At 46.4% G+C, this 143,507-nt stretch overlaps 3 protein-coding genes and 1 long non-coding RNA gene across 6 annotated transcripts; 3 read left to right on the top strand and 1 right to left on the bottom strand.

Moving 5' to 3' along the window:
* Nucleotides 1-412: 412 nt before the first annotated feature.
* On the top strand, nt 413-56,679 carry Ppp2r5a (protein phosphatase 2 regulatory subunit B'alpha). Of its 2 annotated transcripts, none has more exons than XM_059281148.1 (13): nt 413-478; nt 34,410-34,606; nt 38,282-38,383; nt 45,843-45,935; nt 48,904-49,034; nt 50,018-50,077; nt 50,794-50,902; nt 51,613-51,666; nt 53,420-53,470; nt 53,661-53,780; nt 53,866-53,993; nt 54,509-54,610; nt 55,645-56,679. In XM_059281148.1, exons 2-13 carry the CDS (start codon nt 34,481-34,483, stop codon nt 55,775-55,777), a joined length of 1,209 nt encoding a protein of 402 aa, XP_059137131.1. In that variant the 5' UTR covers nt 413-478; nt 34,410-34,480; the 3' UTR covers nt 55,778-56,679. The 2 variants fall into 2 exon arrangements, with proteins under 2 accessions (XP_059137131.1, XP_059137130.1); XM_059281147.1 differs by lacking the exon at nt 413-478 and adding an exon at nt 7,445-7,701.
* A 2,214-nt stretch (nt 56,680-58,893) lies between these two features.
* On the bottom strand, nt 58,894-85,543 carry Pacc1 (proton activated chloride channel 1). The gene is made up of 8 exons (XM_059281149.1): nt 85,403-85,543; nt 83,087-83,183; nt 67,749-67,958; nt 66,167-66,318; nt 62,733-62,875; nt 61,442-61,586; nt 60,124-60,231; nt 58,894-59,066 (listed from the first exon to the last, which is right to left on the bottom strand). The coding sequence occupies exons 1-8, from the start codon at nt 85,436-85,438 to the stop codon at nt 58,905-58,907; spliced, it is 1,053 nt and encodes a 350-aa protein (XP_059137132.1). The 5' UTR covers nt 85,439-85,543; the 3' UTR covers nt 58,894-58,904.
* Nucleotides 85,544-92,237: 6,694 nt separating this feature from the next.
* On the top strand, nt 92,238-104,781 carry Nenf (neudesin neurotrophic factor). 2 transcript variants are annotated; one of them, XM_059280953.1, is made up of 4 exons: nt 92,238-92,529; nt 99,277-99,337; nt 100,888-100,991; nt 104,482-104,781. In XM_059280953.1, the coding sequence occupies exons 1-4, from the start codon at nt 92,356-92,358 to the stop codon at nt 104,656-104,658; spliced, it is 516 nt and encodes a 171-aa protein (XP_059136936.1). In that variant the 5' UTR covers nt 92,238-92,355; the 3' UTR covers nt 104,659-104,781. The 2 variants fall into 2 exon arrangements, with proteins under 2 accessions (XP_059136936.1, XP_059136937.1); XM_059280954.1 differs by lacking the exon at nt 92,238-92,529 and adding an exon at nt 94,771-94,924.
* A 27,712-nt stretch (nt 104,782-132,493) lies between these two features.
* On the top strand, nt 132,494-137,855 carry LOC131925802 (uncharacterized). Its single transcript, XR_009383354.1, has 2 exons — nt 132,494-132,574; nt 137,649-137,855. It is a non-coding gene; the product is annotated as an uncharacterized LOC131925802 (long non-coding RNA).
* Nucleotides 137,856-143,507: the final 5,652 nt, after the last annotated feature.

The raw sequence follows: 143,507 nt of genomic DNA on the forward strand, positions 1-143,507 counted from the left end.
CTCAGCCTCCTAAACAGTAGGATTTTATGAACGCACCACTGCACTGGATTCATACGTTTTGTGGCTGGTGGTGGTGAGGGTTTCTTTCTTTGCCTCTTGTCATTGTTTTTGAGACAGGGTCTCACTGTGTAGCTCTGGCTGGCCTGGAACTTGCTATGTAGTCCAGCCTGTATTGGAACTCACAGAGATCTGCCTGCTTCTGATTCACGTGGTTCTGAAAAACTGATGGCTTTTGTTATGGAAGTCAAAATATAGGCTCTGAAAATGCCCCAGTGTTTCCAACTCATTAATTCCGAAGCCCCTCACACTATGATTATTACTTCGTCCAACTGCAGACAACATCACAGTACTGAAGATGAAAGCCAGCTGGCTGGTTTGAGCCTAAGCAGCCAGCCCAGGAGAGAGGACAGACGGCTGACATTCAGCAGCTGTGTGTTTTAGAACAGCAACAGCCTCAAACTACCAGATGCCTCTTCAGGTAAATGAGGAAAGGCCACCCTCAGACTTACATAAGAGCTGCATATTAGCACCAAGCGGACATGCAGGTTTTTACATCACTGCTTTTCATAATATGACCAGAGGACAGTCATATGTCAAAACCCACCCCTCCCTTCTTCCTCCTGGTCAAATTCTGATACAAGATGTGGCATAAGGTATTTTACTGTGGCTTTGGAATTTTAATTTTTGGCTGCATGTTATGTAAAATATGCAAATCTTTATAGTGATGAAGAAATGTCAGACTCATTTCTAAAACAGCAAGATTTTCTCTTTTGATGGTTGTCTGAAAAGTTTGTTTTCTTCAAGTCTCATTTATTTCAAACATGGTTTCTGTTAAATTTCCTCTGACTCTTTCTTCCCAAACCAAATGAGGTTATTTTCCCATAATACTGTAAAGAACATCTGTGGCAAGTTTTTGTTCCTTCGTTTTGTTGTGGGGACTGCACTCTTTTGTTTTAGTGGGTTTTATTTACTTTTTGCTTCTGTTTTTGTGTTTTGAGACAAGGTCTCATGTTGCCCAGGCTGCCCTCAAACTTGCTCCATAGCCAAGCCTGGCCTTGGACTCCTGATCCTTCTGTCCTCACTTCCCCGGTGCCAAGACTACAGTACAGAGCGGCACAAAGGCTTTTCTGGTATTTGTTTAAGTTTGTGTCTTCTCACAGGGCTGTTGTAAGGGCCACACTGTATTTATCTCTTCATTTCCAGCAACTGGCATATTACCTGACACAAAGACACCTACAAAACGCTTGTAGGATTTTATTATAGCACGACGAGTTTGCCCAGCTCAGGCTTTTTACTTGAACTCTGCAAGGACAATGGTACATGACATGAACTCTACGATTCTGTCTGATTCCTCATCTACACAGGTCAAAGACTGAGCAAGGGCTAGCTGACACTTACGCTTTCAGCCTGTATTGATGGAGCACAGGCTTCCTAGCTGTGAAGAGAGAGTCAGATGACCACCAAGAAATTTAACACTGCAGGATCTTCAGGCATATTTTTACCTCTGCTCCCATTCAGTCCACTTACAGGTCCCTTGTACTCCTCACCCCAAACAGATCTCCAATCTAACCATTCCGATTGTCACTGGTCTTGTGGAAAGTCCTGGTTGACCAACGCAGTAGCCCACAACAAACTGAGTTGAAATGATGCACTTAAAAAATGTTTACAATTACAATTAAAAAGAGAAAAATGGTACCAGTTGAAAACTGGGACTTCTCACCTTGCCCTGCTAACATCTCCTTCTGAAGTCACAGGAATTCCAATCATCTCAACACATGGTTGCTCTTACAAAGCACCCAGATAAACCACATGGAATTTTAGTCCTTGAAAACCTAGAAAAGTGGCTGGAGGTGATGGCACTTGTCTTTAATTCTATTGCCCTGGGAGACAGAGGTAGGAGGACTACAAGTTCAAAGCCATCTTAGGTTATTTTGCAAGACCCTGACTCACAAAACAAACACCAAGTTTTGTTCGGGAAAACCAAATTTCCATACCTTTGAACAGCTCACAAGGCAAAGATCTTCTTGCACATAGCAAATCTTTGGTAAGACAGTTTTGTTTTGTTTGAGATAGGGTCACACTATGCAGTCCTGGATGGCCAGAGACGAACTAGACAGACCAGACTGGCCTGGAACGTTCAGCAGTCACTCTGCCTTTGCCTCCCAGGTGCTAGGTTTACAGGTGTCTGCTACCTTATAGACGGTCACAGTGACCACATTTCTGTCTAGGACCCAAATGCTATTCAGGACAGAAGGTGGAAAGTAGATTTTTGACAAACACCTGTGTGTAAAGTGCTGTCTGCAGAGGTTCAGGTGTTGTCCTTCAGGCGTCACATTTAAAACCCATGCCAGCCCTTCCAAGGCCGTGCACTTTTTCTTCCTACCAGCATGTGAATGTGGAAGTCCAGACTCTGACAGGGTAAGCGATACGACACGCTCACACCATTAATGCCATTTAAAGTTGGGGCACTTCACTGCCAGGGTTCCCAGGCTCCGGGGGATAGCCTCACATCCATGCACAGAAGGGCAGCAAGAACTGGGCTTAGTGGGCTGTAAAAAATATTAGGCTGGGGGGCTGGAGAGATGGTTCAGTGGTTAAGAGCACATGCTCTTCTTTCAGAGGACCCGGGTTCAATTCCCAGCACCCACAAGGCAGCTCACAGCTGTCTGTAACTCCAAGATCTGACACCCCCACACAGACATACATGAAGGTAAGACACCAATGCACATAAAATAAAAATAAATTAAGTTGTGTCTTGGTTTGTTTTGAGACAGGGTCACATTACACTTTATCCTTCCCAAAATGCTAACATGAACTTGGAACCATCCTCATTTTTTCTTTCTTTCAGGTTTTGACTTGACCTTTTCTTTCAAACTTCGAAAACTTCTTCCCCAGGTGACCACTTCAGACAATACTCAAACAGTTGTGCTCATTCTAACTGAATTGCTAGACAAATTTTCTCATCGGGACCCCCAGCTTACAAATAATGTCACAGAGACTTATTATTAATTATGAATGCTTGGCCTTAGCTTAGGTTTGCTCCTAACTAGTTCTTATAACTTAAATTAACTCATATTTTTTAATCTATGGCATGTGGTTCATTATCTCATCTCCATACTGCCTATCCTGCTTCCTCCTCTTCTGGCTGGCAACTCTGCCTTTCTCCTTCCTAGAGCGCTTCTCTGTCCCCAGAAGTCTCGCCTAACCTCTTCCTGCCTAGCTATTGGCTCATTCAGCTTTTTAGTAAACCAATCAGAAGGCGCCTTGGCAAAAACATATTTTCACAGTATAAACAAATATTCTGCAACACTTTTCTTTGTGTGTATGTATGTATTCTTATATATGTTGTTTTTATTATAAATAGCACTACTGTGCTTTGTAGACATTTACTATCCCTGTGGGTGGTGCTGGGCACCGAACCCAGGGCCTTGTGTATGCTAACAAGTACTCTTACCTCTGAGCTACACCTCCAGACCTCTATACTATTTTTAATAATATTTAGGTGACTAGAGAATTGTGATTTCAGACTTCTGTGTGCATTAACAATAGAGAGCTTATTAAAAATGGATTTCCAGGCTGGAGAGATGGCTCAGTGGTTAAGAGCACTGGCTGCTCTTCCAGAGAACCTGAGTTCAATTCCCAGCAACCATATGGGAACTATGGTAATGAGTTCAATTCCCAGCAACCGTATGGGAACTATCTATAATGAGATCTGATACCCTCTTCTGGCCTGCAGGCAGACATACAGGTAGAACACTGTATACATAATAAATAAATAAATCTTTAAAAAATGGATTTCCAACCTTTTCTCCATATTGATATGGTGCATTAGATTAGAGGTCCAGGAATCTGTTATGCCTAGATCACAAAGACCCCCAAAATCCCACCATGGAGACCGAATCCCATATGTAAAAGCAAAGAGCCTTTATTTCAAGCTCAAGCTTGGTCTCTCTGTCTGTCCAACACAGCTGTGAGATCATAGGTGGGCAGGGTTTTTGTCATAGCAGAGGTTGGGGTTAGGGGATTTCCAGGATTCAGGACCCTGATTGGTTGACATTTGTCTAGGAGTACCTTGGTAAAAAGGAGAAATAGGTGTGTGGTAGGCTCAGGGACATTTGGCTATCTTATCTAGTGGTTGGAAAATTTGGGATGTCAGATTCTTCCCCTTAGATGTTGGCCCATCCAGGGTGGATCTCTGGGTAGTGTCAGCTTATGGCTTTTCCTAGATCCGGGTGTTGCCTGCCAGTAAGCCTGTCATGGCAGCTGTGTGGTCAAGCTGTTTTGGGTCCCCTCACAGGGTCTACATTTCAAATAGTTACCTCAAGGATTCTGACACTAGGAATCCAGTAACCACACTTTCAGAAAATATTGAAAGCTGAAATGATATTGCATTATACTGCTTATCTATTTCAGTAGAGGCTAGGAGCAATAAAGTAACCCAGGTCTGGCTTTGTTGGTGCTTCCAAATCTTCAGAGGAGAAGGGGCATACTACCATCTGGGAGATGAGGTGGCAGGTCCTGTGAGGAATATAGGTAATACCTACAGTTGGAACACTAAGAAGGGAAGCATCCCCTCAGGGCAGATTATTGTGAATACCTTCACAGCAGGTAGGTGTCTAGCTGGGCTTTGAAGAAAAGACAAATGGGGATGAGGTGGATCATTTCAAGAAGGTGGGATAGCACTAAGTGTCAGGAAGCAAGGTCACTTTGTGGGATACTGTGCCTGAACCAGAAAGGAAAAAAGTACATATAGTGGGATTTGCACCTGACAAGTTGGGACTCAGACTGAATTTGGACTCTATTGTGTGGGTACCAGTCCATAACACGAAGAGCCACAGGCAACTAAGGAAATGCTGAGAGCTGGAGAAACAGTCTCCACAGAAGACCACACTAATCCAATGCCAAATGGTCACCCTTGGAAACATATACATACAAGCACATTATATGGACTGAGCAGGCTGTGTTTGTATATTTAGGAGTGTGTGTGTGTGTGTGTGTGTGTGTGTGTATGTGTGTGTGTAACAATTAAAGAAAAAGAGGCTATGAATTTGAAAGAGAGCAAGGACGGTGGTACATGGGAGGGTTTGGAGGGAGGGGAGAAATGATCTAATTATATTATAATCTCTCTCTCTCTTTCTCTCTCTATTATATATATATATGGGTCCTCGAGATATAGGCATAACAGATTCCTAGACCTCTAATCTAATGCACTATATATGTATATATACATATATATGTATATATACTTGAAAGGCCCTCTGGCAGTGATCTTGAAACCCTCGAATTACGATGGGTAGTTCATTTCGCAAATTGTTAAAGATGTTTTGCACCTTAAAGAAGAGTCAACTTAACCTGGTATTTGATTGGATAAGAAAGATCTTTCTAATTGCTGATGCAGTCTGAGCCTCCATGATTGGGAAGACTGTATATAACCTTTTTCTTTGGTTTTTAATATTTAATTTTATATTAGAAATTTCATACAAGTATTTTTTGTGCATCAAATATATCCCCCTCCCATTTATTAACACTTATTTCCTTAGACAACTTCATGTCTACTTTCAAGTTGCAAATACATACACGATTCAATGTACCTATGTAAAATCTAGGAACCACAAACGAGAGGGAACAGGATATTTATCTTTTTGAGACTGCCTTAATCAGCTTAATATAATTATCTCCAGTTGGATTATTTTCTTACAAATGATATAACTTTGTTCTTTATGGTGAAAAAAATTCATTGTGTATATATACACGCACATTTTCTTTATCCATTCCTGGTGGTTGGTTACATAATTTGTTTAAGCAAATGTTTTGTGCATCCCCCTCACGAATTAGGTCAATCTACTTCAACAGTTTTTATTATGTCAAAAGGAAAGGGTGTGGCGCTTGCAATAGAGACTGCAGACACTGTTGGGGGTCACTTACTGCAAAGCATCCCATGAAAAGCACTACACAAACTAACGTGAACAGTCCTTGGCTTTACATTTAAAGTTAAGTCGGGAGCTCCAGGGAGAGATCCCAAGACCCCAAATCAGCGAATCTGCACTTGACTATATAGATTAGAAGACTGAAGGTCTTCAGGTGAAGGGGTTAAATTGGGCTAAGTTCGAAATGGAAAACTTCTTCTCAGAGGGCGTGGACTTGCAGAGTTCTTTGAAGTGGTAGGGGCGAGCTTGCCCAAACCCCACGCGAGAGCAGCGCTGAGCGAACCGCGGCGCAGAAACCTCAGGAGCTACATAAAGCCTCCCCAACCACCAATTACGCGGTTTAGGACCCGGAGGACGAAGGCCCGCCCAGGAGCCCAGCACCGCCTTCCGATTGGACGAGCTCATTCCTCTCCGCTCGGGCTCCTCCGCCTGTCAATCACATTGCTCTGACACGACCTTTGCCCCGCCCCCGTTCCACTGACGCAACACTTGGCGTTCTGAGGCTCCCCGGCCTCGCGTGAGAGGGCGGGAGGACGCTCTTCTCCTTTCTGGACGGCTTGTCTAGTTTTCCTCTCACCCTCCTTCAGGAGCCGAGCGCAGGCGTACACGAGGCCCCACAGTGGCGCGGCATTTCCCTGCTCTCCCTCCCGAGAGCTTTCATTACAGTTGTGACGCACGAGGCACCCCGCTCACTACCTTCACTTGCGATTGGTTGACACCCGCGTCTGTCACATAGCCCCTCCCTCCTTCCCACCCGGCTCTGGACTCATGATCGACATCCAGGAGGCCACGCCCCCTCCCCGTTCTGCCGCTGAGCCCTGCGATTGGCTGCGGGAACTGGCATGCTTTCCCGCCCCGGCCCCCTCCGGAGCCTCGAGAGGCTAGTGGGACCCCGCGGAAGTTGTCAGTCAAACTCCTCCCTCCACCCCCCGCGAGGACCTCCCCCGGGCCGCGCGAGCGCGCACGCACGCGCACGGTGCCCCCCCTCGCCCGTCCCAGCCACCCTCTCAAGTTGTAGCAGTCGCTCGCCCGGCGTGCTCCGTGGGCGGTCGGTGGGCGCGCGGGGGAGAGCGAGGGCGACGCTCCAAGGATCGGGGCGCGGGCGGCCGCCCCAGGCGATGAGGGGCCAGCGCTGACAGCAGGGCGAGCGCTCGGCGGCGGCTCGCGCGGACCCGCGATGGAAGCGCCCCGGGAGGAGGCTCCCGGCCGGGCGGACGGCGCGGGCAACGGCCGCTGAGGAGCCGCCGGGGCTCCGCGCGCTAAGGGGACGTCCGCGAGGCGCGCCCGGGGTCCGCACCCGCGCGCTCGCCCCAGCCGTCCAAACTTCGGGCTCGCCTCCGCCCGCCCTCGGCGCCGGGCGTCAGCAACTTGTGCGGCCCGCGCGCCCCAGCCCTCCCCTCCGCCAGCCCCGGGAGGCGGCCGCGCGGCGCGGGGATGCGGCCGTGAGGCGCTGTCGGGCGGGGAGCAGCTCGCGGAGCGCGGGGGCGGCGCGGCCGGGGCCCGGGGCGCAGGGGCGCAGGCTCGCCGTGCCCGTCCCTCGCCGATTTCCCCGGCTAGCCGCGGCTAGAGGCGCCGGGCGCCGGGGTCGCGGAGATGTCGTCGCCGTCGCCGCCCGCGCCAGTTGCCTGCGCCGCCATCTCGGCCTCGGAAAAAGTGGACGGCTTCACCCGGAAATCGGTGCGCAAGGCTCAGAGGCAGAAGCGCTCGCAGGGCTCGTCGCAGTTCCGCAGCCAGGGCAGCCAGCCGGAGCTGCACCCCCTGCCCCAGCTCAAAGGTAAGGCGCGCGGCGGGCCGCCCCTGGGCCCCTCTCCCGGGGCAAACCCGCACCCCTTCCACCTGTGCGCTCGCCCCACCTGCCCCGCCGTGGCGACCCCAGGGTCCCCAAGGTACCTGCGCTCCCTTTCCTTATCCGGTCCTCCTGCTCCCCACTTTGCCGAGCCTCAGCCTTGGCTTACTTCCACGCTTAGCTAGTTCTTCACTTTCTCTACCTGTCCCTTGGTCGCCAGGTTCAGGGTCCGAACAAAGTGCCGCTGAGTTAGCTGGCCTTTAGACATAGCTATAAAGAAAAAGCCCCAAACCGGGACCAAGTGGCATATCTTACATGCTGTATCGTTCGGCGTAAATGGTGTCCCTTAGAAGACCTCGACTGTCTTTGGAGAGGTTATGAAGGAAAGAGTATTCCTTTGCACTGGAACGGGAACTTGGTTTGCGGGGCTGTGCTTCCAAGGACTTTGCAAGGTTTTATACTGTAATTCAAATTGGTATCCGTGCCTAATACCTTGCAGGAGTGCTTGGCACTGGTTTTGGCTCACTTTCCCCGGTAGGTTTGGAGGCTTTTCACGAAGTTGTTTGCCGGTGTTCTTGCTTATTCTTTGAGAATAACTGGCTTTTGATTTAATAATTTTACGTCTTTGCCTATTATAGCTAGATGTCATTATGGAAGATAATTATGTTTCTAGATATTTGAGAAATTCTTGCAAACCTGATAGAAATCTAGAGAATGATTTACAAGGCCAAGAAATTAAAGGCTCATGCCTAAATAGATAAATGATCAGCAGATTTTTCAGTTCATTTGACAAAGATCCAGCATCTTTTCGAGGCCAGTCTGGTTCTGATTTGCCTTTGGGTCGCTGAATCCTGACACAGTTTGGCAAGGAGTGTAAAGAAAGTCCTGGATCAAATCAACAGTTGACCAACAACGCTTTGGAACCCCATTCAGACCCTACATCTGCCTCTTGGGGTGCTTCTGAATCAAGGACATACCACAGCTACACTCAAACAGACTTTGAAGAGTTTATGTATGTTCAGTGTGTAGCTCCTTTACTGTTAACATGCTAGAATTGTTAAAATTGATAAAGCACTGTCCGGGTGCAGCCGTAGCCGTAAAATAATCCTGTCCTGCCTGTTAGGCTATTGAACCTACTACTCAGAGATTTAAGTTTATACTTAATTATAAGTTATTTTATACTTGGATTGTTTTTCATTATCGTATTATTTTTAGTTTGAAGTCTTGATACTAGCATTTTTCGTTCATATTTTAATCCACTCAAGTGAGTTCTTAATGTTGTATTTATTGTCCTTACCTAATAATTGAACTTTAAACATCTGATTAGTCTCAAGAGATACAGTTTTAATAGGTTTTGCTTTTAAAGCTGACAGAAATTTATAGAATCAGTAATCATATTCTAAGTTACATGGTGTTTGGTTCAAGAAGTTACAGGTACCATAGTTGTTTTTATGTACAGAATTTGGCCAGTATTAGAAAAAAAATTGAAACTCTAGATTAATTTTAGATATTTGCATGTGTACTATTCCTCAAGGTATTCACAATAAACCGATGCTGATTCAATTGAGGAAATAAAACTTTTACTTGGAAATAAAACCCTCAAATAGGAAAAACTGCTTTTACTCTAGTTGTCAAAATGCTTTGAAAAATTGAGTTGTTTTACTTGGTTCTTCGGCAGTGCCCTTCATACCACACTGTTGTATGTTTTTGCTGTCAGTAGTACCCCCCCCCATTTGTGGGTTTAACAGAAATAACACCAGAAAACCCTTTAGTATGAAAGAGAATTCTTCCTGCTCTAAAATACAATCTTACTGTGGAGTGATTCAGATATCCGTGGGCATCCGAGATCTTTCAAGTATTTATATCAACCTGCTTACTCTACACTTTGTCCACACGGATCTGAACTGGAAAGGTGCCAAGTAGTTTTCTTAAAAGCAGACTGTGAGTAAGGATTAACAAAACAATCCAACCTTTTCAGTTTATTTTTGCAAAATCATGTAGGTGAGTGGGTTGCATGATTTTTAATGCTGCAAATGTTCAAAATAAATAGTAAGTTCCTCTGAGAGCTAGGTGGTAGAAAATAAAATTAGGAACATTATATGTGAATCACCTTTCCTGGCCTTGAAATGTATGTTCATTTAGGATGTAATTTTTTTCACCTAAAACTTGCTTGATAATGAACAGTTAGGAAACTTGTTATTTAAAATAGGTAGTCTTTCAGTGTGTTTAGTCTGTTTTATTTTAAATTTCTGGAAGGATTGCCTTGGTACAATAGCTGATTCCGGACATGTATATAACACCTTAGTGTTTCAAATGATTATCTTTAAAGAGACAAAACAACACTAACCATTGTCCATGACAATTGGATCAACCTGAAACTGTGTATCGTTCAACCTTGTTATCTGCCTTTTCACACCTACAATGGCAATACTGTTATGATGTCATTCGACAGACTGGGGCGCAGTGTATTTTCACAAATATCTTTCTTTGGTTGACACTAGTAACTTTATTTAGGAGAAAGCTGAGACTTAAACTGGAGACTTAAACTGGCTAGTTTAAGTCTGACTTTGGGAGTCTGGTCAAATGTCATTTTTACCATAACTCATTTTTTACATAAAGTTAAAGTAGTATGGTTGAGAAAGTCGGGTCAGTTAGTTCAGGGTGAAAAGAAAGTTTTTGATCTGAGTTATTTTCCTTATCTGATAAGTGGGAATAACACATCCTAGGATTAGAAGGATTAAGTGAAATAATTTAAGTACCTAAAAATAAGCAAAGAATGCTATCGCATTTCCCTTTTGTGTTTGAGAATCCAGATTAAAAAATATTCTTAAATGAAGAATTACTAATAGTACTTCAATATAAACTTTCCCAGAATATTATTTTTAATTATGTATATATGCATGTGAGTACAGGTGTCTGCAGAAGCCAGAGGTGGACTTACACGTAGTTGTAAGCAGCTCTGACATAGGTGCTCAGAACTGAACTGGGGTCCTCTGGGAGCAGTACATGCTTTTAACCTAGGAGTCATCTCTCTAGCCTGTAGTAATAAGGTTTTTTTTGTTTTGTTTTGTTTTTTTACCGAAAAGGGATCAAATTAGTTGTTATGACTATACAGATTTGTATTTCTCCTGGAATACAATTAGTAATCAGCAAGGAACGGAAACTGATTTTGAGATTGAATTCCTTTTAAGATGAGGTGGAGAGGAGCTGGAGAGATGGTTCAATTGTTGGGAGCACTGACTCTTCTGGAGGACCCAGGTTCTGATCCCAGCACCCACATGGTGGTTCACAACCATTTATAACTCTAGTTCCAGGGGATCCAACGTCCTCCTTGGGCCTGTGAGGACACCAGGCACATAAGTAGTACACAGACATACACTCATAGAAATTTAAATGAATAAATAAAAAAAAAAAGACAAGGTAGAGAACTTTCCAACAGTCATTCAGTTTCATTGTTGATCTCTGAAGAACCGAGGCCAGAACATAGCTGCTGATTGAAGGAGCTTGGAGAATTAGGGGAAATGTATGTGCTTGTTTTGTCCAGGACATGGTCTTCTGAATTAATTATGACATAATTGGGTTTTTAGTTGAATTGATTTGGGGAGGGGCACACTGCTACTACTCATTTACTTTATTTATTTATTTATTTATTTATTTATTTATTTATTTATTTATTTATTTCAAGACAAGGTTTCTGTGTAGTTTTGGTGCCTGTCCTGGATCTCGCTCTGTAGACCAGGCTGGCCCCGAACTCACAGAGATCCACCTGTCTCTGTCTCCGAGTGCTGGGATTAAAGGTGTGCACCACCACCGCCCGGCTACTCATTTACCTTTAAGGTTCCTGGATACACAAGTTATTGTCCCATCCAAACACAACACCTTTGTAATTAGGGAAACACTAAGGTAAAGTTGAAATTCATCTGAGTAAGCTGAGAAGTGTTTTCTTTTTTCTTTCCTTTTTTTTTTTTTTTTTTTTTGAGACAGGGTTTCTCTGTGTAGCTTTGGAGCCTGACCTGGAACTTGCTCTGTAGACCAGGCTGGCCTCAAATTCACAGAGATCCACCTGCCTTTGAGAAATGTTTTAATGGTTTATAACATTTAGTTATTTTAGGACTATTTTCTGACTATTGTCATATCCCTTCTAGAAGACATAATTGATTTTTCTTTTTACTTTTTAAGGATATACTTAATATAATGTCTAGTGTAGTATTTACATGAGGAAAGCTTTTCTCCTGTAAGGCTAACATCGTCAGAATTCCTATTTAGGATCATATCCCCCTTCCTCCCATTTTTTGGTTGTCTTTCTTAATTTAATTTTGGATTATTTTTGGAAGCATCTAACTGTGTAAAGTGATAATGCAGGAAGATATATCTAGCAAATTGGTGAGGCCATTGGGGTAGAGCACTGTCCTGTAAATAGAAGATTTGAATTGTCTTCCCACTTCAGTGATGACTCACAGTTGCTTTGGGTGAGCTGTTTAACCTCTATAAATGGATAGTTTTCACCTGTGAGAATAACATTCTCCTTGATACAGGTACTGTTGGTCTTTAGATTATTATTGCTCCTTTGAGTTTTATAGACAAAGGCTTAGCTACAAAATAATACATTTGGGAAATAGTAGGTTTTGTGTTTTGTTTTGTTTTCCAATTTAGCTTTTAACATTGTAGCATCTGGGGTAGAGTCCAGTTTAGCTTTGTTTCTATGTATTGAGTACTCTGTGGCACACACACGGAAAGCTTAAACTAAACCCATACCTGGCCCCCATTCCTCAGTCTGCATTAATGGGTCTAAAGGTAGGATCGATGCATGTTTATTTTTTAAAACTCCCAGGGTGATTCTCATATGCAGTTAGGAGTCAGGGCGGAGCATCACTAGTATAGTGTCAGGCATCTGCTGTTTTAATTCATTAATTGAAGCTTTGTCTTCCCTCTGATCCTCATGGCTACTTACTCAGCTCCTTAACTTTTCTGCCCTCACTTCACCTTCTGGTATTTACAATTCACTCTCTTAACTCTGCTGCCCCCTATGGCCAGCTAATCAGCTGCTTTTCTAAAGGGGAGAATGTTGTGGGCGTCTGGAGTTTTCATATGATGAGGTGATTCTTTTAGATCTTGCTTTATTTATCTAAATGAAAGCCCAACTATTGTCATTCAGTGCTAGATAATCAGACCTTTATTTTAGTTTTTTAAGAGCTGAGAATTGAGTAGGCAAGAATTGAGAACATATGATAAAGGTTGGCCTAGCTTTAACCCAATCTTTTAGGATCACAGGTGATGATACACTTTGGTGTATCAAACTGGTGTATCAAGCTCTATCTCCTAGGTATAGAATAGAATGTAATGGTGATGTATACCTTTAATCCCACCACTCTGGAGTCAAACAGCTCTCTGGGAGTTTGAGGCCATCCTGGTCTACATAACAAATTCAAGGCCAATCAAGACTGCACAGTGGACCTGCCCTTTTTTTTTTTTTTTTTTTTTTTTTTTTTTTGGTAATGGGAAAATGAACTGTTGAATTTAACTGTTTGGATCGTGCCTTATATTTATTTTATATCAAGTATTTTCTTTAGAGAGTTTTCATGTTGACGTTTAACTTAATTTTGACCATAGCTTTTTGTGAAAGGTAGCAGTGAGGATCCAGAGCCACTCTTAATCCATTTTTCTAATTTGTCTTTGGCCTTCTGTTGGCCACTTTGAATAATACTAGCATTTGTTGATTTGTTACTGGTGAATGTTCAGTTGGTGTGTAGTAGTTTTCTCCCTAGACTGAAATGGTAAATTTTGTTTTGCAAAAGTGGATGTCATTATCTTTTTTCCCCCCCAAAACTCATAGTACCAAATACAGAATAATAAATGTCATGTAGACACAGTCAGTATTTTGGTAAAATTCCACTTGGTTGTCTTAGTCACCTACCTTCCTGCATTGATAGTGCTTTTTCCAGAATATTCAGTGTTGACTATCAGAGATTCATTCTCTTTTATTTGCCTTTTGTTTTAACATATCTATGCCTAAAACAGTTCAGGCTAAGTAAGTGAATTCTGATTTCATAGTACTTTGCTAGTAAAGAGTAAATATGGGTTCAACTTGTTTTTTGTGTATGTGCTGTTGAAGTGAGCACAGTAAATACTAGATTAAAACAAAGGTATTTGTTCTTTGTGTTTTGAAATAGTGTGAGCTGTATGATACTGATTGTTCTAAGAAAGCAGTTGTATACAGTTGTGTGGAAAAGTACTACAGGTTTGGCTTAGATATGAACTTACATGTTTTTAAATTTGGATAAAGGGAAATAGTTTATATTATTTTTTTCTTTTTATTTCTTGTGTGTGTGTGTGTGTGTGATAGGATCTCACTGTGTAGCCTGGACTGATCTCAGACTCATTACTGTGTAGCCAGACTGGACTTGAACTCATGACCCTCCTTCCTCTCAAGTGATGGGATTACAGGCCTGCACCGCCTTGCCCCTGCACCGCCATGCCCCCGCACCACCATGCCCCTGTACTATCATGCCCAGCTAGTTTATATTAATTTCTGAATTCAAGGTGCAGTCTTAATTTATGAGGATGGCCTTGAAGGAAATAAAAGAAACAGATTTAAAATGTATAATTACTTTTAGTGCATTATTATGTAACAAGAAACCTAATTGCTTAAAGTTTGACATGACAGGCTGAGTTTCTGTAAAACAGAGTCTACTTGTCTGAGCAGGATAATTGACTAATAAGCAGGTTCAGAACTTTTTTTCATGTATGTCTTTTTGAACTCTTCCCTGAAGGAATTTGTTTATATGAGCCTTTTGAGTGAGTAATGAAAAATTTTCGAAATCCTATCATTTTGATTCACATTTCCTTAAAGAAACGTACTGGGTTTTATTTAGTCATGCCTGTTGTACTGTAGTTTGTAGGTTTACATGGTCTGAGAGAACCTAGTCTAACTTAGATACGAACTGGGATCGCAGTCCTGGAATAGCTGAGCTAACTCACCTCCTGCCCCCTGTGAGGTGCTGGGTGGGAGGGCCTCCTCCCTCAGAAGTCGTTCTCTTGAGTCTCCTTTGGGAAGTGATTTCACTTTTGTTCTAAATAAACAGCCTTCTAGTTACTTCATCAGAGAATCTCTAGGGAGGCGAGTGTGGGTTTAGCACCATCCGGATGGGGCTGGAGAGATAGCTGAGTGGTCAAGAGCTCTTGCTGCTCTTGTGAAGGACCCAGGTTTGGTTCCCACATGGCAGCTCACAAATGTCTGTAGTTCCAAGGGCACTAGCTGTGCACATGGTACACATACATACGTGGAGCCACACACTCACCACGTAAAAATAAGTCCTATGTGAATAAAAATAGTGTAGGTCATGACTAGGGGTTAAGTGCTTGAAAGAAGAACTTTTTAATAACTGGGCTTAGAACTTGAAGTTCAGGAATATCAAATGTCAAAACTTGATCCTCCCCCCAAAATGTATACTTTGTCTGATAAAGGATGGTCTAAAATTATAGTTATTATCAGAAGCCAAGCAATATTTGAAGTCATTATTAATTATTTCCTCTCAATTGATAAAAGTGAAAAATATGACAGTTTTTTTAAAACCCTAAAGTTAGCAAAGCTGGAGTGAGTTTCTAAAACATATTTTTTCAGATAGACTTCTAAAGATAAACATCTGTTGAAATTCTGAGTAAAATAAGATAAAACTTTTGCAGAACTATGTGTCTGATAAAAACTACCCTTACCACTGCCATTCTTTGAAAAGAGTTTGCTTGCCTGATATGAACTTTGCTTAAAAAAATTTTTTTTCTCCCTCTGGTTTCCATGGTACTTAAAATTTACATGAGCCATTGTGGAGATTAAAATGTTACCTAGATAAATTAAACAATAAATGCTTTTTCTTTTAAAATTAATCATATATAGTAGCTTATAGTGGGTAAAGAATACATCCTTTAAGAAGTTTCAATGAGTTTGCTAAGTATTGGGATGTCAGGGAGGTGTGAGAGACCCAGCCTAGTTTTATTATGGAAGGAGAGAAAAAAAGAAAACTTCCTGGAGAAAGATCAACTGAGACCCGTGGCTAGGAGGGCTAGGCAAAGATGGATGGAGCCTAAGACCCACTCATCGGACAGCATGTGCAGCCCACAGCTGAGCACACATATTTGAGGATTGCTAGCTTTTGTGTTCTTAGAGAAGACACATAGCAACAGTTAGGTGCAATCATTACACTGCGTTTATGTCTGACTGTTGTGAGGAATGTGGGGATGGGAATAAGGGTGCTGATTGTAATCTGGACATGAGATATGAAAACAGCCTTTCTAAATGGAGATGGGGTGGTGTCTCAGACAGAGAACTTGGAAGTCAAGAATGATACGTTTTTTACTGAATAACTACCATATGATAGCAGTTTGTCAGTAGTAGCCCAGGCTAGCCTCAGACTCAACAGTCCCTGCCTGCCTTAGCCGTCTCAGTGATAACATTACAGGTATGCACCACCTCACTCAACAAAAACAGTTTACTGAGAGACAAATCAGATTTGTGGAAAGAAAAAAACAAAACAAAACACTTTTATTGCTTTTTGTTGGTAGTGCTTTAAAAAAAAAAACTTGTTTTTGTTTTGAGATAGGGTCACACTATAGTGCAGGCTGGCCTAAAACTCATAGTGATCTGCCTTAGCCTTCCAAGTACTAAAATTACCAGCATGAGCCACCATGCTAGGCTACATGTACATTATGATAGTAATTTGGGAGTCTTCAGCTTGTCAGTGGCTTTGAAGCAATGGAAGTTGAAGCAGCTGCTCAGTAGAAATCTGTAGACTAAGAGGCCAGACATACCAACATCTAGAGACGAGAGAGACAGTGTGCATGGGACCAATGCATCAAAGTAAGAGTCTTAGTAAGGGGGCAGGCAGAGCGAGTAAAAACAGAAAAATGGGTGAGTCAAGTAAGAACTAAAGCTTGCCGTGCTTCTGGCAGTCTCCCTTCTGGTGTCATTGGTTATTTTGGGCATTTCAGAGGGTTGATAGACTTCAGTGAAGTACTTGTAGGGTAAAGATTAAGTAGAAATTGTGTAAGTACAGTCAATAAGTAAGGAAAATCCTTCAGACAGTTTGGCAGACATAGATCTCTCTCTCTCTCTCTCTCTCTCTCTCTCTCTCTCTCTCTCTCTCTGTGTGTGTGTGTGTGTGTGTGTGTGTGTGTGTGTGTGTGTGTGTGTATTTGTTCATTTAAATATTGGTTAGAGAGATGGTTCAGTGGTTAAGATCACTGGCTGCTCTTTCACAGGACCTGGGGTTTATATCCTAGCTCCCACAGAGCAGCTAACAACAGTTCTTAACTCCAGTTTCAGATGATCTTCCAGCCTCCACAGGCACCAGGCACACATGTGGTGTACAGACATACATGCAGGCCAAACACCCATATACATTAAAAAAAAAATCTTTAAAAGTGTGTATTGTGGCTGCAGAGGGGAGGGTACATTACAGCAGATCAAGGATTTAAGAGGGGAAGGCCCAGTCAGGAGGTTAGGCATGATATACCATCCAGAATGGTAGCAGCAGAAGTAGAAAGAGGTTTATTTGAAGTACATTATAGATAGGACTTGTTAATTGTTTGAGGTGGGAAGAGATAGAAAGGGGAGGGCGAGTCATCCTGAGGTGTGTTTTGTCTTGGACACTTGACTGAATGCCACCACTGAGGAGTATGCTGGAAAAGGAACTAAGTAGGGAGAGAAGATCCAGTTTATTTTGTAAATTTAAATTTGAGATCCTTTAGGAAATACATTTCTAAATATCAAAAAGACCTTTGGATTTTTTGTTATGCATATTTCTCTGTGTGTGTGTGTGTGTGTGTGTGTGTGTGTGCATGCACACGCTCATGAATGTGTGAAGGTCAGAGGACAGCTTGGAGGAGTTGGTTCACTCCACCATGTGTGTCCTCAGGATGGAATGAAGGTCAGCAGGCTTGGAGGCAAGTGCCTTTACCACTGACCCATCTCAGCTGTCCTGTGTATTTGAATCAAACAGTGTGCATTTGGGTATTTCTGTGACTACTGAACACAGTTATATTTGTTGTTTTACCTTCGGTAGCCTGCTAAGACTCCCATATCTGCTTATGAAAGACTTGTCCGTAGTTGGATTTGCCGGCTGTTGGTCTTTCGCATACACACGTAGTGCAGGATTTCCTTAGTATGTTAGTAGAGGGAGATGATATGCTGGGAGAATTGAATGAATTATTTAATTGCCTGCTTTGTACCTTTAGACTAAGTGCTGTGAAATCTGATGCCTGTATCTTCCTACACAACATTTAGAGCCTGACATATTGTTTATTGAGTGAAATAATGAAGCAAAAGCTATTATTAAGTCAATCTAAAGAAAAACATTTTATATCATGTTATAGTTAACAATTTTAATATATATTTTATAGCTTATATATTTATAAATTATATATTTGATAGATATTTTGTAACATGTTTTATAACTGTCAGTTATTTTTCTATTGCTATAAAGAGACACCATGAACAAGGCAACTAATAGAAGAAAGAGTTTATCAGGAATTTATAGTTTCAGAGAATTAAGAGCTCACTACCATCATGTCTGAGCATTGCAGAAGGCCACCACCTGGAGCTTACGTCTTAACTGCAAGTAGGAGGTGGGGGGAGAGAGGAGAGAGAACACTATCTGGGAATGGCAGGGGCTTTTGAAACTCAAAGGCCACCCCCAGTGACATGTCCTTCAACAAGGCCACTCCTCCCAGTCCTTAGTTCCACCATCTGGGGACCAGATATTCCAACATGTGAGCCTATGGGGGCCGTTCTCATTCAAATCACCACGTTAACTGAGTAATGTGTAGATATACCAACATTTTTACCATTTTGTAGATAAAGAAACCAAACCCTAGGTTAGGTTGTGTTCTATGCCGGTCACTTACAGTTTAATCTTCTCAGTTGGTTGTTAATTCCTTCTCTGTAGTGTTAAATTGAAGATGTATGTTGACTGTATTAAAGTAAAATTTAGCACCATGTTTTCTTCTGTGCAAGAGAAAGACTTGTGGTTGAAAACTTTTCAAGAAAGCTGCTGGTTTCTTAGATGCTGGACAAGTGGCCCATTAATATTTAACACCGTCTTCACTGCTCTTAAATAACCTAAAGTTTGTTCTAAAAATAACTGAGAACATTTGCTTTATGAACAAATCCTGATAAATAACTGTTGATGGTACAGCACATGTGTGACGCAGATAGAGTTGTAATGGGAGTCACCAGTTACTCCAGGATACAGTGACCTGTTCCAGAACTGTTGATAAACTTCACCTGTTTACTCTCTTTTGGAAATGCTGTCTGTAAGATTTTGAAATTTTCTTACACTGTAGCCACATTAGTATAGCACTGTCTTTCCTGTTGATTTCCCCCAGTTTGAAAGCTGGAAGTAAAGTGGGATGAGAAAACAGATTTGCAAGTAAAGTGGGATGAGAAGACTGAGATTTGCATGTAAACCTAATAAGGAAAATTCATCAAACACTTCACCAATTTTAGTCTCCTAAAGTTTCCAGAGGTGATAAAATTGGACAATTATGTATCATCTCTTTAAGTAGTGTTCCAGATGCATTTGTGCCTGTATTAAGTGAACAAGCCATAACTGGAATGTAAAATACAACTAGAGTAGCAGATGTAACAACGAAATGCTTCTAGGTTAGTTTGAAGTCCTGTTTCCTTCCAGGGAAATTCCGGTCATGCTAGGAGAAGGGAAATAGCTCAGCTTTCCTTAGCTGACCCAGCCACAGGACTGCCAGGGATGGGGTCGGCGCTTCATGTAGTTGATATCTGGTGTTGGTGTGGTCATCTGGATGACCCTGCACACACTTGGAAACTTGTTTTTAGTTCTAGAGCAGTAATGACTAATTTAGGATATAATACTTAGTGTGAGTCATAATTGAGTCTCAGTTTTCATTGTTTTCTGAAATAAACTCATTTCAAGAATACACAGTGAGAAATATCCTTCTTAACTACCTCGTGTCTTTGTGTCTTTATTTTTTTTAAGAGCTTGTAGATTGTTAAAAACAAAACTCCCCATTGAGAGCAAACCTCCAGTTTGACCTCTCACCCTCTTCTGTCAGTGGGACCAGTGTCACTGTAGGTTGTTCACCCCATGCTTTAACTTCATAGAATATTACAAACAGCATGAGTTTTCTGAAAGAAAAGTAACAGTTTGGGATTGATTCTGAATAAAGTATTATTTCTAGAAATACTGAGTAGGGTCATTGAAAGCTTGGTTATAAGTTCCACATACGAGGGCTGTTGAGAAGGTTCAGCAGGCAAAAAGAGCTTGATGCCAAGCCTGACGCCCTGCATTGGGAGTTGTCCTCTGAGTCTCACCCTCACCCCACACCCTGAGAGCTCATACTCAGTCTAAAATAAATAAATGTTAAATAAATAAATAAATTACACCAACTAAAAGGAAGTTTCTTTTTTACATTTTTATTTACTTATTTATATATTTGTATGCATATATGGGCACTCACACAGGCATGCCTTGGAACACATATGGAGGTCAAAGGGCAACTTGTGAGAGTTGGTCCTTCTACTGTGTTAGTTCTGGGGATCCAACTCAGGTTGTCAGGCTTAGCAAGTGTCTTTACCTGATGAACTATCTCTCTGGGTCAGAAATAGTTTTGTTTTTTAATCTTTTAATTTTTAATTTTTTGTAGTGTTGGGGATTGAATGGGAAGCAGTAACTACTATGAGTACTATTTCTAAGAGTCTTGTTTTAGGAGTTTATACATAGATCTATTGAAAGAGTTCAGTTAAATCCATCATTTTCCCAGAAACTCGACTAAATATCCTTAGGTGTCTACTCTCAGCCATCACCCCAGAGCCAGTCTGTGATGGTAGAAGGAAGTGGAGTGGGTGTAGAGCTGTGGTGCTGATGTAGATTTGAACCCCTGGAAAAGAAGGTAACACTCTCTGAACACAGTAGCAGGTGTTTCTTAAGAGTTGTATAGGTATCAGCATGACATAGATTTCCTCACAGCCATTGAAGTAAGAGAGCTATGGGCTGCCTTAGTCTTCCTCTTCATTTGTAAAGATCTCCTTAACATTTCTTGGTCCTTAAAAGTCCCTCGTACTCCTGTTTTGTGAGTAGCAGGTTCGTAGTCAAATGAGATTAAGGAGATACAAGTTTTCCATTTATTCTCCCAAGAGACAGTTGTCAGCAGTGAGCTTGTTGGTTTCTACAGCCACAGGGCTATGTCATGTATCCAGTAGCTCACCTGTGTTCCTTGTTCTTGGTGCTTTCTGAGAAGTGATACTTGACATTCAAAAGGTAATATGTAATTAACTTCCCTCCCTCCTTCCTCTTCCTTCCCTCCCTTTCTTGATTGGGTTATGTAGCCCAGGATGGCCTGGAGCTCTCTCAGTTCTCCTGCTCGAGCCTTCACACTTTTGAGATTATAGTCGTGTGCCACCTTACCCAGCTTACAGTTAATTTTTTGGAATAAAAACTAATTAGTATGCTTCTATAACAATAGTTACAGATACACTTATATTTGAATGGTAATTAAAGCTGTTGTAAGGTTTGGACAGTATGCCAGTGGTTTTTACTAATATAAGCTTATATATTAAAATATATAGACTGATAGTGTGCATGTTAAAGTTTCCTGAAGTGTGATGTCTGTACATCTTTCTCACTATTTTCATTTGTAATGAAATCACAGACTCTTAACTAAGTCGTAGTGCTGAGTCATTTGTTAACAAATACAAGCATTTCCCTTGCTCCTTTGCTAGAGACTGATTTCTAGTTTCAGATAAAAGCTAGATCAGGCTCTTAGTTTTAATGTTCTCAGATATTGCCAAAAAAGCTGCATGTCCTATATCCTGTGTCAGTCTCTTAAATTAGAATTCTGGACCACACCCTCAGCATGCCACTGAATGGCGGTGCTGGGTTGCTATGATACTGTGCTTGTTCTATAATTTGTAGCATGAATCCTATATGAGATGTTAGTTTAGATTTCAAATAAATGAGCAGCAGTAACTGGAGATATGGTTTATAAAATTATCTTATTACAAATTATGCCTGCCCTTTCAAATATTTGTTATTAAACACAGCCTAACAAATGAAAAACTTGAAATAGCTTGATTGTAGCTGTATTTCTCACACTGACTGTAAGGAAGATGATGAAGAGGAAAAGGAAGAGAGCTTTAAGATAGGCTATTCAAGTATCATTGTTCCCTTTCCCCTGGCAGCAGCCATTGAGTGGGCCAAGATTGAGTGCATACAAACACATCTAGGAGCTATGGAAGGAGAAGCAGGCTGATGTGATGCACTTTCTTCTGAGGGTTTACTGCTGTCAATACTACCAGCTCTCTGTGCTGCACAGGGCTCCCCACCCCACCAGACCAGATCAAGTTCGTAGGCTGAGATACAGAACCAAACAAGATTATGTCATATACAGGATTCGCCTAGCTCCTTCAGTCTGTTGCTGAGGAGAGGTGGATGCCACTGTGGGGCTTTCAGAGTTCTGAATTCCTACTAGGCTAGTGAAGATTCCACACACAGATTCTTTGAGGTTATTATCCTCATGGGTCCATCCCATAAAGCTATCAGCAGGAGCCCTGATAGCCAGTGGATCACCACACCCATCCACAAGCACAGAGAGGTACATGGCTGACATCTGCAGGCCAAAAGATCTGTGGCCTGGAAAGGGCCACAAGTTCTCCCACACTGCTCTTGACACACAGTCTGGAGAAGGAGCGTTTCTCTCCAGCTCCACCATTCTGATAGCTAATACATGCGATGTCTGTAAACTTCATACCCATAAACAATCTGTGACAGTCAAAAACAGAAAAGACAAAAACCATGTTCTTCAGCTGAGTGTTTGAGACCTTGAGAGGTTAGAATATCAACTAGACTTTCTGCTGAGGTGCACTTGAGATAGTACCAGCAATACCACATTATAAGGCCAATTCTAAATCATATCTCTGTAGTAGTTTATTTTACTTTTTTGAGACAGGGTCTTACTGTTTGCTCTGTCTATCCTGGAACTCACTATGTAGACCAGGCTGGCCTTAAACTCAGAGATTTACCTACTTCTGCTTTTGTGCTGGGATTAAAGTCGTTTGCCACCACACCCAGCTTCATTAATTTTTAACAGTTTGGCAAACTGTTGTACAAACCAATCCTATGTAGCCATTCATACATTTTTATTATATCTTTATTTTATTTGTTGATTTTGGAGTTCTTATTTATGGGTCCTTACAAGTTTTTACTGAATCCAACTTAATATTATAGAGATATTGTAAAGATTAAAGAGGAGATCTAAGGGTGTGTTCTATATATGTTTGTGGTGGGCTGAAATTGATACGACTTGATCAGGGACATTACTACAGTTGATCTTTAAACTGTTATTGTCTCTCAGTAATGTCGGGTATTTGATAGGAAAATATTTGAGAGTCTAGGACTGGACTACATTTTAAAAAGAGCCTTACTAGGAAAAAATTTACAGGGCTGGAGATGTAGCTCAGTTGGTAGAGTGCTTACCTGGCATGTACAGCCTAGGTTCACATAACTAGGGCTGCCTAAACAGATTGGTGCAGTGAGCTTGCGATCCCAGTTCCTGGAGGTTAAAGGTAGGAGGATCAGGAATTGAAGGTCATCCTTAGCTACACAACAGATTTGAGGCCGGTTTTGGCTACATGAGACTACCTCAAAAAAAAAGATTAAGATTGACACCATTTCCACAGTTGAGTAGGTTTTAATATATTCACAGATGTGTGCCACCTTTAGAGTCAGCTTTAGAATATTACCATCGCTCGGTTTTTTATTTGGTAATACCTTTATTTTTACTGTCTTTTTAAAAAATAGCTTTGTTGGGTATAACATTTTTGATCCAGTGTTCTTTCTTTGAGATTTTGAATGTGTGATTCTGTATTCTGGCCTCTAATTCAACTATCAATCTCAGCTCCTGTAAATAACTTTTTATCTTGGCATTTTCAAGATTTTTGTCCTTGTTTAAGTACTTTCACTGCACTGGGTCTGCAGTTTATGGCTCTCCTTGATTTTTTATCCTCCCTTTGGGGTTTTCAGTGTACATTTATTGTTTGTTTGTGCACACTGGCTGTTTATGGATGCCTGTATACCACAGAGTGCATGTGGAGGTCAGAGGACAACTTTTAGAAGTCTGTTCTCTCCTTCCACTGTGTGGATTCTAGCTTGGCGACAAGCACCTTCATGGATGAGCAGTCTCGCTGGTCTGAATTGGTCCTTCTTGGAGTTCAGTGAGCTCCTTGGATGTACTAGGTTAGAACTATTAATACATTTACAAAACATTTGTAACAGTTTCTTCAAATGTTTTCTTCTGCTCTTTTATCTCTCCTTTTGGTACTTCCATTATGAATATTTTAATATAATGATAGTATTCTATAGCTCTGTGCATTTTCTCCCATTTTTAAAAATTAGACTTGTTTTATTTTATATGTGAATGTTTTGCCTGTTTCTATGTATATGTGTATCATGTGTGTGTTTGGTTAAAAGAGCGCATTGGATTCCCTGGAACAGGAGTAATAGATGGTTGTAAATCACCATGTGGGTGCTGGAACTCAAACCCAGGTCCTCTATAAGAACAGAGTACTCAAAACTTTGGAACCATCTCTCTAGCCCTTGTTCCTGTTTGTTAGGATTGGAATTTATCTCTAGATACGTCTTTCAGTTTCTGATGAGTCCCTTTAATGAATTTTTCATTTTGTTAGACTTCTCAAGTCTGTATTTTCCATTTATTTTTTATTGGTATTTTTTCCTCTTTATTCTCTATGTGACATGACATTGTCATGATGCTTTTCTTCTTTAATCATGGTTTTCCTTTGAATAATGGCTACTTGAAAATCACATTCTGTTAAATCGATTGTGTACTCTTACAAGCAATTAAGTTATGCTGTTCCCTTATTACTACTTTTTTTCCTTCTTGTTAACCTGTGGGCTATACTTTTCCAGACAGAGGGAGAGTTTGGAAGTAGGAAGGGTGTGAACATGGCATTTAAAGTATGCATTGGGTACTGGCCTCAGTTGCTGGAGTTGTTATCATTGCTTACTTGTTTGCATAGTGGCTGGGTGAGGTCTCCCCACCTCCCCACTGATACGGTATTTTCGGCCTCTGATTGTGTTCCTCAGAGAGGCATTGCTTTGGTTGTCCTCACAGTTGTCTAGGAGACAGTAGTTTTGGTAGAGTTCTCTTCTGACAATGAACCCACCTCTTCCGTCCCACTCTTTTCCACCTGACTGCTCAGTTTTTAGCAATGCTATAGGTCACAGCTGATCTAAGCTAATTCAGTTCAGGCTTTAAGGGATTTAGGTCAGTGATCTTGTTCTTATGCAAAAAGCTCCTCCAAGCCAGCGGTGGTGGCGCACACCTTTGATCCCAACACCGGGGAGGCAGAGGCAGAGGTAGAGGCAGAGGCAGGCCGATCTCTGTGAGTTCGAGGCCAGCCTGGGCTACAGAGTGAGTTCCAGGAAAGGCGCAAAGCTACACAAAGAAAACTTGTCTCGAAAAGACAAACAAAAGAGAAAGAAAGAAAGAAAGAGAAAGAAAGAAAAAGGCTCCTCCAAGCTACCCCCTTTTACAGATCTCTCTTGAAAATGAATTGGCTTAGGACTATCTTGTGTCCTCAGTGAATCTAGAAACTTCTATCATTCCCTTCTATCATAGCCCTGCTATTTCGAGAGTCCCTGTAAACTGAAGTTTCCTTTGGGAAAGAAGAGCTAACTGTATTAAGGGTAACTTGTAGATGATGGTCTAAGGTCTTTTTAGCTTGCATAAAGGGCCAAGGGTAGGATGACTGGAGACATAAATTCTTAGTGATGCTGCCCAAAAGTACAGTCTCTGTGGTATGAGTGGTGTAAGAAAGGAACCCTCACCTCTCTGCTGGATTTGGTTAGAACTAAGCCTCTACAGCAGGATAGAAGTTTCTATTCCTTACCTGAAGATGGCTGTCAGGGAGCTTGAAGTAGAGGGAGTCTCTTGTTCTTTGAGTAGAGTTCCTGCCTTGCTGAGCGAAGGGAGCCATCTTAGTTCAGATTCTGTGGTTGATATATTGTGCACCCCAATAAACTTATCTGGGGGTCAGAGAACAGAACAGCCATAATATTAAACATAGAGTTTAGGCAGTGGTAGTAGCATATGCCTTTAATCCTAGCATTCCAGAGGCAGAGATCTGTCTGAATCTCTGTGATTTCAAGGCCACACTGGAAACAGCCAGGCATGGTGACTCACGCCTTTAATCCTAGGAAGTTATGGCAGAAAGCAGAAAGGTATTTAAGGCATGAGGACCAGCCTTAAAAGCTGGTTAAGCTTTTAGGCTTTTAGCAGCAGTCAGCTGAGATCCATTTGGATGAGGACACAGAGGCTTCCAGTTTGAGGAAACAGGATAAACTGAGAAGTTGGCGAGGTGAGGTTAGCTGTGGCTTGTTCTGCTTCTCTGATATTTCAGCATTCACCCCAATACCTGGCTTCAGATTTGTTTTCATTAATAAGACCTTTTAAGATTCATGCTACAAGATTCTGCTTACTGAATTGTCATAAATTATTTGTGGCATGGGCCTCAAATCTGAGGCCTTGTTCATATTAGATGAGTGCTTTCCCACTGAGCTAGTTCCCTGAGTTTTCGTAGATATTCTTAGTTAGGTGTTTCCTCACTTGCTGTTTGTCCTTGGGTCTATTCATAGAGTCTTTAAATGGTGTTTTATTACCTTAAAACCTGATTTATTTTGAAAAAAGATCTTGCTCTATATCCCTGACTATCCTGGATCTCTATATGTAGACTAGGCCTTGAACTTTTGGTGATCTTCCTGCCTCTGCCTCTCAAGTGCTGGAATTACAGGCATGTACCATCATATTTGGCTAAATGGTTGTTTTAAACTGAACTTTGTGGGAAGCAGGTAGGTCTGAGGAGTTCTTACCCTTGTCTTGCCGGAAGTTGGCCTCTGACTTGACTATAGTTTTAACTTGTTTCATAGTAATAATTAGTACCTTTATCTAGGATGTCATAGCTTTTAGGTACAAAATTATGCACTTATTTGAAATCTTAAAGGATATGGGAAAATTCTTTGATGTAAACAACTTTCTAAAAATGACAAAAGAAGAAACAAAAATTTCAATAGGTATGTGTTATTTGGTTGAGTCTGAACTAAGGAAAAATATTACTAGAAAGTAAATTACAGAGCAGTGTCTCTATGAACATAAATTGAAAAATCTTTAATAAAATATTGGCAGATTGAATTCTAAAATATATAGGTAGAATAATATATATTGACCATGTAAGGTTCATGCAAGGGATGTAAAGCTGTTTGTTTTTTTTTTTTTAATTTAAAAAATGACCAACAATCATTTCTTGGCCTTTTGCCGAGTCTAGTGTAGAACATGACTACCCTTAGTTTTTGACAAAGATGTAAAGAATAAAGATGGAAGAAAAGATCGCCTCCTTAACAGTGCCAGAAAAACTGGATTTCACATGTAGAAGAATGGGACCTGATACATATAGACCACCATATGGTGTAATCAACTCAGGGTGGATCCAAGGCCTTAAGTTAGTTAAGTCTTGATTTTTGAAACTGCTGGGAGTAAAGCGCTTCACCATACGTCACAGGCAAGGACTTACTTCCTGGAAGGGATTCCAATAGCCCAGGATAATCCTGAGAATTGGCAAAATTGTAATGACATGAAATTAAGCTTCTGCACAGCAAAGGAAACAATTTCAGAGTGAGGAGACAGCTTACTGGACAGGGAGAAGTGAATCTTGACCATCTGTTGTCAGACCAGACAGTTGTCCGAATAGATAAAGAGAGCTGTAAAAATTAACCACAGAAATCAGCCAGTGAGTAAATGGACTAAAAGCCAAATACATAGTTCTCAGTAGAAGAAATTAAATGGCCAGTAGTACTTTAAAAGTTCTCAATATCGTTAGCCATCAGGAAATGCAAATTAAAACTTTTGAGAGCCCATTCTCACTCCTGCCAGATGGCTCTCAAGAAAACAAATGACAGCAAATGCTAGCAAGGCTATGGGGAAAGGGGCCCTATTCACTGCTGGTGGGAAGGTAGACTTGTGCTGCACTATGGAAATCAGTGTGGAAGTTTCGAAGATAACTAAAAATAGAGCTACCCTATGACCCAGCTATTCCACTCTTGGTGTACCCAAAGGACGATTAAATCAGCATATCACAGAGATAGCTTGCACACCCATGTCTCCCTGCTGCTTCACTATTCACAATAGCCCAAACAATGAAACCAGCCTAGATGTCTGTCAAAGAATGTAGTACATGCACACAGTGGAATTTTATTCACTTTGAATGGGGGTGCTCTAGAACAGAATTGATAGAATGAATCTGTATTGAAAGGGAGTTTATTGGAGTGGCTTACAGGCTGTGGCTCAGTCCAACAATGGTTGTCTCCTAAAGGAAAGGCCGAGAATCTGGTAGTTGTTCAGTCCACAAGGCTAATTTTTAGCCCATGTTGGAGTCCCAAAGAAGTAAGTTCTAAACTAGCAAAGGAATGCCTCGGCAGAATAGAGAACTTGCCAGCGAGAGGGAGGGCAAGCAGGCAAAAAGCAAAAGCTTCCTACTTCCATGTCCTTTTATGTGCATTGTCACCTGAAGGGGTGGCCTGGATTTAGGGTGGTCTTTTGACCTCCAATGATCTAATCAAGAAAAATCCCTCATGGGTGGGTCCAGCTACTTACTTGGGTTTTAATGGATTCAAGTTGACAACCAAGATTAGCCATCACACAGCTATAAAGTGAAAGTGAAGCCATGCATATACAGAAGAATAAATAAAATTGGAAAGAATTGAGAGAAATAAGCTAGTGTCAGGAAGTCAGTAACCACTTGTTTTCTCTTGTGCAGAACCTAGATTTAACAGAGAGATATAGAGAGACAAAGATATTGATTGATTGATTGATTCATGGAACTAGAAGAGATGAAAGGGGAGAAAGATTTTAAACTTGGGGTAAAATGAGGCTAATCAGGTGCACGTTGGATACATGGGACATGAAAGTAGAAGAGGCAGTTCTTGGCTCCTCAGCTTCCTAACGCTGCAACCCCTTAATACAGTTCTTCATGTTGTGGTGACCCCCAACCATAAAATTGTTTTCGTTGCTACTTCATAAGTGTTATTTTGCTACTTCTATGAATCATAATGTAAATATCTGTTTTTGATGGTCTTAGGTGACCCCTGTGAAAGAGTCATTGAACAACCAAAGAGGTCATGATCCACAGGCTGAGAACCGCTGGTCTAAATAAACTTTCAGGTTCTTTAGGTCAGCTTTTCAGGTTCTCAGAACATCATGTCAAGATTTTGATCCAAATTACATTCTTTGCATAGTCTTATTGGGGAAGATATTGAATATGTTATAATCTCCATTTATTTGATGAAAGAAGTGTCATGATTTTCTTTTTTTTTTTTTTTTTTTCTGGCTTTTTGAGACAGGGCTTCTCTTTGTAGACCATGCTGGCCTCAGATTCACAGAGATCAGCCTGCTTTTGCTTCCTGCATGCTAGGACTAAAGGTGTGTACCACCATGCCCGCTGTGTCTTGATTTTCTGTACAAAAGTCTTGGTTGTCTTTTGGTAGACCTCTAGATTTCCTTTCTATTAAACCTGATTACCATATCTGAGGAAGCTTAGATAGGTCACACCACAGGAGTTAGAGCTAACTGGCCTGTCTGAGGATGTAGCTTTTATATGAGCCAGGTACATCTTCAAATTAGGTATTTAGGGCAAAAACCCTGAAGAGTTTAGAAAACAAACACCCAACAGGGCTTTGGGGAGTTTTTGAAGGTATGCTAATAAATCTCCAAAGAGGAAATAAATGCCTCATTTCCTCAGAGCTGTTTCTTTCCCACCTGCTTGTCACAGTGATTTTTTTTTAACAGTGGTAAGTCTTTAGTGAAATCAAATTTCAGTCATAATAAAATGGAAAAATTAAATGCATTTAAAAACTCATTCCACATGGGCATGGTGGTGTACACCTTTAATCTCAGCACTTGGGAGGCAGATCTCTGAGTTCTAGGTCAGTCTGGTCTACAGATCAAGTTCCAGGACAGCTAAGGCTACACCAACAAACCTTGTCTTGGAAAAAAAAAAAAAAAAAAAAAGCCTTAGCTCTGAAGATGTTACTGAAGATGAGTACAGTTTGATAGTACAGGTCATTATATAATACTCTTCCTTGGGCAACATAAAAACCTTAAGGCATTGAAACTGTTGAATGTGCTGAATTACGCCTTGGTAAATTCTTAGGGAGATCAAAATACTACTGCATGTTTATGTAGGTTTATGTAGGATTGATTTCATTTTATCATTTAAATGGAGATCATTAATGTAAACTTTCCTCATCTCTGACAATTTTGTCTGACAGAAACAGGGGAGGAAATGTTAGTGTGGCTCACAGTTTCAGAGAGTTGCAGTCTCGTCACCAGGAAGGCACAGCAGTGGGGGCATGTGGCTGCAGATGCTCATTTGCATCAGGGCAGGCAGGAAGAGAGAATGCAGGCTGGAGCCAGAAGTGCTATAACTTCTATAAGAAGTACTGTAATTTCTATAAAAGCCCACCCCTAGTCACCTACCTTTGCCGTCTAAGCTCCATATTCCAAAGGCTCCTCAGCCCCAGAAACAGCGTCAGCAGCTATGGGCCACATGAGCCTGAGGGGACAGTTCAGACTCAAACCTGTACTTTAAATATTCTTTCCCTACACACTCATGGTTCATTTACATGTTTCAAAGAGATTAATATCCACCAGTGTGTTCATTTTCTCATTGCTCTGACAAAAATACCTGATACAAATAAAGGAGGAAGGTGGTTTTTGTTTGTTTGTTTGTTTGTTTGTTTGTTGAATGCTCTTGGGAGCAGCACATTATTGTGGCGGAAGTGGCATGACCCCAGTGACCCATTTCCTCCAGGCAGACCCACCTGGCAACCAAAGGTTCACCTCGTGGGCTTGTGGGGAACATTGCATTTTCAAACCGTAACACTACTTGAAATAGATAAATAGCATCAGTGCAAGAAGATTTTATTTAAGTATCCCAACAAAAACCTGAGTTCCTTAGGATAATTAAATTTGGAATGACTGAGCAAGTGCAAATAGTCTGTGGCTTAGGATATGGTTGATACAAATACTTGGGGTTTCCTGAAGCTGCATTGTGTCTCTAGCATTGGAAAGGATCAGACTTGAAACTAGTTTCTTATGAATGCAAACCATTTTCCTACCACTTTCTTATTATATTGTAGCATCAGGGCATGGGCGTTGTTGTTGTTGTTTTGTTTTTTTGTTTTGTTTTGTTTTGAGACAGGGTTTCTCTGTGTAGCTTTGGCATCTTTCCTGGAACTCACTCTGTAGCCCAGGCTGGCCTGAAGCTCACAGAGATCTGCCTGCTTCTGCCTCCCAAGTGCTGGGATTAAAGGCGTGCGCCACCACTGCCCAGCTTTGTTGTTGTTTTTGAGACAGGTCTCACTGTGTGTCCTGGCTGGCCTGGAATTCACTATGTAGACCAGGCTGGCCTCTAACTCTTAGAAATTCTCTTGCCTTTCCCTCCAGGGATTAAAGGAGTGAGCCACTGCTCCTGGCTAAGGTTTTGAATGGGAGACATGTCGTTTATAGAGTAAGAAGAAAACTAGTTTTACATGTGGAAGTGGGAGATTGACCAGTGACCAGGACTTGCTTATAGATGATGATTATATGTAGAAGTGGGAAAAAGCACCAATTTGTGTTCATTTCAGCATTAAGGAGAAAAAAGCTCAGAAAATATTTCAATACTATTAAAACTGAGTCAGCCTCTGAAGATGGCACTAATTATCCTCAGATCATCATTATAATGGAATCTAATTATATTAAAGATGCAGTACAAGCCCAGTGATAGAGCCTAGCATCGCCTAACATGTGTGATGCCTTGTGTTTAGTCCCCAGTACCCCATACACACAAAAGACTAAGATGTAATAAAGATATATTTAGTAAAGATAAATCTATATTTGAAGGATATAGGTGTCTTTGAAAATAAATGAGTAACTGAGAAAATGATGGGGATTTTCTGTGAGTTGAGAAAGGGTTCTTAGAATGACTTCATATTCTTGAGTGGATATATAAAAATAATTATTCCAAAAAGCTTACCATTGTTAGTTTACAGAAAGCAAAGATGTCTTGTCTTCTAGCTTTTTTTTTTTAAAGATTTATTTATTATGTATATAGTGTTCTGCCTACATGTATGTCTGCAAACCAGAAGAGGGCACCAGATCTCGTTACGGATGGTTGAGAGCCACCATGTGGTTGCTGGGAATTGAACTCAGGACCTCTGGAAGAGCAGCCAGTGCTCTTAACCTCTGAGCCATCTCTCCAGCCCGTCTTCTAGCTTTTTAAACTAATGAACTTGGTACCAGTCTTAGGAAATGTCATTTATTAATGAAATTAACCATTTGACTTTAAGGGCCAAAAACTCCAAAAGATTTAAGAAAAAGGCCATTCAGACATCATTGACTTAGCAGAGATGGAGCAGGTTCTGCTGCTGAACTCCTGATGCTTGGGAAGGAGCAAGGGTAGTAGGGCTGACTGCTGTCTGTGTGGCTGTGTGTGTCAGATCTGCTTCGTTTTTTACCACAGTATAATAAAGTCTTATTCCAGAGCACAGATAGCCTTTATGTATAAAGGGCTGCAATGTTTTTGTTTTTTGTTTTTCAAGACAAGGTTTCTCCATGTAGTTTTGGTGCCTGTCCTGGATCTTGCTCTGTAAACCAGTCTGGCCTCAAACTCTCAAGAGATCCACCTGGCTCTGCCTCCCGAGTTCCATAAAAGGTGGTAAAAACATTTACTGTCCATCAGCTTTCCATGAATTCTGAATACTAGTCTTAGGTGGAAACTTCAGCTTTATGCCAACAGAGGCCCATTGCTGGTTCTGGAACAGAACAGTGTATTATTCGTGAACGTAGAAACAAAGCCTTTAGTGGCATAGTGGCACAAATGTTATAGCAGATTCAGAATTTATTTTTTAATTTTCATCATTCACTCCTGAATTTATAACATTTACACTTTGCTACAGTAAAAATGTATAGGGGGCTGGGGAGATGGTTCAAGATGGGCTGTGAAGTCATGAGAACCTGAGTTGAATGTCCAGTACCCACCCACAGAAGCCAGGCACCTATATAGTCCCAACGCTGAGAACACAGAGACAGGAGGTCCCTGGAGCTCACTGATCAGACAGCTGGGCAAATTGGCAAGTTCCAGGCTCAGTGAAAGATCCTGACTCAAAACAAGAAGTTGATTGAGAAAGACATCTGATGTCAACCACATGTGCACTCAAACACACACACACACGCGCACTCACACATGGGGACACAAAATGTAGATACCCATGGTGAGATTTTAATCTTTTTGAAGATCTTTTTCATATCTTTATATAAAATAGGCATTGGTTTTGGATGGAGAAATAATTTTACATATTATGAACCTAAATATCAGGTTTTAGATATATGATCTTAGAAATTTAATCTCAGTAGTTCAAGAGACTTAGACAAGTGAGCAACTGGAAGGTCTCTGTTGACAGATTTGAAAGTCCAGAGTTTAAATGTTGTATTTTTTTATGCTAAGAACAAAAAGATGTATTTGTTAGGATCAATGTAATGTTCCTTGTTTTTGTAACAAGTAAAAGGCAAATATTTATTAAGTGCCTTTTGTGTACCAGGCTCTATGCTGGGCATTAGAGGGGAGAGAGAAAACAGTAGGCATAATAAGATAACACTTGGTTCCTGCTTTGGGGGACTTCATAGATTAGGATCATTAAAAACAAGATATAATTGCCATGTGATAGAAAAACTACTGCAGCAGAGATTTAAGCCTAAAATACTTCAGAAAAGGTAGATTAACCAGCCAGTTTAGTTTCAGTTCTGTTAGGAAGACCCATGATTAAGGACTTAGGCCAAGATGGAACTAGTGGGTAGAGTCTCCACAATAGATAGTAATGTGGGGAGATGGGCATTTTGGAGTCTCCACAACAGTAATGTGGGGAGATGGGCATTCTGGAGTCTCCACAATAGTAATGTGGGGAGATGGGCATTCTGGAGTCTCCATGATAGTAATGTGGGGAGATGGGCATTCTGGAGTCTCCATAATAAATAGTAATGTGGGGAGATGGGTATTCTAGAGTCTCCATGATAGTAATGTGGAGAGACAGGCATTCTGGACTTGGGGAGCAGCATGTACTCTTCAGGAGCCCCAGGGGCTATGGTTCCACCAGGATGGGGAGGCACGATGGGCTGTGTTGAAAGGTGACTTGGTGTATGCAGCTGCACTTTGATAACAGTACAGAGGCTTCATTTTCTAAGTTAATGAGGATCTTACTGAGTATGATAGTATTGATTCTTTTAGGAAAGTTTTAACTTTTTAAGTAGCTTAGATAATAAATCAGAATGAATAAATACTTAGTTATGAATAATTAGCATGTTCTCATTGAAATCTAGATGAGGGATGATGAGCAGCCAAAATAATTGAGGTGATCACAAGTTAGAATGAATAATATTCAGTGATTGGTTGTGGGCAATAAAAACAGCCCAGTATAAATCCTTCCATGATAGGATTATAGATACATGGATTTACCTCAGTCACTTAGAGGATTGTATGCATGCAAATGCTTTCTACAAAATTATATTTAAAAAATACAAAAGTAATGTTAAGGTTGGTTTATTCAGAGCTTTTCTCTTTCTATTTATAGATGCCACTTCAAATGAACAACAAGAGCTTTTCTGCCAGAAGCTACAGCAGTGCTGTATACTGTTTGATTTCATGGACTCTGTTTCAGACTTGAAGAGCAAAGAAATTAAAAGAGCAACGCTGAATGAACTGGTTGAGTATGTTTCAACTAATCGTGGTGTAATTGTTGAATCAGCGTATTCTGATATAGTAAAAATGGTAAGCCTCTAGATTTCTATTCCTCAGATTATGTAAGCTCAAGGATCTGAGGTGTATGTATAGTAACTAACATACCCAAAAGGATATTCTTAGAAATTTTGCACTGGGACTAGGTGTGATGAAGCAAGCCATTCATCTCAGCACACGAAAGGCAGAAGCAGTTGGGTCTCTGAGTTCAAGGTCAGCCTGTTCTACAGAGTGAGTTCCAGGACAGTCAGGGCTACATAGTGAGATTCTGTTTCCAAAAAAGAAAAAAAGCCCATTTGAAAGATTATCCATTTCATTGATGTGGCCATTGATTATAGGAGCTGGAGAAATTAGTATGTTATAGTGGCTCTTGGCTACCATATTATATAGTCCAGATCTTGAACTTAGGAGAAAGATGTAGGTTCAAGTGTACAGTTCTTGTATAGAACTACTAGAGCTCAGTTCCCAACACCTAAATCTGCAGCTCACAACTGCCTGTATGTAGCTCCAGCTACAGGAGGATGCCTCTGGCAGCTGCACTGAGGTGTACACATCTGCACATGAACACATACATGTGACTAAAACTAAAATCCTTTAAAAAAAAAAAAGTAAACTCATTTATCCAGATGACAGATGATATCTGAGCAAGTAGTCACTGGGAATTTTAAAGGGGGTGGAGAAGACATGTGAAAGACACATGTAGGCAGTGGCTAAGGGAGTCAGGTTTAAAAGAAAGTCTGTATAGGACATTTTCATATATTCGTAGATTATAACATTTTAATTTTAATTATAGCTCACAACCTTTAAGGAGTTAAATAGGCATCTTATCAAGCCTCTTTAATGTGGAACCCAGAAATCTAAAGCACTGACATCATTCCCTAAGTGGAAAATTCTACACCTGACTTTATGGATTGAAGTTCAAACAAGTGGGATAAAAATATTGACTATAATTGCCTTTAGGTTGTGTGTAAGGCAGTCTTGAAACAAATGAACTGCATGTTTAGAGCTCAGGATACCTCATTATAGGCATATATAGATGAGTAAGCCAAAATTCAGGACACTTCCTGCTCCAAGCATTTTAGGCAAGGACTGCTCAGCACAGGTAGGTAAATTGTAGAATCTCTGATGTGAAAAAAATGAATTGTTGCCATTTTTATTGCAGTAAGGTTTTTTTTTTTTTTTTTTTTTTTAGGATGATGCTATTAGTAGTTTAACCTCCTCCTTCAGCAGTAGAAATTGGTTCAGCATTTTAACTGCCCTTTTGTCTATACTAATGAAATACAGAACTTGTGGGAGTGGTTAGAGTCACTGAGAACATAGTTTAAACTACATCCGGACAGAAGAACAAACAACCTAATCCATGTTCTAGGAGAATAAAATGGATAGTAGGAAAGACAGATTTGGCCCTAATAAACTAGTTGAGTTTCTTTTTAATCACAATCGAAGACCTGTCAAAGGAACTTAGGAACTTGTGTTGTATTTTTAAGAACAGAAATTAATGCTTTAGGGGTTTTTTGTTTGTTTGTTTGTTTTTAAGATTGGCTATAGAGAGAATATTAACCAGAATAAAACTAGCTTCCTAAACTCCCACAGATAGTAAAGGGAAATTGTTGTTATTTTGTTTTGCTCTTTTGCAGGGGTGGGGGTGGGAGGGGGTGGGGAGGGCCACCAGGCTCCCAAATAAATCACACAGGAGGCTTATTCTTACTTACAAATGCCCAGCCTTAGCTTGGATTGTTGCTAGCCAGCTTTTCTTAGCTCTTATCCAGTCTACCTTTTGCCTCTGGACTTTTACCTTTCTCCTGCTTCTTTCTGTAAATCTTACTTTCACATTTACTCTGTGGCTGGCTGTGTAGCTGAGTGCCTGGCCCCTGATGTCCTCTTCTCCTTGTTCCTGCTCCTTCCTCTCTTACTCCTCAGTCCCTCTTTTCCTCCTTCTCTTTATTCTCTCTGCCTGCCACTCTAACACATCCTTTTTCCTGTCTCACTGTTGGCCGTTCAGCTCTTTATTAGACCATCAGGTGTTTTAGACAGAGTAACACAGTTTCACAGAGTTAAACAAATGCAACATAAACAAAAGTGATACACCTAAAAATATTCTACAACAGGGGATGTAAGTATTAAATATTGATGAACTTTCTGTTTTTATTTATTTATTTGGTTGGTTGGTTGGTTTTTTAAGACAGGGTTTCTCTGTATAACAGTCTTTACTGTCCTAGAACTCACTCTGTAGACCAGGCTGGCCTTGAACTCAGAGATCTGCCTGCCTCCGCCTCCTGAGTCCTGGGATTAAAGGTATACACCACCATGCCTGGCTGAACTTCCTATATTTATTTTTATTTTATTAAAATTTCAAGAGCAAATCTATTTCCTTCTGTTAACTGATGTTCAGTCTTTTTATTGAGGAATTTTGAAATTCCAGTGGAAGATACCCTATTTTATGAAGTGGATAGATATTGAAAATACTCAAATATTTGAGTCAGACTATTCTATAATTTTCTACATATTATCCTGGGATTTAATCTCTTTACTCAAGTGAAAAGATGTATACATTTCATTGTTTTTGTGGTTTAAGTTATGGTGCTAGTTTCTAGGTAAAATTGGGCCATCTGATCAACCTAGTCTTTTAACATGCTTCTGAGTATTTGTTGTGGGTTATTTTATTGGTGGCTGCAAGGGTAACTTTTAGTTTTACTGGTTACAATCGTGAGACTTCCTGCTATTTGTAAAGTTGATGCCCATCAGACTATTACTGGTTTTACCTTTAATTTTTTTTTTGAGAACTGGGCATGGTGGCATACACCTTTAATCCCAGCCCTCAGGAGGCAGAGGCCGGTGGAGCTCTGAGTTTGAGGCCAGCCTGGTCTACAGAGCATGTTTCAGGACAGCCAGGGCTACACAGAGAAACCCTGTCTGCAATAAATAAATAAACAAAAAAATAATTTTGAGTTGTAACTTTGTGAAGTTCTAGATAGTTACCTCCTGGCTCTTACTTGGGGTTATGGTAATGGTGCTGACAGGTATTTGACTGTCCTGGATGCCGCTTTATAAGAATAGTTGGAAAGTTAACTTGTATTAAAATACAGAGAGTTAAACCATCATTGAAGTTCTATAACTGTAATAACAAGGAGGGTGTTCTTGTTATAGGTACAGAACATGCTGGGATAGAATATGGGAGGAGCTGTAGAATGATCGAATTAAAGATGGATGAAGTTGGTGACTTTTACCTTCCCTCTCTTCTCTTCCCTGGGCCTTTTTCATTTTAAGCAAAATTTGGAAAGAGCATCTGGTAATGGAAGTGTTCGGAGGTAATATGTAATCATCAGTTACTGGGGTCCAAGGGAGTTAGTAATCCACAGAGAAGAGAGAAACACCTCCCTCTTTTATATCCTGAAGAGATTTATAGATATGAACTAAACTTATAGTTGTACATTTTTTTTTCTGTAAAAAAATGGTGTTAGCCGGGCAGTGGTGGCGCATGCCTTTAATCTCAGCACTCGGGAGGCAGAGCCAGGCGGATCTCTGTGAGTTCGAGGCCAGCCTAGTCTCCAAAGCGAGTTCCAGGAAAGGCGCAAAGCTACACAGAGAAACCCTGTCTCGAAAAACCAAAAAAAAAAAAAAAAAAATGGTGTTAGAATGTTTTAATTTTTCACTATTAAGCTCAGTTATATAGCAAAGAACATGAATACAAACTTAATTTCTTTTCAGATCAGTGCTAACATCTTCCGTACACTTCCTCCAAGTGATAATCCAGATTTTGATCCAGAGGAGGACGAGCCCACACTTGAGGCCTCTTGGCCTCACATACAGGTATGGACTATAAGTTTGTATTAATAATGTTTACATTTCAATATTCTGCTGATTCTGGGGGTTTATTTAAAATATTTGACTTTTAAACTGTACATGTTGTCACAGACCTTGGGAGGCTGAGGCAGGACGATCATGCATTCAAGACCAGTTTGAGTCACATAGTAAGAACCCATCTCCAAAAAAATTTTTGGGCCACCAAGATGTTGCAGTGGGTGAGGGCACATGCTATGAAGCATGATGACTGGATTCAGTCGGGAACCCACATGGTGGAATGAGAGAATGGATTCCTGCAAGTTGTCCTCTAACCTTGAGACGCAAGGTGTGACATGAACCCTTCCACCCATACACACAAAAAAGGTTAATTTAAAAAAATAAATAAATAATTTATTCTGAATACATTTTCTTAACATTATTTGGTTTTCTAAAAGTAATGTTTTGTGACAGCCTCTCTGTGTAGCCCAGACTATAGGGGAACTCACTTGGTAGACCAGGCTGGCCTGGAACTCACAGAGATCCACCTGCTGAGCGCTAGGATTAAAGGCATGCCACCATGCCTAGCTAAAAGTAATGTTTTTCATTGTGATAAAATACATCTATGTTAAGATAAAATGTTACTTAGTGATATTTTAAGTTTATTCAAAATATTGTGCCAGTGCTGTCACTGTCGCGTTCCAGAACTTTCCTCAACACACATGGACACAATGTTATCATTAGTAGTCAGCTCTCTATTTCCCATCTTCATTGCTCAAAACAGACATAAAAAAAAAATTCTGTTTTCTTTCTGTAGATATACTTACCTAGTTGGATATTTCATATACACAGAATCATAATGTGTGGCTTTTCATGTCTAGGTTCTTTTACTTAGCATAGTATTTTCAAGGTTCATCCATATTGTCCATAAGTCACTACTTCTTATGGCTGAATAATATTTTATTATATGGATGTATACTTTTTTTTTTTTAAATCCGTTTGTCAGTTATTTGATGTTAAAGGTCTTTTTACCCTTTTGGCTGTGTCTTAGTTAGAATTTCTATTGCTGTATAGAGACACCATGACCACGGCAGCTCTTATGAAGGAAAACATTTAACTGAGGTGGCAGCTCACAGTTTCAGAGGTTCAGTCCATTATCATCATGGTGGGATATGGCGGCACGCAGGCAGACATGGTGCTAGAGAGGTAGCTGAGAGTTCTGTATCTTGCAGACAGCAGAAAGTGGACTCATTGTCACACTGAGGGAAGCTTGAGCAAAAGAGACCTCAGAGCCTGTCCCCACAGTGACACACTTCCTCCAACAAGGCCATACCTACTCCATCAAAGCCATACCTCTTAATAGTGCCACTCCCTGAGATTATGGGGGCCAATTAAATTCAAACTACCACAGGCTGTTACAACTAGACCTATTAATAACATACATATATAAGTTTTGTTTGAACATTTATTTCCCATAAGATATGTTTTTTTAATTCATCTAAAAATATTTTATTTCCCACATGATTTTATTGTATTGTTTAGAGAATATGCAGTATATGATTTTAGTTCTTACAGAGTTGATGGCAGTATACAGTATGTCCTGGAGAACATTATTTGTGCTTGTGCTTGTCAAGGGTCTGTGTGCTGCTGGGCCTAGCTGCTTTATAATGTCAAGTCTGTTCTGTTCATTGAAAGAAAGGTATTGAGTCTTCAGATGTTGAATTGTCTTGGCATTTCTGAGTTTTGGGACCTGGTTGATAGGTGCATATAAGTTTATGTTTATAACTGTTTCTTCCTTGTGGATGGACTTTATCATTATGAAATGTCCTTTGTCTTTATTTTGAAGTTAGGTTGTCCGATACTAGTACAACCAGTCCAACTTTTAGCTACTGTTACATGACTTACGCTCTCATCCTCCTTGTTTTCACCTCTTTGTTTCTTTACTGTAAAGTGTGTCTCTTAAAATAGCGTTTAGTTGGAGGTGCTGGGTCTGCTGTTGTTTTGTGTTTTGTGGTAGGTTTCACTCAATGATGTAATTCCGGCTGGCCTGGAACTCACAGAGATCTGACTGCTTCTGCCTCCCAAGTTTTGAGATTAAAGGTATGCACCCCATGCTGGTCCCTAAATTATTTTTTTAATAGAATTGAGCACAAGTTCATCTGAAATTTTCTGCCATACTTGGTATAAAATTAGTGGTACTATTTTTAGTAATGGGAGGTTTTTAAAGCATGAAATTCTCATTAGCCAGTGTTATGCTTTTTTATTATGTGTAGTTGGATAGTCTTTGGAAAAGACTTAGTTTTTGAAATTTAAAAGCAGAGACAGATTTTTCCATCAGGATATTTTTTACTCATAGAAATTAACACAAATTCAGCCAAGTAAACAATGTGTTTTCCATTTTTCACTGGTATAATTTGAGGCTCCATTTAAATTCCCTGAGAGAAAATGGTTCTTAACATTTTAGAAGACAGTAATTGCTGTAAGATCCTATTTCTGTGACTAGTGAGGTTGCTCAGCAGATAAAAGCTCACGCCGTCAAGCCTGGTTCCGTCCCATAACCTTTGTGGGGAAAAGAGAACCAGTTTCCATAAGTTGTCCTCTGAGCATTCCACACACACTTTAAAAGATAGATTCTTATACAAGACATACTCAGATTGTACAAGCATACAACGATTTTTGTTCATTATGGTCTGTATGTCTAAAATTTTAAACTCTCGAGTTACTAAAATGTGGTATAGCATTTAAATTTGGTGATTGAATGTTTTGGGGCTTTCCGAAGTGACTATATGTTTCCAGCATGTTGTAGTTACATATTTAAGCATCTGGAGTTTTTGGTTTGTTTTTGTTTTTCCTTTTTTTTTTTTCCGAGACATGGTTTCTCTGTGTAGCTCTGACTGCCCTGGAACTTGATCTGTAGGCCAGGCTGGCCTCGAACTCAGAGTGCTGGGATTAAAGGCGTGAGTTACCATGCCTGGAGCATCTGCTCTGATAAGTGAGAGCATAGAAAGTTACCATGCTGAAAAAAGGTGCTTGATGGAAGGTTCCTGTTGTGCTTTTATACAAGCTTCAGAGACTCATTTGTGACATTTTTAGTTGTCTGTAACGTGAATCTTAGAGAGTCTTATTAATAAAATCAAACCTGAGGCCAGGTATTGGGGTGAATGCTGGAAGATCAGAGAAGCAGAACAAGCCACAGCTTCCTCACCTGGCCCTGTTTCCTCAGACTGGAAGCCTCTGAGTCCTCATCCAGAATCTCAGCTGAACTGCTGCTCAAAAGCCTGAAAGCTTAACCAGCCAAATGCTTCTAGTTCCTGGTCTTCACGCCTTATATACCTTTCTGCTATCTGCCATCACTCCCTGGGATTAAAGGCTCACTTCTTGGGATTAAAGGCGTGTGTCACCATGCCTGGCTGTTTCCAGTGTGCCTTGAACTCACAGAGATCCATGCCTCCAGAAGGCTAGGATTAAAGGTGTGAGTGCCACCATTTTCTGGCTTCTACATCTAATGGCTGTTCTGTTCTCTGACCCCAGATAAGTTTATTAGGGTGCACAATATTTTGGGGAACAATACCACCACAGTTGTCAGTAGGTACTGGTAATGATCTTTGCTGATCACTGTATGTGGCAGGGGAGGCTTGTTGTGTTGCCCAAGCTGGTTTTTGAACTCTTGGGCTCAGGTGATCTCTTGCCTCAGCTTCCTCAGTAGCTGGGATACAAGTGTGTGCTGCCTACCATGCCCAGCATGGTTTTGGTTGTTGTTTAGTTTTGAGATTGTATTTTAATTACAACATTTCTCCCTTCCCTTTCTTCCCTCCACACCTCCCATATACTACCCCTCCCCACTCGCCTTCAGATTGATGGCTTTTTTCATCAAATGTTATCGAGTACATATACTACTTGAATGTATGTTTTCAGGGCTGACCATTTGCGCTGGACAACCAATTGGTGTGCCCTTCCCTGGGGAGGACCACCTCTCCCACCCCTGGCTTTATTCAGTTGCCTATAGTGCTTTGTGTAGTGTTGAACCTCATGGGCTTGTCTCCGCCAGTTTGGCATGTTTGTTAATGTCTGCGCTTTTGTTCTATGGATGAAAGAGCAGAGGAAAAGCATAGGTTGGCCATAATTAAACAGCTCAGTGTTTTGCAGAATCTCTGTCTTGCTTTCTCTAATATCCAGAGGTAAGGAGGAGTCATAGAGAACTGAGCTTCTGTTACTGCTCACTGTGCCCAGGCAATGTTCTAAACGTGTAATGTGAACTACATGGTATAATTTATAGATGCTCATCCTCGTGAATTCTTTCATGGAGTAAATCATTTAAATTTCATTTACATCACTTTCCTGTTAACAGAAGTTGTATACCTATAGATGAAAATAATTTAAGAAAGCAGGGGTCTGGAAAGATGGCTCAGTAGTTAAAAGTTGACACTGGCTGCTCTTACAGAGGACCCAGGTTTGAGTCCCAGCACCAACAGCACAACTGACAACTCCAGTTCAGGGAGACGTGATGCCCTCTCCTGTCCTCCTGGGGCACTGCATGCACATGGTGCATACAGACATGCAGGCAAAACACCCCCACACATAAAATAATAGTACGATTAAGAAAGGAAGAAACCGCCGGGCGGTGGTGGTGCACGCCTTTAATCCCAGCACTCGGGAGGCAGAGGCAGGCGGATCTCTGTGAGTTCGAGGCCAGCCTGGTCTCCAAAGCGAGTTCCAGGAAAGGAGCAAAGCTACACAGAGAAACCCTGTCTCGAAAAACAAAAAAACAAAAAAACAAAAAAAAGAAAGGAAGAAACCATATACAATTTTTTTTTCATATACAATTTATTAACAGCATAGTGTCAACAATATATTGGTTTAGGAAACTCGGGCTTGATGTCATGTACGTCTCCCAAGGGATATGCTGTTTCTCTGAAAAGTTATTTGATGGAGTGCTTAAGAAAGTGGGTGGTGTGGGATCTGCATAAGATCTGAGGCTGATTCCACGCCACCAACCCTTTCTCTGCATCATCTCCCTCTCAGCACACACATTGGCACTTCTATAAAAGCCCTCTTCCTGTGTTCTCCAGGTCAGAGTAAATGCAAAGTGCATGTCCCTCTCCACAGCTTTCTTGCTGACTTTATCCGCCACCAACAGAACTGTCTGTCAGAGTCTGTCAGTCTGTGCCGTGTCACTTGTGCGTGTTCCTCTTGCTTTTTTGTTCACGTCACTTCCCTGGCTAGTTGGATGAGCTTTTTGAGCTGCACGGTGCTCATTCTTGCTCACACTATATGTAGTCCACCCAGTGCCCAGCATGAAAATAGGCTCCAAATAAGTTGTGCTGTCAGCAGAGCATGTTTGTGCTCCAGAGCAAAATTCTTTTTTATTATTATGTTCTTTGTTGGTTTTATGAGACAGGGTTTCTCTGTGTAGCCCTGGCTGTCCTGGAACTCTCTCTGTAGACCAGGCTGCCCTCAAACTCATAGAGACCCACCTGTCTCTGCCTCCCGAGTCCTGAGATTAAAGGCGTGCACCACCACTGACTGGCTTTTTATTATGTTCTTAGTGTACAATTAAAATTAAAAATTAGGTAACTCTCTCTCAATCAAATAAACATTGTTCCCTGTACCTAGATGGGTAAAAGTGCCATTTAAACTTTTTTTTTTCTTTTTCTTGGAGCCCTGGTTGACCTGGAATTCACTCTGTAGACCAGGCTAACTTTGAACTCACAGAGATTCACCTGCTTCTGCCTCCCAAATGCTGGGATTACAGGTGGACCACCACACCTGTTTATTTATCTTTTTTTCTTAAAGGGGTGTGTGTGTGTGTGTATGTATGTATGTGTGTATGTGTTATGTACACATGAGTGCAGGTGCCTACAGAGGCCAGAAAAGGGCATCAGATCCCCTGAAAGCTGGAGTTAACAGGCAGTTATAAGCTGTCTAATGTAGGTTCTGGGAACCGAACTTTGGTCCTTTGAAGAGTAAGTAGCAAGTGCTCTTAAGTGCTGAGCCGTCCAGACCCTGTCCAGCTTTTCATATAGGATCCAAATTCTAGTCCTCATACTTGTGGGCAAGAGATTTACCCATTGAGCCATCTCCTTAGACCCCAGATGTTTCCTAAGTGGCCTTTTTCTTGGAGATCTAATTCTCTTGTACTTCTAGGTTGCTAAACTGACATATTGTTTAATTGTGTTTATAATTAAAGGTATATCTTGAGGCCAGTCTCTTGCCTTTGTAGCTGTTACAATTTGTTTGTTTGTTTTGTTTTTCGAGACAGGATTTCTCTGTGTAGCCCTGGCTGTCCTGGAACTCACTCTGTAGAATAACCTGGGCTCTAACTCACAGAGATCCTCCTGCCTCTGACTCCCAAGTGCTGGGATTAAAGGCATGTGCCACTACTGCCCAGCTATGATTTTAAAAAAAAAAAAAAAAAGACTCTAGCCATGCTTCTGACTTGCAGTCCTAAGGTGCACTTTGCTGTTGCACAGTGCTTCTGGATATCAGATTTGCCCACACGTCTGTTTTATTTACTCTGTACAGACTTCCTTTCTCAGGCTCCTGCTTGTACAGTTTGGTTTGATACTTTTCAGGTGTACTGCTTTCAATTTCACTTTCCCTGCTCTGTTTTTGCGTGCGTGCGTGCGTGCGTGCGTGCGTGTGTGTGTGTGTGTGTGTGTAGGTCAGAGAACAACCTGTGGGAGTCTTTTTTTTTTTTTTTTTCACTTTCTACCATGGGTACTGGGAGTTGTACTCAGGTCAGCAGTTGGTGGCAAGCACCGTTATCTGCTGAACCATCTTACCAGATCCCCTGCTCTAGTTTTAGAGGAGACATGATTTTTAAAGCTGGTATGGACACACTGCCCACTCTCATTCTGAGCCTGTTGTGTTTAGGAGACCCTAGGGGTGAAACTGAGGTAGGCTAGTAGTGCACTGGGGGAAGGAACATGACCTGATACCTTAGGGGCGCTCTGACTGCTGAGTGATGCAGAGCCACAGACCTCACAGACTGGCTAAGGAGACTGCCACTGTGATGAACACCATGATCGAGAGCAGTCTGGGAGGAGAGGGTTATTTGGCCTACACTTTCATGGCACAGTCTACCAAGGACAGACTTCAGGACTGGAGATGGAAACTGAGGCAGAAGCCAGAGAAACACTGCTGACTGGTTTGCTTTCTTACAAATTCCAGGACCACCTGCCCATAGGGGGCTGGACCCCTCCATCAATCATTAATCAAGAACACGACCCACAGACTTCCCTACCGCAGTCCAATGGAGGCATTTTTTATCAATTGACTTCCTTTTCACCGATAATTGTAGCTTGTGTCAAGTTGATAAAAAGCCAATCAGGACAAAAGCCAAACTATAAACACAAAGGTTTTTTAAAACTTTGTTTTTTAGAAACAGTTGCCAACTCAAAGCTGGTAAGAGGTATGTTTTCACATGAAACATAATTCAGAATATTATTTTATAAGCATCATTTTGCTTTTGTTGTACTTTCTTGCATAGTTGGTGTATGAATTCTTCTTGAGATTCTTGGAGAGTCCTGATTTCCAGCCCAGTATTGCAAAGAGGTACATTGATCAGAAGTTTGTACAACAGGTAAGGGACTCTTGGATCTCAAATCTTAGCACTTGCTTATTAAGACTAGTCATTCAAAATGTACATAACTTAAAAGTATTTAGTAATTGTCCTTGACAAACAAAAGCAACTTTGAGGGGTTGGCCACATGACTCCAGTCAAGCCTTCCTGCTTTTCCAGAGGCTCTGTGTTCGAGTCTTGGCACCAGCGTCAGGCCCCTCACAAAAGCCTGTTAACTCCAGCTCCAGGGGATTGGGCAGGGGATCCTGTGCTCTTCTGACCCACACAGGCCACACCTTTTTTTTAGTAGCTTTCAGAAGGTAAGAGTTCTGTATCAAAGATGAGCACCCAGTGAAATCAGTCAAGCTGCCCTTTCTGCAGTTCCTCAAAAGTTTGGGGTGACCCTTTAATCACTGAGTATGAACTCTGGGTGCCTTTCTGGACATCCAGCATCAGTCACCTGCCTTTCCTCTCCTAGTGCCACAGGTAAAATGAAGTGGGACCGTCAAGGAGAGGAGGGAGCTAAGCATATGGAATGACTTCTTGGTTTTTAGAAACTGGTATTACCTGCATTTGTAGAACTTACATGCAATTAATTTCTAAGAATGTGTCCATTTGTTTTTATTGTCAAGAGTTTTTAAGCTAATTTAACAGTCTCTTTTTAATCATTTGAAATTGGCCCTAAACAGAATGGTAAAGTGAACCAAATGTTTCTCTATCCATTCTCTTTTTTGGTTTTTTGAGACAGGGTTTCTCTGTGTAGCTTTGTGCCTGTCCTAGAACTCACTCTGTAGCCCAGGCTGGCCTTGAACTCACAGAGATCCGCCTGCCTCTGCCTCCCTAGTGCTGAGATTAAAGGCGTGCGCCACCACTGCCGGCTCCATTTTCTCTTTTAAAGCCATTATCAGTATGTAATAAACCTTGTTAGGAATTCGATGCTGAGGGCACAATTAAGCTCCATTAAGAGGACCTTTCAGACCACTGTCGGGTGGCCCAGATGTTAAAGACTCCACATAGTTAGAACTGTTCCTGGCTCATAAATGGTAAACAACACTGCCTGCCTAGTTCTTTGAGAGCTTTTCATAAACTACACGAGATTAGATGTTCGTTAACAGTACAGTGTACACTTCAGCCATGAGTAAAATCAGTCGAATTAAAATGGGGTCTTTGGGGCTGTTGTAGAGGAAGCACGTTTATTTTCTTGTATGATTCTCATGTGGAATGCACTCAGGACCTATTATTTCAGATGTCAGCAGGTTGAGGGGAACCTTGCTACTTCAGCCTGGTGCTCTAGATACACAAGAATGCTGGGCTTTTCTGGGGGTGTGAGGGGAAACCTGGTATGGCAGGAACCATTTTCTACTTCTACCCTAAACTTCTAAACTATCTGGGAAGCCAAGGCAATAATCTGATTGCAACAGTCCGCGGACTGCCTACAGTTGCCTCCGGGGGACTAGAGGGTGCTCTGTAAACTGCTGTATGGGGATTCTCAGCTTTTGAGAGATTTTGTCAGACTTGGGGGTGGGGGTAACCCTGCAAAATTTAAATTTATGTTCAAATCAGGGAATCCCCAAAGACGACTAAGATGTATTCATTGGTTTTGTTTTTGTTTTTTGACATGGAACCCATCATTTGAATACGTCACAAATATTAAGCTTGTAAAGAGAGAGCCCACATCCAGTGCCACACTGCTAGTGAATGGCAGAGTCTGGATTTGAACTAGAGCAGTGGTTCTCAACCTCCCTAATGCTGCAACAGTGTAATACAGTTTCTCATGTTGTGCTGACTCCCAGCCATGAAATTATTTCATTGCTGCTTCATAACTGTAATGTTGCTACCGTTATGGCTCATGATGTAAATATCTAGTATGCAGTATATCTGATATGAGACCTCAAGGGGCCACAACCTACATGTTGAGAACTGCTGAACTAGACTCTCTGACCTTGATTGAATTACTCTTAAAAAGTAGTTTGAGGGCAACAGAGCGAGAAAAAGCAGGTTTTTTGATAAGAATATCATATTTCTAATTAGGTTTATTTAGTCATAATATTTCAAAATATGTTTAGCTAACAAGTACTTTTAAGCTTAGTACTTTCCCCTTAGAGATAAGTCTACTTTGAATAAAATCATCTTTCAAGTAAACCAACATCAGAAACATGAATTTAAGGTTACAATGAGAAGTTTAGCCATTTTTAACTATAATGATTTGGATCAGTGCTTCTGTTCCATAGGTATTTTTGGCTGTAGCCTCATGCAGTACCATAACCTAGCCAAAAATGAGTGCAAGTCATTTGTTTAGGGCACATGAGTGTGACTTATCACTGCCTCAGAAATTCTACTTGGGTTTGAAATCTACACATAATTGAAGACAAAATGGAGTCAGAGCATCTGGTGAGGCCCAGAGCTTGTCACCTTTTCTGCAACTACCCAGCATTGCAGTTTAGAACATAAGGTTCCATGCAATTTGGTAGACTATATATATTTGCATATGGGCTTGCTCTTTGAGATAGTCTCACCATGTGGCTTTGGAACTCACTGTATAGATCAGGCTGGCCTCCAATTACCTGTTCTTGGAAGGTAGAGGCAGGAAGATTGCAAGTTCAAGGCCATCCTGGCCACAAAATGAGTCCCTGTCTCAAAAACCAAGTTTTTAATTTACTATCAAAAAACACTAAATGTCTCTCAAATTATAACACTTAAAAATTATGTTAGGAAAGAATTTTAAAGTCACTGGCAAGGTTAAAAAGTCTTATTTTTATAAAGTATTTATATTCTTTAAAATGACACAAAGGATGTATAGAGATGAATTTAGTAAAAATATTCATGCTTTCCTCAATTTCATTTACTTAGCAAAGATAAAATCTGATAAGGCAGAATATTTAGGGAAAAGGTTAAAGATTTCATAAGCAGTCTTACAATCAAAATTAGAAAAAAGAGTGGTTTTAGCTCGATTATTTTTTTAAAGTAATTTGTCAGATTTTTTTTAAAGCTCCTGGAGCTTTTTGATAGTGAAGATCCTCGAGAACGCGACTTCCTGAAGACCGTTCTGCATCGGATTTATGGGAAGTTTCTTGGGCTGAGAGCGTTCATCAGAAAGCAAATTAACAACATTTTCCTCAGGTAAATTCAGCATTTAGAGCACTCTTCCCCTCACGCCTTTCCTTTAACCAAGCTCCTTTAGGCTAATTGTAATATCTGAAGCCTGGCCTAGCTGATGGGATCTCCGTCATTCCTACCCATTTCGTGGTCTCACTTGTGGCAGCTTCACGTTTGAGACGCATGGGACCTCCTCCTCTAGGTCAGCAGTGGGAGTGAGGACAGTGATAGATGAAAGGAGAATTTGCTGAAAAACTTTCGTGGAGCTTTTTAATTTTCTGAAGCAATCATTATGAAGCCAATACCTGTAAAAGTGCTTTCTTTTGTTTTTTTTCTGACAAAGCTAATTAAAATCCATATGGGACTATGATTTAAATACTTGTGAAACATTTGCTTCACATTAATACCTGTGTTTCAGGTTTATTTTCCTTGTCTCAGTTAATTGAAAACAAGGAATTAGGCTGGAACTGGACGTGAGTGGTGACAGCCCCCCGAGAGTCTTAGGTCAGTGCTCCATCCCTCATCTACTGCAGCCCTGTGTCACCCCACTTCCCGCTGCCATCTGCTTTAAAGGCAGTGGATAGCCTATGTCATTTACACTCTAGAAAAGTTCTGAGCAGCTGAAACAGCGGACCCCTTTTCCTTGGATCTTGTGAGTAGTGGTTTCCTTCTTTGAAAAGGCTGCTTTGAGCAATCTCTCCCTCTTCCTTACATATTAAGTAAAATAGAATAATCCAGATGAAATGAGACTGTTATTCTCAAGTGGCAATTTTATGTGACTTGAGCAAATAGCTCAAAAGGTCAAGATTGGCTACATAGCAAGCTTGATGACAGTTTGGGATGCATGAGACCCTGTCTCCAAAGAGAGAGAGAGAGGGAGAGGTGAACAAAATGCCTTAGGCTAAACAGTTCAAAGAAAACCTGTCACTGCAGCCCTGGCTTGGTTTCTTCACCTTCTAGCCTGTTCTCTGATGTTTACATTACATCTATCTTTATTTCAAATTCAGGTTTATATATGAAACAGAACATTTCAATGGTGTGGCTGAACTCCTTGAAATATTAGGAAGGTAGGTGGGGGTTGTTGTATTTTAAGAATTAAGTACTGAATGAATGTTTTATGTACCAAACAGCTGGAGTTGAAAAAAATGAGTTCCTATATTTTTTGAGTTTAGAACACAATGCTAGAGGCCCTGGGTTCAGCCCCTAACAACAGAGCCTAAGATGGTTTTAGGGCCTTGGTGTATAAAATACTGTTGTTGATAAGGTCTACACAGCCTTCTCCCTTTGGAGCTGTGGTGTATATGCCACAAATGTTTTAGGCTCCAGCTGGCAAGAGATAGGAGTTGTCATTTTATCAAACATTCACTACAGGAGTTCTTACTCAAATGTTGATAGGCCGTTCCTAATCTAGCTGTTCTTTAGTTTTTGGTTTTATATACACATTTCCTTTTTGTTCACTACACAGAAGTCATGATAGAATTACATTAACTCCAGATTATTCAAAAATGTGGGAGAAACTCCCCACTTACCCCAGAACCTGTTGGAAATTCTAACAGCACTGAGACAGACTCCTGTTGCTTTGGGAGGAAAAGTAAATGTAGCAACGCAGAGCTGAAGTGACAGTGTAGAGGACAGATCACACACTGCCCTGCAGAGCAGAGCCCGCCCAGTCTGCCTTACAGCTCCAGCCCTGAAGCAGATGCTCTTCCTTGTGTGCACAGACAGTGTAACTCTGGAATCAATGTGACTACTTAACCCTTCCCCTGCCTTTTCTTCCCTCCAGCATCATCAATGGCTTTGCATTGCCACTGAAAGCAGAACATAAGCAATTTCTAATGAAGGTTCTTATTCCTATGCATACTGCAAAAGGATTGGCTTTGTTTCATGCTCAGGTAAGTTTCAGAAAAACTGCAAATGAAATGAATATTTAACATAAAGGCAAAGGTTTGAGAGATAATAAGATGATAGTTTTATGTCTGTTAAGGAATTTGCTTTGGCACATTTTTATATGAGTTTGTTTCCGTACTACTAGTACAGTTGTAAGTTAGACATAGAAGTTACTTATATTCAGGTCCAGGACCTAAGCTAAGCTACTTAGCTACGTGACCCTGAGTGAATCTTACACCTCAAACCCTAACGACCTATTAGAAAGGGGTTCTCAACCTTCCTGACACTGTGACCCTTTAATACAGTTCCTCATGTTGTGGTGACCCCTAACCTTACCATTATTTTTGTTGCTACTTTATAACTAATTTTGCTACTATTATGAATCATAATGTAATACCTGATATGTAACCCCCAAAGGGGTCACGACCCTCATGTTAAGAACCACTCACTGCCTTAGAGGATAATAATCTGCATATTTCATATTCACAGATAGTCACTGGAAGTCTAAATGGGTATTTTAAAATTAACCAAGTCTAGAGCTAACTAGCTGCCGAACTTAGAACTTACTTTAAGGATTAAAAGTTACACAATTATGAATATATTCATCCCATACTGCAACTGAAAACTGAAGTGACATTTTGTGTAAATGTGAAAATATCTCGTATCCCTAAATGTTACTTGACTGACGTCTCCTCCACTTGTCTTTGCCCTTTAGCTGGCGTACTGTGTGGTGCAGTTCCTGGAGAAAGACACAACCCTGACGGAGCCTGTAAGTGTCGGGTTCCCTCCTGTGCCTGTCTGACGAGAGCTGTGCAGCTGCTGTCACCCAGTGGGAGCAGCTTCTGGGGGGCGGGGGCGGGAGCGTGCTCATGAGGAGTGGAGATCCAGAGACCACAGTGCACACACACCGGACACCAGAGCCATCCCCTTGAGTTTATGTTCAGAAGACAGACACAAAAAGACGGTTTCCTCGCCTTTAGCATTTGGATTACAGTCTTAGAGAATATCTGCCCATGAGATGAAAATTCGGGAGAGAGTGAAAAGATAATTATCAAGAAAAGTGACTGAGTTAGGGTGAGGATGGAAGGCACCAGAAGCATAATGAAGTGTAACCTTCAGCACTGGCTGATCTGGAACATGCTGTGTATATCCTAGACTGGCCTCTAGCTCGCTATGCTCCTCCTGCCTCAGCCTCCTAAATGCTGGGATTTTGAGCTCACCCAACTGACAATACACACCATTGCAACATTAGTAAAATGAGTGATAGAATGATAGAATGCTTTCTAAGCACTTTAAATACAAATACTGAAGGATTAAATTCAACTATATTAAGCTAACCCTAGGGGTGCTTAAAAATTTATATGCATGGTATTTATCTTTCACTTGAATAGTAGTTACAGTATCACAGCTGAAAACCAAGTTCAAAGATAAATCAGAATTCAGAGCACTGTGGTACACACGAAACTAAAGCTCTCTAATGAGGTGAACTGTCAACTCTTGATGGCTCCCACCTGGCACACAATGACTGTAACTTAATGTGGTGTGAGTAAAGGTTAGGGAGAGTTTTGAAGGTCATGTATTCTGTTTTTCTTTTTAACCTATTGAGTTGAACCATTCTGGCAATTCTAGTTTTTGTATTAGTGCACTACTGGATGAGGAAAATTTCTTTAACTGTTTGTTGAAATATATGGTCTCTTAATATTTTATGGTACCTTGATTTTGTCAATCAAGAAATAACTTGGGGGGGTGGAGAGATGGCTCAGCAGTTAAGCGCACTGGCTGCTCTTCCATAGGTCCCGAGTTCAATTCCCAGCAACCACATGGTGGCTCACAACCATCCGTAATGAGATCTGGTGCCCTCTTCTGACCTGCAAGCATACATGTAGGCAGAACACTGTATACATAATAAATAAATCTTTAAAAAAAAGAAATAACTTGGGAACCCTGGCTTTTAAAATGTGTACTTTGCAAAGTTTAGATAATGGGAAATTATCTGTTCTTTGCCTGTGAAGAGCTGAGGCTTGAGCTCAGTTTATTGAGTGCTGGCCTAGCATGCACAGGGCCCTCATAGAGGAAGGCAGACACAGAAGATCAGAAATCCAAGGTCATTCTCGACTCTGGTATACAGTCTTTAAAAAAACAAACTTCCTTGTAAAATAACCTCCTTCACCCAGTCAGGTTGTATTTCATTTTCTTGTGTTATGATTGGTCACTTACGTTGATGTTCTTCCATTAGAATGTAAGTAGGTTCCATGAAAACCAGAGACTCCATCTGCTCACCTCTGTCCAGTATGTCCCAGGCCCTCAGTATGTATTTGTTGAACCAGCCCAAAGCTGAGTAGGAGTTTCCATGTACTGAGTGCTGAATGCTTTATTTCGGAATGAGTAACTATCCTGACGTTAGTTAGTGGGGGTCAGACAGGCTCTGGTGTATTCCAGGCCCTGTGCCCCCAGTAGGATTGTAGACATGCATCACCACACCCAACTGTTCAGTTCATTCTAAATTCCATTGTTTCTTGTAGGTGGTCAGAGGACTGCTGAAATTTTGGCCAAAAACATGCAGTCAGAAAGAGGTAGGTTTTCGTAAAAATACAGTGCATTGCAGTCAGACTTTGCAGTCTTGACCTGCTCCAGCGTGTGGGGAGCGGGGAGTTAGCACAGCTCTGAACTGTGCCCACTTCCGTGTGCAGGTGTGCCTGTCTCCACAGCTTCTAAATTAGTGTCATTTGTTGGAAAATTTTTAACACTTGTTTTTTAACCTAGGTGATGTTTTTAGGAGAAATTGAAGAAATCTTAGATGTCATTGAACCAACACAATTCAAAAAGATTGAAGAGCCCCTTTTTAAGCAGATATCCAAGTGTGTCTCCAGTTCTCATTTTCAGGTATCAGCTTCCTTCCTGGGTGACACTCTGATTTGTTCAGTCCTTTTCCCCTGTGAATTTTGATGTTTCTCATTATCTTTTGTAGGTTGCAGAAAGAGCACTGTACTTCTGGAATAATGAATATATTCTTAGTTTGATTGAAGAGAATATTGATAAAATTCTGCCAATTATGTTTGCCAGTTTGTATAAAATTTCCAAAGAACACTGGAATCAGTAAGTTGTTTTTTTAACATATAAATGGCCCTGGCTGGCCTTGAAATCATGTATTACTTTTTTTTAAACCATTTGAAACCTCTACTGCAGGCTACCTCACATCACAGTTTTAGATATTAGAGTTGTATGTGAATGTTCCTTAGCAAACGGTCTCACCAAAGCGTGGTCCAGTACACTTTCGGGAACATCATGTGGCTGAGCTGCACCTCGCCTCCCAAGCTAGGAGCTCAAGACTATACATTCCAACATCTGTGACATTTTCATCTTGCTACCCAGGGTTTCAGACGAGACACACATGAAGAGAACCAGAATATTCTTAGCTATGTTAAACCTCAGCATAACATAGGAAGGGTGTAAGCTTTGAAATCAGATCATACATGCACCTCTGGCTTCTGGAACCAGAGTTACATCATCTAAAGATAATTAGTGTTCAGCGGACACCACCCCAATTCAGAGATGAAAGTGCTGTTTCCCGGCTGCTGGCCTCTAACCCTGAACTGGCTTCTTTCCTTCAGGACCATTGTAGCACTTGTGTACAATGTGCTGAAAACCCTAATGGAGATGAACGGCAAGCTTTTCGATGATCTTACTAGTTCCTACAAAGCCGAGAGACAGAGGTACTTGATACACTTTATAATTCAGTGTTACTCAGTTCAGAAAGGTCTATCTCTTATTGGTTGGATCTATGGTGAATACTTTAGTCGTTATAATTTGAAAGCCTCTGAGCACTAAAGCCGTTGCCCAGAAAAGTAATCCTGGTATTTTTATAAATTTGTTAAGGGTGACGTGACTCTCTTCCTCTGATGGTTAGGTTGTGGTCTTCTCTTGGTCTCATGCTGAACCTTAAGCTAGTACCCATGTACACTGTATTTTACACAAACCGTCTGTCCACACTGGCTTCCCTGACAGTTGCAGTGCTGTGGATTACCAGCAGGTGGTATTGAGGTCAGCATACTGTCACAGCCCTGGCTTAGGATGACAGTTACCTGGTGTCCCTTGTGCTGTATTTTAGGGGATGAATGAATCCATATCCACCTTCAGGAACATGCCTTAGTGACTATTTCCTCATAAGGTGGGCAGTGACTACTCCATCCTCAAGGCTGCCTGCCACACACTGTTTTGTTTACATAGAAAAGATCCAGCCCTCCAATAATTTACTGAATGCATTTTTCTCTTAATAGTTCACCAGGGCATAGTGGGACTGGGGAGGTACAGGCAGTCAGATCTCTGACTCTAAGGATAGGACTATATAGTTGAGACCTTCTGTCAAACAAAATCCCACAAAGTTCAGATAGAAATTAGGAACACAGTCTGAGCCCAGAAAGCAACAGGCAGAAAGAGGTGAGTAGGGAACTGTAAATTGGTCACGTGACTGTCACCAGATTCTTTAAAATGAGCTGTAGAAATAAAAGCCCATGTTTATGGCCTGTACCCGAACTGAACATGGACTGATGGGTGGGTAGATTGAGTAGGTGGGGCTTCGGCGTCGCTGACCTACAGCCACTCCAGTGACTATGGTAAGCTAATCCGTGTGTGGTCACATAAGCCTACAACCACTTGGGAGGGTGACAGAAATGAGGTATTCCACACAGTCAGCTGCCAGTGAGTGACTTCCTTGAGCTTCTGATTAAAACTGTTGGTTTCTCCTCAGGGAGAAAAAGAAAGAATTGGAACGTGAAGAATTATGGAAAAAATTAGAAGAGTTGAAGCTAAAGAAGGCTCTAGAAAAACAGAACAGTGCTTATAACATGCACAGTATTCTCGGCAGTACAAGTGCCAAATAAAGATCAGCTCCCACCTCTGCTGGGTGGGCAGTTTTGTACACTTTTTTGGAATATATAAAAACTTCAAAGCAAACCTCATCAGTATAATATAATTAGGAGGCCAGTTTTTCCTGGCAAGTGTAAGCGAAAGAAATCTGGACTAAACATAGCCCTGTGCTGTATCATGGCCACAGTCTATTGTAACCTTTGCCTAATCGATTGTCACCGTCATCACGTTAGGAGTGAGGTGGGAGTGGGGAGAATCACGACTTGAACTTGTGATTGTGCTGCACACAGAGCGGGTCGTCTTCTGTGCTTTCACAGTGCTGCAGCCCTCGTCACATCTGAGGAAAGAGCTCCGTCAGATGAACTGAGGTGCTGTCCTTCCCTTCTCCTAGGGAGAGGGTGGGGTAAAGGCCCACATCTTTGAAGACACTGCCATTCTCTGGGTTCTGTGACACCTTGCAGTTCCAGGCTTCTGAAGCACAAAGTATTAAAGCTGGGGAAAGTAAACCAAAATTCTGACTGCTCCCAAATACCCCTTCAGCAGCAGCACCCCAGAGTGTAACAAAGTAGCATCAGCGGGTGGACCCTAGGCTCACCTCTCCTTCATTCCTCTCCAAGGCTGGAGGCAGGGCCTTCCCAGTCCTCGACTGCCCGACCCCAGGCCTGCCTGCAGGGTGGAGGCTCTGAGTCCCACGGTGTGATGCGGACTGCTAGCTGTCACTGCTTTATTTAAAGGAAATGCATTGACTGTGTAGAAGCCTTGTATGTGCTTACCTGGTCAGGTATTTCTCACATGTTGTTATCAGTACCATTCCAACCTCTTGCCTTGCTGTTGTATGGAAACCTGTTTTATAATGAAAGATCTTCACTGGGGATTGAGCAGCATTTAATAAAGTCTATGTTTGTATTTTGCCTTATGTCATCTGCTCTTTTATATCTGGGAGATATTTACAGAAAATCACAACTTGTGGATGTGTTCTAATTAAAATTAGGATGCGGGGCTGGAGAGATGGCTCAGCGGTTAAGAGCACTGACTGCTCTTACAGAGGTCCTGAGTTCAATTCCCAGCAACCACATGGTGGCTCACAACCACCTGTAATGAGATCTGGTGCCCTCTTCTGGTCTGCAGGGACACATGCAGGCAGAATACTGTATACATAATAAATAAATAAATCTTTAAAAAAAAAAAATTAGGATGCTTGTGGTCCATGGATTTGTAATCTGGCCATTTATTGAAATGTAACCATTTAAAGAATCTTTTATAAAATCCCAAGCTTCATGTCCCTCTGTGTTCTAGGACAGGTTTATCATTAAAGCTAGTTTTAATTAAAACAGGCTGGGGAGGGGTGAGTCTCAATCTACAGCAGCAGCATTCTGTGAAAGGCTGTGAAAACTGTAACACAGTTTCAACCAAACACCAGTTGAAAATGGGCACAGGATTCTTGCTGCTGTGATAGCAACCTGGACAGCCTCCATGACGCTGGAAAAGCCTTCCTTGCAGTGCAGGGCCACTCTTCTCCAGTCACACGTGCTGCTCCCCGCTGGGACAACCATAGAACACGGCTGCCTTTCCAGAAAGTGGGAGTTTGGCTTCTACTCAATCAGTAGGCAAAAATACGTCCTAATTATCTAAAGCAAATGTCAAGGCTTAACTTTTCACAATACAGGAAAGCTCTAGTGTTCACTGAGGCAGATTTGATTAGATATTTCATTATTAAAGTGATACGCCACTTAGAGTTTTGTAACCATGCTAAGCACACACCCTACCACCAGGGCTGCACTCTTGCCCCTAGATAGACCTGGAGCCTTTCACTTATTTTTAATGTTGTTGATGTGTTTATGCTCGGCATTACATACTGTAATGGTATTTTACAAAAAAAAAAATTGTCTAAAATCTAAATTCATGTACATCTATGAAGCAGAAAGTTAGCAGGGAATATTTCATTATACAAGTTTATTTCTAGAGATTCAGCCAAAACAGTTTCTTGCTGCTAAATTTGGAGATGAAAATGCCTAACTTATACATGTGAGCAGTTCCCTTCAGATTCCCCAAGGCCTAATTGTGAATTCTTTGAATGTTACCATATTCCCTCTGGACACACAATTTGGAAAAGACAGGGTTTGGGTTTATATAAGTGCTATTTGTCAAAGCCTTAAAGGCCACCATTTTAGGTGAGTGTTTCTTCAGGACACAGTGACCTACTAAGCAGCTTATTCATAGTGTGGTACGTCCAGCTTACCTTCCTTGAAGCAGTGGTGACATAGCTTGGGGCAGAGCCGCCGTGGTGCCGTTGGGTTGGTGGTCACAGCGTGAACACGTCCAGTATTACATTCCTCGGGGCAGAGCCGCCGTGGTGCCGTTGGGTTTGGTGGTCACAGCGTGAACACGTCCAGTACTGACACCTGTTGGTTTACTGGGTATTCACACTCACTCCTTTTGTACTAGCCCAATTTTATTTACCTGTTAATAAAATCAAGGTACACTAAGTAGGCGCCTACTGTATACATCTGTGCAAGTGCTTCCAGCAGTGACCACTGAGCTCACACCTCTGTCAACACAGCCCATCACAAATGTCATCACTAGTGTCTAATAGCCTTTAAAGTCTCATGTGAGACCAGGCACCGTGGTACTGGCTTTTATTCTCAGCAATGGGAAGGCAGAGGCAGGCCTGGTCTAAACAGTCAGTCCACCAGGGCTACATTAAAAAAAAAGTCTCATCTAGACTCTGACAAGTTGTTAAGTAACAACAGTAGATGGTGTAAAAGTCATGAGGAATTTTGTATACAGGGCATATCTGTCCACTTTAAAAAAAAAAAAAAAAAAACTAAGGTAAAGAGGGAGCTTAACTATTTAATGAACAAATAGGAAGAAGCTGCCTTCCACAAACCCCCTCCAAGGCACTAGACAGCTCTGTAAAATGTCTGTTAATAATTTAAGTACTTAAATAAGTTTCAGGCTATTCACTGGATGTTTGCCTGTGGGCTCGAACAGCCTCCTGGGCCAGGTTTGACCATCCAGTTTGAAAGACTGTCCTTCCCTGCGAGGTCCCTTCAAGTGAGTACAGGATTGCTGGTGGCTCGGTTTGTCAACGGGAGAATAAGGCTTCCGTCGGAGTGCCGGGACACGGCGGACACGGCGGCTTCAGCTTATGTGGTTTGTTGCCTGGCCTCTTCTTTTTAGGTATCGTTTCCTGATTTTGATCATCCACTTCACACTTAGTTTGGCAAACTCTGCTGCTTTAAATAAGGCAAGGAAAGCCCCGCAGAGGAGTGCAATGGTGTTCCAGGGATTGGCCGTGATGATCTGTGGAACAGAGAAAAATGGGGTTGTTGGTTTGCATCGACCCTGACTCTCTGTGTTTTAGATTTTGCAGTCACCAGCACCACGAGCCTCCGCTCACTCAGACTTAATGCCTGTAGCTGGTCAGGGGGAGCCACGAGCCCCGCCACATGATAAAGTAACTCAGAGGACATTCCTTCTCAAAACTGTAAGACATTCGTGCCGAGCTTTAACTTAGTGCCGTAGTCCTACAAGTGACTCAATAAATTCCCCTAAAGTCTTCTCATTTCAGTTACCCATTTCCAGATGTGGCCCCCACACTCATCATGTGGACTCTGCCACTTGGCCTCTGCGCCTTCCTTCCCCTGCTGGGATGTTGTCCTATCTGGACTTTATAATCCTTCCAGCTCAGCACTTTGTCCAGCCACTCAGCCAAAAGCCTTTCTTTCGCTGAAGTTGTTTATCCCATGGAGCCCTGTGACAGCCGTTTACTGTCTAGCAATGATTTAAAGCAATAGCTTGGTCTCCATTGAATACTCTTATCCCTGTGCAGTGCTAATGGACTTAGCCTTGTACATGCGGGACAAGGACTCTTCCATAGAGTCTTCTCCCTCACCAAACTTAGGTAGAGTTCTGGAATTCCCATGTGTGGCTAAAAAAAAGCACTTGCAAGCCTGGTTCAGTGGAGTAATTTGAGACAGAATGAGCCCCTGTTCACATGTGCACAGTGGCCATACCTCTGCCTTCAGGACTGCTGGGATGCACGCTTCAAGGGACTTCAAGGGCTCTACTTGGACCAAAATAAGCCTCTCATAACAGGTAACTCAGGTGAAGAACATCAGCGCACATACCTTATGTGCACAGCTGTAAACCAGTTCCTTTCCCCCTAGCTGTCCAAGCCTCAAGCCTCACCCCTCACACAGGGTCTGGGCCAAGGGTGACAGCAAAAATACATCCATCTCAGAATCCATCCTGGGATCTGAAGTGTCCATGTTTGAGCTTTAGAATCTCTTCCCTATTGCCATGATCATCTCAGGATGTCTGTGATGACGTGAAGAAGGCCACTCTTAGCAGTACTTACATCCTGGACCTTCTGGATGAAGGGATCTTTCCATTCAAAGACCACAAAGAATAACTGAGTACTCCTCTCGGCGGCCGGCCTCTGGTCAATGTAATTCACCACACTGGTCTAGGTGCAGAACAGACAGAGAATTAGCACTTCTGGGCCCTCCCTTGCCTGGGCCTGGGAAGAAAAAGCAGGAAGGGATTTGGCTCTCCTAACAGCATCTTCCAGAGAAGGAAAGTCAAGTCTCATATACAAGACCTTTTCACTGGTACCAGAGCTGGCTGGGGCTTTACAGTTCTTTGGGAGAGAAAAGATTGCAATGCCTGTCACCAAAATCTGCCATCAGATGTCGAGACTCACAATTAAGCCATATTCAATCTACTACAGAAGACAAATTCAAAAGTCCCAAATTTCAAAATACTTGGGTCTTAAGGGATAAGCAGTCTAACCCTTCAAGTCTAGAGGGACAAAATGTGGCCCCCACTCCATGTGACAAGGCAGCTCTATAAGTACTTAGTAGGTAAGATGTGCCGGTCAACTCTGAAAGAAGCTCCATGAGGTAACAGTGAGAAGACAGGCTTGAAAGGCATGGGCCACCTCTGATCCGATGCTCACATTGGCCACAGGAAGACAATGCTGAGATTTACTGCAGGGCTGCCCATGAATGCGGTGACTAAGGGCACGCCAAGCCTTCGTGGGCCTGGGCAGTCACATTACAATAGCATTTTGTAGTCTTGTTTTCAGGGTTTGTCACCACCGAAGGCAGGAAAAATCCTGTCCCTTGACTAGACCTAGGTGCCAGGGTTCCACGTGCACAGAGAGAACTAGAAAAACCACCACTAAAGCAGAGGCAGGGCTAGGTTATTTCCAATTGTAGTGAAGCAGCCCTCCCGAAGAAGCAAGCAGACCCCTTTCCACCCCACAGACGGGCCTTTTCTGTCTTCCCCTGTTCTTCCCAGATCACAGTAAAAGGCCCCCAGCAATCTTCCTGCCTCAACCTGGCATGCTCCTGGCTCTGGGCCAAGGGACCAAAAACTTTCTGATCAGCTCATCTTCTGCATCCTCACAGGTCATCACACCCCACTATGCCTGATCCCCCTCATCCCCCACAATCCTGGCAGCATCAGGAAGTGCTTCCCATGTCTAGAGGCACAGAGATAGTTTTGTGGAGAACAAGCAAGCTGCTGTGGACTGCCTTCAGCACATGAAGCCTTCACAAGGACTACTAAAGATATCCTAGGACCCCACCCAAAAGACCCTTCCCCTCAAAGTCTGCCTCCACCACAGATTCAACTGTGGAAATCACGATGTTTGCCAAGGAAACAGCCACTACCTCTTGCCGGAACTCGACAGCTTCTCGGCCGTCCTCCTCTTTGGTCTTCACCAATGACATCTTGACCCAGGTGCGGAAGCCTCCCGAGAACTTCCAGCTGGAGTAGGCACTCTCACAGGCCTGCATGAAGCCCGCTTTGTCTGGGCTTGGGGAAGCGAGAGAAGGAAGGTCCAGGTTAATCCAGGCCCAACAGCTGGAGCCCAATGTGGCCAAAGCAAACTCTAGTCCCATGTCAAGCTGGTTTCTTTTCTGGTACAATCAGGATGCTATGGATTCCCTGCTCCCTTTCCAGAATCTGACTGTCTTACCAGGGTTGTTGGTCAGTTAGCATCAAAAGCAACACCCAACCTGGCTATACCTCTGTTTGGTTTCCATGATCCCCACCTCCCACCCCACCTCCACCATGGGCACACTCCTTCCCTCTCACATCACCGCCCCCACCAGCTCAGTCATCCACACTTGGGTTTCTGGAAGCACCCTGAAATATGGCTGAAGCATGGCGTGCCACACTCAGTGAAATTCAACCTCCTGAGAGGCCCAGCAATGGGAAGAGCGTCCCATGGAAACTGTAGATGAAGCAGAAGCTAAGCATAAGAGAGCAAGTGTAGAGTGGGACACATCTGTCATCTCAGCACCCGGGAGGACAGCCTGGGCTACAGAGTAATACCCTGCCTCAAAAACTGCTTGGTCCTAGAAGGGACAGTTAGAACACCACCACCCTCCCACTGAAGGATCAGGAAAATTCTAACTAAACAGTTCACACAGAAAAAGACATGAAGGTAGACAGGGGACTCATTGGGGAGAATAAGGGTTTCAGTGGGGGAGATACTGAGGCCAAGACTCAGAGATCCAGAGTGGGAAGGATAGCAGAGGTGGTATGTGACTTTCTGTTCAAGTGGACAGTCACCTCCCTGCCACTGTGGTGTATCGTCCTACATCATAGAAATGGAGCCTTCGGCTCATCAAGACTAGGCAGGGACAGACAGGAATATTCCTATTTTCTACCAAGTGTTTTAAGCCCCAGAGATGGCACTGAATTGTCCCTCAGTGTTTGAAGACAACAGGAGCTGTCAGTGGGCAGGCATCTGAAGGCAAGGAGGCGCCTCAGCAGCCGAGGCCTGCAGGGGAGCCCTCTCCAGGCAGCACTGCATCCACAACTGCTTAACTGCAGCTAATGTCATGGGCCACCAGGTTCTTAGGGTAGCTCCTATCCTGAGCCAGCCCTGCTCCCCTTCCCCAGCTTCACCCCTACATTTCCAGCATGGACATGCCCAAGGCAGGAGACAGCTACCTTTGCATGAACTCGTGGAAAGAGGAGAAGAGGAGGTAGTCAATGGCACTGAAGTCCTCGTTGCTCTGGTTCAGGCTGAACTGGAGAAACACCAGCTCCCGCTTCTTCACTTCCTGTGGCCCCTGGACAATCAGGGCGGACTGCTGTGGGGAAACAAGTCAGAGCCTTAGTGCTCGGAGTTGCAGGGTCCCCCAGTGCTCACACAGGCCTGCAGAGGCTCATCCACAAGCACTAGCTGGCAAACCCACAGCAGGGCACCCAGCAGCCTCCAGCGACTACAGCCAGACCCTCCTGCCCAGGGATGCAAGATGGCCAGGGGGACTTCGTGGCACAGCACCTGAGCCCAGCTGAGTGTGACACATGTCCCTCTGCACAGGCTGCCCACGCTGTGGAGCACCTTCACTGGGTGAGGGCGTTTGCCCTCGCCTGTTGGGTTGGTGTGTCCCAGTTAACCTTGCTCCTGAGTCACCTACTGATGGGAGTTTTCAATTCAATACAGTGAGTGAAGGCTTCCCGTCTTTCTCTTATGCCTTCTGGGTTGGCTTGCGAAGGAATGCCAATACTTGCACATTCCCCAGGCATCATGTTTTAAATCGTACATATACATACTACGTATGCCTGGCTTTAGTTTTATGTGACATTGTAAGCAACTGGCTCCCAACCTGCCTCCTGCCTTCCTGCACTGGTCTGTCCCTGAGCCAGGACTGTGCTGCCAATGACATCACCCTGTTGAGAAAGGTGACCGTGGCCTGGTCCGGTCCCTCCCTCATATTCTTCCCAGAGCCCAGCTGTTGCAGTATGTGCTCTCCTCTCTCCTAAATGTACTTTAACAGTAGCTTGTAACCAGCTAAGCTCACCAGGGCTTTCCACTGAGACAACTGGTGGAGTCACGTGAGAAGATTACCTCCCCTCCCCTTGCCTTCACTCTCCCTCGCCTCTAGCCTTCACCTCTCACCTTCCAGGGAGCAGGTATGTGCTCAGAAACTGACCCTGACCATGTGGACAGACAACCGCACAGACAGCAGCACTGCCGGGCAGTCCCGTGGAGCAGCAGTGCCCGAGTGACCCTGCCCGCCAGTCAGGCTGCTCCCTCAGGAAGCCTGTTTCCATACAGGAGCTAAGCCTGTGCCCTGACCGGCACACTCTGTCAGATGCAACTCAATGCTACAGGAGGTAGAAACGCCAGAGGCGGTATGAGCTTCACCTGTGGGTGGTGAGGAAACCAGGCAGTGAGGGGCACACCAATCCCACAGACAAGAAAGGGGGTGGCCCTGGCTGTGCGAAAGCAAATCATTGGCTACAGGCAAACCACCATGAAATCCGGAGCACAAGAAACCAGGAAGTCAACAAAACCCTGAAGACTTAGGCAGTGACCCGATAAGACCCTCAACAGGGGTCACTGTCACGGGACTCAGTGGGCTCAGTCAGCCAGAGCCTGCACATTAACAGCTCCCTGCAGTGAGAACAGGCCACCTCCCAGCCTGCCAGCTCAGCCCCAGTCCCCAGATAACTCCAGCTGGAAGCAGATCCTGGGGAGGCGGGCATTTTCCTAACATCCAGTTCTGATGTGACCAGCAAAGCCCGCAGCCGTGCAGACCAGCCTGTAGACGAGGCTGCAGCTGCAGCCAGTTTCCCAGAGAGCAGCAGGAAGGAGCTGGCCGCACACCGCAGCAGAAGTGCAGGCCCTGGGTGGCTGTCACCAGAGTGGCAGAGCAGCTGTGAACACTCCAGTCATCCTCACCACGTGGACACAACGGTGCATCTTACTCCTCCCTGTTCCTTTTTCAGAGACGGAGTCTCACTGCGGTGCTCAGGCTCAACAGGCTGAACTGGCCTTGAGCAAGGTCCTCCCGCCTCAGTCTCCCAAGTGCCCTGGATGCTGGGTGCACACCCCTCACCAGTCTCCTCATTACGTCATTACACGCTGGTTTTTGCTCAGGGAGCAGGTGACCAGGGAGGAGGAAACTTCTTTGAGCTTCACAGCGTGTGGCTGGAAAGAGTTGATGGAGAATATTTACCATCCCTCAGAACTGGAGGTGGTAACTGCACCTAACATCCTTCCCGTGAAAACACTTGACTTGTGTGCCCCTTATTTCACGGGTTCTATATTTAAATTATGAACTACCATAGCAATAAGTTTTGAGTGTGAGCGGGTGCCTCGTAGGAAGCATGCCAGGTCATGGGGGAGAAGAAGGGGTCCCCAGAACGGGCACAGCTGCCCCCAGTGCTATTGTGCTTCTCAGAGAATGAGGTGAGCCAGGAGTTCAGATGCCACTTTCCTGGCCGCGGTCGCCTCTTCTTGACTGGATTCTGCCGGTTGATTTCAGGTCATTATTTCATGTTGGCTTTGTAGAATGTCCAGTGACACCAACTGTCCATTCTCAGTTAGGAATACAGGATTCAGATGCCAAGTAGTGGCCCAAGGGTGGATAGACGTCTCCCTAGTGCTTACATCTGTTTGCCTAACACTCTCCACCCACGGGAGCACTGTAACTGTGGACAGGGAGCACCGGCAGACCAGGTTTCCGCCTGAGATCCCTGTAGCAGTTCTGTCTCCACACCTGAGCAGAGGGCAGAGGCTGTTCTGAGGCCTGGCACCCAGAGACACACCTTGCCCAGCAGCTCTGCAACCAGAGAGGACAAAGTCCCGGAGTCACAGCCGTCAGCCATTCTCCAAACTCAGTCACGCTGAGCTGGGGGCCAGAGGCCGGCACCACCCAGCAGTCCTGTCCTGGGTGATGAGCCTTCTGATTGGCCAGCTCCATCAACCAGTTCCAGTCAGTAATCTGCATGGTACACTAGCTCCTCCAGCCTTCTGGTCTACCAGTGTGCAGGGCTGTCCTCCTGCCCTATCCTATCCTGTTTTGTAAGGAGTAGAAATCCTTTCATCAGGTTCTTTTTTTTTTTTTTTCCTAAGAGGTGGCCTGGCCTGGAAACCAATCAGCTCGAGTCTCAGTGCAGCATCTTCAACTTGTGGTTCCTCTCACTCGATGGAGCAGGACTGGCCCCACAGCACGACACACTCCTGTCCTTTTTTCTGTCCCGAGCCACATCTCACGTACCCCTCCAGCTCTGCATGGCCACCAGCTGAGCTGTGATGTGGGGTGTCAGCAATCCTCACCGCCCAGTGCACCAGCTTCACATTGGCAAATTTCTCAAACTATGGATTCCTAGGCCCCACCCACAGGAATGGTGACAATTCCTGGAAAGTGGTATTTTCAGTGACACTGATAACCACAGGCAGACTCACCTGCAGCCCAGCCACCCTCCCATCAGGCAGGAAGCCCTGAGGGTTATCAGCCCCAGGGGCATGTACTTTGCCGAGCCTCTCACCTGCCAAGGACCAAGGGCCCATGCCTACAGGCTATAAGAAAAGGAAGGCTATAATCCTTAGCGGGTGTCTAACAACACACAACCCAGGGAAACAGGTTTACCATGGTGTGATTGGAGAAGGGATGGGTGTAATTGATCCTCTGGGTGGTGCAGTTCCTGTCTCCTGGCTGGCCAGGGCTGGCAAGAGGTGGGATGACCTCATAGTGGTGCTTACAGCTGAGCAGCTGAGCCTGCCCAGGGTATAGGGCGATCCCTGGAAAGAAAAGAAACCGCAAGTGTCAGAAGTCACAGTGCTGAGCACTCCCCACCTCTCACACCTCCCTCCTTGGGAAAGTGCCAAGGCAGAAAACAGGGTGGAGGCACAGCCCCAGCCCCACCCCAACAGAGGGCACTCCCCACCTCAGTCACCCCTCCCCTGCCTGGAACGGCTTCCAGGACTCACAACACTCCCACCAGGGTATCTCATAGCATAGTGAGGTGCTGCAAAGGCTCTGGGCTGTAGGGTTCCTCAGGGCTCATTTTTCTGCTTTGCTGGGAGCTCCAAGAACACACACCCCATAGTGTCCTGGGTGCTCTCAACTCAGGCTCCCAGGCCAGGACCCAGGAGCAGAAACACCGGCAATGACACACGGTATCACAGGCGGCAGAGCTGAGGGATGAGAGCAAACACTACAAGAAAAGCCCACGGAGAGCCTCGACACAGCCAAGCCAGGGCAAGAAGAAATCATCAGGCCTGGCTGTGGGGTAATGTCTGGGAGCTCCTGGCAGGGGGACTCTGGCTCTAGCCTGTGTGCAGGATGTCCTGGTGTCACTTGGGGCCAGAGCAGGTGGCACACTCATGGTGGGCAGGGCCTGAGCCCACAATCCCTTCTCTGGATGCCACTACACAGGGCCAGGCAGATCACCCACCACGGCAGATAACAGTACTCAGGGATCAGTCATCCCAATGTGCAAAGAAGGGTACACAGGGCAGCCGGAGCCCTCTAGGCTAGGCCCTACTGACTGTGTGCACCCACCTCCATATCCCACCACCTTTCTGAGCCCTGCTCGAGCCTGTGCAACTCTGAATGAGAATGGCCCCATGGACTCCTATGTTGAGGAAGTGGTCCCTGGTTGGTGGAACTGTTTTGGGAAGGCCTTGTTGGAGGAGGCGTGTTGCTAAGGGCAGGATTGAGGTTTCAAAAGATGGATGCCTGTTCCCAGTGTACTCTCTGCCTCCTGCTTTCCCTCCAGCTGTGAGATCCCAGCTGTTCCTGCCGCCATGCCTCTGCTCTACCACCATAGCCTCTAACCCTCTGAGACTGTAAGCCAATTAAGTGCTTTCTTTTATAAGTTTCCTTGGCCGTGGTGTTTTGTTACAGCAGTAGAACAGTAACTGACACACTGCCCTGTTCCCTGGCCTTCAGCTGAGGCCCACTGCCTCCCTACACACACACCCAGGGCCCTGCTCCTCCTCCCACAAGCACTTGCGGCCCACCTCATGCCTAACAAAGCCTGGCTCCAATTCCACCCTCCCTGCCCACCCAGTGCTCCACGGCCTGGCGCTGGCTCTCAGATGCACACCTACCACTAAAGTCTGTCCTGCTCCACTCTGCCTGTGCTGGGAACACATGGTGGCTCAGGGAGGCAGTGTCTGCAAAGCCCCAGAGCTGGGGCGCTGATGCCTGGCCCAGCAGGCCCTACCTGGAGCATCGTAGCGGTCCACCTCCTTGTAAGACACAGACATCACAGGGTGCTTGAGCTTTTCTCGGAAGTCTGTGATGGTCTGGTAGACCAGGAAGACAGCCACAGCCATGAGCAGCAGGTAGATGAAGATGAGCAGAACTGAGAAGACGTTCTTCAGGCAGGCCTTGCTGAAGCGGATGCTGCTGGAGGCAGATTCGCTGTCCACACCTGCCCGCAGGACAGCAGAGAGTCACCAGAGCAGCCAGCCTGGTCTACCACCAGGCCCTCACCTACCTTATAGAAGAGACAAAGCTACCCTCATCACAAAGGGTACCTAGAAACATCAACTCCATACCACCCCTCCTAGCCAAGGCCACCAACATTACCACATTTACCGTCTGCAGGGACTGGTGGTCTCAGTCAGACTCACATGCTCTCCTCCCCCACTACCCCCCTTCTTAACAACTTTCCCATCTTTCAGTCCTGGAACTACTCATATCTGTGGTGATATTGTGTTCCCCAAAATATTGTGCACCCTAATAAACTTATTTGGGATCAGAGAACAGAACTGCCACTAGATATAGAGGCCAGAAAATGGTGGTGCACACGCCTTTAATCCTATCACTTGGGATGCAGAAATCCATCCAGATCTCTGTGAGTTCAAAGCCATACTGGAAACAGCCAGGCATGGTGACTCACGCCTTTAATCCCAGGAAGTGATGGCAGGAAGCAGAAAGGTATTTAAGGTGTGAGGACCAGAAACTAGAGCAGGTTAAGCTCTTAGGCTTCGAGCAGCAGTTCAGCTGAGATCCATTTGGATGAGGACACAGAAGCTTCCAGTCTGAGGAAACAGGATCAGCTGAGGAACTGGCGAGGTGAGGTAGCTATGGCTTGTTCTGCTTCTCTGATCTTCCAGCATTCACCTGAATACCTGGCTCGGGTTTGATTTTATTAATAAGACCTCTAAGATTCATGCTACACATATCTGCCATTCCTAGGCCTATTCTGAAGCACTGTTCGTAACCAATGCTGACCTGTCTTCACTTAGAAATGCCTTTTCCCAAGGAAACCTCCTCTTAGTGGCTAATCGACAGGGTCTCCATGCTGAGCAATGCAATCCTGTCCCTCTGCTATGTGATCCAGACACCATACAACCAGCAACCACCTGTCACCGCTGCCTCGTGACATGACGGACTGTGTCCCCTCAAACCCCTCCTTCCCTGAGGTGCTTCCTGCCCGGACACCAGCACTGTGGTGCCTTGACCTCAGATTCGGCGGTGCCAGGCCTGGGGGTTCCTGATAAGGGCCACCCAGGACGGTGCTTGCTACGACAGCCTGTGTTCACCTTCCCATGATGCCTCTGCCCTTCAGCTCACACCACAGCTCCCTGAGGGAAAGGCCTGCTGTCTCTGTGGCTCCCAACAGGGACCAAGTGGCGTGGTCACACCACCTTCCTCAGATGACCACTGTAAGATCTGAACAATGGACTGAAGTTTAATGAAGCCATTACAGAATGGGCAAACGCAGAGGAGAGAATCACCCTCTGGAGATAAGAATGGCCTGTGAGCGCCTCACGTTTTGCCTGAAGGTTCATACCAACCCCCTAATGACATGGTTCAGGATGCCAGAGTTCAGGGCTGAAAGTGGGGAAATTCCGAAGGTAGGTGAGCCCCAGAGGTGAGGATTCTGCAAATGACTGATATGCTCAAATCATTGGCTGGAGACCCCAAGGGCTGGGGGAAGCAGAGCTGAAGTTTGGAGAGAAATGGGTGATTCCAGCGGCTACCACGAAAGGCAGTCAGCACCTCAGAGCTTCCGCCCTGCTGTGCTGAGACAAAAGTACTTCAGACCCACAGCAGAATCCAGACCTGCAGCTGTACTGCTGTTCTCCTCGGTCTGCCCAGGAGACCGCCTCAGAAGACTGAGGCTTTCTAGAGAGGACTGACCCAGGAGGAAGGATCTGAAGTCAAAGTGAGCACCATCTGCCAATGGGCCGCCCAGATAGGAAGTGTCCTGAAGAGAAAGCAGCATGGTCTGCCTGCTTGGCTACTTCTTGAGTGAGTACTGCCAATCCCTGCTAACGCCTAACTCCAGCTTCCCCGGCCTTCCAACCTAGACAGAATGCCAGCAGCTTTCCAGGAAGCTTCCAGGTTCCTAGCACCAGGGGGACTGCTGAAGCACCAAGCTCTGTGGACTAAGTCTCTCCCAGGTTCTGTGTCTCTCCTGTACACAGACAGACACTGCTGGACTTTATCACGTAAGCCTGTCTACAAATGCTCTTTGATACACACACATACACACACACACACACACACACACACGCACACTTGCATTCTATTAGTTCTGTTCACCTAGAAGAACATGCCTAATACACCAGTGTTCAATTAAAAATTACTAGACATGAGGGGCTGGAGAGATGGCTCGGCAGTTTAGAGCACTGACTGTTCTTCCAGAGGACCTGGGTTCGATTCCTAGCAGCCACAGGGTAGCTCACAATCATCTGTAACTCCAGTTCCAGGGAATCCAACACCTTCTTCTGACCTCCACAGGCACCAGGCACACATGTAGTGCACAGACCTATATACAGGCAAAACACTAATACATACAAAATAATAAAAGATGTGTTTTAACTAATAGACATGGAAAGAATAAAAGGTGATGTGACTCAGGACCGGCAGAGATGGCTCAGCAGGTAAAAGCATTTGCCACAAGCCTAACAGCATAAGATCCATCCCCAGACCCACATGATGGAAGGAGGGAAGAACAACTTCTGCAAGTTGTCCTCTGACCTCTACACGTGTGCCATGGCACGTTCGTATGTGCACATGCACACACGCGCGCACACACACAAGTGTGCACGAATGTGTACACACTAAATGTTTAAAGATAAAAGAAAAGAAAATATAACACAGTCAAGGAAAAACAAGCATCCATAGAGATTAACTCAGATAAGCTGATCACTGAGCCACCGAGCATTTGGCAGTAAGGAAAGGTTGTGTGTCTGCTCCATGGTGCTGTTTCTCCCTACATCCATTTCATTTCCTGTTGCACAAATTCTAATTGGTCTTAATAAAAACCTAGAGCCAGATATCAAGGTGAAAGCTGAAAGATCAGAGAAGCAGAGCAAACCACAGCCACCACCTCTTACCTCACCAACTTCTCAGCCTAAAAGCCAGAGTTCCTGTCTCCTCCTGCCTTATATTCCTTTCTCTGCCCAGTCATATCATTTCCTGTCTCAACCTTCCTAGTGCTGGGATTACAGGTGTGTTTTCCCAAGTGCTGGAATTAAAGGTGTGTGCCACCACTGCCTGCCTCTGTTTCTCTTTCAGACTGGATTAATCTCATGTAGTCCAGGGTGGCCTTGAACTCACAGATCTCTGCCTCCCGAAAACTAGCATTAAAGGTGTGTGCCACCACTGCCTGGCCTCTGTGTTTAATCTGGTGGCTTGTTCTGTCCTCTGATCTTCAGGCAGACAGCACCCCAGTTTCCAGCATCTTTCTCCCTGGTTAACAGGCTGTGGCTGTTCAGCACTCACTCCTGCTGTCTTCACCACCAAGGGGGACATAGAGGAGCATGTCTGCTTCCTCAGCAGCATAACTGCTCCCACCGAGTGCTTCCTGCAGTGCTTCTAACAGCCCTGTAACCGACAAGCAAGGCTCTCAGAGCTGTGAGCATCCGGGGTTCTCAAGCAGTCAGAAGCCGAGCCCCAAACTCCACATTGGCTCCTGCTTCTGATCAGGTCATATGTCTGCTCTTTCAGTTCAGAAAATAAGAGAATAAAATATTTTCTGTCAGGATTCTCTGGGTGCCATAGGCTCAGGTCAGCCAGACCCTCTCTGCAAAGTCTCTACTCCTGCTGCCCTTCTCTCTGTTCTAAACCCGTTAGAACGAGGTGAGGAAGCTTCGGGAAGCTACTGCACTGCCCAGCACAGTCAACATCACACAACAAATCAACACGTCAAGGTGCGTTTTCAAGAGGCCAATTACTGTGGAGGTCACCAGGTACGGCAGAAGTAACTGGTCCACTACACACAAGTCTTAACACTAGATCAAAAAGATGCAAACTCAAGGTTACATTATGCTTCCAAAAGAGTGTGATTATTAGCAAGAGGTCCCAAAGAAACCCAGATAGATAAAATGCTTGGTAAAGCATTCAAAACGTGATTAAATAGTTCAGTGTAAATAGGAAGACAACACAAGATGTGAATAAGAAACGTGGGGGCCAGTGAGAGGATGCAGAGAGAAAGGCATAGAGCTTGCTCATCTTTCTTAATGCTTGTGAAAGACGTTAAAGGAACAGAAACCTATTCAATAAAACAGGAGAGAAAACCGTCCTAATCTTGGGAAAGATGTGGACACTGATGTTCAAAGGCTTTAGGAGCCCAAAAAGACATGACTAGGAGAGATCTACCATGGCATGTTATGGTGCAGACATGACTAGGAGATATCTACCATAGCATGTTATGGTGCAGACATGACTAGGAGACATCTAACCATGGCATGTTATAGTGCAGGCATGACTAGGAGACATCTAACCATGGCATGTTATAGTGCAGACATGACTAAGAGAGATCTAACCATGGCATGTTATAGTGCAGACACGACTAAGAGAGATCTAACCATGGCATGTTATAGTGCAGACATGACTAGGAGACATCTACCATGGCATGTTATAGTGCAGACATGACTAAGAGACATCTGCCATGGCATGTTATGGTGCAGACATGACTAGGAAACATCTAACCATGGCATGTTATGGTGCAGACATGACTAGGCAACATCTAACCATGGCATGTTATGGTGCAGACATGACTAGGAGAGATCTAACCACAGCATGTTATAGTGAAACTGCCAAAAGTACAAGACCAAGCTGTAAAATCTGCAAGACAAAAGTCACACCAAGGACATCCCCCTTAGACCAATAGCAGACCCTCGGTGGAAACCCTGCAACCAAGGGTTATTATACCCAGCAATGCGATCTACCCTCCAAGAATATAGGAGAAATAAAGGCCTTCCAAGACAAAAAACTGAAAGAATCCATGTCCACAGAGCAGCCTTATGGAAGCTCAAGGCAGCCTGTGTTAGCCAGCTGCATGTCACCGTGACATCATGCCTCAGTAGGACAACTTACAGGCTCCCAAGTCTCAGAGGTTGCTCACCTCGGAGTATCAGGAAGCAGAGAGAGGGTGCCTGTGCTGCGGCTTTCTCGCCACCCCACCCCCCCCCTACCCCCGTGCTCTTGTGGGCTGCCAGGTGCCATTCGCGTGTAGGGTGGGTCTTCCTCACTTATTCCTCTTTAGGGAAGCATGTCACAGACACCCAGAAGGAGTGTGCTTCTCTGGTCTCCTTGGCACTTCTCAAAGTCATCACCAATCAAGATTAGCCAGCATAAAGCCCGACAGCTACAAGAAAGACAAATCCCACTGGAAGAGTGGAACTCAGAAGGAAGCAACATTGCCGGTACAGTGAGAAGCCACCAAACCACAGCAGCCAACAAGGCAGAGAGGGGAAAGGTGCCGAACACAGCAGGAAGAACCACAAACGCTGGGAATGATCCTTGTTCTGCAGCAGCCATGCTGACCAGGAGGTACAGGTGGCTCAATGGGGGAGGGGAGCATGCACAGGCCCCCAAGTCAGATTTCATTCAGTCCTTTCCTGCCGTCATGGAAGAAACTCCTTCCCAGAGCAACTGAAGAATCTACTGCCTATTGTAAAAAAACACACTGCTCTGGATGATAAAACACCTTTAGAAAATAAAACAAAAATTTAAGGAGAAACCATAAATCAAAACGGATAAAGATTAGAAAAGGGAAACTCCCTAAAGTTAGGACTGGGGAAGGGTTTTGCTTTTGTCTTTCAGAAGGATGAAGGCTAAGGAATCTGAAGACCACTGGACAAATGAGACATCTGAAGAAAAAGGACAAATCATTCAGAAAACTTGTCCAACGAAAAAGATTTTCTGCAGTGAACCATGAACCATGACCATGCCTAACAGCGACCTCTGAAGTCTCCAAAAAGATGATAGGACCCCACAATGATGATTCCACATGGATTATGATAACGCCACTAATCTGACAAACACCACCTAAAGATTGGCTTGGACTACAAACCACTCAGGAAAATTTCGAGGTGGCTAGCTGAGAAGATCCAGCCTCACAGAGTACTCTAGCCGGGACTTAAGACAAGCCCTGCACTTTCCCATTACACAGAGACTGGACAACAAATGATACAGCTACCTCTCCCAGGACTTGACAATTAACCCAAAATTTTCTTTTCAGGATCCCCTAAAGAAGCCTTCACTCCCAGACAGCAGGAAGTAATTATAAGAACATGACACCCACATTCCCAAAAGGTGGGGTGGGTGATTTTTGGTCATTCAATGAGTTATGGATATTTGTCATTGTTTTGGTGGTTGATTACAAGTTGTTATTGCTAATGGTCAGGAAAAAAGCTAAACAATGGAGATTAGATTCAGAGTTCTTGTTTGAAAAAAAAGAAAAAAGAAAAATTGGATACAGATATGATAGGACAAAAGGGTAGATTATTGAATCTACTCTGAGAAGAAAAAAGGGAGAATATGGATATGATAAGATAAAAAGGTAGATTATTGAATCTACTTTTAAAAAGCAACTACTAGTTTTAAATATTTTACATTGGATTGGATTTTTGCATACTGTATACAAATTTTGTATACTGTTACAAATTTGAGATTAATTTTGTTAGAACATACTGTATATACACTTCTAATCTTGTTCAAAGTATTGTACCTATACAGCTCATTTAACAATGTAATGCAAATTGCTAGTCCTTGAAAGTTATTATTACCAACTAATTAGGATATAAAGAAATGCAGGTTAGTGTTTAGTCACCTATTACAATCGAACTTGAAGTCATATTAGGTATGTTTTCAAGGTCAAACAAAGATATATTTTTAGATAGGTCATTTTTAAACACTCCAGAGAGCTACAGAATATGGCATTTAAGATGTTTTAATAACATAGATTTTTTTTTTTTTTAATGACAATGAGACATATCTGCTCCTGGCAGCACCAATCTACTTCAGAGAAGATGATGGGCACTGAAGAAACTCCATATAGAGTTTACTTTCTTTGTGGCAAAAGTTAGCCACTGGACAAGAAAATGTCCTCGCCCCGACTGCTGACAGTATGCTGTCCAAAATGGACAAGCAAGATACAAAAGAAAGGACTGCTGAACCTTGCCAAGACAAGGTAGGAAGGCCTTTTAGAAAATCCTGCTTCACAGATGAGTCTGTCAGATATGCTAGGCCTGTAGGCCGAAGATGGATGCCCCAATGTTGCAGAGGAACCTTGGGTGACTATCCAGCTGTTTCTGTCATTTCTAACATTTTTTGGAAGTTGCTTGTTGCACTTCCTGCTTACTCAGTATTATTTCCTTCTTGGGTCTCTGATGGAGTTGAAGATTAGATAGTTATAGTTTTCCTTGTTCACAAATTCAGAAAAGAAACTCACTAAAGAGGTATAAAGTGTATAAGTTTGAAAGACATCAAAAGATAGTTTTCAGTTGGTAACAAGTTAGGATAGAAAGTGAATTAGGATTCACCAAAATAGGATAAATAATGGAGTATTTTCTCTGAATTTGTCAAATGTTTATGGACTGGACATTGTTAATATAATTCTTGACTGTATATACTGTAAATACTTATTGTACATAGTTTTTCTTGTATTAGTTATAACCTTTTTTATTATTTTAGACAAAAAAGGGGAAATGTGGTGATAAATTGTGTATCAAATAAAATTTGCCTGAAGACCAGAGAACAGAAAAAGGCACTAGATTAAACACAGAAGTCAGGCAGTGGTGGCACACACCTTTAATCCTAGCACTCGGGAGGCAGAGATCCATCTGGATCTCTGTGAGTTTACAGCCACCCTGGACTACATGAGATTGACTCTGTCTAGGAGAGAAACAGCCAGGCAGTGGTGGCACACACCTTTAATCCCAGTACTTGGGAGTCACACACCTTTAATCCCAGCACTAGGAAGGAAGTAATATGGCTGGGTGGAGAAAGTTATATAAGGAGGAGACAGGAACCAAGGCTTTTTCGGCTGATGCCTTTCGGATAAGGATGGAGAGGCTTTCAAACAGAGGATTCATGGAGTTGGCGAGGTGAGATGTGGCACTGGCTTGTTCCTTTGTCTCTCTGATCTTTCAGCATTTACCCCAATATCTGGCTCCAGGATTTTTATCAAGAGACCATCTAGATTTCAAGCAACAGAAGCAGGAACACTGCGGGGGCTGGGAAGATGGCTCAGCAGTCAGAGCACTTGCCACTCTTGCTGAGGGCCTGAGTTTGATTCCCAGCACCGACATGGTGCCTCAAAACTTGTCTGTTTGGCCAGGCGGTGGTGGCGCATGCCTTTAATCCCAGCACTCGGGAAGCAGAGGCAGGTGAATCTCTGTGAGTTCGAGGCCAGCCTGGTCTACAAAGTAAGTTCCAGGACAGCCAGGGCTACACAGAGAAACATTGTCTCGAAAAAAACAAACAAACAAAAACCAAAAAAGAAAAATAGAAAAAAAAAAAAAAAAAAACCAAAGGGGGGGGGAAAACCTAACTGTTACTCCCAGGCATTCCCAATAATAAACCTAAAAAAAAATTGCCAAATATATATATTGACTTCACACATAAAGGCATACAGGCTTAAAGCAAAAGAATAGAAAATGACTTTCTAAGCAAACAGAAACCTGAATCGTGGAAAACCTAAGGAGTGGCCGTAATTGCAATAGATAAAAGAGACTTCAAGGTAAAGATTATAAGACAAGGAAGGCTGTCACACAGTGACCAAAAAGTCAATTCACCCAGAAGACATAATGACTATAAGTTTACATGTACCTCTTATCAATTCCATAAAACAAAATGCTACCACACCTGAAGGGGAAGAAGACCCAGAGCAATCACAGCCTCAACGCTCACCCTCATCAGGGACAGATTAGCCAGACCAAAATTCAAGAGTTCCAGCACTCCATAGATGGTACCTGACATTACAGACATCTACCCAACGGCCGAAGGATATTCTCTGGTCAGTGGGCTCCTTAACTGCGGAGCTGTCTTACAGCTCATGATGACCTTATTGTCAACCTGACTCCACTTAGAGTCACCTCAGAAACAGACTTCCAGGGGTGTACCTGAGGAGGAAAGACCCCGATTAAATGTGAGTGGTTCCATTTCACAGTCTGGATTAGTTCACCACTGGCTTCCACGTGCATCGAGTGTACACAGATATATACAGGCTCACACATGAACATGCATACACAAATCACTCAAAGAAAAATGATCTATTTGCAGAAACCAATGGCACTAGACCACCTTATACCTGGTGAAGTAGATACACAAAACAAGTCCCTCACGATCTCTGCTATGGAATTAAAGAGTCGATCTGAGTACGTCAGTGGTCAGTACAGGCTGGGAAGGGCAGGGTGAGGGGTATTATCAGGACACAGTGTACGCATGTATGGAAAGACACAGAACAGCATGAGGGGCACAAAGAGCAAGGAAAGAACCACAAAGAGCAGTTCTCCAGAAATGGAGTGGAAATGCACAGAAAGGAGTTCTAAGTAACAACTAAGAAAACACAGTGAGAGGGAACAAGCAGTTCCTCAAGAAACCAGTCAGTGTGTTCCCAGGGAAAGACTCAGCTGGTAAGAAATGAGAGATGGGCTGGCTTAGCGGGTAAGAGCACTAGCGGCTCTCCCAGAGGTCTTGAGTTCAATTCCCAGCAACCACAACATGACTCACAACCATCTAGAACGGGATCTGGTGCCCTCTTCTGGCACACAGATGTTACAGCACTCATGCTGTGGGATGTCTTTCTGTATGCTGTGAATAAATGTGTTGCTCCCATTGGCTAATACAGAGAGCAGCTTTGGCCTATGGCAAGGCAGCTGGAGGCAGGTGGAAAATTCAAGTGGAGGTACAGAGAGAAGAAGGGCAGAGTCGGGGAGACGCCAGCCCGCCATCCAAGGAGCAAATGTTACGAACACAGGTAAAGCCACAGAACACATGGCGATACAGATTAACAGAAATGGGTTGAGTTAAGTTATAAGAGCTAGCTAGCAAGAAGCTTGAGCCATAGGCCATACAGTTTGTAATTAATATTAAGCCTCTGAGTGATTATTTTATAAGTGGCTGTGGGACTGCAGGTGGGAGATTCATCCAGACTGTGGGGCCCATCAGGACTGGAGAAACTTCCAGCTACACTTATATACGTAAAATAAATCTAAAAAAGAAAAAGAAATGATAGATGAAGCCAGGCATGGTGGCAGCATCTGCATTTGGGAGGCAGAGGCAGGGAGAACTCTGAGTTCAAGCCCAGCCTGGTCTGCAGAGTGAGTTCCTGGATAGCTGGAACTATACAGAAAAACTTTGTCTTGAAAAACCAAACCCCAAAAAAAAAAAAAAAAAAAAAATGTGATAAATGAAGATGCCAATGAATCAAAAATACAATGAAAATCTGCAATAGCATCAGCAGCCTAGACCAAGCAGAATGAATTTCTAGACTTGAAGTGAGGGTTATTGAACTAAGCCAGCTGTAGACAGAAGTACAAGGAAAGTAGCACCTGTGGAAATCTATCAAGAAAAGATCCACACAGTAGATTACAGAGGAGAAGGAATGAAGGAAGGCACAGGGAACATTATTTAGTAAAATAACAGCTAAAACCATCGAGTAAGGTCTGGACATGGACTCAAGTTCTACTCACTCCAAAGAGCTCCCTTTCAAGGCACTATAAGCAAGCTGTCCAGAACCAGAGTCAAAGAGAACTAGAGCCGGAAGTGGAGATGCCCGTCATCCCAGCACCGGGGAAGCTGAGCTGGAGGATCACAAGACCAAGGCCAACCTAGGCTATGGGGAGATTATATCTCAAAAAAAAAAAAAAATGGATGAATGAAGGATGGACAGACAGAAAGAGGAGAGGGAGGAGAGAAAGATGAGGAGGAATTTAAAAACGAGAGAGAGAGAGAGAGAGAGAGAGAGAGAGAGAGAGAGAGTCCAGTTACTGATTTCCCAGTGGACACCTGGAAAGGAGGAAGCACCACAGCCAAGAACACCATCCTCAGTGACGCAGCTTCTCAGAGAGGAGAGAAAAGATCCTTTCAAGCAAACCTGGAGGATTCTTCATCACTGGCCTAAGAAACAGGGATGGATGGAACTGTTTCAGCCAGAAGCACAGGAGTAATTATATCAGAAACACACACAGGGTAACTCTTTATGAGGGGTAAAGTCATGATTAGATTCAAAATACTCCATTACTGTGACACAAAATATCAGCTTCCAGAATTTAAGACTTATTTTTGTGGATGTGTGCCATATGTGCTGGGGAAGGTGCCTACGATGGCCAGAAGAGGGCGTTGGATCTCCCAGAGTTAGTTACAGGTGACTGTGAGTGGCCTGACGTGGGTGCTGGGAAACACACTCAGGTTCTCTGCAAATTTTAAGTGGGAAGAATAAAAGTCAGGTGGTATCAAGGGTGGTGGCCCAATTCTGTAACCCAAGCAACAAGAAAGCCAAGAACCCGGAGACCTCAAGGTCAACCATGTGACCCAGCATCAAAAAGGAGCTCCCAAGAGCAGATATCTACACAGGGAAAGCTGGGCTGCAGAGATGCTGGCGCTGCTCTATCCTGATCCCACGGAGGATGCCAGGCTCGGGGAGCAGGGGTGGAGGATCGCTGGGGCTTGCTACCTTCTGGCCTAAGCCAAGAAACGTGAGATCCGAGATCCGGGCTCCAGGGGAGACTCTGCCTCAAAGAAACAGACGACAGACGGCCAGTGACAGAAGAGGGTGTGCAGCGCCCTCTTCTGGCCTACACATGGGCATACACATGCACATTCACACACACAGGAGTCATGACAAGAGCTGCGTGCACACATTCACACACACACACACACACACACACACACACAGGAGTCATGACAAGAGCTGTGTGCACACATTCACACACACACACACACACACACACAGGATTCATGACAAGGGCTGTGTGCACACATTCACACACACACACACACACACACAGGATTCATGACAAGAGCTGTGTGCACACATTCACACACACAGGAGTCATGACAAGAGCTGTGTGCACACATACACACACACACACACACACACACACACACACACACACACAGGAGTCATGACAAGAGCTGCAGCGTGGCTCAGGAGTTACAAGCACTTGCTGTTCAAGAGGACCCAAGTTCAACTCCCAGCACTCACTGCAAGTGACTCACAGCTGCCTGTAACTCCAGCTCCAGGGATCCAACGCCCTCTTCTGGCCTCCGTGGGCAGCTTCTCACATACATGTGCACATATAAATAATAAATGGAGCCGGGCGGTGGTGGTGCACACCTTTAATCTTAAGGCAGATCTCTGTAAGTCAGAGGCCAGCCTGGTCTATAGAGTGAGTTCCAGGACAGCCAGGGCTGTTACACAGTGAAACCCTGTCTCAAAAAAAAAAAAAAAAAAAAAAAAAAAAAAAAAAATTCCAAAAAGCAACTTAACACTGCACCTCAAGGAACCAGAAAAATAAAGAACCAAGTCCAGGTCTCGGGATGGCTCAGCAATTAAGAGCACTTGCTGCCCTTGCAGAGGATGTCTCATTTCCAGCATCCACAGAAGGGCAGATAACCACCTGTAACTCCAGCTCAAGAGGATCCAACACCCTCTTCCAGCTTCCTCAGACACTCCCACGCATGCACATACTCACACACAGACACGTGTATATGCACATAAATCAAAATAAAATTTCAGGTTGATGAAACAATGAATTCTCTTTAAAAAATTAAAAGAACTAAATCCAGAGTTAGGAAGAGTTAACAGAGATCAGAGAGTATGTAAATAAATAGAAGCTAAAGAAAGAGCGCAGGGCCGGGGAAGTCACCGGTCACCACTGTGATCCCAGCACTCAGGAGGTGCACTCAGGAAGGCAGGGAGCGAAGGCCACCCCCCTACATAACAAGGGCAGCCTGAGATACATCAGACCCTGTCTCAAAAAAAAATATAAATAAATAAAAATAAAAATAACATGAAGAAAGAAGAGGAATATTATGTTATCCAGTGATACACCAATGTACCCGGAGAAGATGAAATCAGTGTGTCTGTATTTGCTACAGGCCTAGTCACAAAAGCCAAGATTGGAACAATCAAAAGGTCCGGGGCTGGGGAGATGGCTCAGCCACAAGCAAGCAGGTGGATCCGAGCCCAATCCCTAGGACTGTAAATGTAAAGAAGTCTGGTGGGCCATGCTTGTAGTTCCAGAGCTGGAGAGGTTGAGATGGCATCTCCCTGGGGCTCGCTGGCCAGCCAGTCTTGCTTACACTGTGAGCTCCGGCCAGTGAGAGACCCTGTCTCAAAAGACACAGTAGAAACAGGAGTGGCATGGATCTTCAGTCACCCAGGAGACCCAACTGTGGCGAGCCAAGTCTGGAAGCGTGCTGATCCTCAGTGGTTGGAAAGGGTTGGAAGAGTAAGGGAAACTTGTCACGTTTGGTCACCCTCATCTGAGTAGATCAATTACCAGATAACAATCTAGAAGTTTACTGGAGTCCGATGACTCCCTGCCTCATGGAGTAAATTTCAGTCAGAAGAGAACACAGCGAGGACTATCCATACATTTACTCAGATAAACCAAAATCTCTGTCAGGGTAGGATAAAAGTTCCAAGTCATCCTCAGAGAGTTCAAGACCAGCCTGGGCTAGCTACATAGACCTTATCTAAACAGGAAGTTTGAACCTTCATGCGCAAAGACACTTGCAAGCCCGACAGCCTGACTTCAATTCCTGGAACCCACACAGTGGAAGATCTGACACCCACAAGTGGTCCCCCGACTTCCACAGTGCCCACCCCCACCCTCTCGCACACAAAATGAATGCCCTAAAATAAAAAGCCACCAGTCAGGAGGTGGAGTAGGGGTCAGAGTGCCTGAGTCTGCGGTTCTCATGTAGGAAATGAGGACTTCACCTTGCAGAGTTCTTGTGACAATTAAATGTGGTGTGTGGGGGGCAGAGGTGGGGAGCGGGGGCTGTGAGGAGGCAGGGGAGCTGGAGGGGCCACAGCAGAGCCTGGCGTGGGAGAGCAGTGGGAAACAGCTTTGCCTCCTTCCTCGGTCTCCTCCAAGCACTGAGCAGAATCACAGGACTTCTCTCCCCACAGACAGAGGAAGCCAAAGAACAGGACCCACTCCGGAGCTCACCCACATCCACTCACTCACACTGACTAGCCACGGCTAAGGTGAAGAGCTGTGTCTGCCGTCACCAGGCTTCATCGGAGAAGAGAGAGATATCGGTGACAAACCTCCTCTGCAGCCACAATACTGCAGGGGACAGGAGCACAGAGGACAGGGACAGTGTTGGAGGGTGGGGCCTGATCCTGTCAGCGGGGAGCCGAGGAACAATTGGGCATTAACTAGGAGAGGAAGGAAAGAGCCAAGGCACCCCTGGAGCCTGGCAACCTGAGCTCAACCACAGGAGCCCACGTTAAAGGTGGACGGCGAGAATTAAGTCCACGGAGTTGTCCTTTGACCTCCGGGCACACACCATGGCCTTCACGCCCTCACATACATATCATGTGCCCCCGCCCCATAACAATAATTTAAACGTTAAAAGGGGGTTGGCCGAAGAGGTGGCTCAGTGGAACGGAGAGACCCCAAGTCCCCTTCCCAGCATCCATGTCAGGTGCTCACAACCATCTCAAAGCCAGCTCCTGGGAACCTGGTACCCTTGTCTAGCTTCCACGGCATCCTCACACATGTGGCAGACACTTACACAGACACATACATAAAGAAAGGTAAGTCTTTTAAAAAGGAGATTGAGAATTTCAGAAAGAGAAATAAAATAACAAGGATGGCCTCTGCTGGGCAGATGGGCTTTAGGACACAAGGCCGAGTCAGGGAAAGCACTGGACTAAGCATGGACGCATGCGAGTTAAGCCTAGGTAGAGTCTGAAACGGGGGCCAGGCCTAGGTGAGCCCACCCACCGGAAGCAGGACTGGAGAGGCCTCAAAGGAGCTCTTCTCCTACAGGGCTCTGAGACAGGATCAGGACATCAGAGTCATGCCGGCCAGCACCTCCTCAGGGAAAAGGGAGGCCTGGCCTCAGGAACTTGTTCAAACCCACTATCAAGACCGCAGACCTTGAGAGGCACATCCTCCATCCGGAGGCTGATTAAATATGTAGAGCTTTAGAACCGGAGAAGACCTCGAGACCCAACACCAGGGCACAAGTGTGGGGCAGAGGAGGCGCCTGGACTGGGCCGCCAGCAGCAGCAGCAGCGGTGACCAGCAGCAGCAGCACACAGCCAATGTCCAGTGCCCTAAATCCACTCACCTGGCAAGACCCCTGCACCTTGGACTTGGGCTGGCTCCTTGTCTCGCTCATCCGCCTGCTCTGAGTTCTCAACGACCTGGTCCAACTCCTCGCTGAGCTAAAGGAGAAGAAAGGGGTGAGCAGCTCGGCTGGGGCAGCCTTGCCTTTTCCAGGCTAAAAAGCAGAAGCTCCATCCACATACTTGTCACATAGGCACAAAGACCGCACGACACAGGATGTGTGAGGCCGATTCCACTGTCTTCTCTCACAGCCTGAGGCTGGGAAACTGCAGTAAAGGTTTCGGCAGGGCTGGCTCCCTGAGTTGTGAGGGAGACAGGTCCCCAGCCTCTCTCCTAGTTTCTGTGCTAGCCAGCAATCCCTGGCATTCTCGGCTTGTAGTTGTGTCTGATGCCTAACCCTGCCTCCATCTTCACAAGGCCCCCACGCAGTGTGTGCCCCTCTGGGGGTGCGCCTTTAAGGACACTCAACACGCTGGATTGGGACCCAGTACATCCTGTCTTTGTGTGATACACCTGAGTGACTATTTCCAATTCCAAATAGGGCAAGAACTGGAATTACACTTCAATATCTCCCTCTGGGAAACGCCAACCCACAGCCAGAGTCAGTCAAAGAAGCAGGAGTCACGCCACCTTGGTCTAGTTCCAAAGCCCATGGTCTTAACCACTTCCCAGAGGAAGAGGAAATGGGGCTTAGAGTCTCCTCAGAGAGAAATGAGAACAGCGAAGCTGGTGTCAGAACTCTGTGGGCGCTAAAGCCCACAGATGTGGGCGCAAGCGACAGAACAGGGTGAAGGCTGTGCAGGTAACAGCATTAATTAGCAGCAGGGTACCAGGCAACCGCAACCTCATAGTGTTCTCACCTGACCTGTCGGATGGGGAAATCTTGGCACTGAGAAAGCAGAGATTAGGGTCAGCGTCCTAACGCTTTAGGAAGGAGGCAGGTGAAGTCAGTTTAGAGGGATTCCATCCAACCGGAGGGGAAGAGCTTTTCCCAGGCTCATAGTGTTATCAAGTAAAGTTATAAGTTACTTCCCCTCCTCTGAGACAGGGTCGCATGTAACCCAGGCTGGCTTCAAACCCACTATAGTGGACAATGACCTTGAGTTTCTGACCCTTTTACGTCCACCTACTAAGTGCCGGGATTAAGCACTAAGTAAGCGCTGCAGCTCTGCTACAAACACCCCCGGCCCTCAGAGATCTTTCACATTCATCCCAGATGATTTAAGTAAAAAGTCTCAAGGGAGACAGTGGTCCCAGGAAGACTGGAACTCCTCAGAGCCAAGCCTGCGCAAGTCACCCTGACCCAGGCCTAGCGGCAATTTCCCTTCCTCCCAATTCCCTGTCCTGACACACAGCAGCCATCACAAGCCTTTGCCTGTTCCTGGCCATACTTCTCAGAATGCCCCATCCTGGAGCGCCAAACCCTCCCCTCAGCAGACACCTAACTCAGTCAGGTCCACTCTCAAAACAATCCAGGCAATAAAGACGCAGGCCAGCTTCATGGGACTTCAAAACAGGGCTCTTCCAGAGCCTTCTATCCATTGGGCATGACTCCAGTGAACACCCGATTCCACCTGTGGCCTAGCTCTCCAAGCAAGACAAAAGCCTGTGCTTCAATAAATTATCTTATAAGTCCTGCTAAGTAAGGAGATACCGGCCATGTGTGGCTGAGCGCGGACCTTTGAAGCCAAGACCCCCAAACTCCCCAGAAGCAGGAGCTGGCAGCATCCTGTTGTTCACTCGGGTCACTAACTCAACCGGGCGCTGAGCTCAGCACTCTGCCAACTCGTTTGGAGGCCGTGAGTTTCCAGTGCGGCCAGAGCCTCCGTGGGTGGAGATGGCCACCGGGACAAACTGCTGAGCTGCGGAAAGCTGCTGAGAAGCTTGGGCTGCTCCGGTTAGACAAGGTCTAACGGTGTGGAGACGCTACACCGCCTCGAGCAAACCTGGAGAGTGGTGGCAGACGGCCTAGGATGCGGCGCCGCGGAACGACACCAAGGGCAGGACCGGGGCAGCCCCACGACAGAGGAGCACAAGGGGCCCGGAGCGAGCGGGGCTCGGCAAGGGGAAGCCCGAGGCTCAGGCGACAGACAAAGAACTGCAAGGGTCGTGGGGCCGTGGAGGCGACGGGGAGCCGCGGAGGAGCGGCCGGCCACGCGCTTTCCCCACAGCCAGAGGCCAGAGTCCCTGTCATCCCGCGTGCGGGGACCACGCAGCAGCTCCACCTGCTAGAGCCCGCACGCCACCGAGTGCCAATCATCCACCTGCGCGGGGGTCGCGGTGCCCTGCCCGTCTCCCGCGCCCGCCCGGCTCGCACCTCCTGGTAGGATGTGGAGAGGTCCTGTCGGATCATGGCACTAGCCTGCTGCGGCTCACCAGGGACCGCGACGCCGCGGAGGCGCGCGCTCCGAGAGATGCCCGCTCCACTAAGCTAGACCAGCTCGGTCTACCGCCGAAGACCAGGCGTGGCGGCGCTCGGCGCATGCGCGCCTCCTGCTGCCGCCGGGCCCGCGCGGGCGACGCTGGGAGATGTAGTTCTGTGTGCCCGGAGAGGCTGTGAGAAGATCAACCTCCTGCCAGAAAGGCACGCATGAGTCTTACACTTCCTCTCTTTGTCAGGCAGAGGAACCGAGTGCCCGAGTGCTGCGTGGCATGGGGTCCAAGTGAGCTGGGTCGGAGCGCCCAGTAACGGGAAGAGGAAACTTGTGGTTTATAATAGGAATAAATGTCCAAAGAGCCCTGTGTTACTAAGCTCACCGTGGACTTCTGTCTTGATTCTTCAAGGCATCCTGCAACGGGAACGTTTTCCTTACAGATTAGGAAATTGAGATACTGGGGATACTTTGTATCAGAAAGGATTGGGAGAGAGTGGTGATCAAGTTAGTTCATCTGGGAAAAGACCAACAAAATTCTGAGGGGGCAGGGGAGGGAGAGACAGTGTCTCCCTTTGTAGCTCAAGCTGGCCTCGAATTCATAGGCAGTAACCATGCTTCAGCTTCCTAAATCCTAGGATTACACCTTTCCCTAATCATATAATCTTTATTCTTTTTTTAAAAAATATTTATTTACTTATTTATTTATTGTGTATGTGTGCCTGAATGTATAACTGTGCACCTCCTGTGTGCAGGTGACCATGGAGGCCAGAGAGGGCATCACACACATCCTAGCCTCCTATGTAGTGCTGGGAACCAAAGCCAGGTCCTCTGCAAGAGTGACAAGTGCCCTTAACCAGTGAGCCATCTCTTCAGCAGGTTCCTTCGTTCTCAGGTTGCGCACTTGGAAGTCTAGCTCTGCCTCTCACCCACAATCCTTGCCGTGCTCTGAGCCCTCCTTTTGTCTACCACTGCAGCCAACACCACAGCTTCACAGTACTCGTAAGAAACAAAAAGGGTCATCAGCAAACACCTACATACCTGTTCAACCTTGAGACACAAGCTCTAAATGCGGGGAGAACGGAATGTCTGCTGAGACTGGGTGGACTTGAGGACCACATCTTCCTCCTCTCCCTGGCTAGAGCCACTCAGCCGTGAAGCAGACAGAGGCTGCTTGTTAAACCTCAGTGAGCAGTGCTCTGTGCCCTGGGCAGCTGCAGCTTGGCAGCCCCGCCCCCAACCAACTCATGACACTTGACTCCCAACCACATCAGAGCAGCCTGGAACTCTTGTTGGAAGGTCTTGTGTCTCTAGGTGTTTAACAGCAGCAGCTAACAGAGCCCCCAGACAAGCGAGAGCAGAGGCGGGTGGCTCCCTCTGCAGCTCTCACCCAGGCCTCAGGGAACAGGACCCTTAGCTATAGGGTCCTGTTCTATACATAGTTATACATGTAGCTCTTACATACACCTAGGTACAAGGACCCTTCGCTCTACAATATTACCCCTCTTACTAGGCACAGGAGGACAGAGTTCCTCAGCCTTGACGACAGCCTGTATTCCAGCTCCTGAACTTAGTGAGTCTGAGACCCTTGGCCCTCCAGGCCTGGTGGCTCCTGGAAGTCTTCCAGTGACAAGGTCCTCCAGTTTCCTTTCTCAGGCTTGCTTTGTCTAGCCTTGCTCTCCACTCTCTACCTTTGTTGTGCTTGTCCCTGTGCTGGCCACTGTCTCCAACTGTCCAGTGGCTTCCCCGTTAGCCACCGAGCAGCTGGCTGTCTTGCTGCTTTCGCAGCTCAGCCTTCTGACCACTCAGCCTTGCCTGTTGCTGCCCCCCCCCCCCCCCCCCCCCGGTCTCCATGGCTGCAGCTGTGGTCTTCCTGTTTCCAGCTCGGCCCGCACCACTAGAAGTAGGCAATACAAGACCACTAAGGAAAGCTTCTTATTGGGCCTAATGTTGGGACACCAAGGGAGGCGGCACAAAGGCACACTATGGGAGAGGGGTCCTCTCACCACGTGAGCCGAACAGTGTTTATATAGTCAGAGAAGGGGTTCCAATCACAAAAGACTTCACCTGCAAATGAAAGTTTGTGTTTTCACCAATCACACATCCCCCTGCTGGGCCACCAGGTGGGAGTGCTCTTCATCAACATGGTTGTTGGTTACCCAGAGTTCCACAAGGCTTGTGACAGCAAGTAGTCTGTTACGGATGGTGGGAAACGACCCTGGCTGAGGCTGCACCTTGAAGAGCCAAAGCAATGGGTTACGATAGCTGGACAGTTTTCTAAGGCTCTGTGGAGTGTTCAGAATGGCTGGTGCTGCCATAAGGTAGCCTAAGACAGCCAGAACAGCCCAACTGGGGCTGGTTATGGCATCCAGTTGCCCCCACCCTGTAAATGCCTTTGCTTATTTTTCAGAATCGAGCATCAGAAGGAAGACTTAAGAACTTAGCAGATCTTTGATAAAAGTTTAACCATTCTCAACCACCTGCCCAGAGTACCAGAGAGAAGTTGGTTCCTTTTGCTTGTCTTACCTCTCACGCTCCCCTGCCCTAGGTCTTCTCCTCTCACATCTGTTAAATGGGCCAGTATACAGACAATACACACTTGATCATAGCCAAAAGCCCGAGAAGCAGCTATAGACAGTTTGTATAGCACCTAACACAGTGTACGTACTCAACAAATGTTGGTTACGTTTATTAAGGGGATTCTGGCTCAGCCATCTCACTTAATAAGAGCTCACAGCACTGGTTGGTTTTATGTCAACTTGACACAAGCTTGAGTAATTTTGGAGGAGGGAACTTCAACTGGAAACCTGACCCCACCAGACTGGCCTATGGGCAAAGCTGTGGCGCATTTTCTTGACTGTTGATAGATGTGGGAGAGCCCAGCTCATTTGGACAATGCTACCCTTGGCTGGTGGTCCTGGGTTCAATAAGAAAGCAGGTTGATCAAGCCATGAAGAGCAGGCTGTAAGCAGCACTTCTCCATGGCCTCTGGTTCAGCTCCTGCCTCAATTTCCCTGGATGGTGGATTTAGAAGCTGTAGGGTGAAATAAACCCTTTCCTCCCCAAGTTACCTTTAGTCATGATGTTTTATCACAGCAATAGAAACCCTAAGACATTTAGCAAACAAAAACACATGCAACTAATTAAATTTCTTACTGTGTCAATAAAAGGGTAGCTAATGGAATGTATCACACATAGGACTTTATAGCTGAAAGGAACCAGATAAACCTACCCTGGGCATACTAGACAATGACATATTTGGAGTCAATACTGGCTAATGTAATAGTCAACTCGGTTTAACAAACACAATGTGCATGCCCACACTGGATCCAGAAGTGACTAAGACACTCAGCTCTCTCATTCCTGTGGCTCTGTTGTGTGAGTGGGGAGAGGCCATAAAATAGAGTTTTCAGTCCTTGATGTCCCCAAGGCCTCTCCTCCCACCCTCCTGAGCAGTCACGCTTCAAAAGTGTGTGACTTCTGTCTTGTCACACCAGATTTCTGTTTCCTCATGTCGCTTCCTGTTTGCTTGATGTATTATTAGTATGCATGTATAAGATGGTGGGTGGTGTGTGTGCATGCCACAGTGTGTCCACGGAGGTCTGAAGACAACTTTCTATAAAGTCTGTTCCGTCCTTCCACCTTTACAGGTTCCAGGGTTGAACTCAGGTGTAAGGCTTGCCAGCCAAGCACTGTACCACTGAGCTCTCTCACTGCCCCCATGTCCTCTCTGCTGCTTTGGACACCAAACTCCTTTCCCAGCACACACTTTCCCTCCTGGCTTCCAGGACCCCTTGCTGCTACCCTCTTCTTTCCCAGTCTTGTTCCCTGGCTGGTCCTCCTGGCTCTACAAGGTGACCATCTTCAAAACTAGATTCTCCATCTCCTTTCCTCTGGTTCCCTAGGGGCCAGGGAAGTGGCTGTCTCATGGCTCATGGCTTCAATTACTCTCTGCCCTAGAGTCTTGTAATGAGTTTATGTTCCCTCCAAATATTTGGAAGTACCTCAGAATGTGACTTTGTTGGAAACAGGGTCACTGAAGATTTGATCAGACATCAGTGGAATAGGGTAAGCCCTATCCACTAATACCTGTGTCCTTGTGAAAAGATGGACGGCATCTTACGTTCCCATTGCTGTTGATACTACACCATGAGCAAGGCAACGGATAAAAGGAAGCGTTTAATTTGCTTTCAGTTTCAGAGGTTAGAGTCCATAGTGGTGAAGTGAGGCTCCCATCACACTTGATCTGCAACCATGAGGCGGACAGAGAGAAAGCTCCTCCCCACCCCCACCCCAGGGACACACTTCTCCTCCATCAACGTCACACTGCCTAATCCTTTCCAAACAGTTCCATCAACTGGGACAAAGTATTCAAAGATGAGCCTATGGGAGGCCTCCTCCTTCAAACCACCACACACAGTGACATGAAGACAAGACAGGAGGACACCGTGTGAGACAGAAGCAGCCTGGTGTGACACAGCCCAGCAAGCCAAAGTGGCTCCACTGAGTCACGTGAGGGCTCAGGTCTCCACTCCATCCCTGGGCCATGTGTGCCCCGGGACAGCTATGAACCCAGCCTGACACAAAAATCACAAACTTACTTAAAATACAAGTTTTTTTTGTGTTTTTTTTTTTTTGTAACTTGATTGCGCAGTTCTCAAACATGAACTTTGTAGATGACATCGTATCACAATATGAAAATATTGGACACACCTATAAATCATCCAGTTTGTGGTCCTTCAGTTCAGTGGCCCTAGGAAACAAACCCGCCCCCAAATGCACGCAAACACATCACTCTCTGAGGCCTGGGCTTGTATGTCGCTCCACTCAGAGTCCACCTAGAGACAGCAGTGGGCGGCGAGTGAGAGCGGGTACCTGGCACCCAGATGCCCAGGTCTTGGCTCTGCTCTGACCAACCCTGTGGTCTCGGTAGTTAATGAACCTGCCTGTACCTCGGTTACCTTATGCGTAATACAAAACTATTGCTACCTATTTGCAATGGTTAATTTTGATTGCCAACTTGATTGTAGAATAAGGAACCCTAGGGCACTGGTGAGATATTGGTGAGGCATTTTATCCTCGGGGAATAAATGAGTTATCAGAAGTCTTTAGAGCTGGGTTTCCATCAAACTCAGTCCAGAGGAAGCGCTGCCTGAGATTGGCAGGTCCAGGGAAAGGGAAAGGGAAAGGCCCAGATCATCTTTGGACCTCCATGCTTCGCTGCAGAATGCAGCTGTTAAGCTCCAGCTTCCCTCCCAAGACTCCAGCCCCGAATCCAAAGGCTTCTTATTGCTCTAGTTCCAGCCAGGTGACCCACAGCCCTGACTCTCATCCTGACCACCACCTCCTTCCTTCCTGTGCCCAGTCTCCTCTGGGTTGCCACGGGCTGTCATCTCGGCCTCTTCTGCCACCTGTGCGGCCAGCGACCTGCACCACAGCCCTTCTGTTTTACCGTTAGACACAGTTAAGACAGAAATACTAGTACACAGCGGTGGGAAATAGTTTCCGGTTTCTTTTTTAATTTTATTTATTTTATGTGTGTGGCATGGGATATTCCTTTACACTGTGTGAATATATGTCACTGTGATTGGTTTAATAAAGAAGCTGACTGGTCAACAGCTGGACAGGATAAGGTTAGGCGGGAGAACCAGACTGAGGATGCAGGGAAGAAGGAGGAGGGAGTCTCGGGAGTTTCGAGCAGACACAGAGAGAAGCAAGATGAACGTGCCATGTTAGAAGAAGGTACCGCCATGTGGCAGAGGGTAGATAAGAAATATGGGTTTCAGAATTTAAAATGTAGGAGTTAGTAACAAACCTGAACTATTGGCTGAGCATTTATAATTAATAATAAGTCCCTGAATGGTTATTTGGGAGTGGCTGCTGGGACACAGAGAAACTCTGCGTACAATACGGATGTTTTGTCTGCATGTATGTCTGGGTACCACGTTCATGCCTGTTGCCCACAGAGGTCAGAAAGGGTGTCAGATTCTCTGGGACTGGAAGTTACTGATGGTGTGAGCTGCCATGTGGGTGCTGGGAATTTGAGCCAGGTCCTCTGGAAGAGCAGCAGGTGCTCTTAACCTCTGAGCCATCTCTCTGGCTCCAGTTTCTATTTTCTTTGCTGATCACAGTTGCTTCCAAGTATTTTTAAAAATGACTCTGGGTTTAAGTAGCAGAGGGCACTTGGGGCACCTGGAGAATCCGGGTTCAGGTAGATTCCAGTGTGCCTGGTGGACATGTTATTCAATTATGGACTGATCCTTAGCTTCTCTGGGAATTTGGCAGCTAGGTGTGGTCAGTAGAAATTGCAGGAAGGAGCTTTTGATTTCAAAAGGGTCCCGACACACAGGCCTGCAGAAGGTGAAGGAGCTGGAGCAGTCAGACAGAATGCTGGAGGGCAGAGACGTTGTCAAGTTGTGTTTGGCCTGAAGGGCCTCTTCAAGGCCACGATCATGTTAGTTGCAACACAATCCTATAAAAGAACCAGGCTAGGAGAATCCCTGTAAGGTCAGCCTTGGTACATACATAAACTACTGAGTGAAAACCTGGAGGGGGGGCGGGGAGGGAGAGAGAGAGAGGAAAGAAGGAAGGAAGAAGGGAAGGAGGGAGGAAGGAAGGAAGGAAGGAAGGAAGGAAGGAAGGAAGGAAGGAAGGAAGGAAGGAAGGAAGGAGGGAAAAGTTAGCAAGCCAGCTGGGCCTGGTGCCACGGCCTGTAATCCGGTTTTCTGCAGGCTAAGGCAGGAGGATCATCTCCAGTTCAGAACATTATAGGCTACATAGTAGGACTTATTCTCAGAGAGAGAAGCCAATTATAAGCCTGGGTCCTGTCTTGCAGCGCCCCTCCCTAGGTGCCGATGGTGCTCCGCCCCGCCGTCCTCCCGCCCGCTCCTCGCGGTCCATGGCGCGCCGGGCGCCCGGGTGGCGGCTGCGGCCGCTGGCGGCGCTCGCCCTGGTGCTGGCTCTGACCCAGGTACCCACAGCCCGCTCTGGGCAGACGCCGCGCCCCGCACAGCGCGGGCCCCCGGTGCGGCTCTTCACGGAGGAGGAGCTGGCCCGCTACGGCGGCGAGGAGGTAGGCGGCGCGGCCTGGGCCGGCTGCTGTCCCCAGGCCCCAGCTGGTGGCAGGGGACCCACGCAAGGCCCTTGGTGAAAGCTGAGCGCTTCCCTCGCCCCGCCTTGTCGCTGTGGGTTTGAGTACAGACCTCAGACCCTTCTAGATTTTAGCGTGAGCATGGCTGGGGCCACACGGCCTAGGGTTTGTGCAGTGGCCAGCAAGAGCACGCTCCCGGGGCTAGGGGGACTCGGGCGGGCCCAGATGACCAGCCCTTCCTTTTCCTGCCTCGGTGTCCCAGGCCTTCTGAAGCCCACCCATCAGACCCTACTTAGTGTCTAGGCCCGTGGACATGAATGCAGAGTGGGAAACAACACTCTCCCACATGGGCGGCTGCTTTATGTGGGGAGGAAGTTGGGTCTAGTTTGGGAGAATCAGTTCAAGGCATTGCAGTGCTTTCCAGGAATGAGTCCCCGGCCTTTACTGAGGGGGAACCTAAGCACTCAGTGTACAGGAGGGAAGGACCCGTGTGGATTTGCTGAATCTCTCTGTCCTGTGCTCCCTAGCCTCTCCTCCATTAGCCGGCCTTACACTGACCAAATATGCAAGGGCCACTCCGAAGCACCTTATGAGTGACAGTTTAGGCCATAGGTTCCCAACCTGTGGGTCACGGCCCCTTTGGATCAAATGACCCTTTCACAGAGATCCCCTAAGACCGTCTGAAAACACAGATATTTACATTACGATTCATAACAAAATTACAGTTATGAAGTAGCAACAAAAATAATTTTATGGTTGGGGAGTCACCACAACATGAGGAACTGTATTAAAGGGTCACAGCATTAGGAAGATGAAGAACCACTGGCACTGGTTTAGACCCATGGGTCCATGAGGACACAGGGATAGGAACATGATGGGAGGGAGGGGAGGGGAGGTGGGTGGGGGCGTTTGAATGGTTTTAAGGGCCCGTAGGAGGGAGCTCTTGGTGCAGATGTGTGCAGAGAACCCTTAGCAAAGCAGGCCTGCTGTCTAGCAAGGCGACCGTTCCTCCCTAACTGATGGGGGTGCCGCACTGCCTGTGATGTGTGTGCAGTGTGGTTTATGTGGAGCACTACACACGGGAACATCCAGAACAGCTGCAGAAGCAGCTGGGATTTCTAGTGGGCAGACTGGCTCTTGAAGAAAGGCATACCTAGAAACTGCAGGACAAGGACCGAGGAAAGACCCTGGTTTTTATATTGATCATACTGTGGGTTGAGACTGAAGGGTGGAGAGCCCTAAACTTGAAGTGGGAGGAGCCAGGGGAGGAGTTGTTGGGGGCAGAGGCAGAGGAGTGCCTGGGTAGAGTTAGCAGAGCTGTGATATGCTGGAAATGGCTCTGGTCTACGCTTTGGGTCCAGGGGAAATTACCACCACCCCCAGTAGCATCGTGGTTTGTGTGATCAATTATTTGGTCACTCTAAAGTGTAAACCTTTGAATGGTACGTGGGCTTGCATTCCTGCTGTGCCGTGTGATTTGGGCCAAGTCACTAAGCCTCACAGCTGCTATATTTTCAACTGTATGGTGTTGGCATCAGAGAGAGAGAGTGAGTTTGCAGATGGTAGGGCTGGCTAACTAGGCAGGCTGGACCAGGAAGGAGGCTGGAATTCTCCAGCAGATGGATTTTCCTTCCTTCCTTCCTTCCTTCCTTCCTTCCTTCCTTCTTGGAAGGGGTTGTCAAGACGGAGGTCTCACTATGTAGTTCTGGCTGTCCTGGACTCACCATGTAGACCATGGTGGCTGAGGAACTCATAGAGATCTTAAGGCAGGCATCACCATGCCTGCCTAGGTGGAGTTCCTTTTTCCTCAGGGAACCTCATGGCCTTTCAGTGAGTTGGCGAAGGTCACACCCACCCAGATTATCTGTGATGACTTTCTTTATGTAAAGTCACCTGACTGTAGATGACTTCCCTGCCACACCTGGCTGAGTATTGATAAACTTTGGTTGGTAGCACTTCTGGGTGGATGTGTAAAACTCGTGGTTACAGTGAGTTCCTCCTCTACACAGGCATTTTGTGACGCTGGAATGAGACTCTGCATGACAACCCTTAACCAGTGTCAGCTGCCGCTAGCCTCATTACCTTGTGTGAAAGTTAATTGAGAGTGCTGAAGGAAACTTCAGGCCCAGACACTTCTGTTTCCATCTGCGTTCTATTGTTTTCTCCTATCCCTATTAGTCTGTTGATAAATCCCTGTTCTACGACCCACAGATAGGGCATGGGTGCTACCTGCAGTTAGAAGAACATGGCCTCAGACCACAGGAGGGCAGTGTTTTCTCTGAAAAAAACCCACCCACAGCAGATTCCCTCTTTTCCAAAACGGGGTGCTGAGAAGCTGGTCTGGCTCAGCCCTGGCCTGGGCCCAGAGGATGGTGAGGTACAGGTGCTCTGGCCAGTGCTCTACGCCTGCCTGCCAGCTGTCCCCACACTCACTTAACTTCCTCTCTGCCCAGCGCTTCCATGGCCCCTGCATTGGAGCTATTGAGACACTTGCCACTGACCTCTGCTTGGCCAGAGACAGGCAGAAGGGCCAGATGGTAAGGTGCATGTCCCAGGTGAAGGACATTGAAAGCTCTCGTACCCTCCTGTCATGTATATGTCTCTGGGCTAAGGATGCCCTCTGGTGGGCGGCAAGAGAGGGCAGGAAGAACCTTGTGTTCCAAAGCTCCACATGTGGTCCTGCCTTCCCCCAGTAGTGCTGTATCATTTAACCTCCTTGGACCCAGACAGCCTTACTCAGCAGGATGTGGTGGGGCAAGCCTGGAATCCAACTCTCAGGAGACATTCAGGAGAACTGAGTTCAAGGCCAGCCTAGGTTATACAGCAGGCAGTGTCTCAAAGCTCACACTTGTGTGCATGCGCACACACAGACCCGTGCACATATGCACAGCTAACAGCCTCACCCATAAGAAAGTGTGAGCATCTTCTAGACTCCTTCCAGGTTTAACTTCAAACTCTCTGAGCAATTTTGGAATTGCATTTTCATTGTTCTGGTTTTTGAGACAAGGTCTCACTATTTGGCCCTGTATCTTAGGGTTTCTGTTACTGTGGTGCAACAGAATAACCATGGCCAAATGCAGCTTGGGAGGAAAGGGTTTATTTCATCTTACACTTCCAGGTCATACTCCATCCACTGACGGAGGTCAGGGCAGGAACTCAAGCAGAGCAGGAACTTGGCTGGGGGCAGGAACTGAAGCAGAAGCCATGGAGGGGTGCTGCTTAAGGGCTTGCTCCTCACAGCTTGCTCAGCCTGCTTTCTTATAGCACCCAGGACCACCAGCCCAGGGGTGGCATCACCCACAGTGAGCTGGACCCTCCCAACCAATCATCAAGAAAATGAACCACAAGTCAGCCTATAGGCCAGTCTTATGTAGATATTTTTCAATTGACGCTTCCTCTTCCAAAATGTCTTTAGCTTATATTAAGTTGACATAAAACTAGCCAGCCTACCCTGGCTGGCCAGGAACTCACTATGTAGACCAGGCTAGCCTCAAACTCACAGACATCCACCAGCCTTTGCCTCTTGAATGCTGGGATATGCACACTCACACCTAACTGGAATTACACTTAATATACATTTCCATTAGGAAAACCAGTCTTTGTTGTCTGATTCTTCTTGAGTTTACAGCTCTTAAAACTTAGATTAGGCTCTTCCGTTTTGTGGTCATCTCTCTTGAGTGGCAGCTGCCAAAATGATGTTCAATCCCTTTGTGACTTCTGACCAAAGCAAGAACTGGAAAAGGCATTCCAGGGTCCCTTTCTACCCTGGGAGGAAGGTCACCTCTGAAAGGATGGCAAAGGTCAGGTTGTACGAGGACACCACAGAGGTCAGTGAATTGTCAAAGTGGTCCAGGTTTACAGGAAGGAAGGTGTCGTTGAACAAGTGCGGAGTGGGGGTTTAACAGTACAACTGTCCGTGTTGGCGTTTACCCAAGAGGGTGGTTGTTACCCAGGCTGGAGTTAAAGGCCACAGAAAATGGTCTTTACTGGATGTAAAGCCAAATCAAACCAAGAAGAAAGAAGAAACAAACTGAGAAATAGAGCAAAATAGGATCGTGTAAAACCTTAAAACTGTTAAGTGAAAATGGAAGCAAAGCACCGTCTTAGAGGAGGGCTAACAGCAGCGGACACTCTGCAAGAACAACTAACTAGATGGTTCAGCGCTTGTCCACTGCCCCACACCCCGCTGAGCTGACGCCTTCACTGGACTCTTGGAACACAGACGACCACTCCCAGACATCAGTCGATATGGACCCACATCTAGCTGTGGGTCCCCAAACATGGCACCTACCCAGGCGGAGAAGGCAGTGGGTGTCTCTGGTCATTCTATCCACCCAACCGAGGCCCCCACCCACCATCCACCCTCTCAGCCACTGTTTCCCGACAGTCTGAACCCAAGTGCCTTGTGAAGGGAGCAAACTGGTCTCCAGGAGAGACTCGTCCTCACACACCTGGTGTTCAGAGGTTGCTGTTCCTCTCTGCATGGCTGTGTCACAATGCTCCTGAAAAGGTGCCACGCACACCTATCTGCCCCTTCCTGTAATCTCCTCTTAGCACAGCGCCCTCAGCATGTAGTTTAATAAGGACATAAATGTCTTACGGGGAAGAAATGAAGAGCCTAGGCAATAAGAAAAGTGAAGAAGCGACGGGGCGGGAAGTTGGACAAACACTGCAGTTAAACTGCAGCTGTGACACACACGTGGGAGACGGGTGGGTGTTGAGACAGGCCTGATGAGTAGCCCAGGCTGGCCTGGGATTCATGGCAATCCTCCTGCCTCAGCCTCCCAGGTACTATAGTTACACATTTTTTTTTTGACACAGGGTCTCACATAGTCTTCCCCGGAACATATTATAGAGCCGAGGGTGACCTGAAGCTTCTAAGCCTCCTGCCTCCACCTCCAGAACAGGGGGTGACAGGTATCAGCCACTGCTTAGTTTGTGCAGGGGGTGGAAGCCAGGGCTTTCTTCATCCTAGGTGAGCATTCTACCAACTGAGCCACATCTGCAGGCCTGGTCACCCATACAATCCCTCTGGGCTTACGTAAGCCTGAATAAACCCTTCCTTCCAAGGTGTCTTAGTCATGTCATGTCACAGTGACAGAAAAGAGCTGATGTAAAGGACAGACATCTCTCAGGCCAGTGCTGTGATGGTCTGCTACCTTTTCTAGCTGTAACCACCTGTTCCCCAACTTTGACTGCTTATCAAGTGAGATATCTAATCTAGAGAAGTGGTCCTCAACCTTCCTAATGCTGTAGCCCTTTAACACTGTTCCTCATGTTGGGGTGACCCCCCCAACCGTAAAATTACTTTGTTGTTGCCACTTCATAACTGTAATTTTGCTACTGTTATCAATCATATTGTGACCCACAGGTTGAGAACCACTGATCTAGAGGAATAGGAATGCAGGGCACATGGTTTGGTGTTTCTGAAGGACAAATGGACATTACAAGGAAGTAGAATGCAGTTCATAGGAAGGTGTTCAAACCACTGTCACTCATGGTTCTAAGACCGGAAACAGCCAGTACCCGCAGCCCCGCAGCTATAAGAGCATATGCATGACACTCATAAGGTCCCTGTCAGGTGCACAGTCCTTCATAAGGCAGGGTCCCACGGACCTGTGTAAGTGACAGGAATTTTCCAATATGTGGAAGTAGAGTTACCTATAAGAAGCAAAACGTGGGGCTGGGAAGATGGCTCAGCTTTTAAGAGCTTTGCTGTGCGACCCTGAAGACAGGAGTTCAGATCCCAGCACCCACTTAATAAGCTGGGGATCCTGCACACACCTATAACCCCAGCTCCAAGGAGGGTGGAAGCAAGAAGGTCACTGGGGTTTGCTGGCTTCCAGCCTAGCCAAGAAAATGGGAACCCTGGGTTCAGGGAGAGACCCTACCTCAAAGGAATAGCTGGAGTGTCATGGAGGATCCATTGCCATCCATTACCCACCTCTGGGCTCCTTGTGTATGCACAGGTATCAGACACACACACACACACACACACACACACACACACACACACACACACGTGATTTTTAAAGTTGTTTTGCCTGCATGGATGTCTACACCACATGTGCCATTGTGTGCCTGGTGCCCACCGAGGCCAGGAGTCAGGTCCCCTGGAATCGGAGATGCAGGTGGTTGTGAGCTGCCATGCAGGTGCTGGGAATCGAACCCATGTTCTCTTATCCACTGAGCCATCTCTCCAGGCCCAAATAAATCTTTTTTTAGGATAGAAGCAAAATAAAAAGTGGATCACTGGCGTGCTTAAACCCACGTGTGTCTGCTGGTGACAGGACAGTGCTCTGACTGAACTCATCCAGCGTTTTGTTCTCTTTTGATTTGTATTTGTTTTGTTTTTTGAGATAGGGTCTTACGTAGCCTAGGCTAGCCTCAAATTTGATAAGTAGCTGAGACTAACCTCGGACCTCTGATCCTCCTGCCTCTGCTTCCTGAATGCTGAGATTACGGAGTGCACCACCCTGCCTGGCTCTCTCGTCTGCTTCAGCTCCTGACTGTTTTACAGGAGGGCATTGCCACTCTCTCCATGGTGCTTTCTGACTTCCCAAGCTTTGCTGAGTGGGTATGACATTGCCTATGAGGTGGTGAGCCTGCCAGGGTCAAGCCTTGCGACCCACCACCATTCCTCACCCAGCTTGTGGTGAGCAGTCCTCACTACCTGTTTAGAGAGCCGGCGTTTCTCCCTGCTCCTCACGCCTCTCCCCTGCTTTCTAGGAGGATCAGCCCATCTACTTGGCAGTGAAGGGAGTGGTGTTTGATGTCAGCTCTGGAAAGGGTAAGTGGCTTTCTTTCTTTCTGGGGAACTCAGGGCCGGAGCAGGCTGGGGCCTGGAGGAAAGAGGCAATGGGTTATGTCAGGCAAGGCCCTCCCCTTCCCTCTGAAAGACCCGGATGGAGCTAATTCCTGTCAGTGTTTTACCAAAAGAGGTCTATCTACTTAGTATTTCCTATCAGCACCATGTTCCTATTTGAAGTGCTCTGGAATCCAGATCAAACCCGATGAGCACTCGAGTTGAAGCCAGAAAAGTGCCCCTTAGCTAAGATTGCTGATGTAGAAGGTGACAGAACATGGTGACAACACCATGGAACAGTTTCCCCTTTTTCTAATTTTTATTTTCTGTGTGTGGGTGTTTTGCCTGCATGTACGTCTGTATACCATGCACACACAGTTCTCACAGAAGCCAGAAGAGGGTGTTGGATCCCCTGGAACTGGAGTTATAGTTGGTTGTGAGCCATCATGTGGGTACTGGGAATTGAACCTGGGTCCTATACAAGAGCCAGTGCTCTTAACCACCGAGCCATCTCTCCAGCTCCAGGAGGTGGGTTTTCATGACATCCTGTAAGTCCACATAGTAGGAGACTTGGCTTCCTGAGGCATTTGAGACCAGAGGCTCTTTTTGTCTGTGTATACATCTACATGCATACATATATACATACATACATCTGTGTTTCTGTATACATCTATATACATACATACATACATAGAGATAAAACATACCATACACATACACCCTATACACAGATACACACACACACACACACACACACACACACACACACACAGAGGATTGAACCCAGGACTTTATGTACGATAAAGTCGTACTTTATCATACTTTAAGTATAATAAAAGTAGGCAAGTACTCTACCACTGAGTCACACCCCATTTCCTTCTTCCCATTTTAAAATACTTTCTTTGAGGCAGGTGCAGGCTAGCCTTGAACATGCAAGCCTCTTATATCAGCCTCCTTCCTAGCTGTGATTACAGGCCTGCATCGTTAGGCAGGACTTCAATTTTAATTTTTAAAGAGACTACATTGTGTGTTTTCTGCAAACCACCACTTAGTTGGCAGGTATGTCTCACTCATGTTCTGGGTTAGTGGAGCACCATTCTGGGTTAGCGGAGCACCATTCTGGATTAGCGGAGCACCATTCTGGGTTAGCGGAGCAGCATTCTGGGTTAGCGGAGCAGCATTCTGGGCTAGTGGAGCACCATTCTGGGCTAGTGGAACAGCATTCTGGGTTAGCGGAACAGCATTCTGGGTTAGCGGAGCACCATTCTGGGTTAGTGGAGCACCATTCTGGGTTAGCGGAGCAGCATGCTGGGTTAGCGGAGCAGCACGCTGGGTTAGTGGAGCAGCATGCTGGGTTAGTGGAGCACCATTCTGGGTTAGTGGAGCACCATGTAGACTCAGGCCTCCCATCTGCCCTGCTGTGTTCATCTTCAGAACTATAGCCTTTCTGAGGATTGAGGGGTCTGGAGAACCCCCAAATGTAAGCTCCTGGCTGTTCTCCATGTACACCCATACTCTCCCTCACCCCATTGCAGAGTTTTATGGGCGAGGAGCCCCCTATAATGCCTTGACCGGGAAGGACTCCACCAGAGGTGTGGCCAAGATGTCTCTGGATCCTGCAGACCTCACTCATGACACTGTAAGCTGATGAACATTTGTCTGCTTCCATGCTGTGGGTTTTGTTACTGTTTTCTGTCTTTTTTTTTTTTTTTTTTTTTTTGAGACAGGGTCTCACTATGTAGCCCTGTCTGGGCTGGAACTCTATGTAGACCAGGCTGGCCTCGAACTTACAAGACTAATTCTGCTTCCTAAGTGCTGAGATTAGAGATTTAAACCACTAAACCAAGGTGACTTTGTTTTTTTGTTTGTTTGTTTGTTTTAAGTCTCTGGGTTAAACAAAGTTGTTTTATTTTTGTGGATTCAAACCCAGGCCCTCCACATGCTAGGCAAATGCTCTGCCACTGGGCATGATCTTTGGCCCACAAAACTTCTTAATAAGCAATTAATTAGCCTCTGTGGTATAGTGGCCAACTACTTTTTTGAAATGCCACTGTTGTGTGATATTTTGACCGAATTCTGACAATGAAGTTCACTTTAAGGCAGAGGGTGGACCTAGGCACTAGCTGATCAAAATTAACCATAGAGGTCTTGAGGGACTGAGGACAGAAAGGAGACAGGAAGTAGTAAGGCAGGGCTGAGTTCTCAGCCCTTTTGGATGGAGGAACGGAAGAGAGAGGAGGTCATTGGTGGCTTCACTGCTTCTCTGATCTTTCAGGTTCTTACTCTGATACCTGACTCCCAATTTTTTTATTGATAAAGAATAATTAGATAAATGCTTCAGGTCACCCCTACTTAGGAGCCTCCCATGGCTCCTCACTGTCTACAGACTTAAGTCCAAGCTCTGTGTGGACATGTCATCCAACATAGGAGACCGCACCGCTTGTCCCCAGCATGCCCAGCAGCTTGACATCCCTGTAGTCTGCACCCCATCCTGAGTCCCCCTCTCGGGAGCTGCCATAGCCTCGTTGATGAACTGGGGGGAAACAGAACCACCCTCCATGCTCATGCTCTGTGCAGAAGGAAACAGCATTTTTGTTTTATTTTGTTTTTTTTTTCGAGACAGGGTTTCTCTGTGTAGTTTTGGTGGCTGTTCTGGAACTCGCTCTGCAGACCAGGCTGGCCTCAAACTCACAGAGATCTGCTTGGCTCTGCCTCCCGAGTGCTGGGATTAAAGGCGTGCGCCACCACCGCCTAGCTTTTGGAAAGAGCATTTTTAAAAATGGGGCAGGTTATAGCAAGGCTTGGTGGTGCACGCCTTTAGTCCCAGCACTTGGGAGGCAGAGGCAGGCAGGTTTCTGAGTTTGAGGCCAGCCTGGTCTACAGAGTGAGTTCCAGAACAGTCAGTGCTACACAGTGAAACCCTGTCTTGAACCCGCCCCCCCCCAAAAAAGGGAGGGGGCCGGGGAGGCTGGTGAAGTAGCTCAGTAGGTAAAGATGCTTTTTGTTAATCTTCATGACCTGAGTTCAATCCTTGGGACCCGAATGGAGAGAAAGGTCAAACGGAGGTTAGGAACTGACTCCAGCAAGCTGTCCTTTGACCTCTGCATGCATGCCATGCATGCATACACATAAAAATAAATGTAATCTCAAAAATAATTTTTTTAATTTATTTTTTTATGTGCATTGGTGTTTTGTCTGTGTGAGGGTGTCAGATCCCCTGGAACTGTAGATATAGACAGTTGTGAGCTGCCATGTGAGTGCTGGGAATTGAACCCAGGTCCTCTGGAAGAGCAGTCAGTGCTCTTAACCACTGAGCCATTGCTCCAGCCCTAAAATTAATTTTTTAAATAGCGATCCCTACAATAGGCTGTCATTTACCTAAATTATACTCATCAAATCAGTATAGATAGAGATAATTTAAATTATTTTTTTTGTTGTTGTTTGTTTTTTGAGACAGGGTTTCTCTGTGTATCCCTGAACCAGGTTGGCCTCAAACTCAGAGATTCATGTGCCACTACTGCCTGGTGAGATAAGTCAATTCTTAAGCCATAACATTACAGAAAGAAATTAAGGGGAAGCATCTAGACAGCCTTCCATTACTGTAACCAAATATTTGAAATAAATAACCTTAAAAATTATTTTTATTTTTGTGTATGTGTGTGTCTGTATCAGTTTATGAAGAGGGCATCAGATCCCCTGGACTCTGAGGCAGTTTTGATGTGGGTGTTGGGAACCATACTTGGGTCCTCTACAAGAGCAATGGGTGCTCTTAACCACTGAGCTATCTCTCCAGCCTTGTAAACAATGTCTAAAGAGAAAGGGGTTAATCTGGAGGCTGATGTCCATCACTGCCTGATCCCATGGCTAGAGCATGAGACAGAGAAAACCCATACTCCTCATGACCAGGAAGCAGAAGAGAAAGGGGAAGTGGCCAATGTCCCACAATTCCTGTGGAGGGTATACTCTCAATGTAAGGACCTCTCTCTAGGCTCTGCCCCTAAAGTCTCCATCACCTCCCAATAACTCCACCCTGGAGACCAAACAATTGACATGGGGACCTTTCATAAAGTGACACTCTCCATCCAAATCACAGCAGTGTACTGAAATGTGTACCACTATAGAGAGGTAGACACAGGCTATAGAGCAGCCCATCCAAGACTGGGTGTCCTGTGGACAATAATCCCTTTATCAGCTAACCAGCAAATTGGATGAAGTTGCTCCTCTGCATTCTTGCCCTGCACACACACTTGACACTCCACCTCTGTACAGACACTTTGCACCTATACCCTGCATTCATATACCCTGCACATATTCTGCTCACAACCTGCGCACATATGCTGCACTCACCCCTGCACACACACACACACACTGCACTCACATCCTGTAAACACCCTCACTTACCCTCTGCATACATACTCTGTATACCTAGGGCTGTTTCTTTAAAAGTCCATTGTCTGTAGGTGGAGTTTTTCTTTGGGACCACAGGCTCCCCAAATAACCACACGAAGACTTACTATTAATTATAAATGCTAGGCTGATAGCTCAGGCTTGTTACTAACTAGCTCTTTCAACTTAAATTAACCCATATTTCTTATTTACACTCTACCATGTGGCAGGACCTTTCTCAGCATAGCATGTTTGTCTCCTGCATTCTCTGGCTGGCTGGCAACTCGGCCCTCCTTCCCAGCATTCTCTCAGTTTGGCTCTCCTGCCTAACCTCTTCCTGACTAGCTATTGGCCAGTCAGGTCTTTATTAACAATGACTGTAACACATCTTCACATGTACAAAAGGATTATTCCACAGCAGTTGCCCATTATTTGACCTAAGATGGTTTTTCCATATATTTCTGGCAAGCGGGGGCACCATAAACAAGTGAGCCTCATCCATTGTACTTCAGATATGCTCATCCCTGCAATTTCCCCAAACACAAGAAACTCAACTATATAACCTGTGGTGGTGAGGACTGTGTTCCTGTGCTCTCCTAAAAAGTTTTTTTTTTTAAGTGTGTTTTTCTCTTGCATTTGGGGGGTTTGGGGTGGGTAAGGCAGGGGCAGAGAGAGGTCAGTGCCAGACACAATGTGGTCAAATTCAATTTACTCACTTCCATCTCCCATTTCTTCTCCCCAAGACGGGTCTCACAGCCAAGGAGCTGGAGACCCTGGATGACGTCTTCAGCAAGGTGTACAAAGCCAAATACCCCATTGTCGGCTACACGGCCCGCAGGATCCTTAATGAGGATGGCAGCCCCAACCTGGACTTCAAGCCTGAAGACCAGCCCCATTTTGACATAAAGGACGAGTTCTGATGTCTAGCTGCAAAGGGCTGGTTCTAGGGTGAGGTGGGCAGACAGGGGTTAAATGTCCCATGGAAGAAGCTGAGGAAGCCTCCAGGTCCCTTGCATTTGAATAAAGCTGATGTTGAACTGGGAGACTGCTTTGGAATATCTTTGGTCGGGGCTCTGCCTGTCTGGGTGTCCCTGCCTGCACAGCAGCTAGGGTGGTACCCCTAGCTGCAATTACAGGTCCATCACTACCAGGGCAGTGGGGCTGTGAGGGACCGTCACCTCTTCTCCACTCCTGCGCTCGCGAGTTCCCTACCACAACCACGTTACTGTGTAGTAAGGATAAGAATAAATACCTCATTGCTACAACAGACTTCTGTCTCTGCCCTTCGTTCACACAGCTTGCAGGCGTTAAGCTTGAGGTGCCTAGTTTGGTCCTGCTGTCCTTGTCTGCCTGTGAGGAGGCCGGGAGGTAAGGGCCATGGAAGCCGTGGCCGCTGGAGGGATGATGGGAAATGAGTGATCGTGGGAACTGGCCACAGCCAGACTGGAGCCTGGAGTCCAGCATGGCAGAGCCTGGCCAGGGGTCATTCAGAGAACGCTGACATGTAGCAGGAATCTTAAAAGTTCTTATTAATAAAATCTAACCTGTGGCCAGTTATTGGGGTGAACACTGGAAGATCAGAGAGACAGAACAAGCCACAGCTAACCTCACCTGGCCAACTTCTCAGCTGATCTTGTTTCCTCAGATGGAAGCTTCTGTGTCTCATCCCAATGGCTCTCAGCTGAACTGCTGCTCGAAAGCCTGAAGCTTAACCAGCCAAATGCTTCTAGTTTCTGGTCCTCACGCCTTATATACCTTTCTGCTTTCCACCATCACTCCCTGGGATTAAAGGCTTGCTTTCTGGGATTAAAGGCGTGAGTCACCATGCTTGACTGTGTCCTTGAACAGATGGATGTCTGCTTCTGGAATGCTAGGATTAAAGGCGTGTGCTACTACTGCCTATCCTAAGTATGTAGTGGCTTTTCTGTTCTCTGACGCCAGATAAGTTTATTAGGGTACACAATATTTTGGGGAGCACAATACCACAACACTGACACCCACACCTCACACTATCATTCAGGTCCCAGGAGGAAATCCTCTTCTGGGGGTATTGTCCCGTCACTACCTAAACAGACTCCAGAGTGATTTCTCTCCACGCCCTTCACCAACCCACGGACATTGCTGTCTTGGTGGGGGACACTCTGGTAGTGATGGCAACCCCAAACAGATGACATACAGATCAATCCCAGCAGTGTTCAGCCCTGAAAACACTGACCTCCCACACACCTTGACTTGGCAGCGGCGAGAATGCCTTTCTTTAGGCTCTGATCTCCGCAGAAGGCCAGAGCATCCAAACCTGGTGCTGCCCGCCCCCCGCGCACTTCCCCCCAATCCTGCACCGCCAGGGCCGTTTCCCCTGCGGGCCTCAAGCTCCCTACCTTCCTTCACCCCTACTACCTCAGCTGCCGAGGGGCCTCTCTCCGGTATTAGTCTCTCACTTCTAGATTCCAAACCAGACCCGGCAGGATGGAGCACACCAGTCTGGGCAGCAGCATGGGCTGCAGGAAGGGCAGTTCAGAGGGCACAGATGGGCTGGGGAATCTGCCTCACAGGCATAGGCCCCTGCGGGCCCAAAGCCTCCCTCACTGGGCACAGACCCCTGCGGGCCCAAAGCCCCCCTCACTGGGCACAGACCCCTGCGGGCCCAAAGCCTCCCTCACTGGGCACAGACCCTGCGGGCCCAAAGCCTCCCTCCTGGCTTCACCCACCTTTCTGTTTGGCGATGCCAGCAGCTGGCTGGGAGCCCCGTTCCTTTCTGAGGATGACTTTTTCTTTCATGATCTGAAGACAGGCAGCCATCATCATCCCTCCTCCTCATGGGAACCACAAAGTCCCTCCCAAGGTCATAGGGGCATAGGTTGTTTGGGACAAGTCCAGCCCTCTGTGGTTCCTTCCCACGTTACCTCCTTAGGGTCTCGTGAGACAGTACCTTGCTGTCTTGGGCGCTTCAGCACTTGGCATGTAGCAGATGGGCATGGTCTTTAGAGGTAGGTTTCAGAGTCACACCTGTGTTTGACTCCTGATTTCATCACTGCAGCTCTGGTGAGGCTCATTAGCTTCTTGGAGCTTCGGTCTCTCAATGTGTATAATGAGGGCAAAAATGGCCACCGCACAAGGCTGGCTCAGGACTGGGGGAGGCAGGTGCGTGTTGTACCCAGCTGGCCCCGACACCTGTGAGTGCTGCATTTTCTCCACATTCGTACCCCTCTGCGGCATGCCACCCTCACTTTCCAGACCAGTAGGCATCTCCCAGCAGGGGTAGGGCCACAGGCAGGCAGAGGCATTCAGGGGCATGCCCAGTGGTGGGGCAACAGACTGGGCTTTGGAGGGAGGGCAGATGGGCAGTGAGTGCCAGCCTGAGCCGGAGGCCTAGCCTGGCTCTCCTGGTGGAGGGCCTCCCACAGCTTCAGGGCTCTCAGATGCCCTGTGGAGCCTCCCTGCATCCCAGGGGCATCGGGGAAACGCATGTAGCTAGAGCTGTCCTGCCTGGCCCACAGTCAGGACAAATCTCTCACCCGCCAGTCCCACAGCCACTCAGACCCAACCAAGTAAACACACAGGGACTTACATTGCTTACAAACTGTATGGCCGTGGCAGGCTTCTTGCTAACTGTTTTTATATCTTTAATTAACCCATTTCTATTAATCTATAAGTTGCCACATGGCTTGTGACTTACCTATATCTTAACATCTTCTCATGGCAGCGGCTGGCAGCGTCTCTCTGCCTCAGCCTTCCACTTCCCAGCATTCTCCTCTCTCCTTGTCCTGCCTATACTTCCTGCCTGGCTACTGGCCAATCAGTGTTTTATTTATTAACCAATCAGAGCAGCACATTTAACATACAGACCATCCCATAGCACTTCCCCTTTTCTTTTTTTCAAAAAGGAAGGCTTTAACTTTTACGTAGTAAAATTACATATAACAAAACAATTATCAAGCAAGAATTACAGTTACACTATCTAGTCTATTTATAATATCTAATCTATTTGTATTTGGCAAAATTAAAGAAGATATCCTATCTATTTTATATTTGTGAGTCTAAGGTTTCATATCTAACTTATCTCTTATCATAACTAAGGAAAATTGTAACTCTAGTCTTCAACTACATCAAAGACCTCAGAAGGGTATACTATTACCTGACAGCACACCTTTCTCCAGGGAATGCCCTGGGCTCCATTTTTGGTCCCCAGGACCTCATCATAACTGTTTCAGTGGTCCTAGCTCACCTCATCCCAAACCTCCCTGGTGACTTGGTTCTCGGCCTGGTCCCACTTTGCCCAGGACTGGGCATGCACTCTGGAGGCGCTGTACTCAGTCTCTTCTGGACCCATGCACATGCTGTCCACACTGGCTGCAAAACCCCTGTGGTGGCACAGATCCTGCTGAACTTGAACTGAAGTCATAGTTTACGTTTCCAGCTTCCCACGGGGCTGGACAGCCTCGCTGGGTTTGCCAACTCCATGCCACCTAGCACTAAGACCAGAGCCTTGAAGGTTTGATCCTATGAACGGAAAGTGAACATGTAGGAAGACATGAACTGTGAATGAATTGGTACCCCTCTCTTTGGGCACAGCGTTCCCCAGCCACCCTCTCCACCACACTCAGGGCTGTGTGTGTGAATCTGAGCCTCCTCTCTTCCTGCCAAGCTCTCCTCTCTGCCAGAGCCTACTTGGGTATCACTTCCCAGACCAACCTTGCCAGAGTGTTTCCACAGCTCATCATCCAGAGCCCGCATGAAAATAGCAAGAGTTCCCCAGGCAACCACAGCAGCAAGTGGTGACCAGCCTGGGCATTCTGGGAGGAAAACAAACACTGCCCTTGCTGGGGATCCTGGCTGCCCAGGGAGCCAGCTGGGCGGCCTCTTCTGGCCTCAGACCACCTGCTCTGGAGCCCAGAGGGAAACGGGCGGTAGGAGACTCCCTGGAACCAGACCATCCGTCAGTCCTGGGGCTGCCACCCTGTCCCCTCCATGTGGGATCACCGAGGGCCACTGCTAGCTGCCCTCGTGTCCAGAGACCTACCTGAGTGGTCAGAAGGATGTTAGCAGTTATCAGCCAGGGACTCCATCTTGCAGCCCAAGCCTCCTGATGCTTTAGGCTTGGCTCAAGTCCTCAGTTCCCTGGCTCTAAGCCCTCCCTGCCCTCTAGTAGGGCACACAGCCTGGTTCTTGCCTTGTTCCTGTCTGGGATGTTTAGAGGGTGTGGGGGTGTCACCAAAGGTGTTGGAGATCCTGGGGAGTGGGGGGGGGCAGGTTGTGAACTGCAGCAGTTACTAGAAGAGAAAAGCTAGAGGGTAAAGCAACCACCGCCAGGAAGCAGGGCTCTAGTACCACCTGCGGGAAGGAGACCAGCAGCTGAGATCCAAGCTGGTTCGCAGGCAGAGCCTGGAGGTGACCCTGGGTGTGTGCAAGTGGAACACAATGGTTCTGTGGCTCCTTTGGAATGGCCTGGCTCTCTGGCTCTCTGTGGCTATTGTCTCACACACCACCTCCCGGAAGGAGACACTTGCTGCTTGCCTTTGCTCTAGTTATCTCTTACTCCTCGGATGAGATCTGGCAAATTCAGGGTGATATAGCCATAAACACCCCTGTAATCTCCAATTCTGCTCTGGCTCAGCATCACTCACCCTGATATGCTTGTCTGAGTCTGCAGCTGGGTAGATGGCCCGTGCTTGAGCTGGGCAAGGACTATGTGCTGGATCTCTGTATTTGCTGCTTTGTATATGAAGGTGGAGTCTTCCTGCTGCTGTCCTGGCTCAGGGCAATGATAGTGAGTGAGAACCCAGGTGGCTCTGGATCCTGGACAGGGAAGGCATCTTGAGACATCCCCACCCCCACCTCCTTCCCTAGTTTAATCCTTTAGTCAACAAAAATATTTACAGTGTTCTAGATTGCCCAAAAACTCTGTAGTGAAAGGCAAGTGGATGGTGTCCTCCAAGGGAGATTCCTTGGACCAACACTGTGATACAGACTTGGGGTACTGCGTCCCATGGAGTCTGTCTTCAAAGGAAGTCTATGGGAGCCAGGCCCACCGGGGGACCTCACAGCTGATGGTGGCAACTAGAAGCCCCTCAAAGACATAAGAAGACAGATCCGGCCTTGGGGCCAGTGAGGCCCAAGTAGAAGCCAGGCGGGAAGTAGCTTCATCTTCCCCGTGTTCCTGGTACCGTCACTTGGGGCCCTGAAATGGAGGGTCTGGTCCCAGCATTAGGGAGCCTCCTCCTAAGGGTCCCCCAAAGCTCAGGCAATGGCTTCCTGCCCGAGCCTGTCTCTTCCTCTCCTTCTACTTATCCATGGTCTTCTCCTTAACTCTCAGCCACAACCTTCTCTGATCCAACGTGCTCTGCTTTCTCTACACTCCATTAGAACTGGGGCAGCTTCTTTTCATTAAATAAAACAGGGAGCTGGGGAGTTGGCTCAGGAGATGATAGCACCTTCTGATCAAGCAAGCCTGATGATCTAAGTTGGATCCAGACCCCTGGAGCCCCTGTAAAAGCTGGACGTGGCACACGTCTGTAATTCTAGCTCTCCTGCTTCCAAATGGTCCTGGAAGCTCACGGGCCAGCTGGCCTGGGGTACGCTGAACAGCGGCAAACAAGAGAGACCCTGCCTCAAAAACAAGGTTGAGAAACAAAGCTGGAGGTTATCCTCTGACCTGTGGCACACATGACTTCACACACAAACATGTATCACACACATACACAAAACCAACTAAGTGTTTTAATGAACTAAAATACATGAAGGCCATTAACTTACACTGAGCTCCTGTGCTGGGTTCCCAACAGGACAACCTGAAATGGAGCCCTGCAGGCTAATACCACATCACCAGACCGAAGCCTAAGATCTGCCCTTCATAGAAGCAGGAGAGAGACATCAGAGAAATCTCATTGAGCAGAAGCTCCCTAGAGGAAAAGGAAGTTTAAAAACGACCTGCCCAGGACCAGCAGCCTGTTCTTTCCTCAGCCTTCTCCATTCATGAATGAAACCTGCTCTCTGACCGGCCCAGGAAAACAGCTCCCTGATAGGCCCATGAAAGCTGCTCCCTGATAGGCCCATGAAAGCTGCTCCCTGATAGGCCCAGGAAAGCTGCTCCCTGATAGGCCCAGGAAAGCTGCTCCCTGATAGGCCCAGGAAAGCTGCTCCCTGATAGGCCCATGAAAGCTGCTCCCTGATAGGCCCAGGAAAGCTGCTCCCTGATAGGCCCATGAAAGCTGCTCCCTGATAGGCCCATTAAAGCTGCTCTCTGTTCACTGAAGCTAATGAGATGTTCTTCGATGCTGCTCACAATTAGTTAACTACGCTTTTTGCACATTCATCTGTTGAACACCTAGATGTGTGTTTCATATTTACTAGGCAGTCAGGCCTGGGCTAGGTCCTGGAGTGGATGTCGGAAGAATCTAGGACAAGAAAATACAAGAACCAGGCGGGGCGGTGGTAGTGTATGCCTTTAATCCCAGCACTCGGGAGGCAGAGCCAGGCAGATCTCTGTGAGTTCGAGGCCAGCCTGGTCTACAGAGCGAGATCCAGGACAGGCACCAAAACTACACAGAGAAACTCTATCTTGGGAAAAAAAGGAGGAGGAGGAGGAGGAGGAGGAGGAGGAGGAGGAGGAGGAGGAGGAGGAGGAGAAGGAGAATACAAGAATCAGTCCCCCAGGAGGGAGAGCAGTGGGCTGAGTTGCAAAGTGGTTTTCCTAGGACCAGGAATTGCTGGTCTGCGGGGCCCACAGCACAGAACCGGGAAGCTGGGGTGGCAGGTTGCTTACTGTGCTGGGTTTTCCTAGGAAACTGGGGCCCCACAATGGCCCACTATAGCTCACGATCCAGCACCTGCACAGGCGACAGTGCCCTCTGGTGGCCGGGCTGCAGCAGCCCCAGCAGCTGTCTTGAAAGCCAGGAGGATTAAGCTTTGCTCAGGAACTTCTATTTTTGGTTCTCAGTATTTCCAAAATAAAATGCTAACAGGAGTGGCCGGGTGGCTCCGCTAAGGACCTGGACGCCGTACTGCCGGATCCTTGTCCTAACCTCTGTTCCCAGGACTAAATCTGCTCTTGGCTCCCAGGTGCTGGTCTCTACTCCACAGGTTTTGATGAAAGGGTCCCAGGGGTGGTGGCTTTACTGGTTGCAATCTGGCCGCAGAGGCAAGAGTGTGCTGTGTCCGAGTGACGTGTTGGAAAGAACACCAGATCCCGGGTCAGGAGGCCGATGTGCAGCAGACGTCAGCAGCGACGAAGCTGTGAGAAAACAATTATAATAATAGCTGGTTGACTCACTGGTGACTCCAGGCCAGCTTGACATACCTGGATGACTTTGGTCCTGGGGACCCCGTGAAGCTGACACTGTCTCCATTTTCTTAGAGAAGATTGTGTTCAGCAGAGCTAGGACCTGGGTCCCTGTGTTTGGGGACTTACTGACAGCCACATTTAGAGTGTCCTTGCACCTCTGTTACCCCACAGTAATTCCTAGAGATCTGTGCCCTAACAGGTTGACAGAACTAACCACCACACCTATGGTACCATTCCCACAATCCACTTGTCGCTCCCCCAAATATGTTCGTGGCCCTTCTGTGGGTCTCTGTGTGAAGCACGGTGGGGAAACCGTCAGCATAAGGAACATCATGATACCATATTGTTTTGGTTTTTGATACAAGGTCTCATGTAGCCCAGGTTGGCCTTGAACTCAACATGTAGTCAAGGGTGACCTTGAGCTCCTGACCCTCCTGCCTCCACCTCCACATCTGTACCCAGCACACGCCGTATTGTTCATGGGAGGCATTACGCTGTGCAGCAAATCTCCAGCATGTGCCTTCTTTTTGTAACAAAAATATTTTTCCTACTTTCCATCCCAACCCCCGGCACCCACCATTGTGCTCTCTGTTTCTAAGGGTTAACTACTCCAGATCTCTCACATATGTGGCCTCTACAGTGCCCGGCTCTCACTGGTCACGTTCACCAGAATAAAGTCCTCCAGGTTCTTCCTTCCACACTTTGCAACCAACAGGCATTCCTCCTCCTCCTCCTAAAGGCTCAAGAATATTCCAGGTTTTCTTTACCCATCACAGTGAACTTAATGGCCACCAGTGAAGAGAAATGCCTGCGTGGAGCTCATCTCACACTTGGGATTTTTCCACACGACACATCCCACCTGCTTCCTGTGTGAGGAACGCTATACCTGGTAGACATTTTAAGCAGCAAAATCAACACAAGGCACAAAAGCCCCAAACCAGGATGTTCAGTAGATTGCAAGAGACCCATGTTCCTGGTATTATAGTGAGTAAAGGCTGGTGACTCAAGTCCAGTCCCCAGAGCCCACCTGAAGCGCCAGGTGCGGTGGCATGCATCTGTAGTGCCAGCACTCCTGTGGCAAGACGCAAGCAGAGACGGGAAAGTCACCTGGAGGTACAGAGAGACTGCCTCAAAACAAGGTGGAAGATGTGGAGGTCTCCTGAATGTTGTCCTCCGACCTCCACACACTTGCACTACAGCGTGCACCAACGCACACATATATAGTGGATTGAATGAATTTTTTTTAAAGACTTATTTATTTATTATATATTTATTTATTATTATTTATTTATACAGTGTTCTGCCTGCCAGAAGAGGGCACCAGATCTCATTACAAATGGTTGTGAGCCACTATGTGGTTGTTGTGAATTGAACTCAGGACCTTTGGAAGAACAGCCAGCGCTCTTCACCGCTGAGCCATCTCTCCAGCCCCTGAATGAATGTTTTAAAAGAAGTAAACGGAGGAAGCGAACCACACATTGATCCATGCCAGTCCACAACATGTGTTGAGCTTCTCCGATTCTTGAGTGGCCCCCAGGGGAGAGGGTCAAGTGCTGATTGGCAGGGGATTACAGGTAACTTTTGACAAGTGAGTGCACTTACACCTGTGGCATCTGTGAGTACCAAAGACGGCTGTACGTAAGCGGTCTGTCTGCCTGGGGCGTACCAGTGTGTGGACGGCACAGAGGAGTGTGAGTGAGGGGCTGCTGGAGGTTCGGGAGAGCTGGTGCCACCAAAGCCTCCAGCCAGGCAGCGCAGCACCGTGGCCTCTGGGCTAGGCTACTGCCTCAGCTCCCGGGTCACCTCTGACCTTGGCAACCTGGCTGCATCGAGTCATGGTTGAATCTGGTTTCTCAAAGGAGTTGATTTGTGAGTGGTGGGTTGGTTCTCAGCCGGGGTCACAGTGGCCTGTGCCACACCTAGGTAAACACAGGACAACAAGCACCGAAACATCCCTTTCACCCCAGCAAGTGTCCTCTGGAGCTTCCTGTGAGGGCAGAGGGCCTGACACCCAGGGAGGTCCCCAGGACTCTCTGGTGTGGCCAGGAGAGCCCAGCTGGCAGTAGGTGGAGCCAGCTTTTGAGAGGTAGCTGCTGCAGTTTAGACTTTAGGGCTCTAATGCATATGTTGGAAGCTTAGCTCACAGCCTTGGGAACTACTGGAGAATTGTGGAACTTCTGAGAGTCTTCAGGTCATTGGGGGCACGTCCTTAAAGGGGCTGTAAGATATTTCCTCACCCTTAGGCACGAAGTGAGTGGCTTCTCACTTGGTGTACTGCCCACCACAGGCCCCCAGAGTGTTTACTTTTACAAGCTGTTGTTTGTCAGTAAAGTTACAGTTAAGAAAGGAAACACTTGGTGGATGGAAAGCTCACTGTGCAGACACAGGGACCTGAGTGGGAGCCTCAGTTCCCATACAACCAGCATACAGACATATGTAACCCCAGTGCCTGGTGGAGGGGAAGACAACAGAGTCTGGGGTCCCATTGGCCAGCTCGTCTAGCAATCAGTGAGCTCCAGGCTTGTCAGGGAGGCTGCCCCAAGCAGGGTTTGAAAGACTGCTGGGCCTAGACAAGCCTCCCCAAGGCAGGCAGGGTGCCCAGCCAGAACTAGGGCATTGGAAACTATAGTGAGCAGAGGTCCTCAACCTCATAATGTCCACTGTCCATTGTATGCAGCGTATAGTGTGTGGTGTGTGTGTGTGGTATGTGTGTGTGTGTGCAGCGTGTAGTATGTGTGTATGTGTGTGTGGGGGAATGGTGTGGCGTGCTGTGTGTGTGGTGTGGTGTATTGTGTGTGTGCAGAGTATAGTGTGTGTATGTGTGTGTGGTATGTGTGATATGTGGTGTGTTGTGTGTGTGTAGTGTGTGTGGTATGTGGTTTGTGTAGTATGCGGTGTGTGGGTGTGTGGTGTGTGGGTGTGTGTCTTGCACCTGGGGAAGGAGCCACACTTGCCTTTAAGGGTCTGTTGCCTGAGCCCTCTGCCCACTGACTGACTGGGCGATGGAAAAGGCTGTGCCCAAGGGTTGCTCGGGGTTGTCAGCTCTCCAGGGGGCCATATGGGCGGGCTGAGAGACTGGAGACCCTGACAACGGCCTGACTAAGGAGCATGGGGATCCAGGTGCCTCATACACACCAGGCACAGCCTGTGACCTGGCTCCCACTGCCTGGCCCTGGGCCCCTAGAGGAAGAGCTTGGTTCCCTCTCCTATGTACATGGAGGCACATCACCATGGACTGTCTGTGAGACCCACACACCATGGACTGTCTGTGAGACCCACATCACCATGGACTCTCTGTGAGACCCACATCACCGTGGACTCTCTGTGAGACCCACATCACCGTGGACTCTCTGTGAGACCCACATCACCATGGACTCTCTGTCTGACTACGGGCGAATATTCCACCTCTGGTCCCTGCTTCATCTCCGTTGCTGTGATTAGATACCCTGACAAAAAGCTGCTTAGGGGACGGGCTTGTTCTAGTACACAACTCCAGGTTACAGACCATCACTGTGGGGAGGCCAAGGCAGGAAGGTGAAGCAGCTAGTCACAGAGAATGAGTTCACCCACAGTACTGCTCAGCTCACCTCTACTCTGGCACAATCCAGGACGCCTTGTCTAGTCTTCCCACCATAGGTGGGTCTTTCACCTCGACTAAGATAATCAAGACAATCTCCCAAAGGCCAACCAGCTCTAGATAATCCTTCGGTGAGACTCTCTTCCTGGGGCTGAGACACGGCTCAGCTGTCAGACGCTCGGCTGACAACCCAAACACTGGCCACCTCACTCTGAGGCTGGTTTTCCTTCTGTGTCATTGCTGTGGGAACACTAATGTCCTCCCTGCTGCTCTGAGGAGGAAGTCAGATCCGGCATGTGAAGGGCAGCGCAGGGCTTGTGTGGAGTATTGTATACAGCAGCTTACAGAAGAGCTGAATCAGACAATGGTGACAAGTCTCACCAGTGGCTGCGTCGCCTGGGACAACTTTATATTTCTGGGCAAGATTTTCTCATCTAGAAAATGGGTTTGTTGGCGCTGTCACTGCCTACTAGGGGCATGAAGTAGGGTTGTGCTTGTCCTGGGTGTTCTGTCCCCTCCGCACTTGGCCTTGGTAAGCAGCTTATCATGCCCCTTCTGAGATGGTGATGGAGTGTGGTCTCCTCTATGTGGGAGACCCCAGGTGTGGCTTGGAGAATGGAGAACAGAGGCCGTGGCCACACTCAGCCTCTTCTCCAAATTCTCCCACCCTGATTACCTCTGTCCCAACACTGCCCTATAACCTCCCCAGTCACCTGTCAGCCCCTGACGCAGAGGCAGAGGGCCCCTTGTGTCTCCTAGGAGGGGCTGGGTCTGCCCTGGGATGGAGATACCCCATGTGTCACTTAAGTGTGGCTCAGCTCCAGGCGTGTATGCGAGTGCCCAGGGCGGGCAGGCTCGGATGAATCACCTCCTGCTCGGTGTGGTCATCCCGGCTGGCAACAGCGGCCTTGTGTGTTTCTGTGTGTGGTTTCTTTCCATTCCATGAGTCAGAAGGCACCAGTCACTGGCCATGTGATGCCAGGCTCTCCTGCCAAAGAGCTGCGGCAAAGATTTCTGGAAAACCCTCGAAGGACAGGGAGGGCAGCTGTGGTTGTCAGAAAGGGGCCTGAGCTGAGAGGGCTGGATGCAACCTTGTGAGGTTAGCATCAGGAAAGGGGCTCTGGACCAAAGGGCACCTTGGCACAAACTCCAGTTACCTGTGGTGATCATTTGGTCTAATTATAAACAGAGCCTTTTTATGTAAAAATTCTGGTCAGTTAAGAAAACTATAAATAGGAAGGACTGATCTGGGGGCCATCACCAGACACTTTTAGTTATTAATTTCTTCAGTGTTGGGCTTTTAAAAAAAGATGATGATGATGATGATGATGATGATGATGATGATGACGATGATAATGATTAAAGATTATCATTCTGTAGACCAGGCTGACCTCAAACAGAGATCCGCCTGCCTCTGCTTCCCAAGTGCTTGGATTAAAAGCATTTGTCACTACTGACTGGTTTATTGTGTCTTTAATTATGTGTTTGTGTGTGGGTATGTGCTCATGTGCAGGTGACTGCAGAAGCCAGAGTTGGCTGTGAGCCACCTAACGGGTGCTGGGAATCAAACTGTGGTCCTCCTGGAGAGCAACATGTTTTCTTGACCACAGAGCCAGCTTGCCATCCTCTAGCTCTTTAGCTTTTTGAGCCAGGCCTCACTGGGTAACCGGGCTGTTCTCAAAGCCACACTGCATCTCTATCTGACCTCCTTTTATGGAGCACATTTATTACAGACCTGAGCCCCCACAGACACTTTACCAGACATGTTTGAGCTTATGAAGATGTTTCCTCTGCATTCAGGGTGTCACCGGCCTGGCTCTGGCCCATCTTACTGCTGGCCACTGCCTGACTCTGGTCTAGATTCTACCTGAGGCCTGGGATACAGTGACTGCAGGTCCCCAAGGTGGTGGTCAGGTCATAGCCTGAAGCCCCACTTCCTAAGCTGGCTCTTCCTGGCTCCTCTGCTCAACACTGGCTGTGTGGACTGCTCCTATAAATTCTGTCATGGTTCTCCGAGCAAAGCGTAAGTTATAGATCTGCGGCTAAGGAGTATTGTGAACCTAGCCATCTCTAGGTCTATGCAGTCATGTTGGCGCCTGCCCGCTGCCTTCATTCGACCTGCTTCCTGGTCCCTGAAGGTGGTTTAGAGGCTAAAAGAGTTTCAGCTAAGTAAGAGAGCACCTTTGTTCAGAGCTCTAGTATTTGCCACACTATCCCTGAGAGTCTGGGGGTACCGGGTTCCACATAAACACCAATGGGAAGGACACACATTCTGTCCTGGGGGACTTTATTCCTAGGGAAGAACTATGATAAATGAACTACCCAGTCTATTCCTTATTGTAACTGTTTGTGTGTGTGTATGTGTGTATGTGTGTGTGTGTGTGTGTGTGTGTGTGCGCATCTGTTATGATATGTATATGTGGTTTTTGTATATGTGAATATACATGGTGTATGTGGTATATGGCATGTGGTGATTTGAATGAGAAATGTCTCTCACAGACTGAGGTATTTGGATGCCTGGTCACCAGTTGGTGGAGCTGTCTGGGGGAGACTGTGGAACCTTTGGGCAGTAGAGGCCTACTGGAGGAGCATATCACTGGCAGCAGGTGTTGAGAGTTTATGGCCTCCTCCCTTGCAGCATGCACTTCTTGCTCTGTATTTACTGTTGAAGATGTGATTGCTTCACTTCCTGACCCTGCTGCCATGCTTCCCTCCCATGATGGACTCTAGCCCTCTGGAACCATAAGCCTAAATAAATTCTTCCTTCTAAAAGTTGCCTTGGTCATGGTGTTTCATCACAGCAACAAAAAGTAACTGATAATAGTACAATACTATTATAATATATAATAGTATTTAGTCCTTAGTGGGTTTTTGTTTTTCAAGACAGGGTTTCTCTGTGTAGCTCTGGCTGTCCTGGAACTCACTCTGTAGACCAGGCTGGCCTTGAACTCAGAGATCTGCCTGCCTCTGCTTCTGAGTGCTGGGATTAAAGGTGTACACCACATCTGGCTATTCCTTAGTGCTCATTCCTTAGGCATTGAGAATCACCTGAGAGACATTAAGAATCACCTAGGAGACATTGAGAATAACCTAGGAGACATTGAGAATAACCTGGGAGACTAATCAATATGCTAGTTCAATAAGAAATGTGCTCACACAGTGAAGCCTCAACCATGGCTGGTGATGTAGTTTAAGGCCCTGAGTTGCACCTAGTAAGTAGCTGCTCTGATTTAAAGAAATGTTTGGTATCAAGATGATAAGGGTGGATTTGTAAAGCTTAATCTTCATTGTCAACCTTATTGGACTTAGAATCACCTAGGAGACTATTAGAATAACCTGGGAGGCTGTGAGAATCACCTAGGAGACACTGAGAATCATAACCTAGGAGACATTGAGAATCACCTAGGAGACATTGAGAATCACCTGGGAGACACTGAAAATCACCTAGGAGACATTGAAAATCACCTGGGAGACATTGAAAATCACCTGGGAGACATTGAAAATCACCTGGGAGACATTGAGAATCACCTGGGAGACACTGAGAATCACCTAGGAGACATTGAGAATCACCCAGGAGACACTGAGGATCATCACCTAGGAGACACTGAGGATCATCACCTAGGAGACATTGAGAATCACCTGGGAGACACTGAGAATCACCTAGGAGACATTGAGAATCACCTGGGAGACACTGAGAATCACCTGGGAGACACTGAGAATCACCTGGGAGACATTAAGAATCACCTGGGAGACATTAAGAATCACCTGGGAGACACTGAGAATCACCTGGGAGACATGCCTCTGGATGTGTCTATGAGGGTGTTTCCAGAGTTAATCAACAGTGGAGTGAAGACACTCTGAATGTGAAGGGCACCATTCCATGGGTTGAGGCCCTGAATTTAACAACAACAAAAAAGGAAAAGTGAGCTGAGTGTTGGCATTCCTCTCTCTGCCTCCTGACTGTCAATGCCATGTAACCAGCGGCCTCCTGCTCTCACCATTGTGCCTTCCCACCGTGATGGATTGATCTTTTCTTAAACCACGGGGCAAAAGACGTCCTGCTTCCTGAGGATACTCTGCTTTCTTCAGGTACTTTGCATAGCAACAAGCAGAAGAACTAACATAGTGGGACACAAGGAAGAATGAGTGTTGAGAACCCAGAGCTGCTGCATAGCACCAAGGACCTCAGACCACGGACAGCAAGGTGGAATTCAAAACACTCCCTCCCAAAGCCAAAGGGTCTCTTGGCTCAACTGTGCCCAGTAAGTGAAACTTAAGACCCTTCATGGTCTGCATCCTATTTCTGCCAAGACACACACTTCTGGGATTATCGACTCCCAATGCAAAGGAATGTCTTCACCACCAGTTCATAGCCCTTTACCCACCCCTGGATTCTGGCGGATACAGGTGCACCTCCTGTAGCTTCCGGGAAAACAGCACGGTGGTTGAGTGAGTGACTGGCAAAGGTCATCTGAGGGCAAACTTAGCTAGCAGTATGTCCTCGGGCCTCTCACAGGAGTGCCACAAAGCCCAATGTTACAAATTCTGTCCAGGTTGTTCCAGATCTCTCTGAATGAGAATGGTACCATCAAGATTTCAGGTACCAACACTTGGGCAGGTCGGTAGCCTCTGCCCACATGGTTCACAAAGGGCAGCCTGAGGCCAGGGCACAGCCTCACAGTTCCAGCATCCCACATTGTGTCAGGTATGGGTAAATAAATGAAAGAACAAAGCACATAGTAGGTGTGTTCTCCCCTTCCCTGCTGCCGAAGTTCAGGCAAGGCCTGGCTTCCCTACCACCACCCCAGCTTGCTCCAGTCCAGGTCCCCCGGAGTGAAGGCTTTGATCAAGCACAGACCGGCCCTACCTTCTGGGATCAACACCTTTGCTTGACTCCCAAGGCTCTCCACTGGCTGCTGCATGGTCCACACTCCTAGAGCAGAGCGCCTGTCCACACCTTTTGCAGTTGCTCTTCCTGCGCCAACTCCCACATCCTCAGTGTCCCGTCCCAGGCTCAGGCCTGCTTTACCCTGCTGTTTTGATGCCCATCCCTGGCCACAAGGGGGCCCCATTGTGAAGCTCTGTGGTGCCCAGCGAGGCACCATGCCTTCCTACAGGGCTGCTTTCCCATGCTTCTGGGGTTGAGACTGTTGAACTTTTGACAGCGATCCCAACCATCGGGCCACTGAAGGGCAGTGGAGTGTGGAGTGCTTAAGTGACTCCAGACATACCCAACACATCACCGAGGGGTGAGGGGCTTGTCTAGACCCCTCCCTCTTCACTCCCTTATCCATAGCTGGTCCCTCTATCTTCCTTAACCCCCATTTTAATTGCTCTTCTCCCTCACTCCACACCACTCTCACATTGACCCCACTATCTGCATTTTCATTATCCTGTTTATTAAACAATGTTGCAACTTCAATAGAAATTCAAGAAACAAACTCATAAATCCACTCATAACCTTCTCATATTTTACCTTCTTTGCTTAGGTATGCATGTGCACACCACACACACACACACACACACACACACACACACACACACGCACACACACACACACGCACACGGCCGTCTATAGACACATACCCATGTGTATTTGTGGGTGTGGTCAAGTCATGAACACAAATGAGAATTGTTCTGTTTGGGCCTATGTGAAACTATGGACTGACTCTTTTTTCAACTTACCATTCTAGCTGTACAATTGCCAATATTAAATAATGCCACTTTGGTTTTCAAGGTTCTGCTTGTGACCCACCCATCTCTTCAAACCGCAGCTCCACTGGCTCCCAGATCTGCTACTCTTTGAGGCTGGAGTAGTGGCCATGTCCCCCTCATCTGAATCCCCAGTGTTTCTCTAGACACTCTACCCTGCCCCTCGCCTACCTTGCAATTTAGTTCCTTCCAGACAGCTACTCACACTTCCCTCCCAAAGCCTGCGCCCCATGCTCAGGGGCTCCCCATGCTCAGGGGCGCCCCACGCTCAGGGGCGCCCCACGCTCAGGGGCTCCCCATGCTCAGGGGCGCCCCACGCTCAGGGGCGCCCCACGCTCAGGGGTTCCTCTTGCTCAGGCGCTCCTCTTGCTCAGGGGCTCCCCACGCTCAGGGGCTCCCCACGCTCAGGGGCACCCCGTGCCCAGGGGCTCCTCTTGCTCAGGGGTGCCCCACGCTCAGGGGCTCCCCACGCTCAGGGGCTCCCCACGCTCAGGGGCTCCTGTTGCTGTCTGGAAGGTGGGAGTTCCTGGAGGGTCATGAAGGTTTCCCACAACAGCAAAGTTAGTGACTTAACACGACAGAAAGCCGGAAGTCTGAAATCAAGGTCTCCAGAGGCTACACCAACTGCAGCAGCATCTTTAGGGGCCCGTTGGCTTCCTTCTGTTTCCAGGAGCTCCTCTGGAGGCTGATGCATGCTCTGCCTGTGCTACATCCCTCCAGACCCTCTGCGTTCATATGGCCTTCTGAGCCACTTTTGTTTACATGGCTGGGGACTAAACCTAGGGCTTCAGGCTGGCTAGGCAACTGCTCTGCCTTTAAGTTAAACCCTTCACCTCTCTGCTTCACGCTTAGAAATACACTTGTCACTGGGCCACTAAGGCCAACATAGCTAATCCAGGTTGATGTTCTGCTTTAGGGGCCTTAACTTAGTTGCATTTACAGAGATCCCATCCCCCCAGTAATTCCAGGTCTTTCTGGAGGGAACCATTCAGCTCACTACAGCCTCCCTTGTGAGGCAGTTCAGAGCTGGTCTTCAGATCCACCTGAAAGGCAGAAGGGTTTCCCAAACCCAGCATTCTGTGTAAATCACAGGAGGGAATGTCAGTTAGGAAAACACCTCAGCTCAGGCCACGTGGAAATTCTGGAGATCTGGGCTCATGCAGGGCTATTAGTCAGGGTTGGATGGGTTATGCTACAGTAACAAACAACCCCAGCACCTCAGTGGCCTAACTCAACACAAGTATGATTACTTTGGGCTGGTGCAGGGCTCTCCTCTGATATTTCCTCCTTCCGGGACCTGGGTGATCAAGCTGCCTGGAAAGTTTCTGGCCTTTGTGGTGAGTTAGAAACTGGTGACACTAATAGTTTTCATTTTGTCCTTTTTGTTTGGACATAGTACACATCTGGAAATTGCCATCTATGACCCTAGAACAAAGGTTCTCAATCTGTGGGTCAAATGACCTTTCACAGGGGTTGCATATCAGATACCCTGCATATCAGATATTTTCATTATGATTCATAACAGTAGCAAAATTACAGTTATGAAGTAGCAACAAAATAATTTTATGGTTGGGGGTCATCACATGAGAAACTGTATTAAAGGGTCACAGCATTAGGAAGGTTGGGAACCACTGATGAAGAAGAACAGAGGCATAAATCTACATTTTTCAGAAAGCAACACAGGTTTAGGAAACACATGATCAGATAGCTTTGTAATGACATCATCTGATGATGTCATCAAAGTCCCCAACTTTCTCACCTGGGTCACTTCACTAACCAGGGCACTGGTCAAAAAACAAAATGTCAACAAATGTACTTGACAGACTTAATTGACTTGCATTAACAAGTCATCAGCCTGGCAGCATCCTGCTCAAATAGAGGCCACTCCATTTAACATCAGGGCTTTGTAACACCACTCACGCAGGAGCAAGGAAGAGTGACAGCTAAGCAATTGCTTGTCAGTCCAGGGAAAGCAGAATGGGATACTCGCAACCCTGGCTCAGAGGGACTCTTTCTGGTGAGCTGCTGTGCCTCCCCTGTTGTTGGGACAATCTAGTCTGTGGGGTGGGGGTGTTTGACTGCTTCTTGGTTTCTGTTCAGTTGTGTGGCTCTTCCCATAAGTGGCTCCATTTTGGTCTGGTTTGCTGGGCATAATGTACAAACTCAATCCAAAACAATGTCTTTCTGTGCATCTTAATTAATAACAACACTGGTTGGAGGCCAGGCATCTGGAAATGCACAGCCACTCCATTTGGTTAGGGCACATAGGCCATCACTGCTGTGATAATACTGACTACTGGGCTCTTGGCCCCATGCTGAAGGAAGCTGGGGCCAGAGCCAACCCTTGAAACATAAGAAGGCCCTGGGTTAAGCCTGGGACACACATGGGACCAAGAGGACCACCTGCTTCCTATAAGAAGGTGCCCTTGGGGACACCCCACACAGGGAGGAACACAAACAGACGCAGACAAAAATCAGCAGATGGCCTTTCCTGAGGCTCTCCTGCTGGACCACACCAGGGAGCTCCCATATCAGGAGCCGAGAGTAGGTGTGGCCTTGCCTACTCATCTGCCCAGCATTGGTCTCTGGGGTACCCAGATCCACCAATAGGACCAGGGTGAACTGTCTGGATGCTGCCATCCAAAAAGAGAAGGCTGGAGCAGGAAAGGGAAGGAAAAAACAACCACAGGAAGTCTCCACAGGGTGAGGAAAATGAAGACTTCAGTGAAGATGGGGTGAAGGGATCTGTGTTTAACCCTTAACCCGTGTGTGGGGGGGTCTCCCTAATTCTAAGTAGTATAAAACATGACCAAATTAAGCTAATCTTGGTGGTACAGACCTGCATTCTCAGCTACTCCAGATCCTGAGGCAGGAGAATTGCCAAGTACAAAATTACCTGGGCAACTTGGTGAAACCTAGTCTCAAATGTGCAGTAAAAAATGTGGAGTTGGGGTGGGGCTGGAGCTGGGACCGGGATGGGGTTGCAGAGACGGCTCAAAGGTTCAGAGCACTTGCTGGTCTTGTGGAGGACCTGAGTTCAGTTCCTAGGACACATGCTGGGTGACTCACAGTAGCCTGTAACTCCAGCTCTGGGGAATCCAACCCTATCTTCTGGGCTCCTCAGGCACTGAACATACTTATGTACAGACAAAACACCCATGCACATAAAAGTTTAAAAAAGCAAAGGGGCCTGAGGATGCAGCTCTGCAGTAGAGGGCTTGTCTAATGTGCAAGGTCCTGTGTTCAACCCCAAGCGCTGAAAAAACTAAATTGTAGAAAAGGCAGCTGGTGTAGAGGGTTGCACTAAACCTCTCACATTTGGCTTTAATCTGTACATAAAGAAACCTATTTTTCCCCTTCTTTTGTGTTGGTGTGTGTGTGTGTGTGTGTGTGTGTGTGTGTGTGTGTGTGTGCGCGTGCATGCACAGGCACACACATATATGTGCACACATGTATGTGGAGGCCAGTGGAGTCATTGACCTTGTTTTATGAAGACAGGGTCTCTCACTGGCCAGGAAATGCGAATCCATTAGGCTGGCCACCCAGGGATCTCCAGAACCCACCTGTTCCCCCCAGTGCTGGGGTTACAGACTCCTGCTGCCACACCCAGCTTTTTTATATGAGTTCTGGGGATTGAAGCCAGGTCCTCACCCACTTGACCAACTGAGCCACCTCCTCAGCCCCCCATTTTTTCTTCTCTATCTCTACTTGAGATTGCTGATTTTCTCTGGTTTTCATTGGAGCTTAGGTGAGATTTTCTTGGACTAAAGGTTTTAGTGCCAAAAGAACTGAAGTTGGGGCTGGAGAGATGGTTGAGCAGTTAAGAGCATGTGTTGCTCTTGCAGAGGATCTGGGTTTACTTCCCAGTACCCACATGGTGGCTCACACCATCAGTTATTCCAGTTCCAGGGAGATCTGATGCTCTCTTCTGAACACACACAGTACAGCACACACACAGTAAACATACATAGATGCTGGCAAAACATGCACACATATAAAATAAACAATACAATCTATTTTAAGCTGTCTAAAACCATACTTCACCTTTAGCTGGTCTCCATGTAAGACTTGAAATGCTTCAGTTCTGCTTCCCTCGGTCTCTGGGGTGGGTAATGGGCATTCACTGCACTGGGCACACGCAGTGATGAGGACTCCAGACACTCAGAGAAGCTTTTTGAAAAAGCCACTGAAGCTACATCAGGGGCAGCAATGCTTTATTCAAATCGGGAAAACACACAAACTCTAATGGCCACAGAAAGTACAACAGCTCAGCTTATCATCAAGAACCCCAGGAGTGAGGACAGTTCGGATTCTAGTTTGCTTTCCTATATCATCTGGTGTAGCAAGTAAAACTGCAAACACCTGAACCTACCTTACCATAGTCCACACTTCTGTAGCTGGAGTTTTCTCCAGTCCCACCTGGGCCCACAGCTGCTCAGACCCAAATAAACATACACAGGCTAATATTATTTAAAACTGCTCAGCCATTAGCTCAGGCCTACCACTGACTAGCTCCTACACTTAAACTCAGCCCATTTCTGTTCATCTATATGTTGCCATGTGGCTTGTGGCTTACCAGTACCTTACATCTTGTTTCTCATGGACACGGTGGCTAGCAGCGTCTCCTGACTCAGCCTTCCACCTCCCAGAATTCTCCTCTCTCCTTATCCCACCTACACTATACTTCCTGCCTGGCTGCTGGCCAATCAGCATTTTATTTATCAATCAATCAGAGCAACACAATCACAGCATCCCCAGCACACTTCTGCCACTGGAATATACTCCTGAGACAGTACCTACAAACTGTAACCCTTAGAGCCTTAGACCCAGCTTTGGTTTTGAGTTTCTTCTGCAGCAGTTCTGAGCAACTATTAAAAAATGATCTTTGTTCTTTGTTAAGAGTCATGCTTTATACCTTGTTGGAGCCCACTAGGTTTCCTAGTGGCTGTACCCAGCAGGACTGCATAAGAGGTTGATTGGACCATGGGCCTGGGTACCAGGTGACTGTAACTAGCAAGGGGAAGGTCTTTTGCTCCACCCCTTGGCATTGTTATAAATAGACCTTTGGAATAAAGTTCTGGGCCAGAGGATAAGGGTCCAGACCCACCTGAAAAAAAATCTATTTTTAAAATGTGCAAGCTTCCTGTCACAGCCACCATCAGAGAGCAGAACAATGGCCTTGTGTTACCCTGTGGCCTCAACAATGACCACAAGGTGATAAAGAACTTCAGCAAGCTAACAGAGCAGGTGCCTCACCAAACATAAGTTCATGTGGGACATGATCAGGAGGTGTGTGGCTTCATGTCCTACCTCATGCCTTGGAGCTGCTCAAGGTGTCCAAGACAAGCAGGAGCACTCAAGTTCATCAAGAGGAAGTGGGAGGGGCTGAGCAATGGGTTGGTGTCCCCCTCCCCAATAAACCATCATTCTCCAGGCGACTCTCCTCTCCAGTTCTGAGGAGACGGGAGTCAGCACAGCCCCAGGTCGTGGCTGGTACGGAGGTAGGAGGAAGGGAGCTAAGGTTCCAGGCAGAGCCGAAAGCATCCACAGTGAGCGCAGCTCTGCAGAGCTGAGGCTGACTCCCCTTTGACCAGTCAGTGCACCAGGGCGCAGCAGCCAACACCACTTGGTTTTCTTTTTCTTACTCTGATAAGGTGAGCTGCTGAGCCAAGCCCCTGAGCCTGGGATGTTAGGGAGGCTCCTACCCAAAGCTCCCTGTATGGGTGGAGGAGAGGGCAAGGACCAGGAGCCACCTTCAGCGAGATCCTCCAGGCTCCTTCCAGATCCCTTTCGGTGACAGGAGTCTGAAGGAGGAAGTTCAGAGGGCAACAGGCAGTCTGCCTTAGCAACTCCCAAACAAACACCTCGCAGAGGTGAGGAACCTGGAGAAGCCCCAGGCAGGCGTGGGGCTGCCTCCCAAGGAAACAGGAAGACTAAACCGAGATTTCTCTGCTCACAAATGCTGGTTATTGTACCTTTACCCTTTTACTCATTAGAGAAAATTAGTTTCCTTTCAGGGAGAGTCTGTTGTGAGAACTGGGCCTGGCTCTCAGGGAGCACCTTGGACTTCCCTTCTCCATTGTGGATGGGCCTGGCTCTTAGGAGCACCATGGACTTTCTATTCCTACTGTGGATGGGCCTGGCTCTCAGGGAGCACCTTGGACTTTCTAGTCCCACTGTGGATGAGCCTGGTTCTGAGGGAGCACCTTGGACTTTCTATCCCCACTGTGGATGAGCCTGGTTCTGAGGGAGCACCTTGGACTTTCTAGTCCCACTGTGGATGGGCCTGGCTCTTAGGAGCACCATGGACTTTCTATTCCTACTGTGGATGGGCCTGGCTCTCAGGGAGCACCTTGGACTTTCTATCCCCTCTGTGGATGGGCCTGGCTCTTAAGAGCACCATGGACTTTCTATTCCCACTGTGGATGGGCCTGGCTCTTAAGAGCACCATGGACTTTCTATTCCCACTGTGGATGGGCCTGGCTCTCAGGGAGCATCATGGACTTTCTATTCCTACTGTGGATGAGCCTGGCTCTCAGGGAGCACCTTGGACTTCCCATCCCAGCTGTGAGGCTGCCACATGAGGGAGACAGCCTAAGGTTCTCTCACGAGGCCCATGGTGGGGATCTAGCACATGATGTCAGGATCCCAGTCACATGGACTTAGGGAGCGGGCATGTGACCAAGCTGGGATGTGCTCAGTGGTCAGTCGTGTGGGCTGTGGACATGAGGTTAGACAGTCTCATGGGAACCCAGAACAACAGCCCCAGTGCCAGGGTGAGCAAGCCTACCACAAGTGTGCAGATAACAAGAGCAGGGTTTCTCCTGCTCCTGCTGGGAGCCCAAATTAGAACTCTGCCCTTTGTCCCTGAGGAGTGCGGCAACTGTGTGTGGGTGCTGTGACCACAGACCTCTTTGTTCCTCCCACCCACACAGGCCCCTCTGTCACTGCTCTGACCCTCAGCCCACATCCTGGCAGACCAGGACAGCTGGTGAAGTTGACTTCAGCTTTGTCAAAGGACCGTGTCTAGAGTACATGGTGCCATCCGGATGCTAGCCTGGGGCATCAGAAGCTCTGGGGTTCTCCCAGCAGTGTCACCCAAATGCCCGAGGTACAGGTGTTCTGTTTTGTTTGAGACAGGGTCTCTCTACACGGCCCTGGCTGTCCTGGAACTCACTCTAGACCAAGCTAGTCTCAAACTCACAGAGCTCCTCCTGCCTCTGCCTCTCTGGTGCAGGAGTTAAAGGTGTCAATTATCAGGTATTTAAGTGTCACTAACCAAGGCTCTGGCTGGGGAGCACTGTGTCTCTTCCATGGCATCCTGGGTACCAGTTGTGTGGTTGATGCTTTGCCCCCAGGCCTTGGCTCTGGCACATTGGGCCTTTGTGTTTATTCATGGGCAGCCTGGTGGGACTCAGGAAGGAAGGGGGGGCAGGACTTATTTACTCATTGGGAGCTTAGGCTGTCATAGGTTGACAGCTGATTGTCAAAACTTAGTCCACAGCACTCTGACTGTGGGATCTAGAAGGCTGCCCACCTCCCACCTTAGGGGATATTAAACCCCACTCACATGTGACAGTCATACTAAATGCTCTGACTACAGTGTGACGCTTGGAGGCTCGGAGAGACAGCTCAGTGGTTAAGAGTAGTGACTGTACTTCCAGAGGACCCAGGTTTGAGCCTCAAAACCTCAATGGCAGCTCACAACCACCCTCTTCTGGCCTCCTTGGGTACTGCACATATATCATACACATACACATAAAATAAAAATAAAATCTGGTATGTATCCACATAGCATGTATGTGTGTGTATACATATAATACATATACAACACACATACACACACACCACACACACTCACTCACACACCACATACCACACACACACTTACCCTCTACACACACATACACACACACACACACACACACACACACACACACACACACACACACGTCCCAGAGACTAATGATCTAATATGTGCCCACCCTTCAAGGCCTTTTGATACCTAGGGTTTTATTCTTTATAGTGTTTACAGATACACACATCTCACCCACTGAACCTTCGTGGTCTTCACCCACAGTGAAGAAGGCTCTTTGGGACCAGCTCTGATGGGTAATAGCACATGGTGGAAGTCAGCATGGGAAATGGCCTGGGTCCCTCTGTGAAGTGGTTGTAGGATGTGGCTCCCCTTGGTGTCCCACCTGAACTTCCCAAGAAGGTACCACAGGGTGGGTCCTTGTGCAGCCGCTTATCCCCCAGGCTATCTTTCTACTTTGCAGGCTCAGAAACCCAGTTTGGTTAGATGTGCATTCTCACGGTAACCGGGAGTCCATACTACAGAGCTGACCTGACCATGCGTGGTAAGCGCGGACTAAAGAGGTGTCTGTGTTTGCCCATCAGAACCTCTCTGGTAGAGAAAGACAGTGGCCGGCACAGCCTGAGAGCCAGTTAGTGGAGCTGGGAAGTAGATGTGCACCATGGCTGGCCCCGGTACCAACCCAGGGTGCTCTGCCTCATGGCCTCCTCTTGCTGCCACCCCCTTGTTGACCTGTGGCATCTCTTGTTCTAGTCTCTTCCAGATCTGTGCAGTGAGGCCTCTTCATTCAGGCTCCTGTAGTGATGGACGGAGGCTGCTGTGGTCTGACTATGTCCCATCACCCGAAAGGAAAACATGCTGTGTTAGAAACTTAATGCCACATTCATGTGTCCGTGGTATTTGGAGGTGGCTCCTGGTCTTCTGGGGCAGGACACGAGTCAGAAAATGAAGAGTTAATGTTATATTCCTTCTGTTGAGGCTGAATGGTGCGGCCAGGGTCAGATGAGTGGCGTGAAACGAGAAACCACCTGGGACTATGTGATTGCCTTGTGCTGCAAGGACAGAGTCTGCGCCTGCCGCCAGTGTACTCCCCGAAGCAGAATGGTGCCCCTGTGGCTGATGTCCTTCCCACCCTGCTAGCCACCCACAGTGTACCTGGTATGTGGGTTGCTGACAGCATGGACAGACAACTAGCTCTTGCTGAGGAAGGGAAGCCAGAGGGATCCTTAGATCATGGGGAAGTGACTCCATGGAGGCGCCAGACCATGGCAGAGTGACTCAGCTGCCCACTGACAGATGGACGTCAGTCCTCAAACTCAGCCCTTCCCTTTTCTTCCAGAAACAATAACAAATCCTGCTCTGTGCTTTAGTCACCATAGCAACTAGAAAACATTGGGCAACATGGAACCTCTGGACAGGTGGGCTTCAGCAGGTCTCGATCACAGTGATCTGTCCCTGTCCCATTACCCAGAACCCCAGGCATCTCACCTGCTTGGAGAAGGCTAGGTAAACAACCAGAGCTTGTATAAACTCAGAAGGATGGGCAGTCACAGTCTGTAGGCCAGAGCTTACCCGCGCTCCACCAGGAAGAAATGGGATTTCTTGTAAGAAATAGGACCTTAAGAATCCCATCCAGGGGACCCTGAGTGTCCTGTGTGTGCGGCTGCAGCCTGTGTGGAGCCTGTCCTGGACTCTACGGAGAGTGGGAAGGAAGGGAAGGGCAGGACTGCTGGGTCCACGCTCAGGAAGCTCTTGGCCTGCCCGGGCAGGGCACTCATGGAAAAGTCCTGTCAGGGAGCCAGGGAAGCCAGGACAGAGCTTATGCGCCTTCTGTGTGTGTGTGTGTGTGTGGGGGGGGGTTCTGTGTAGTGAATCAGAACTCTCCATTCCCCAACAAGCCTGAACTGAGTGGGGTACATGTGGGGCGATGGGATTACAGGGTGACAGCAAGGGCTGCCCTGGCCGTGGCCTCTGACTGGTGCTTTTGGGTCCTAAGTCTTCAACCTCACTCTTGTTCTGACTGCGTCTCTGTGGCTGCGACAAGACGTCCTGACCAAAAACAGTTTAGGGAAGAAATGTATCTGGATTACAATTCCAGGTGACCGTCCATCTTTCCGGGGAAGTCGAGGCAGGAGTTCACATACACAGCACAGAGCAGAGTGAAGCAACATTTCCCTGCTGCTCACTTTCTAATTCATTACTACTGTGGTAGTGTGAGCACATTTCCTGTATGTATGTCTCTGTACCATTCAAGCCCGGTTCCCAGGTCCTCTGGAAAAGCAGACAGTACTCTAACCTGCTGAGCCACTTCTCCAGATCACTCTTTTTAGTTCCTCTCACACACAGTGCAGGGTCCAGCCTACAAAATGGTGCCTCCCATACTCAGGGCAGATCTTCCTGCCTCACATAACAATTAAGACATTGCAGCAGGCCAGCCTGATCCAGACCACCCCTCACTAAGACTCTTTCTAGGTGGTTCTACGATGGATCAAGTTGACATTTAAAACTAACCATCTTGGGGCTAGAGAGACAGCTTAGTAGTTAAGAGGACTTGCTGCTCTTACAGAGGACCCTGGTTCAGTTGCCAATAACCACACGGAGGCTCACAACCATCCCTAACTCCAGTTCCAGGGGATCCAACACCTTTTAAATTCCATTGGTACCAGGCATGACCATGATGCACATACATGCATGCAAGAAAACATTCGTACACATAAATAGAAAACTAAACATCTCACATGCTTTCTGATATGTTCTGGGGAAGGCAATGGCTTGGGCATCTTTTGTCACTATTAATTGGTAAATAACAATTGTGCACATTTATTATAAAATGTAGTGTTCCAATACACAATAAACCGTGAAAAGTTCTACAGCTGCTAATTAAACAGGTGCATATCCAAACTCCTCACCTCACACACTCACCAAATACCCCCTCCACTAAAATATCAGCATTATTCCAGATTCAAAGCCATTCTTTACGTCCAGACTGCCACCAGTGTAGGAGGGACAGCAGGTGGTAACTTGTGTGGGCTTCCCCTATCCTTTCTCACAGCTGCCATCCTGGCCCTCTGCTGTGACCACTGTGGCCACCTTCTAGAATTCTCTCCCCACCTTTCAATCCCTCTGCATTTATCCCAAGACTTCTGGCTAGTGACAATCCTCCTCCTGCTACTCAGCAGGCACACTGTGGCCTTTATGTCCCTCTTCTCCTCAGACTGGAATCCTCTCAGACTGCAGGATGGTTTTAACTTCTTCTCCATGAATTCAGTGCCACAAATCCACCAGACATCACATTGTGTTGCAATCAATGAGTTTATCCACTTCGTATTTAATGATCCTATGCATTTCCTTTGCATATCTATGCATATGTAGCGTGGTGTGTGCCTGTGTGGGGCCAGAAGAGGTTGATGTTGGGTGTCTTCCTCGATGGGTTCCACCTTATGTACTGAGGTAAGTAAGGGCTCTCACTGGCCCTCAGAGCTCACTCATACAGCCACTCTAGCTTGCCAGCTTCATCTAGGGATCCCCCATTTCCATTTCCTGAGTGCTGGGATTACATTTATATGGATGCTAGAGACCCAAACTCTGGTTCTCAGGCTCGCACTGAGCCATCTCCCCAGCTCCAGCACTTAGTTGTTTTATTATTATTATTATTATTATTATTATTATTATTATTATTATTATTGTATGTGTTGAATGATGGGGAGGTCATGTGCCAGAGAGAACAAGGGGTGTTGAGAAACACCACAGGTGAGCATGGCTGAAGGCCCAGTGTGACTAGGGAGATGGGCCAGGGGAGGCTCCTGTAGCCCTCCAGACCATGCAAAGAACTGGACTCAAGCCCACAAGCAAGGGAGTTGCTAGAGGGTCTTAGGCAGAGAATGATGTTCAAGCACTGAGCACTTGTTGGAAACATTCATTTCTTTTCATGTGATGGGAAAGTTCAGAGGGAGGGTTGGCTCTTGTCCAAGTTCACATTCAATGAACAGATTGAAAAAGAGAGTTCTAGAGCCAAAAAGCTACAGCCAGCACCAGAGGCAACCCCTCCCCTTGTCCCACCCATCACAAGTGCGCAGGAATGGGGACACAGACAGGACTGGAGAAGCCGAGCTCACAGCTTACATTACCAGAGAAGCTGCTAGGCACGGGACTTCTCTGACCCCACCTCAGACCTACCAAATGGTAGATTCAGGGGCCGTGGGGGTCACAGGCTGTGTCCTCTCGAGCCCTCTAGGTAATTCTTGCACACAGAGGTTTGAGACCCTCCAGAGCCATGGAGGGATTGTTCTTTCACAAGCCCACCTGGCCCCAAGCTTTGTCCTGTGGCTTGGAGAATGGGTTCCTTGCCTGTTCCTCCTTAGGAGGCATGAGGAGGCCAGTTCAGGTGCTTGGGGAAGCCCAACCCTGGCCTTCTGCAGGCCTATGAAATGATTCACCCGAGGGCCACAGCAAGTGTATTTGCTGTCTGGTTGCCTTGACAACTTTCCCAGACCCCATTCCAGCTTTTCTATTAACCAAAGGCAAACAACTTAAAAGCCAAGCAGCAGAAATGATGCAACTTCCGGGCGGGCCCCGGGAGGCCATGAAACACCTGGGCAATCATCAATGGCAGTATGATGTCATGCAGAGAAATGCTTGCTCATGGGCAAAGGTAATCAATCACATGACCTGGCTTGAGTGCCCTAGTCATATGAGGGGAGGTGCTCTCCACTGAGGGCCAAACACAGACAGGAACTGTGGAGTCATGATGAAATCCTTCACTCATGTGATGGGACCTTCCCCTTCCCCCAAGTTTTTGTTTTAGAGCAAAGACTCTGAACAAGTACTGGATCAGAACCAGGAGCCTGCCTCTGCTTCGGCTGCCACTCCTAGCTGTGCGCTTTTAGACAAGTTGTCCAAACTCTCTGAGCCTCAGAAATTTATAAACAGTTTATGAATATAAATTTATAAAAGGCTACCGATTTATAAATAGAGATGGAAATTTCTGTCTCACAGGGTGGTTGGGACAATGAAATAGCAGTTTTGAAAGAGACAGCGAAACGCCCGTCCTGTATGTTGTAACGGTTCCCTTTGTTCCTGAGACGGGCTAAAGCTTTTGTGTCTGGTCTCAACCCCAGAGAAGATTAGAAGCGGTGAGACCTGGGGCACAGCGGCGCACGCCTTTAATCCCAGCACTCGGGAGGCAGAGGCAGGCAGATCTCTGTGAGTTCGAGGCCAGCCTGGTCTACAGAGCGAGATCCAGGACAGCCAGGGCTACACAGAGAAACCCTGTCTCGAAAACCCCAAACCAAACCAAAAAAGAAGCTGTGAGGTGAGAGCTCTTTAAGGAAGGGCAGGGAAAAATCCAATATAAGCGTCTGAAGGTGAGGGAAAACTAGAAAAGCAAAATGAAAACAGACACAAAACCAAGATGGCACCCCTGGGTGGGTAGGTGTGGCGGTGGAAGAGCGGATGCCAGAAAAACATCCCAAGGAGGCAGAGACGGCGTGACACTCTTAGAGACAGCTCTCTCCAGAGCTTCGGGTTTAGAAAGTATTATTGTTATTGTTGCTGTTGTTATTGAGACAGGGTCTGACTGTGTAGACCAGGCTGGCCTGAAACTCACTGTGTAGACCAGGCTGGCCTGGATGCAGAGATCCTCCTGCCTCTGACTCCAGAGTGCTGGAATAAAAGGCTTCTACCACCATACCTTGCTAAGCTTAGCACTTTAAAAAGTGAATTTTATAAATTTAAAAAGTAAATTTTCAGGTGTCCAGGAAGCTCCTATGTGACACTTCCAGTGGATCATCTGGAGTTTGGTTTTTCTTCTTTTAAAAAAATTACATGTGTGTGTGTGTGTGTGTGTGTGTGTGTGTGTGTGTGTGTCTGTCTGTCTGTCTGTGTGCACACGTGTATGTGCGTGTGTGTGCTCATGCGTGCATGCCTGCATGTGCATGTGAAGGCAGGAGGCCAACTTGTAAAAGTTGCATCTCTCTTTCCTCCATGCGAGGCCCGTGGATTGAACTCAGGTCATCAGGCTTAGCAGCAAGCTCCTTTACAAGCTGAGCCATTTTGCTGGCTCTCAGCTGTGTTTTCTCTGCACTTCCTATCTAAATGTCAAAGTGAGGTGCAGGGCTTAGAGCCTCCGCACCTGATCAGACAGTACTGGAGTCCAGCTCCTGGCATTTCAGTTATTCCAAGCATCACCTGAGGTCAAGGACAGCTCCCATTTATCTTGAAACATACATGACTATGTCCAGCCCTCTTCCCCACCAGCCCACTTTTTCTGGATCGGAATACACCATTATAATGGCACTGTTCTCCACCACAAACAGTAACTAACGCAGTGGGATTAGTTTGTCAGGGAGGGAGTTACATGTTGGTTTTTGTTTTGTTTTTTGAGACAGGGTCTGGCTATATGGTCCAAGCTCCATATGGCCTTAAACTTCCTCCATAGTTCAGACCGGCCTTGACCTCACAGCAATCCTACTGCCTCAGTGTTCTGAGTGCTAGCACTACAGGCATGTGACCACATCAGCTACACTGCTCTGTTAGGACCCAGAGTCCTTTTGCATACTGCCTTGTCAGGTGGGATCAGTTATCTCAGTTTTCATATGTGGGCTTGAGAGTCAGTGGGCTTACAGTCCTTGTCTTAGGCCACCATCCAGGAGCGGTCAACCTTTTGACATCGCAATGTGATGTCATCTACAAAATTTATACTCAGAACTACACAGTTAAGTCACAAAAATGATGGAAAAAAATCCCTCCTAAGGTTTAAAGTAAGTCTGTGGTTTTGTGTTGGCCACATTCATGGCTGTCCTCAGTCACACTGGACTGCAGACTGGGCTCAGCTGGAATTGAATGGCCATGCATGCGATGCTTAGTTCCTCTGCATGCAGTCCCAGATTCTGCCCAAAGGGGGCGCACAGTCATAGCTGCTGAGGGGCCAACCCCTGAGATCCTAGGCTTTCTCCACTCCCAGCACATACCTGTGTGTGGTGAGGGCTGGGGACACATGGTCGGTCCTTTCTCATTGATGGGCCCTTGAGTAAGGATGTGACCTCAGCCACAGGACACCCAGATTTCTGCTGCAGACCACTAGCCCTGGGTAAGGATGTGACCTCAGCCACAGGACACCCAGATTTCTGCTGCAGACCACTAGCCCTGGGTAAGGATGTGACCTCAGCCACAGGATACCCAGAGTTCTGCTGCAGACCACTAGCCCTGGGCAAGGATATACCCAGGACTCAGAGCAGCAGCCTGTTCCTCACACATCTGCCTCCATCCACCTGAGCCTCACAGATGCCCCACATCCTCAGAGATCACCGAGGGGCCATTCTAAGCAGTGGGCCACTTTGTTGCCCCATCCTCTGGTGCCCTGCCTTGCCCTGCATTTGGGGTATCCAATAAAAAGGCTCTCAATTCTGAAAATGTCCCCTTCCATTTTTCACTGGACATGTGGTTTTTGTTGTTGTTGTTTTTTAAAGTTATAAAACAGATTAAGTTATTTTCAGAATGAATCCCTAAGTAAGCTCTTTCTGTTTAAAAATTCCCACTCTGAGCAATCGGAGATTGTTCTCCTGAGGAGACCTGGGACAGGTCATGGCAGGATTCTGAGAGCTTCCCCAGGACTTCCCTTCCTCTCCGTGCAGCAGGCCCCGGCGGGCAGGTGAGGCAGCAGGAGAAGGAAGCCTGGTAGATTTGGGACAGTGACATCTGCACACTACTGAGTGATCCCAGGCGAGTCACTGGGTGGCTTTAGGTTTCATTCTCTTTTTCTCTAAAATGGAAATGGGTTCACTTCCTCAATTAATTAGCCTCCCCTTCCCGAATTTCATAGCACTTAATAAGGGATATGGCCTCATCCTCATCCATAAACTCTATTATCTCAACTGTGACAGAGTACCATCATACCAGCTCAAACATGCCCACCCTCATAACCCCACCTATCCCTTTTCTTATTAGAGACTCCCATTGCACCCACCTAAGAAACTATATTTCCCAGACCCACTTGCAGGTAGGATGCTCTAGATCACTGGTGTGGTCAATGAGGTGAAAGCAGACATTTCTCAGAGGGCTTTGGAGGGAGTACTTTAAGGAGGCTCAGCTGGCAAGCACCTTTGCCCCTACTGTCCTCCTTTTCCAGTCTGGAATAAGGGTATGATGTCTGGAGTCATGGTGGCCATGCCATGGCCATATGGCAACCCTGAAAACGTAAGACACCCAACATGCTAAGTTATGGTGGAACGGAAAGGTGAAGGACCTGGGAAACTAAACCCATGGTAGAGGACCACCACACAAGCCCTGGCCCGTCCACTTCAGGTTTTCTGTAATATAGGGGATAAAGGAACCAGTTATTTAATGCAATCATTTGGGTAAGTGTCTTCTAACTGTGGTAAAGGCCCGCTCCCTAGAATGGCACCACTGGAAGGCTGTGGACCTTAAAGAGGTGGGTGGGACCTAGAGGGAGTCTTTTAGTCTTGGAAGCATGTCTTTATGGGGGACACTGGGAATGCAAGCTCCTCTTCTCTCTTTCCCATTCCAGGCAAGAGCTGAAGGGCCCGCCACCTGATCCTGCTGCACTGCGTCCCTGGCCTGGGACAGGAATTAGACAGTTGGAGTGACATCAAAAACTGTCACAATACATACAGCACTACAGATAAAATAAGTCACATCGCTGATAGAGAAGCACCGCCAGCCTCCACCTGTGGGTCCCACCAATTATAGATGGAAAGTACTTCAAGAACCTCAACTTGACTGAACTGGTATTTCTTTCATTCCCTAAACAACCTATTTAACAACTATTTGCACAGCATTTACCTTGTGTTAGGCATTGTAAGTGCTCTGGAGCAGCTCTGAGGTATAAGATACATAGGTTATATTCAAATGCCAAACCATTTCATATAAGGAACGTGGAGTCTAAGAACTTTAGTATGCCCAACGGGTCCTGGAAGCACCCCTCTCCTGTGGACGTCAGGGGTAAGTGCATGTGAATGAATGAGTGAATGAGAAAGGACAGATCTTCCTCACTACAGAACATCAGCATGGTGGAAGCACATTCTCCACTTGACAAGCACAGCAATGATTATTTTAAGAGGCATCACTGGAAACAAACATCTGTGGGAGGAAATATGACGAGAAATGGTGTTTGCATAATGTCAATGTCTCCTCATGAGACACTTAACACAGCAAGGAGGAAGGCGGTGACTTTACAGCGGAGAGGCTTGGCAGACACCACCTGAACCAGGTGACCAGAGTGACTATAGCAGCAATCTAACACATGGGCTCATGGACCATCTGCCTTGAGACTCTGGGAAGGATCAACACAAACAATGCTGTTCCAGTCCAAAGTGGCCAACATGATCAGATATCAGCCCAAACCAAATGTAAGACGTTCTACAAATGAACAACCTAGTGCGTACTTTTCACAAGTCTGAAGGTCTCTGAAGAGTCAGCTGTGGAGCAATCTCAGACCACAGACAACATACACAACAAACTATCAGCCCTGCTGATACCCGATGGGCTCACAGGCCAGACACGGACAGCAGTGGGGCAGCCTGGCAGAACTGGAATGATGTTAGCAGCTCATGCTAATTTCCTGGTGTTAATGACTGTTTTCATGTACACTGTTGGGGAAAGATGGTGAGAAGTATCTGGGCACTGTTTATACTATTCATGCAACATTTGCCCAGGTCTGTGTGCTGGTAGGGTTTCTATTGCTGAGATGAAAAACACCATGACCAACTTCAGGAGGAAAGGGTTTATTAGGTTTACACTTCCAAATCACTGTTCATCACTGAAGGAAGTCAGGGCAGGAACTCAACCGGTGCAGGAACCCGGGGGCAGGATGCAGAGGCCATGGAGGGGAGCTGCTTACTGGCTTACTCCCCATGGCTTGCTCAGCCTTCTTCCTTATAGAATCCAGGACCACCAGCCCAGAGATGGCACTCCCCCATCAGCCACTAATAAGAAAATGCCCTACAGTTGTGCCTACAACCTGATCTTATGAAGGCATTTTCTCAATGGAGGCTCCTTCCTTTCAGGTGATTTGAGCTTGTGTTGACAAAAAACTAGACAGCACAGTCTGAAATCATTTTGAAAAACCAAACCAAACCTGCCATGCTGTGCCCAAATTCTGTCTGCCCGCCAGCTGCGTGTGGAGTCAGTGGCTTCACAGATCACAACCTGCTGCTGGCCTGCGGGCTGCCTTGTTTTGGCCTCATCTTCTAAAGCCATGTGCATGGACTCTGGCCCCGTTGCTTGGTTTCCAAAGCACTCTTCAGCCCGCCTCACTTCTCACTATAATAACAGATTGTTGTCTACTGAGTAGGTCACCCAAATCCCAGAAGTCACCACCAGACCTCCCTTTTTCTCTCATTCTATGGCAGGCCCACTAGCAAGTCTCGCAAGCTTTGTCTTCATCTGTTTTCTGTTGCCGCGACAGAACACCACAGTCTGGGTATAAGGAATAGAGGTTTGTTTAGCTCACAGCTCTGAAGGCTGAAAAGCTCACGATTGGCCGGTCCCACCTTCTGAGGTTCTTATTGTTGGTAAGGCACTCTCTATAGCAACCTTCCTAATGATGCAACCCTTTAACACAGTTCCTCATGCTGTGGTGACCCTCAACCATAAAATTATTTTTGATGTTACTTCATAACTGTAATTTTGCCTCTGTTACAAATCGCAATGTAAATATCTGTATTTTCCGATGGTCTTAGGAGACTCCTGTAAAGGGCCATTTGAACCTGGGGATCATAGCTCACAGGTCGAGAATGCTCTATAGGATTCTTGGTGGCATAGGGCATCACATGGCAAAAATGGGGCAAGCAAGAGAGCGCTAAACTGGCTTTTAAACAGCCCTACTGCGGAGGAAACACATTGTTTTGGTTTTGATAAGTGTCCCACAAAAGTCTGTGTCTGAAAAGCTTGGTCTCCAGTCCTTGGTGCTATTGGAAAGGGGTGAACACTTTAAGAGGTGGGACCTAATGGGAGGTCATCTGGTTACTATGGGCATGCTCTCAAAGAGGCTAATTAGCACCCCAGCCCTTTTCCTTCTGGGCTCTCTGCCTCTCAGCTGGTGAGCAGCTTTGCTCCATCATGCACTACCAATGATGCTCTGCCTCATCACAGGCCCAGAGGCAATGGGGCCAAGGCTCTGAAACTATGAGTCCCACAAGCCCTTCCTCCTTGTAGGTAGAAGAAAGCTGACAAACACATGAACCCATGGATGGACTAATCTATTAATGACAGAGCATCACATGGCCCCTCGAAACGCTTTACAGTGGAGATTGTGACATGAGGCTTTGGTGGGACATTCAAACCACAGCAGGGATCTTCTAGAATGTTTTACTAACTAGGCCACTTCCCATCACTCCTCTGCCAGTACACTTGTCAAACCATTATTTCTAAATGAAATTGACCCTTGCCTAAATGTTTTCTTCTTTTCAGCCTTCAAGCCCCCTTTCCCTGGAGCAGCTTGAGGGAACCTCCAAGGGGGCAAGTCAGTCTCATATCACTGTCACGGGCACTTCCCCAGCACGGCCCAAAGCAGTCGCTACTGTTTGGACCTCTTAGTCCCACTTGCCCTCACTGAGAGCCTGATTGGCCAGGCCTGTCTGGGTGGCTGGTCCACTTTCATTGGCACCTATGGCTGATGGAAGGAAGGGGTCAGGAGGGGCTCAGCATTGCTTCTGAGCCTACAGTGACTCTGCAGGGCCGTTTCTGGGGAGCTTGCTCTGTCCTAACCCTGTGTGGCAACAGACTGACGCAGCCACCCCCGAGAAGCTGAGCGACGACCACTCACTCCTCTTACTTCCTAATTTAACACAAACTACAGACAAAGCTTTCTACAGACACATGCACCGAGAAACCAGCAAGGCTAAAAATAACCCCTCCCACACCTCATCCTTTTTCTAAATTTGTGACTCAGGAGACTAGAAATTCTGTCGGAATGTATTAACTTCTGGCGGTGGGCAACAAGAGGGCTACAAGACAGATCTTTTCTGAGACACCAGGAGTTCAATGTCAGTGTGCCATGCTGTTTGAGATGCCTGTCTGGTTGCTGGGCCTGGCCATCTCTCAAGGGAAGAGCTAAACTTGATGATTTGAAGCATATTTCCCCCAGCTATTCCCTGGCATCCAGTCTGACACATGATAAGTGAAACCCTATTCCCAGGAAAGTCGATCCAGGCACATCTGAACTATTCACTCCTGCTCACTCCTTCACTTAAACATAGTTACTGGGCACCCACAATGTGTCAGATAAGAACCTGTCCTCCCAAAAGCTTGTGTTCTGTCAGAAAGACAATAAAATAAAAGGTATATAGCATGTCTGACTGGGGTAAGTGTTATCAACAAAGGGGGCAAAAAAACGAGTGGGACTGTAAGGAAAATCCTACTGAGTACACCCACAGGCGAAGCTGTACCATGCAGACACCCAGAAGACATGTTCCAAGCAGAGAGAAGGCCACTGCCCAGGCCTGGCAGTGGGAGTGGACCTGGACTGCTTTGGGCCATTGTGCCTGGTTGCAGTGAACAGACCCCACTGTGCTAGGAGCCACACAGGCCACTGCGAAGACACCAACTCTTACTTTGAACTGAGACATGATACCATCAGAAGGCTGTGAGCTGAGGAGAAGGCTGATTTTTGACTTCCCAGAAGGGTCAGGATGCTGAGTTAGTTCTTTGGATTACAGAAACACAAGGAAGCAAGGATACATTGAGGGTACCACAACAAAGCAGGCAAGGGCTAGCTGCCGCTCACAGCAGAATGTCAAGAGGGGAAGTGTCCAGAAGCCGTTTGCAGATCGAAGGGTTGCGGGCATGAGAGACACAGAAGTCAACGGTGGTTCCAAGTGTGTGGCCTAAAAAATGATGGTACTGCCATCATTGACCGTAGGAGGTGAAAAGACGAAGGACTTGGCTTTTGACCTACAAGGATGGCGATGCTCTCAGACATCCCTATGAGGAGCCAATGGGTAGTGGAGGGTGAGTGAGCTCAGTGGGGGTTTGGACTGCAGTGGCCCATGTAGCTCTTGCTGACATACAGCTAGACTTGGTGAGTTCACCAAGATGATGGGGGAGAGGAAAAACCCAAGTGCTAAGCACTGGGACACAGCGGCATTCGAGAGCAGAGGCAGAAGGGCCAGCCAGGAATGCTCTCCTCTGTGGCTGGGCGGCAAAGCATTTGCAGCTCCGTGCTAGTATGCAACACTGTTTTACAGCCCTGGAATTATGCCACAGGGCAATGTGGCCAAGGAGAATTACAAGAATTCAGAAGGGCAAAGGTTACTGAGGAGAGCTGGAATCCTGTGATGTTTTGAACAGAGAGGGAGACCTCACACCCATGCAGACAGCAGAGACGACATTTAGAATGAGGAAACAGCTTGCACAAGGGCCGGAGAAGAAATTCCAAGGAGGAGGAAACTAAAGGGCGGAGGGCAGGAGACAGCAAGCCATTCTTTCTGGCTGGCTCCATGGAGGGGAAAGTAGATGCAAAGCTTGGAAACAGGCTCTGGAAGATGTTTTACCAGAATGAACCCACAGTTTGATTATCTCCACAGCGGTGGCCTTGCATGTGAGGAGCAGCAGTATGGAGGGCTTTTTACCTGGGCTTGGTGCTCCCAAGATTCCCATGGTGTGTCCTTGAGATAATATTGTCACCCTCAGTTTGTGAATAGAGAGATAGACTTGAAGTCACCTGCTCACTTGTGACTTGACAGGATGCTTTGGACGACGTGGCCTGGAACTGGTAGTGGTGCTGGGACCTGGAAATGGAGGAGAGGATTGCAACGGACTACACTGAGATGCAAGGGGTCGGAGGGCACCATGATGGAAGGGGGGTGGGACCAGAAGAAAGGAGCAAAGAGAGGGTTGGGATCTGGTGCTTGAGCAGGGGGTGGAAGAGCCACCTGGAAGAGAAACACTCTCCCCGGCACCTCTCTCAACTACATCAGTGTCCCCAAAGCCAACCCAGGCCCCAGTGCGAAGTACTTAGGAAACCGCTGTGAGCAGAACAGAAACACTCAGGGTTTTAAGCACAGGTAAGCGACAACAATAAAGGGTCTGGGCTGCCTCTGGGCCCAGCCAGACATAGGCCCATGTCCCAACTGTCTCCACACCCCCGGGACCCAAAATGAGCCAGTGGTGTTGGTCCACAGCACAGTACTCATTCCAAACGGAACATATTCTGGATTACATTCACAATGTCCAGGCCATATGTATTTGGCAAGTTCACAGAAACTACTGTATTATCTATCTTATCTTAGTAAGTCCAAAGTTTTATATCTAAACACTTCCTATCAAAACTTATATTACCATCCTAAAACTATCTTTTTAGATCTTAAGACATCTTCTTAGATAAACAACGTAAGCTTTTATGTTTCCCAACCTTACTAACTTTACA

Source organism: Peromyscus eremicus, chromosome 15 (assembly GCF_949786415.1).
Source record: "Peromyscus eremicus chromosome 15, PerEre_H2_v1, whole genome shotgun sequence".
Classification (NCBI taxonomy): Eukaryota; Metazoa; Chordata; class Mammalia; order Rodentia; family Cricetidae; genus Peromyscus; species Peromyscus eremicus.

Bases quoted from the DNA above. Each gene is read 5' to 3' on its own strand.
- Ppp2r5a (XM_059281147.1), top strand. From the start codon at position 7,521: ATGTCGTCGCCGTCGCCGCCCGCGCCAGTTGCCTGCGCCGCCATCTCG. The intron at 45,936-48,903 runs GTAAGGGACTCT...TTTTTTTTAAAG, and splicing joins ATCAGAAGTTTGTACAACAG to CTCCTGGAGCTTTTTGATAG. The intron at 53,781-53,865 runs GTATCAGCTTCC...TATCTTTTGTAG, and splicing joins TCTCCAGTTCTCATTTTCAG to GTTGCAGAAAGAGCACTGTA.
- Pacc1 (XM_059281149.1), bottom strand. From the start codon at position 85,438: ATGATCCGACAGGACCTCTCCACATCCTACCAGGAG. The intron at 61,587-62,732 runs GTAGCTGTCTCC...CGCTTCCCCAAG, and splicing joins TTCCACGAGTTCATGCAAAG to CCCAGACAAAGCGGGCTTCA. The intron at 59,067-60,123 runs GTAAGTACTGCT...TCTGTTCCACAG, and splicing joins TCATCCAGAAGGTCCAGGAT to ATCATCACGGCCAATCCCTG.
- Nenf (XM_059280953.1), top strand. From the start codon at position 92,356: ATGGCGCGCCGGGCGCCCGGGTGGCGGCTGCGGCCGCTGGCGGCGCTC. The intron at 99,338-100,887 runs GTAAGTGGCTTT...ACCCCATTGCAG, and splicing joins TGATGTCAGCTCTGGAAAGG to AGTTTTATGGGCGAGGAGCC. The intron at 100,992-104,481 runs GTAAGCTGATGA...CTTCTCCCCAAG, and splicing joins CAGACCTCACTCATGACACT to ACGGGTCTCACAGCCAAGGA.